Consider the following 144,179-nt stretch of genomic DNA (forward strand, 5'->3'; position numbering starts at 1 on the left):
TATCCCCAACAAACACTAGCTTCAAGTTTAAAACCACACATCTGCTCTTTGACTGGAAGTAGACTTCCATTGGAGCTGAGAGAGAGAGAGAAGGAGAAAGGGTGTGTGAGAGATAGAGAAAGAGAAAAGGAGAGAGAGAGATTTGGGTGAGAGGGTGAGTGTTCATGTGAAAGAAAGAGAAAGAGAGCATGCATACGTGGGAGAGATAATGTGTGTACAAAGGATACTTTGCCCTTAAGAGACAATACTGTTGTACTCTGCAGGAGATATGCCATGACTGGTCTTCCTTTGGCTATATATATACATATATATATATATATATTATTTTGTTTAAAAGAGTTCCAACACTGTCTGTTTTTTATGTTTTATTTATATTCCTGCAAAACCAATGTGGGATATAGAATATGGAATATACAATATATAATATAATATATAATATAAAATAAAAATGGATGGTACTATGAAATAAAGTATTGAATGTCTGGATATATATATATATATATATATATATATATATATATATATACACATACATACACACACACACACTCTCTCTCTCTCTCTCTCTCTCGCTCCACCATGCTAATATATCACCAATACAATTTGATATCATTGTTTACACCCCCTGAGACTTGCACGATTTGAATCCAATAGTAACAATGTCTGAGGTAAATTGGTAGGGTGGAGAATGTCGGGAGTGTACACAGCTGTTCTGAGACTGAGCTCAATGCTGCCTCTGTTTGTAGCAACCAAGTTGTTAGCTCCTCTTTTTGCCACCTGTTTTCAGTCTGATGGATTTAGTGATTTAACACTGGCTCTATCAGGCTGAAATACTCTACCAGTTTTATGTCCAAACTAGCCAGATCCAACTTCTCACACCTACCCTATAATGTCAGTCTAAAAATATACATTCACATCATTGAAATTTTGAAGTTATGAGATAATGCAGGATTAACTCAAAACAATTTGAATGAATTAGTATTGCTTTTGACAGGATAATCTGAATGCTAATGGATTAATGGTTGCCTTAGTCACAGACACAATGCAAAGAGTGAAAGGCAGACTTCCATCTCTTGCCTAGCCTAATACCACCAATGGGTACCTTGAGTCTCTTTAATAGGGTCCACTCTGTTGCAAGCATTTGCAACGGATATCCAGTTTAAACCTTGAGTATTCAGATGACTTTGTCAAATGTAATGCTTATTTATTCACATTATAAATAAGTGTGTGTGTGTGTGTGTGTGACAGAGAGAGCATGTGTGTGTAAAGGATATGTTACTCTTAAGAGACTGTATAATTAATCATGCATTATCTTGCAGCAATTTCAATTATGTAATTGTTTATTTTTAGAATGACATTATAGGGTAGGTGTGAGAAGTCAAATCTAGCCAGTTTGAACATGGAATAGGCTAAATATTTTGGCTGAATATGGCCTGTTTAAATGCTAAAGGGTTGAAAGCACCTTTTAACTAAAAAGATAAAACAAAAAAAGAGGTGACACAAACCAGTGACCTCTTTTAAATGTAACCAAACAAATTACTCAATCCCTTTAAAAGGTTAATTATTCAAGAATTGTATTTTCTTCAGCTGTGTCAGATCTGCCGTAAAGATGACAATGAAGCTGAGTTACTTCTCTGTGATGGCTGTGATAAAGGTTACCACACTTACTGCTTCAAGGTAACAAAATACATAATTCTTTTTCCATGATTACTTTTTCTCTGTTGAGCTTCATTTTACCTGTATTTTCGAGCATACAAATCAGTGAAGTACGTAGCATAAACATGTAGTGTAAGCATTCAAACATTGTCACCATCTTTGGTCTGGAAATTGAACTTGTATGCCAGAAAATACAGTTCTTTTCTCTTCTCGTTTTAATCTAAATGTTATATTGGACATTATCTTTTATCGTTTACCCGTGTCATATGCTTATCTCTATATTTATCTGTCTTTGTCACTATAAAATGTGCATATTTATGCTTATTAATGTGACTCTTATAACATGTATGCGTTTATATGTGAACATATCTATATTTATCTATGTGACTATATAACAGCTGTGTTTTTGTATGCATATATCTGTTCTAAATTAAAAATCAATATGATTTACTTAGATTTCTTTATCATGAATATAATACCAAAATATAGAACGCTTTATTATTATTATTATTATTATTATTATTATTATTATTATTATTTTACTAAGAAGACAAGTGACCCATTATTTCATTTCATTGTAATAATTATATTTTCAGCCTAAAATGGAAACTATTCCTGATGGTGACTGGTACTGTTATGAATGTATTTCCAAAGTAAGCATCTTTGTGACTTCAATTTTTTTTTTTTTTTTGTGAGGGGTCGGGAGCATCCTATTGTCACGGTTGGGTAAACTCTGATTTGATAAGCCAGCACAAGCATTAAGCATGTTGGACAAAATATCTTGCAATATTTCTTCTAACTCTTTACATTCTCCATTCTAATCCGCAATCAGTTTTGTTCTCTTGCCTCCAGGGTCGATAAAAGAAATAACCTATCTAGTACTGGCCGACAATGATATCATGTAACCCGCAGATGTCTAGATCAGTAGTTCTCAAATAAGTTTTGCTTGTGGCCCCCTTTGATCCCTATTTTACTCAAGGGGTGGGGCCCTCATAGCCATTCAATGTCTAAAAAAACTCCCTATTATATTTTTTATGATTAAATATTATTAGGAATTGTATTTTAAAAAAAAATGTTTAAATATTTTGTGTATTGTAGGAATACAAGCAATTTCTTGCAGATAAATTTTAATAACAAAATCTTATATGGGACCCCCAAGAGCCATATGGACCTTAATTGAGAACTACTGCCTAAATGTTTGGATGTGGCAAGTGTAGCAGTCAGTAGGGGTTCTTGCTGCAAGAGAAATAAAATTGACATACTGGTTTCAAATCCTGTGTGGAGCCTTTTCACATGGCGATTTTCAACAAGGGGAACTGAACCTTTTGAGTATTAAGTAACTTATTAATTAATTGAATTAAATAATTAATTTTTCAAAAATCAACTAAAAATGTTTATTTAACCTTACTTGATCAAGCCTACAAACTGACCAATGTTCTTGCTGTGGTCAGTCCATATTTCAGATATATGTTGTGTCCCCTTTTAGATGATCGGTAATGATGTGTGTGTGTGTGGTTGATTGATTTGATTATTGTTGTTAGCAAGTCAAATGACATAGCTACTCACCTGTTGTCATTTAGCTCCAAATCCTAATTTAATGGGCCAAGACAATCTGGTTGTGACCTTCCTGACTTTTATGGGGGAGTATCTAAGACCATATAATCTGTCCTTTTGTTTTTTAAGACCATAGTGTCTGATCTGAGGGAGATTTGACTCCTTTTTCTACCATTTCATGGGACTGCATAAAGCAATGATGGACAAATTGCAGGATGCTTTGAATTGCACACTCAGCAAAAAATTACCTTGAATTTTTTTAGTAATGCCACCTGATAATGAGCTGTGTCTCATGTGGCCCACTTCTTGAAAAAGGTTGTCCTTACCTTGTGCAGACGTTCCCTGATTGGTATGTCCCTTGTTGGCCCTTGTGAGCCTCGGTCACACCATAAAGTTTAATTCGTCCCATGTAGGAAACTACCTGCTATAGAGTAGCTAGCATACTATCCTGGAGAGATTTGTCTCTCATCCATGTAGGAAACTACCTGCTATAGAGTAGCTAGCATACTATCCTGGAGAGATTTGTCTCTCATCCATGTAAAAGCAAGGGATAATCACTAATCTCATGGAGTGATGCAGAAAAGAATTAACCAAGATTTTAGCTTAATCAGTAAGAATAATACCTTTTTTTTCTTTTTTCTTCCTTTTTTAGGCTACTGGAGTCCCTTGCTGTGTTGCTTGTGGCAAGAAAAATGGAAAACTGGCAACTTGTGATGAATGCCCTCGAGCTTTTCACATAGATTGTTTAATTCCTCCATTGCAAAGGTAAATACTTACCAAAGAAATCTTCCTTGTCTTTCAATAAATGCCATTATTTCTAGGGAAGGTAGCAAATGGGTAGCATCATAGTGTTGAGGGGGAAAATGCTTTGTGCTATATGTTCTGAGGTCAACTTTGTTTTTTGTCCAGGGCAGGTGGGGGCAGTGAAATAATGTAGCAGTCAAAAATTGAGAGTAGTGGACCTTGCAATTACAAAACAAACTTCTCAGATATTTAATCATACTGCTCTATAACTCCAGTATATAACTCTTTTACTTGTTTCAGTCATTTGACTGTGGCCATGCTGGAGCACCGCCTATAGTCGAGCAAGTCGACCCCAAGACTTATTCTTTGTAAGCCTAGTACTTATTCTATCGGTCTCTTTTGCCGAACCACTAAGTTACGGGGGACGTAAACACACCAGCATCGGTTGTCAAGCAATGTTGGGGGGGACAAACACAGACACGCATACATGTATATATATACATACATACAACAGGCTTCTTTCAGTTTCCGTCTACTAAATCCACTCACAAGGCTTTGGTCAGCCCGAGGCTATAGTAGAAGACACTTGCTCAAGGTGCCACGCAATGGGACTGAACCCAGAACCATGTGGTTCGTAAGCAAGCTACTTACCACACAGACACTCCTGCGCCTATAACTGGTAATTAAACTTTATTTATTGGCCTATTGCAGAAGTGTGCAAGGCAAGTTTTGAACTCAGAATCAATAGATTCAAATATATCTCTAGCCAGGTACTTTACACATGCCAGTCCCTTCACAGCATGAAAGTGCAGAGTGGAGACCAGCTTGCCAAAGACTAGACCTAACATTTCCTGTGGGTGTGTCATAAAAGACAACGAAAAGGTTTTGAGGTAGGATTTACATTCCGACCTCATAAAACCATCACTAGCAACAACTACCCCAAACAGACCCATGGGTTGGTGGGTTATTACCTGAGTGGTGCAAAGGTGTCATCTGCCAGGAATAGTAGGGAATCACCAACAAATGGTGGATGCATGGGCAACACACTGTTACAGCACGTCTCTATATTACTACTACTACTACTACTACTACTACAAAATGCTTTACAGTTTGACCCACTATTAAATAATATTTATTGGCTGTTTTATAGTAAGTACCATAGAATTGAGGTAGATGTCAGGTAAGTATAATAATTCGAGAACAGCTTTTTAATCTATGTTGTAACTGTTCTGTAAAAGTATGCAGCTCAGTGTTTAGAATGTTCAGCTCAAGAGCTGGTTGTACAGGTTCCAGTCATTTGTTTTGGTATGGTTTCTATGCTTAGATGCCTTCCTAATGCCAACCACTTTTACAGAGTGTACTGGGTCCATTTTACGTGATGCCAGCATGGGTGCTTCTCATGTGGCGACAGCAAGGGTGTTTTATACGTGACATTAGCACAGGTGCTTTTTACATTCAAGTGGTACTAGTGGGGTTGCCAAGTGGTTTGCTAGACAAGGATGTCTCAGGTGAGAAAGAGAGAGGAACCGAAATAAGTGGCTGTGTGCCAGGTGAGGTGTTGGAATATGATAGAGGGGCAGGGATAGCTGTCTTACTACAGAGGAAATACTTGACAGCCCCAGGATGACAGGGAAGTGGGGGGGGGGAGAGTATAAAGGAAAAGATAGACTGGATCAGAGGGTGAGGAATGGGTTGGTGAGAGGGAAGTGACAGATATTTACTCACACATACATATCTATATATAAATGATCCCATCATTTCTTGAATATACTCATCCTATTTATTCTCTCTTCATCAGGTTACCAAAAAAGTGGTTATGTGCATCCTGTGTGGCTGGAAAGGTAAGCATCTTGTTTCTGTTTTATCTTGGAGAAGTTGGTACAACTATAGGACCAAGTGTAGCCAGACTCTTCTTGGCAACATTGCAGTAAATCAGCGATTCTCAACCATTTCTTGTCTATGGACCCCTTTGATTCTTGTTATATTCTACTGGACCCTAATAAACATTCAAGGTTTTAAAAAGTCCCATTATATTTTTCATCCTCATCAACGTCCTCCTTCCATGGGTTGGACGGTTGGACGGTTGGACGGGAGCTGATGGTCAGGCAGAGGGCTGCACCAGACTTCTGTGTCTGTTTTGGCACAGTTTTTACGGTTGGATGTCCTTCCAAACACCAACCAGTAAGCAGAATGGACTTAGTGCTTTTTATGTGGCACAAGCACAGGCAAGGTTTTTACAGCTGGATGCTCTTCCGAACACCAACCACTTTGCAGTAAGGATTATTATTAGGAATTGTATTTTAAAAAAAACCTTATTAAAATATTTTGTCTATTGTAGAACTCTAACCAACTTATTGCAGATAAATTTCAACAACAAAATCTTATGTAGATCCCTAAGGGCCATATGGAACCCCAGTTGAGAACCACTGGTCTAAACATTCAAACATTGTCCCTATTTTTCTAAATCCTGCTGCATATCACATGGAGTTTTTAGCCCTCCAAAGTTGCCTTGGTGTTTTTTTTTTTTTGTTTTTTTTGCTGTCCATTTTAGTCTGAAACATTCGACCTGTGTGTCAGAAAATACACAAAGCATATTTTACATGTTCTGTTGTATTTTCCTTTTTTTTTTTTTTTTTTTTTTTTTTTTTTTTTTTTTTAAATCACTTCTTGTGTAACAAAAGGACAGAATAATTCATTTTCCTGTCTTTTCTTTTGACAGGGTACAAAGAAATCAAAGCGTGGGCGGAAAAAAAAAGAAGAAACTTTAAAAAAGGAGAAAAAAATTGTGGAAAACAGCAAATCAGACGAAGAAAAGAAAAAGGAACAATTTGCTAAAGAAATGGCATGTTGCAAGTAAGTTCATTATTATTATTATTATTATTATTATTATTATTATTATTATTATTATTATTAAGGCAGTGAGCTGGCAGAATCATTAGCACGCTGGATGGAATGCTTAGTTGCACTTCACCCATTGCTACATTCTGAGTTCAAATTCTGCCGAGGTCAGCTTTACCTTTCTTTCTTTCGGGGTCGTTAAATTAAGTACCAGTTGAGTACTGGGGTTGATGTAATTGACTATCCCCCTCCCCCCAAATTTCAGGCCTTGTGCCTATAATAGAAAAGATTATTGTTGTTTTTGTTATTAAGTGTAATTAATTAATGTTTTGTTTTGTTTTTTTAATACTGATATGGTTTTTGATATTTTCTTTCATTTCTGCTTCTCTTCAGAACCATTCTTTTGGAACTGGAAAAAAACAAAAATGGTTGGCCATTTTTGCAACCTGTGAATTTAAAACAGTTTCCATCTTATAAGAAATATATAAAGAAACCAATGGATTTTAATTCAATGAAAATAAAACTCAGGGATAATCAGTAAGTAAAAGTTTCCAATGTTATTTTTGCCATTATCACCTTGCATCTCAGGGTCACAGTTTCCCTTCTTTTTCATGTGTCATCATCATCATCGTTTAACGTCCGCTTTCCATGCTGGCATGGGTTGGACGATTTGACTGAGGACTGGTGAAACCGGATGGCAACACCAGGCTCCAATCTAAATTTGGCAGAGTTTCTACAGCTGGATGCCCTTCCTAACGCCTGTGTTTGTATATATTATCATCATTTAACGTCTGCTTTCCATGCTGGAATAATCAGACAGTTTGACTGGAACCAGTAAGCAGGAGGGCTGCACCAAATTCCAATCTGACTTGGCATGCTTCCTATGGCTGCATAACCTTCCTAACACCAATCTCTGAGAGAGTAATGTGTACTTTTTACATGCCACTGGCACATGTGCCATTTATGACTATGATCGGCAATGGCCACAACTATATAATAATAATAATAATAATAATAATAATATATATATATATATATATATATATATATATATATATATTTACGGAGATGTACTTGCATAGCAAGTGACCTGATCTGAGATCGTGTGCTGGAACGAAAACAATTGCAGCATGGAAGGTGTTTATAAGCCATTTAAAATAACACACAAAATCCGTTAGATTCACTTCAACATTTAAATTTAATTTGTCAAAATATTTTCGTCGCTTTGAGACACACACACACACACACATATATATATATATATACACACATGTATAAGGACAGGCATGGCAGAGTGGTTAAGGAGCTTGCTTCACAACCATGTGGTTTGGGGTTCAGTCCCACTGTGTGGTACCTTGGACAAGTGTGGATATGGTAAACGAAAACTGGCAGAAGCCTGTCATGTATATATGTTTGTGTTGGTGCATTTTGACATCATGTGATAGTTGTAAAGTGGTTGAACACTGGGGTTGATATAATTGACTTGCCCCTCCCCTGAATTTGCTGGCCTTGTGCCACAATTTGAAATTATTATTATTAAGGCAGTGAGCCGGCAGAATTGGTAACATGGTGGGCGAAATGCTTAGCATTATTTCACCCATCGCTATGTTCTGAGTTCAAATTCCACCGATATCGACTTTACTTTTCATCCTTTCATGACTGATAAAATAAGTACCAGTTATGCACTGAGGTTGATGTAATCGACATGCCCCTTCCCCACAATAGCTGCCCTTGTGGCAAAATTTTAAACCTTTATTATTATTATTATTATTTTTTCTGTTGTATAGATATAAATCAAAGGACCAGTTCGCTGCCGATACTCACCTAATATTTGACAATTGTGAAATATTCAACGAGGACGATTCAGAGGTTGGCAATGCTGGCCACGCTTTGCGCCGCTATTTCTTAAAGCGCTGGAACGAACTGTTAGGTGATGACAAAAACCAAGATGAAGAAACGTCAACGACCAAAGCCTCGAACGATGAAGGTTCACCAGATGACAGCTAATGCTTCGTTTATTTTTCCTAATTACAAATAACAATACAAATCCACCCCCACCCCTTCACAATTTGCAAAATTACAAAAAAAAACATTTTTTTTTTGTTAATGGTTACTGCTCCCCACTCCTTACCTACCTACCTACCCCACTTCCAAAAAAATGTTTGTATTTTGCATATTTCCAATATCTTATGTGAATACTACTATAACAACTACATTTGTAAATTTCCCATAATGCATAAGTTAAAATTTTAGTGTAATCCATGTGTTCCAATGCCTGCTAATGTCTACATAACTGCCATCTCTTGTTTTTGTCTTGTTTTGTTTTCAATTAGCACATACATACATACATACATATATATATATATATATATATATAGTTATGTATTGGTGTACCTGTGTAGGGAGGTAGGGGAGGTTGATAGTGAGAGTTTGTGTGTGTATGTGCGTGCGCATGGATGTACGTTTGTGTGTAAATACACTCATACCAGTATAATTCAGTTTGGTTTTTGTTTTCCTTTCATTAAGGATATCTATAAAATTTGCCAAAAGTTAAGAAAACATTATGCAATAATTGTACCCCACTTTCGTGGCAGCTTTCGTTAAACTACAATACAAAAAAAAAAAAAAAAAAAACATTTTGAGCAGGAGTTTATAAGGACATCTGATAGTTTGGTCAATGAAGCAATACATAATAAATATATATATATATATATATATATATTTATTCACACATCAAGTTATATATTCTGTACACATTCTCTCTCTCTCTTGTAATTAGTGCTTCAACATTTTCACCAGGCACTCTAGGTTAATAAGTGAAAATGCCAAATGAACCACAATTTTGACTTTCGTTTTCATCTTCCAGTTTTGTGTCCCCCATTTATTTTTTAGAAGACACTCTCATCGCGAAATACAGACTCTCTTCTTGGTCTGTTTAGCTTTTGTTTCATCAATCCAAAAGCTTGGCAGTTATCAAAAATAATCAATATATTTTTCACTAATGTTTTAGATGTTTCTTAATTTCGGTCTTATTTGCTGAATTAATGAGTTTCCTTTTAATTAAGTGACGACTTTGAATGCATTTAGATTTCCTAAGCAGTTTGTCTCATCTTCATCATAGCTTGTCTTTGTCTATTGTAACTTAAACAATATCAGCCAGTGACCTATATGTATAAACATATTCCAACATACATGTATGCGTGTGTGTTTGTATATATATATATATATATATATATATATATATATAATGATATATATATTTATGTCTGTGTTATGCACACACGCAGCCCCTGTAATGCCCTCATGCATTTAGTTTCATTCATTCTCATGATTTTCTTAGTTCAGGCCCCACCAGAGTTTTTTTTTTTAATTTGGCAGTGATTATTTCAAACTATTTAGTTTTAAAAATATACAAAAAAGAAAATGTTTAAAAATCAATAATTTTCATATTTACTGTAAAAGAATCTGCTGTATATATTTTAGAGCTTCTAAATAAATAACAATAATAGTAATAATAATCGTTTCAAATTTGGCACAAGGCCAGCAATTTTTTAGTGGATGGTAGATAGTCATTAGACTTTGATATTTGACCAGTAAATTTACTTGATCCAAGGATGAAAAGCAACATTACCCTCTGCAGGATTCAAATAATAATATACTAAATAAATTTTTTTTAAACCACTAACCTTCTCCTTGAGAGTATTTCTGCAAAATACTGTGCTGAAGCCTTTTAGCATTCATACCCACCCTAAAAAGAAATATGTCATGTCTGTGATTTTATGATTAGTTCGGCCAGTGTCTAATTTCTTCATTCCATTTGTTTCTTGTTATGCTTTCTAGTCATCATTTTCTTTTTAATATAATCAATATTTATAATATTGATTGATAGAGTTTTCTTTTTTTTTGTGTGGGTGTGGTTTATAAAATTCAATATCAAACAAATAAACCTACTTGAAGGATTTTTTTTTTTTTTTAAATATCTGTATTCAACTTTTTAATGCATGCAGTCACATTTGTCCGTTTAGTTTGAGATACCTGAACCAATAACAGTAACCAAACAACCTCTGTGAAGTCGGCAGCCAGTTTTCCCCCACTCCTTTCCCCGCAAGGCTCTAAGATAGGGTCCATAACCAAAACACTTTACTAACAAATTTTCTAGTCCATATATATATATTATCGTGTGATCAAGAAGTTTTCTTCTACCATAGCCCCAACATGACCAAACCCTTGTCAGTAGATTTGTTAGATGGAAACTGAAAGAAGCTTGTTGTATATATATATATATATATATATTAATTAAATAAACATAGGATTTATATGTGGTGCCATGTCACTTTCCTGATAACTTCCAGCCTCAAACACTGCAGGATAGTACATGGTACGCTACACAAGCTTGTCCAACTTACTGTACAGTCAGAGACTTATAGTAGCTCACAACTAAGTCCTGAGTTTGTTAAATGATATTTATCTCTCTCTGGCTGATTCCACCAATAACAGAACAATATATATATATATATATATATGTGTGTAAAGGCACGATAAAGTGCAACCCGTAACCAAAGATCAAGTTCGGTATTGGGCTCCATATTCTATGCCAGTGTCCAATGTCCAGAGCAAGGCTGTATAATGTTTCTACAACTGTTATTTACAGCATTTTGCTGGGACACATGTTCTATAAAGCATCAAATACCATACTACTTAATAATTATTAATTTTATAGATAGCGTTAAAGAAACTTCTAGCTGCTTATTGAGTTCATAGGGCACTGTGATTGTATGTATATATATATATATGTGTGTGTGTGTGTGTATATATATATGTGTGCGTGTGTGTATATATATATATATATATACATATATATATATAGTGTCTGTTGTTCTTCATGTTGGTGTCCATATATTTGGACACAAGTCTTCAGTGGAATATTTGCAGTAGTTGTCTTTTGCTTCCACAACTTCTGTAAAATATCTGCTGAAGACCAGTGTCCAAATCCTTTGACACTAGCATGAAACGAAGCCGCAAAAGTAAAAATATGAGCTAAACCTATTCAGCTTTCAATCCAGAGTAGAGAAGGATAAAGATTCTAGCAACTTCCATCTTTAGCTAATTCATACAAAGTTTGATGGTGTGAATCTGCATTCTCCCTTTCCTTATTTTTCAATGGGAAAAAAAAATTTCAATATTTTCATTCCTCAAAAATCTATCTCTATAGAAAATTTCATTTAAGAAAATGCAGCAGGGGGTGGGGGACTTAAATATAATAAAAGAACGAAGCCAAAGTTATTCTCCCTGTCTCATTCCCAAACAAATATGAAAACAATTGATTTCATTTACAAAAAAATGTATTCTTAACTTTTGGCAAACTTTTTCTTATCTCTGTGATTGTAATAATAATAATAACAATAATACTGATAAAAAAAATACACTTGAATGAAACAAACCAAACAACAAATAAAATATAAATAAAAAAAATAAAATATTATATATTAGTAATCTATATATTGGTGGTTACTTGTGCAGCCTGTGGTCATTAGTTTATTATGAGTGAATGGAAAAACAACAACATATTTAACTGTTTCAAAGTCACCATATACACTCACTCACACACGTACATACATATATACATACTGTCATATATACGTAATCATGTTACTACCATAAATGAATGAATGCACTCCGATTTCGGTGCAGCAGCAGTAGCAATTATAAGCACCGGCTGTTTCTTATGGAATATGGGTTTTGTGAAGAAAAAAAAAAATATGAGATTCTCAGATCAGTTGCTTTTTTTTTTTTTTTTTTTTCTGTTCATTTTGTAAACATATGTATACATAACAACACATACACTTCATGCTTCCTCCCTCTCTGTTCTTCTCCCACACCAAAACCACCACCACCACCACCACCCCTTCCATTCATCTATTCCAGTCTTGTACATTGTATTCTTCTGATGTGAGGATCTGCTAGAAAGACTGCAGCAGCTAATTGACTACACAGCTGCTTCTTATGGGAATGGTCTTTTTAATTAAAACAGATCATCGTTATAGTAATTGTGATCAGTGGCTCTTTATATATAGTACAGCATTACACAACTCACTGACCAAATAAAAGTGCTGAATCTGGTTGAAAATTTTGTTTTGTTTCTTTTATTTCTATATGTATCTGTGTGTGTTTATACGTGTGGAGGCGCAATGGCCCAGTGGTTAAGGCAGCGGACTCGTGGTCGTGGATCACAGTTTCGATTCCCAGACTGGACATTGTGAGTGTTTATTGAGAGAAAACACCTAAAGCTCCATGAGGCTCTGGCAGGGGATGGTAGTGAACCCTGCTGTACTCTTTCACCACAACTTTCTCTCACTCTTTCTTCCTGTTTCTGTTGTACTTGTATTTCAAAGGACCAGCCTTGTCACACTCCGTGTAACACTGAATCTCCCCAAGAACAACATGAAGGGTACACGTGTCTGTGGAGTGCTCAGCCACTTGCACATTAATTTCATGAGCAGGCTGTTCCATTGATTGGATCAAATGGAACCCTCATCGTCGTAATTAACTGAGTGCCACGATTTATATGAATGTGTGTGTGTGTGTGTGTGTGTGTGTGTATATATAAAAAATATAAAGAAAATGGAGAGTTTGAATACAGCAAAATCAACTTGTTTACATAACTGTTGATTACGTAATGCCTACGCTCGTTTCAATGTCCACCTTCAGTTATTTTATAATTAACAATTGCGTTCAGAGGGCAGAAATTTCTTCAGGGCCAAAATCGACATATTTCTCTTTATATTTTATTAGATTGAGTATTCATTATTGACTAAGATAGCAGCATGTGTTTTTGTGTGTGTTATTGCTATCAAGGTTGTCATGTGTCTTCTTTCTCTATGTGCGTGTGTATGTCAGGTTGTTTGTCTTTGGAGTTCTGTTCTAAAAATAACCAAAATTTAAATTGACACTTACGTAAATAAATAGATTTTACTGTATTCAAACTCTCCATTTTCTTTATATTATACGACTAAATTTATGTACACGTGTAGAACCAGATGGAAGCCTCTCTATGAACTACTGGAATGCCATAATGTATACAGCACTGATGTCTATTAAACACTAATGCTAACACAGAGAGACAAATTCCAGTAAATTCACAGATATATGGATAAACCAGAAGCTTGGATATAACATGCCCCTGGAATGAGCAACCTCTTTCTTTACGAAACCTCATATATATACATATATATATTTATTCATATATATATATATTCATATATATATATATATGTATATATACATATATTTATTGGCCACCGCTAACACCAGGAACCCCTGCACAGATATCACACCCATATTCCTACTGAATATCCGGGGCCTATTACGAACAGGCGGCAAAGACAAGTTCCTATACTTGAAAGACCTAGTAACATGCAATCAAGCAATATGCATGGTGCTTACCGAAACGCATCTAACACCTAATATAGCAGATGCGGAGATAAATATACCAGAGTATGCCGTACTCCGAACAGACAGAAGGGATAGAAGTCATGGGGGAGTTGCAATGTACATCCGAGAAGATGTCACACCCCTACTACTACTATCACACTCAAACTCTGTATGTGATACTTTAATAGTACACATAAAACAAATTGATGTAGTTGTATGCTCAACATACCGTAAAGCAGGAAGGTAAATTTGAGGACAGCCTCAGACGCATAGAAGAGGTCCTGACAAATCTGGACCAACACATCAATATACTTTTCCTAGCCGACTTTAACCTCCCAAATGTTAAATGGCCTGAAGGTCACATCCTCTCTGGGATGTCACTGCATGAACAAAGCCAGGCAAAATCATTGCTAGAACTATCCAACATGCTGTTCATGGAACAAGTGATACTCCAACCAACCAGGGGAAGCAATATTTTAGATCTCTGCTTCACAAACAATGTGAGCCTAATCCATAATGTGAAAATAACGCCCACATCTCTCTCAGATCATAACATTATAGAATTAACTATGTATGGTCCTAGACAACCCACTGACACCCACCCCACCAGGAGGACTCAAGCAATATCCAACCTGAATTTCCACAGGACGAACTGGAAGTCAATTCGCAGAGAGATTCGAAATCAAAACTGGCATGACAGCCTTTCTATACAAGACAATGACCTCAAACTAAGTCATTTTATGTCAACCATACAAGACATATGCACCAAATACGTGCCATATAGAAAGACCAGCAAACATGCCAATAGAATTCCTAGAGACAAGAAAATCCTTATGAGACACAGAACAAAGGTCTCAAACCAGTTAAATAGAGAACTGGAGGATAGGAAAAGGGCTAAATTAAAACTAACACTGTTAGAAATAGAAAACAAAATTAAACTCTCCCATGAAAAGGAGAGAGCAGTAGAAAGCATAAAAACAAACCCCAAGGCTTTCTATAGATTTGCAAAAGAGACTGCTACGGTACAGTATAAGATAGGACCCCTATTCCTGCCTAATGGCTCACTGACTGCAGATCCTACATGGATAAGTGAAGTGCTCAGTATACAATTCAAGAGTGTCTTCACTTCTCCCCTGAGTCACATGCAGATAAAGAACCCAGCTGATTTCTTTGACAATAGCACTCAGCAGAAAAAGACTGCATCCATTACCTACATCGACATTGAAGAGGAAGATGTGATAGCTGCCATAAATGAAATGAGCTCATATTCGGCAACTGGCCCCGATGGTTTCCCAGCTGTCCTCTTAAAGTCGTGTAAACAAGAATTAGCAGGACCACTCCGGATACTCTTCCAGAGTTTCCTTGCAAATGGTAAACTTCCCAAAAAGCTGAAGGAAGGCACCATATGTCCTATCCATAAAGGTGGAAGCAGAGCAGAGGCTGGGAACTACAGGCCCATCTCTCTGACTTCACATATTAGCAAAGTCATGGAACGAATTGTCAGAAGGAGATTGATTGCGTTCCTAGAAGAAAATGACTTGCTGAATGAGACCCAGCATGGTTTCCGTCCAGGTAGAAGCTGCCTCACACAGCTCTTGCAGCTTTATGACTGGGTCCTGAAACAGCTACTTGACCATTCAAATGTTGATGTGATATATCTCGACTTTGCAAAAGCCTTTGACAAAGTTGATCATGGCTTGATATGTCACAAGCTGCGAAACCTTGGCATAGCTGGTAAATTAGGAGAGTGGCTGCATGACTTCCTGAATGGTAGAAGTCAGACAGTTGTAGCCAATGGAGAACTATCTAGGGAAACACAAATATTGAGCGGTGTTCCACAAGGAACTGTTCTGGGGCCACTACTGTTCATAGTGGCCCTTCTGGACATGCCCACGGTCACTAGCTATGCTGATGACACAAAGATATCTCGGGCAATAAAGAATCCTGATGATATTGTAAGCCTGCAAAATGACCTAAATGCAATATATGAGTGGGCAGAGCAAAATAATATGCAGTTCAATGCAAAAAAATTTCAAGTACTGCGCTACAAGACCACAAGTACCTTCCAACTGGCATACACAGGGCCTGGAGGTACTGCAATCCCAGAACCACAAACAGTAAGAGATCTGGGCATCAACATGTGTAGTGATGCATCATTTCACATGCACATTGTCAAGTTGACAGCAAAGTGCAGACAACTGGCAGGGTGGATACTGAGGACATTCCGTGCAAGGGATCAAAAAGTCATGTTGACTCTATGGAAGACATTTGTTCTGAGCCGCCTAGACTATTGCTCTCAGTTGTGGTCACCACACAGTGTTAAGCGGACAGCAGAACTCGAGGCAATTCAGCGGCACTATACAAAAAAGATCGCCACAGTCCAACAGATGAACTACAGGGAGCGACTGACACTCATGTCGATACCCAGGTCTCTCACTGATTTAGGCTCTGGGATTGAAATTCCCTGTGGACCAGTGTACTCTGTAAGTTTCATATTCAGTTTTGGACGTTGGTAGCGCAGGGCTTGGAATTTTTCAGCATTAAACTGCATATTATTGTCCTCAGCCCATCTGTAAACTGAGTCCAATTCCTGCTGCAGGTGTGCAACATCACTGGAGTTCTGTATTTTCTGCGAGACTTTTGTATCGTCTGCGTAGCTTGCAAGAGTGGCTATCCGGGCACTTGAAGGCATATCTGAGAGAGCGACTATAAAAAGCAATGGTCCCAAGACAGTGCCCTGTGGAACACCGCTCATTATTTGTGTTTTCATAGAGGTGGCTCCATTAGCCACTACTGCCTGACTTCTATCTTTCAGAAAGTCATGTAACCACTCTCCAAGTTTTCCAGCTATGCCAAGATCACGCAGTTTGTGGCATATCACACCATGATCCACTTTGTCAAAAGCTTTTGCAAAATCAAGGTATATTACGTCCACATTTGAGTTGTTGAGTAACTGCCTCAACACCCAGTCGTAATGTTGTAAGAGCTGGGTCAGGCAGCTCCTACCTGGTCGAAAGCCATGTTGGGTATCACTTAGCAATTTATTTTCTTCAAGGAATGCGATTAGTTTTCCTCTGATTATCCTTTCCATGACTTTGCTGATGTGTGAAGTCAGAGAGATAGGCCTATAGTTTTTGGCATCTGCTCTGCTTCCCCCTTTATGGATTGGGCATATTATTCCCTCCTTCAGCTTGCTTGGCAGTCTTCCGTTTGCGAGAAAGCTCTGGAAGAGGATCTGGAGGGGTTTTGCCAGGGCATGCTTTCACGATTTAAGGAGGATTGCTGGGAAACCATCAGGGCCAGCAGTTGAGTTTGTGTCCACTTCATGTATAGCTAGTAATACATCATCTTCGCTAATGTTGATGTATTCCATCGTAACTGCCTCACTGGTTATAGGGGAGGTAGCAAAGAAGTCCACTGGTTTGTTCACTTGTCTGTGCTCCAATGGAGTGGTGAAGACACTTTTGAATTGCTCATTCAGTCCCTCACTAATCCTAGTTGGACTGTCTGTGAGGGAGCCATCCTTTTCGAAGAGGAGTCCAATCTTGCAGCGTACTGAAGCTGTTTCTTTTGCGTAATGAAAGAAGGCCTTTGGGTTTGACTTAATGTTTTTTATAACCCAGGCTTCTTTGTCTGCTCTCTCCTTCACATAGGATTGTTGCAGCCTTTTTTCGATCTCCATCAGTGTCGTTTTTAGGCGGGATCTTTGGCCATTCTTGGGATGCTGGTTGAGTCGATTTGCAACTTTTGTCCTTCGTCTCATGAGGATCTTCCTCTCCCTTGGAATCTTGTTCCTATTTGTTTTGGCCTTGTGCTCTGGGACATATTTCTGGCTTATGGCTTGCACAGTAGACATGAAACATTCTAGTTTCATGTCAATGTCTGGTGTGGAGAGACATTTTGGCCAATCCTCTCTGAGGATCTCTTTCTGAATCGATTTCCAGTCCGCTTTGTGGAAGTTCAGATTGGAGAGATTTTGGGTGCTTCCTTTAGGCTGTATGTCTGATTTCTTTTGGCCCAAACATAGACAGCTCTATTATGTTGTGATCCGAAACTAATGTCGGCGTCACTTTCACATCATGAATGATGTCCGTATTGTTCGTGAAACAGAGATCTAGAATGTTATTCGCTCTAGTTGGTCTGAGAACAGTTTGCTCCATGAATAGGGCATTGGTGAGGTTGAGCAGGGACCCCACCTGTGCTTGCTTGGGATAGGTCATTCCTGAGAGTATGAGACCTTCGGGCCATTTGACGTTGGGGAAGTTGAAATCACCCATAAGAAATATGGTCACATGGTGTTCCAGTTTCATGAGGATTTCTTTAATTCTAGTGAGGCAATCTTCAAATTTGCCTATGTGGTTTGGAGCATCCGGTGGGCAATATGCTTTGCATATGACTATATTATGTTGTCTTATGTATACAACTAGGGTGTCGCATACCGAATTTGAGTATGACAGTAAGACCTGGGGTGTGAGGTCGTCACGGATGTATACAGCAACTCCACCACGGCTCCTTTCCCTTCTCTCTGTTCGCAGTATGACATATTTTGGTACGTGTACTTCTGCATCCTCTATATCAGGGCTGAGGTGAGTTTCCACGAGTGCTATGCATAGGGCTTGATTGCATGCAGCAAAGTCTCTCAGGAAAGAAATGTTGCTTTTATTATTATAATGCAACAGGCCCCCAAGATTTAGTAAAAATATTGGCATGATGCCTGTGCAGGCGTTAGGGGAGGCCATCCCATGTCTGTTGGCTGTGGTGGTGTTGCGCAGTGGGGGGCAAGGTTCCTCGTCTGTGCTTGGCGTAGCCATGTCAGCTGCTGCATAATCTTTTGCGCCATGCACAAAAAAGACTCTTGCTCAGCTGCTGCGTTGCCTAAGATTTCTGAAGAGCGCACGTCCTTGAATTTTCTCCTTGGGGACACCTGTCATCTTTCCTCAGGGAAGTTTTTATCCTTTAAACCTTTGTAGTTTTGGCGGGGTGTCAGGTGGGCAAACCGGCAGTTTTTGCCGTCTTCCCCATGCCAACATTTGCCTTGCAGGTAAAATTTGCAAGTTTTTGGGTGCCTTCCAAATTTCTTCTTTCCTTTGGTGTCTTGGATGGCATTGGATCCACCTTGCGATTTTCTACTTTTTGTTCTTCCTTTTCTTGTGGGTACTGTTTTCCACTGGTTATCTATTGGGGTGAGGGCTCCTTTCCTTTGTAGGACCACTGGCACAGAGGGGCTTCTATTTGCTGCTTCCTTGGCTCCACTATCCTTTTCTGCTTGGTTGTTCATAGGAGTGGGTGATCCATTCTTTTGAGGAGCCACTGGGTCAGAGAGACTTTCGGGTGTTTTTTCCTTTTCCTCCTCTCCATCCTTATCAGCCTTTCCACAATGGTTTTCGAGTATGACATCTAGGGTGTCCATGTGTGGTCTGATGAGTGCATACGAGTGGAGGAATTCATTCTTCTTCCGCTCTATCTGTTCAGTGGTTCTGTGAAAGCCATTATTCTTCAGTGCAGCAGTGATGATGTTGTTTGGGGGATCGCCACTAGCAATCATCCATGCTCGCAACAAGACCTAACTCTTTCTTTTCCCACTTTGGTGCCATCTTCGTTTTTTAAGCCCAGAAGGGGAGTAGAGGATAGAGAGGAAGTGAAAGATAGCGGGAGGTAGAAAAGAAGAAACACAGAGGGGGGGAATAGGGAAAGAGAGAGGGAGATATGAAGGAAAGAGAGAGTGAGATATGAAGGAAAAAGAGAGGGTGATAGGAGGAAGAGAGGGAGTGTGGGGTGTTAGAGAGACTGAGGGAGGTAGAGGAGGGGGGAGAGAAAGAGAGACAGAGAGGAGGGGAGGAGAAAGAGAGAGGATGGGAGGAGAAAGAGAGACAGAGGGAGGGAGAGGATGGGAAGAGAAAGAGGAAGAAACAAGAAAGGATGAAGGATGTGAGAGGAAGGGAGACACGGACTGAGAAGAGGGGGAAATGAAAAGTGTATGAGGGAGAGGTTGAAGTGACAGAAGGAGAGGAAGGCGTTGTGAGATGCAATGGAAAGGGAAGAGAACTGAGAAAAGAGGAAGATATGCAAGCGAAGGAGAGAGATAAGAAAAAGGAGTGAGATATGGAAAGAAGAGGAAGATATGAAAGCGAGGGAGGGAGATGAGAAAAAGAGTAAGATATGGAAGACAGAGAGGGAGAGAGATAGGTGTAAAGAGATAAAGGGAGAGAGAGAGAGAGAAGAAGCGGTACTTATGAAAAAGAGTGGGAGCAGGTAACGAAGATGTGTAGGACGAAAGATGAAAATTCGTAATTCTAAATGGGATTTGTAATTCAAAGAGTTGTAGAGATAAAGCGAAGAGAAGAAACGAAACGATAGTGAAAAGAAGGGGGGGTTGTAAAGGTTTCTATTTTTAAAGAGAATCAGAGCTAAGTGGTCATTGTAATAAAAGTTAAATGAAAATTACAGTGAGAATCCTCAGAAAGTAAACAAGATTATGTTGTAACTCAAATGTTGCCTAAGTTAAAAGAAAATAAACAAATAAAAAGGATACTTATTCGTAAAGTAAACAAGATTATGTTGTAACTCAAATATTACCTAAGTTAAAAGAAAATAAACAAATGAAAAGGATACTTATTCATAAGAGGTAAAATTCCAAATCCTTGTTCTTGTACGAAGTTTTCTTCCAAAACAATTCTTTTTTTGCTTCTTACGTTCGATTGCAAATATAATTACGTGTAACCACGCGGTTATTGACGATACCTTTAGCTTGTTTCACTGACTTTATTTATGTATATGTATATGTATATATATATATATATATATATTTATTTATATATATATATTTTTATTTATATACATATTTATTTATATATATATATATTTATATATATATTTATTTATTTTATAAATATATAAATAAATATAAATATATATATAAATAAATATAAATATATATATATATATATATATATATATATATAAATAAATATAGATACTCCTTTGCCACTTCCATTATAGCTTTGAATAAATATCTATTAAAATCAAACTGCACTCTTCAAAACTTGCACTAAGAATAAGGACAAGGTAAAATTACTACCTGCTTTTATAGCAGGTTGATGCAGGTAGTTTATCCCATCCTCCTCCAACTTTTCATGGAATTGGAAAAACCGCATTATTTATGGGATGACCCAATATTTAGCCCCACGGTAAAAGTATATAACTCTGCTAGCTTTAATCAACTTGACTGGCTTCAACTTCATGATTGGAAGCTTAACAGCTTGAACAATAATAATATGCACACAAAAGTTAACATGTAAAACAAAGATTGATGAAAAAATATTTTACTTGCATTAAAAGCTGTATATATTTATCCTGATGATGACCAGTGTAATAAAACAGAAGTGGGCAACCCCTTTTCCGATCTGTGGGCAATTGGCACTTGTTGACTTAAGGGAGTAGGAACTGGCTATTCATGCACAAGGGCGTTATTGGGTCAAAGTGACACTGCAGCTACAATAGGGAGTCGAACCAGATTTGATTTGCTGAAAACTTTATAAAAACAGCCTCCCTAAACAGAATGGGTTAAAAAAAAAAAAGACCAGAGTGCAATAGATAAAATCCATTACAAAAATATTCAATTGATAACCAGTCACTGATGTATGTGTGTGTGTTTGTGTGTGAATGTACATAAATATATGTAAATATAAATGTATACATAAATATAACTTTTAAGTTGAAACTAGTCATATCTAGCTCGTCACAACTACGTTACAATGTCATTCTAGCAACCACATCAAAATCTCAAAGCTATGAGATAATGCATGATTAACCCTTTAGCATTTAAACCAGCCATATCCTGCCTAAATAATTCTTGTTTTACATTCAATCTGGCCAGATCCAGCCTTTCACACCTACCCAACAATGTTATTCTAAGAATAAACTATTGCATCATCGAAATCTTGAAGCTACAAGAGCCAATGCCTGATTAACTCAAAAATAGGGGAATAAATAAGCATTACATTTAACAGAATAATCTGAATGCTAAGGGGTTAAATCACAATCATTATTTAACGTCCATTTTCCATGCTGGCAGGAGTTGGATGGTTTGACCGGAGCTGAAGTGTGAGAAGATTGCATCAGGACTGTCTGCTTTGGCATGGTTTTCACAGCTGGATGCCTTTCCTAACACCAACCACCTTACAGAGTGTACTGGATGCTTTTTCACACGGCACCAGCACCGGCGAGGTCTACTTTGGCATGGTTTTTACTACTGGATGGTCTTCTAAACTTCAACCACTTTTCAGAGTGGTCTGTGAATAAAAAAAGTATAATGTTTGACCAAGTCATCTAAATGCTGAAGTGTTTTAATACTTTGGAAAGTGAAACTAGAGAGATCTATAAAGACACGACTTTGAATAAAAATCACAATTCTACAAAGCACAGGTGAGGCCCACAATGTATTAACGCTCCCACACCTGAGCTGGTGCTGCTGTTGCTGCTCGTGCAGATATCTTAGACTGCATCTGGAAAAATGTCACATGACCAACTGACATATAGTCACTCACAGACATGTAGTTGCAATATGCCTGTCCAACATTCTGATCTCGACATTTTCTTAACTTCATGTAGCTCAGGGATGTTAAATCGCAGACCTTTCCAATAAACTTTTGTGTAAATAGACTTGTTTTCCATTAATATTGGTCTCACATTTGCTTCATACAACAGAAGCTGGAATTAACCACACTGGCTTTTACAGGTCTTAGTGATTCACAAAATGATTAAGTTCAATATCAACTATCTGAGCACAAAGACATGCTATGGTCAGCTTCCGTTTTTCCCTGCCTCTGGTAACAATAACAGAAGACCCACTTATATTGCAGTTGGATTTTAACCTTTTCACTGTGAAATTAATTCCAGTAATGACGTTAAAAATCTTACCAAAAAATAGAATTGGTATTTTCTGCAAGTCACATTGCCTCAATAAACTTGACATGTCTCAACAGAAAATAGTTCCAAAAGATAAATTGGTATATAAAAGTGCTTTCCACTGTTAGGAGTAATGAAATTTTGATTGGATAGATCTTGATTTCTGCAATAAGAGGGTAAATTTAGTGTAGCCAACCCCTGCAAATATTGTCCTTGGGCTGCGAAATCAAAATTGATCAAAATAAATTAAATTGTTTTATTTACAGGTAAAAATAAAAAGAAGAAAAATCATCTGTATAAGTCGTGGACATTGAACTTTTTCTTTAAGACTCTTTTAGAGTCTTCAGTCAGAAATATATTGACTAGAGACATTCCAGAGTTGTTCAGATGCCACAATGTCGTTTTGAAGGTTTCGGTCAATTTCATCATCTCTCTGTTACTGACATTTTTGGCAATGTTCAATTCTATGTCTAATGGGTTTTCTATGTACAATGCTGAATAGTCTGGTTTTAGAAAACATTTTCCGTGCAATGGAGACAAAGCATGTTGTTTAAAGTCAAACACAGAATAGAAGTTGAAGAATTCTATCAACAGATCACCTGAAAATATAAAACAGAATTGTTTAATATTTGTTTCAATGATAAAGATGTCAAATAAATTCTTATTTAGGGAACAAACTGATATTATCAATAGTTCAAACATATTTAATGAAGGCATGGCTGTGTAGTTGAGCAGTCAGTAGTTGCAACCATGTGATTTCAGGTTCAATCCCACTGCAAGGTACCTTAGGCAAGTGGTGTCTTCCGCAACAATACCAAGCTAACCAAAGCATTAGTGGATTTAGTAGATGGAGACTGTGTGGAAGCCTGTCGTGGTGTGTGAGTGTCTAATCTTTTATCCTTTTTATCATTGGACTGCAGCCATGCTGGAGCACTGCCTTGAAGAATTTTGTCAAACAAATCAAACCCAGTATTTTTTTTTTTTTTCTGAAGTCTGGAACTTATTCTATCAGTTTCTTTTGCTGAAACACTAAATTACAGGGGTCATAAACAAACTAACAGCAGGAGTGGGACAAATGCAAAAATACATCCTCATATATAAGTTACTGGACATAAAAACAGCATATACAACACCAATTATAAACACACAAGCATAGAGTTTCCATTTGCTGAAATCCAGTCACAAGGCATTGGTCAACCTAAGACTCTGCTCCACAAGAGACACTTTCTCAAAAGATGCTTTGCAATGGAACTGAGCCCTTAGATTTACACCGAAATTAAAACTGTGGAGATCCCAGATAACTGAGTAGGAAATGAACTGGAGAAGCGGTCAAGATATCGTCATCTTCATTTAATGTCTGTTGTCCATGCTGGCATGGGTTGGATGGTCTGACCAAAGCTGACAAACTTGGAGGCTGCACTGGACTCCAGTCTGACTTGACATGGTTTCTACAGCTGGATGCCCTTCCTAACATGCCCACCACTTTATAGAGTGTGCAGAGTGCTTTTACATGGCACTGCCAGGAGTGCTTTACACAACCAGAAGGATTGGTCTTCTGCTGTCTGGAGTATGGCCAAGTGCCAGATATCTCGGTCCTTTGTCATCTCACCTGAAAGGTTCAGTTTCCTGAGGTCAGTCTTCAGTACTTCATCTTATGTCTTCCTGAGTTTCCCACTTCCACGTGTTTCATCCACCTTGAGAGACCAGCACTTCTTTATAGAGCTGTCGGCATCCATCTGCATCACATGACCAAACCAGTGCACTCTCCTCCTCTCTTGCAAATATCCAAATCCTGATGAAAGCACCCCATGGTGTTCACAGAACAGTATTTCATAGTGTCAATAGAACCAATCGACTTCAAACTGGAACAACTTTCTGACTTCAGACGTAGGAAGACTGTAAAACTGTTGAATATTTCACTAGATTTCAGAACGGAGTTCAGATTCTGTGAATCTAGAAAAGAAGCCCACTTTGGTACTGTTATCTTGGCTCATCTTTGATTCTGAATATGGACTGTACATGAAACATCATATGCAGTTCATCCCTCCATCCCTTAGTAAAAGAATCTTGTTCAGCAATGACAGACAACCATGATAAATTCAATTGTTGATGTTACTATTTCAATAAATATCATCTAATAAGCAATCTACCCACAAAAATAACTCCATTTTATAGAAATATTTCACACAATAAATCTGTAGAATCACATCTTCAGTGTAAGCCTGTACATTCTATAGAGAAGCAATGAAAATGCTGATCTTACCTACTAAGGTTTCATCATCAACAGTGGTTACATCTGTAGGCTGTGCATTTTCTTTAGCTACAAACAGAAAAGAATAAATTCAAGCATTAACATAAAATTTATCAGTGTTTTGTTGGAGTGTTTCTTATATTTTATTCTGTGTGTCATAACTTACATCCAAGAAATTGAGATGTTTACCAGCATGTATGTTTTTTTTGTTTTCTTTTTTTAGCCTTAAGAGGAAAGGCCTCTGAAACAAGTTGTAGAAAGCAGTAATCCTCAGATCAGAGACCTGCCCCCTCCTCCAAACAAATACTTGCAACGGGATGGACTCAACTAAAGGTAACCAAGGACCTGGTGCTGGCTCAAGTCAGGTGGTTAGACTGACTATACCAGCCTCGAGCAAAGAAAGTGATTCTAACAGGCTTCCATACAGTGTTTTCTAAACTTTATTGTCAAGGCTATCTAAACAGCATAGTTTTATATATTTTACTAGGGAGGCACAGGTGCAGAGAGATCAATTCATCCATCATCTCCACCCACAATTCCTGGGAAGCAATACCATCCACTTTGGGAACCACTGTTCTAGAGGGTCCTATCAGAAGTAACCATCATTACATCTTTCAGACCGGATTCCCAAGCTTGACCAACTGAAACTATGGATATTATCCAACCACCCCATTATTGGTCTGTCCCCTAAGTCTCCTGCCAGTTGCCTCGGCTTCAATTCTTTCCTGCAACATTCTAATCACATATTCATAGTACTGGAATCATGATCTCTCAATGCAGAGAAGTAGTGATTTGACCTGGACAGACTCCCTGATCTCCAAGCTATGCACCCTGTCCAGTAATGTCACTTCAGAGGAACCCCACTTCGGTTGCTCGCATTTGTGATCATACTCTTTCAGTCTTGCTATAAGAATATATTCTTCATAGAGTTTATATATATAAGCACGGGTTTAATAATTAAAATAAATTTAATTCTATCTTCAAAACGACTTTTACGAGGAATTCCTATAATTCAAACGTCCAGCTTCCCGTTTCTACGACCACTGCAAGCTCAACCGTATCATCTCATAATTATCTCCCTTGTATAATGATAGTCCAGTGAGGGTTCTTAAGGGAGATAATTCCTTCATCAAATCAAATTGCAGAAATTATACAAAACTGATCTCATTTTACGCCCTTAAAGTTGACATTTCCTCAGTTTAATAAATATAGAAAAATAAGTAGTATAAGTTAGTCTTCAAATTTAAGGTAAAATCAAGGAAAAGTCATAATCATCTTCATTGCTTATTCATAGGCGCAAGAGTGGCTGTGTGGTAAGTAGCTTGCTCACCAACCACATGGTTCCGGGTTCAGTCCCACTGTGTGGCATCTTGGGCAAGTATCTTCTACTACAGCCTCAGGCCGACCAAAGCCTTGTGAGTGGATTTGGTAGACAGAAACTGAAAGAAGCCCGTCGTATATATGTATATGTGTGTGTATGTTTGACTGTCTGTGTTTGTCCCCCCTAGCATTGCTTGACAACCGATGCTGGTGTGTCCCCATCACTTAGCAGTTTGGCAAAAGAGACTGATAGAATAAGTACTAGGCTTACAAAGAATAAGTCCCGGGGTCGATTTGCTCGACTAAATGGCGGTGCTCCAGCATGGCCACAGTCAAATGACTGAAACAAGTAACAGAATAAGGACTGCAGTATAGCAAATCTCCGTTCTTCTTGGAGATATTATCTCATCTGTGATGTCAAGCACCTAGAGATTTCCCCCACCTCCCACTCTACTTTTTTTCCATATCTTTAGACTTCTTCCAAAGACGCCTTTATGTCTTCCGTAAATAAAATGACCAGTAGCATTTTGACAAGCAGAAATGTGGAATAAAGTATCTTAGTTGGAAAAAAAATAATAATGGTCAGCATTGAAGACATTCAGCAGAGAGAATGAATGTTTTCTTGAAGCAATGCCAACCTGGAAAAGTTGATGATGATGGTGATGATGATGAAAGAACAGTAGAAAGTAATGTGACATCTTACCGTTCAAAATGGATGAAAAAGATGGAAGGATCGGTTTTGCCCGAAGCTGTAGGAAGCAAATGACCAATAAAGATAGCATGAAGTTACTCAACCATGGCCCAGGGTGTTGGTGGCTGATGTTGTTTACTTTGGCCCAGTGTCGGACTGTGAAGACCAATGGACACACACGTCGGTCCATCACACCCAACATATACATTACATTAGACATGGTTACACCAGAACTGGAAAACACAAAAAAATAAACAAACACATACAGTGATCCCTCAAAAATATTCGATCAACTTAAACAAAAAAAAAAGAAAAACAAACAGAAAAAATATATACTTTAGCTAGATTTTTTTTATGGTTATCTCTACAGATTTTCAGTAGAAATTAAAGCCAGCACTGATCTGTTATGTTTTGTAAACATTGTAACAAATCAGTGCCAACTATAATTTCTACAAAAAATTCTTCCTTTAACATCCATTTTCCATGCTGACTTGGACTGGACAATTTAACCAAAGCTGGGAAGCTGCACCAGGTTCCAGTTTGATTTAGCTTGGTTTCTATGGCTGGATGCCCTTCCTAATGCCAATTACTTCGCAGAGTGTGCTGGGTGCTTTTTACATGTCTCCAGAATGAGCGCTTTTACGTGACACCAGCACGAGTGCTTTTTACGTGGCACCAGCACAGGATTCTTAAAGGTCAATCCTCTTCATCAGGGGCTGCGACCTTAACACTTTTGCCATGGAGGACAGGTCAGTGATTTAATAGCACTACTAACACAGTGGGACACAGAATTGACTTATAAGGCCTCTAATATACTTGGTAGAATATTATGGTTGCACAACCAAATACAGTGTCCCTACAAGTAATTACTACTTTAAATAGAGTACATGCAATGGTGGTGGGGTTAACCCACAGCTCTGATCAAAAGGTATTCCAGCAATAAGAACAAACTTTCACAATAATTCTAATGCTAAGTAATCAAAAATTTGCACAATGACATCATCAATGTTGTCAAAAGTGAATGTTAAAAAGAAAGAAAAGACAACGAGCTTACGTGTCCTGTAGAGATAAATCACATTCTATATCACAAGCTTCATGGTAAAACTTAATAATTGGAACACGTGCTCTTAATATTGGATTAATCCTAACACATGAAGGGATAAAATTCTCAATCATTTCAGCAAAAACCTTGAGATTTCGACAGGAGAAACTACGTTCTTCTTCATCATGCTTCAATTTGGTTAAAAACTTTAATCTGTTGTTTGTATTCTCCTGAAACGAATGAAAAAAATGTTTTACTTTCCATTATCATCATCATTTAACATCCGTTTTCCATGCTGGCATGGGTTGGACAGTTTGACAAGAGCCAGTAAGCTGAAGGGCTGCACCAGATACCAGTCATCTGATTTGGCATGGTTTCTACAACTGGGTGCCATTTCTATCGCCAACCACTTTACAGAGTGTACTGAGTGCATTTTACGTGGCACCAGTACAGGTGCTAAGAACAGTTATTTTTAAACCCACATTTGTCTTTGAATTTTCACCATAGGTTGCCAGTGCCACCTGACTGGCTCCCATGTCGGTGGCACATAAAAAGCACCATCCAAACGTGACCAATGCCGGTACTGCCTGACTTGCCCTTGTGCCGGTGGCACATAAAAAGTACCCACTACACTCTTGGAGTGGTCAGCATTACGAAGGGCATCTTGCTGTAGAAACATTGTCAGATCAGACTGGAGCCTGGTGCATCCTCCTGGCTTGCCAGCCCTCAGTCAAACTGTCCAACCCATGCCAGCATGGAAAGCAGACATTAAACAACGACGACGACGATGATGATACCCAAATTTTTTAATGTGTTTTTATCTTTTTTTCTACTGAAAGATTCTGTTCAAAATGTTAGACTTCATCACCTCCTCACAGCAAAATAATTTATTCCTCTTGGTGAACTTTTACTAGTTACTATTTACCTAACAGTTGTAGGTGGCTAATTAGCAGATCATCTGGAAATGTTACCTGTGAGAGGCTGAGGTACCATCCATGGAAAGATTTAGCTCTCACCTGATATTTACACCCATATAAATACATTAAATTAAAAATCAATATATTTCAATGTATCTATATATATAAAATTCAATTGTAAATAACTCGATGCTTCCTCAACTTACCTGTGATTTCGAAGTACACAAGTTCAAGATCATATCAAGATCACAGCTGTTACGGCCAAATCCATTAACGGAAGAACCAAAGGGATATACATGACAGTGAGGAAACAGACTCTTCAACATGTCTTCCAGAGTTGAACAGATGAAAAAACGAAGACGCTGGCCTAAATCAGTTAATTGCAGGTGTTGATAAAGCATTTCCATTTGTTCAGTCATCTAAAAATAAAAGAAAAAATATATAAATAAAAAGTCTTTCTTTTTCTTTATTTTGTCAAAAAGGGAAGAACATTACCCATGAGCCTCTACTTTTTCAGAACCCCTTAAAGTGGTTAGTGAGGAGTTGTCCTCATATTGAAGACTTGGTCTAAATGTTTGATTCAAAGGGGACACAGAGTGCACCTAAGAACCAAGTGATGGTGTTAGACTAAAACAGATTAAACTGACCATCCAAGAACTAAAAATGCTTAGGACTGGAATAAATACAATTCCACTGATCCCCCAAACTGGGCTTCAAAACAATGAAAAACGAAGTTGACCCTGGCAAGATTTGAACCAAGAACACAGAAAGCCAAAATAAATAAAACATCTGCCAATTTGTCACTTAGTAATAACATATTTAATGCAGTGAGCATTAAGAATTTAACTAGAGATAATAATAATAATAATAATCCTTTCTACTATAAGCACAAGGTCTGAAATTTGAGGGGAGGGGACTAGTCGATTACATCGACCCCAGTGTTTTACTGGTACTTAATTTATCAACCCCAAAAGGATGGAAGGCTAAGTCGACCTTTTCAGAATTTGACTTCTGACCATAAAGATGGACAAAATGCCGCTAAGCATTCCACCCAGCATACTAACAATTCTGCCAGCTTGCTGCTTTAAAGATGATAGTAATAACCATTATTTAGCATCCATTGGACTATTAAATGTGGAGCATCGTTGAGCTAGAGATCAATGAACACGCCCATAACACCAAAGATTCTTTGAAAGCTGCCATAGTCAGAGTAATGTCGAAAAATGAACCAGGACCACTTGATTCGAGCATGGAGATGATTTAGATCTCAAATACAAGCAGTTGCCGAAGCTGAAGGTGGCTTTATTGAATAGCATTACAGAAAAGAAAGTTTATTTTTATTATCATCATCATCATCATCATCATCATCGTTTAACGTCCGCTTTCCATGCTAGCATGGGTTGGACGATTTGACTGAGGACTGGTGAAACCGGATGGCAACACCAGGCTCCAATCTAAATTTGGCAGAGTTTCTACAGCTGGATGCCCTTCCTAATGCCAACCACTCAGAGAGTGTAGTAGGTGCTTTTACGTGTCACCTGCACGAAGGCCAGTCAGGCGATACTGGCAACGGCCACGCTCGAAATGGTGTCTTTTATGTGCCACCCACACAAGCCAGTCCAGGGGCACTGGCAACGATCTCACTCGAAAATCCTACGAAGGCCAGTCAGGCAGTACTGGCAACGGCCACGCTCAAAATGGTGCATCTTATGTGCCACCCACACAAGAGCCAGTCCAGGGGCACTGGCAACGATCTTTTTATCCTCATAGCATTTTTTGATAAATAAAATTATTATCTGTTATTATATATCTGTTTTTTTTTATAAACATAAATCTGTCCTCCGTACCCTGTATATTATAGCAATAGAGCTGTTGACAGGATAATGATCGATTTGGAGTGTAAAGGAGATCTTTGAAAAAGTTACTACCTCTGTAAATAGTAAAGGAATTATCTTTGATTATAATGACAAGAGAGTCTCACAAGTGTGAGTTTGTAGAAGAGAAAACTTGAAAAGTAAAGTCAGAACATGCAATAACAGGAAAGAAAGAAATTGTCATCGTAACATGGAGGTTGAAAGAAAATTGGCCATGAAGCCGATGTAGCCAAGGGAGACAACTGATATAGTAGAGAAATTAATGACACAGGCGAAAAAGTGAGCTGAGGTGACAACAAAAGTATAAGATATAAAAGGCAGATAATGCTCTAATAACCTGTCCAATGGAAACAAATAATCACCACCACCACCACCACCACCACCACTGCAGAATGAAAAACAAGACACGTAGCAAAACATAAGATCTGTGGATTTCTGCATCAACTTCCGTGCTTTCATACTTACAGAGTCGACAGCAGCAAGATCAGACAACAGCAAAGGTGTTTCTTCAATGGAACGGACAAGCGAAGATCCAGAAGGAATTTCTGTCTTCTTTTTGCTAAATTGTGAAGGCAAACACAACAGACGGGTTTCAGCAGGTATTTTTTTGTCATTCTGAAAATGGCTAACAGAAGACAGCAAATTTGGAATACAGGATTGCTTCTTAAATTCAATAAGAACGTAATTCTTTACATTTTGGAAATGCATGGCATTTGCTATTTTACCAAATTGTTGGCAATAGTGATAGACATAATTGCTCTCTTCTTTGTTGTTCAGCTTAACCAGAATGCTTCTGTGAGCTTCAGCTTTTCGTTCTATGCAAAGTTGGCTGAAACTCTTCCTATAGCTGTTAAAACTGGATGATTTGCTTCCTGTAAAAATAATTAGAAAAAAAGGATCAGATATGTTGATTAATTTCTAAATGAGAGGAGATTTGGTTATAACTTTTCAAACTATTAATGTAATCTTTAGTAATTTTTAAAATTTCAGTCATTGGATTGTGGCCATGCTTGAGCATCATCTTCAAAGGTTTTTGTCAATCATATAAACCCAAGTATTTATTTTCAAGTCTGGTGTCTATTTGTCAAACCACTAAGTTATGGAGCATAAGCATAAACGTGGTCACACACACATGCACAGGCACGTACGCACACACACACGGATGAGGAGTTTCTTTCAGTTTCTGTCAAGCATAAGCATTCACAAGGCTCTGGTCAGCTAAGGGCTATTGTAGAAGACACTTTCTCCAAGGTGCCAAATAGTGGGACTGAACTCAAGACCACATGGTTAAGAAGTGAACTTCCTAACCGCACAGCAATGCCTATGCCAATAAAAACATTTTTAATATTCACACTGCCAAAATGCTTAGCAACATTTCATCAGTTTTTGCATTCTGAGTTCAAATTGCACTGAAGCCAACTATGCCTTTCATCTTTTGGGGTCAATAAAATGAGTACCAGTTAAGTACGAGGGGAGGGGGGACAATCGATTTACTCCCCCCTCCAAAATTGCTGGCCTTGTGCCAAAATTTGAAACCAATAACCTTTGTACGATGAATAATGATTTTTTTTACATAGGTGCAAAGCATCAATCCCTTCCAGGAGTTGACTGGTATATATTTTACCAACCTCTGTGAAAATGAAAGGCACAGTAGGTCCCAGCAAGAACTGAATTCAGAACATAAAGTGACACAACTAAATAGCATCATCATCATCATCATTTAACGTCCATTGTCCATGCTGGCATGCATTGGACGGTTTGACCAGGGCTTACAAGCTGAGAGGCTGCACCAGACCCTAGTCTGATTTGGTATAGTTTCTACAGCTGGATGCCCTTCCTAATGTCAACCACTCCAAGAGTGTAATGGGTGCTTTTACGTACCACTGGCATGAGTGCCATTTGCACGACACCAGCATCTGCCATGACTGCGATTTTGCTTGGCTTGATGGGTCTTCTTCTCAAGTACAACATAATGCCAAAAGTCTTGGTAATTGCCTCCATGGGACCAAACACTCTAAAGGAACTTTTCACATGCCACTTTGCCTCCATTGAGACCCAACACACAAAAGGTGCTTTCTACATGCAAACTGGCACGGGTGCCAGTTACAGGACACCAGCATCAACCACAACTACAATTTCATTCACAAGCACAGCATATTGCCAAAGGTTTCGGTCCCTCGTCATTGCCTCTGTGAGGCCCAAACTTCGAAGATCATGCTTCACCGCCTCATCCCATGTTACATAATCAGGCTGGGATCTTGTTCAAAACGGGGGCACCAGTATTTTCTTAACAAAACACTTTGAAACTTGGGACACTGGTAGAATGTGTCATATAAAACATCTTTTACTCTTAGTCTTCTTAACAAAAAAACGTACATCGCAAGTTATTCCATGTTAAAGTTGTCGTATTTCTGTAATTTCAACCAATCACTTACGTCTATTCAGCTGAATAGAGTTACTGCTGGGCGGTCATAAAAATGTTATGCCCTGTGACATATTTCATCCGGTTTAATCGTAATTTATACACATATATTGTTTATATAATAAATTACGCTGTGCGTATCTATGTGTGTAACAATTTTAGAGTTCGGATTCTAGAGTTAGGGTTAGTTTTAGGGTTAGAGTTAGGGTTAACAGTCTAGTTAGGGTTAGGGGATTAATACGATATACACCGTTACAGCGCTAACTGTTTTCAACTGAATAGACGTCAGTGATTAGTAGAAATTATCGAAATAAGTCAATTTTTTACATGAAATAAATTCGAATACAAAAATTTTTTTCTGTTCTATAACACAAAATAGATAAGTATACGAAGTTTGAAAGTCTTTCGGTACCAAAAACACTACGTAAAACATAAATGAAAACTGGTGCCCCTGTAGAACACCTAGTACAAAACCTATTGGTAAGATCGACCATAATGGATATATATATATAATGCTGTACACTTTGATATAATGCTGATTAACATACCTACTCTATTGACAAATATATGAGTAGATATTTTTCCTGAGTAATGGATTTTTAAATGGTTATATATATATATTGTATTTGCAAGATTCTTCATGTGGACCTGTGTGTTGAAACAAATTTTGTATCTTGAGAGCGTCATTACGTGAAGTAATCAGTTAGTAAGCTAAATAACTAACCAAATGACTAATAAAGAAAACTAACCAGTGCGCGTTAATTATTGGCATAATGACCCTCCAAAAATACAACATACACACATTTTCGTTGGCAATAATGTTTTTTTCTTGTATACCATAATTTGACCCCAGTACTTGACTGGTACTTATTTCATCAGAAAATTCCCGGAAAATTGAAATGCAAAATCGACCTCAACAGAATTTGAACAGAGAACGTAAAGGGCTCTAACTAAATACCTGTGAACACTTTTACCCAACATTTTAACGATTCTCCAACAAAAACATGTTTCTCAAATTAAGACCTCTGTAACGTGGGGTCCGCGACCTGGCTGTAACTATTTCACTTCGCTTACATCGATAATGACCTTGAGAATGGCATGGATGTCACAACACAGGCTTCTTTGTAATATCTTGCTATCGGGTAGATTGTCATTGGCGTGTTTTGTGGAGTTTTTATTTTTTTCGTTTCCGGGACCTCATGAAAATGTTTACCTTGTTCCAGGAACATATCTATTTTATAAAGAAGTTTACCCTGGACAAAAAAAATTAAAGTGCTTTTTAATTATTTATTACAAAACTAAAAAACGAAATTGCTTGATTCTATCGTTAGCAAGTCTTCAGTGAATTTCATATCGGAAACGGAAGGGTCAGACGTTTAAAAATTATGGATTTAATTTTTTTTTTTCCAGAAAAGGCTCCCCTCCCAACTATTATTTTATAAATGCATGGTGCAAGAAGAATTGTAAAAATCCCAACCAAAACGGAGAAATTCCAACTTATTTGGGATAGTTTTTCAGAAAGTTCAAAACAAAGTCACATTCGACAAAGAAAGCCATACATTATAGGAAAAATAACTAAATATCCTTTACTTCACTTTTACCCAGAAAACAAAAACATTCACTTTTTACAAGATAAGCTCTATTATTATACAGAACCGAAATCCGGCGAATAATTAAACCCTTGAAGGGCCTCATTATTGTTTGACCCAAGGTTAATCAGACATCCCAGCAGACAGTCCTTTTTTTCCCGGGACCACATTATTCATTCAATATATATATCCTTCTTTTCTAAGATAGAAGAGTATTATTTGAGAAATTCTATTATTAGGACGTAGACCAGGAATAGAAACAATACGTGAGGGTGTATTTCATAAACTACAAGTCATTTAAACCTTACTACAATCTATGTTATTGTTTAACATCAAGTCTGTTCTGACCAAAAGTGTTCCAGTTGTGGCAATCCCAATATTTTTTGTATATGTATGACTATACTGTCTGTGTCATTTGTTTTTCACACGGTACGGAGCGGGTTGAGAGCGTGAATGATTTGTCTGCTATTTCTAGCAGGTCGAGCGACTGTGTAGCAGCTTCCTTGTTGGTTCGACTGGAATATGAAACATTATATATATAGATGTGTGTACATTCTTATGTGTTACAGATACAGAATAATGACCCATACCTTCTTTAATCCTAGGTGCGGAATATGAATAATTCCTAATAGGACGGGCAAACTTTGTCACGGACGACATCATTATTGAGGCCATGTGCTGCTAATTGTGTTCAACGCACGGCCCTCAGTTAAGAAACCAGTACAGCGAACAAGAGGCATCTGGCCGAATTGAAATTGTTATTTAGATATCACAGCAATAAAGCACCAAAAGAGAATGACTCTCCCCAGATACAACAACAATAAATATTCTTCTTTAAATAAAAAGAAAATTTTAAAAGTGAGGAAAAATATTTTCATAAATATCAGAAACCATAATTTTGACACCAAATAAATATTTAAGTGAAGTTTTTTTTTAATGACCAATCTGTTTCTGCAACGTCGCAATCGTTTTAGTTTTAAGACACAATCTCATATAAAATCATTCGCCTGGCAAGTACATCTCCAAAATAAATACATATAAATAGTTTGATATCAGATTATTTCCCTAAAAACCGATGAGCAAATTGACCCAATATATCTTGTTGAATGTTCGAGTTATTAGGGTACTGCTATTACAGGATTGGCAGGTATCCTGTTGCATTGGCCCAAATTGTTACCTTGTTATTCAAACTAACATCTAATTACATCATTGATTAGCTAATTAACCTCTACTGATAGGATCTTGTTAAATTTCTTCAGACCACTCCAAGTTTTTCAAATTTTCAACAGATTATTTTTAGAAAAAAAAATGTAATTCTAATGTAATTTTGCATGCTGATGACGAAATTCACATTTTTTTTTTTTCTTGGAAATTTGAAAATGGAAAACTTGAAACGGTTGGGAGAAATTTAACGATCTCAAGATCCCAGAAATGAAATAATATACTGTTCAATGACCTGAACTATTGACAATGAAATCATTGTTGCCGGTGACTTGTAACTTTGATCTAATCTTCGACGGTCCGATAAACAAAGAAACAATTTACGATAATTTCAAATGTAAAATATCTAAATTGGAAATGGAAGACAATACAAACAGAAGACACACACACACACATCTTTTACTTGTTTCAATCATCGATTGCGGCAGTGCTGGGGTATCACCTTTAGTCGAACAAATTGATCCCCAGTACTTATTTTTTAAACTTGGTAGGTAAATTTATAGAACACTCCTCTCGATTTCAGTGGGAAAATAATTATTTTTCCTCGTGTTTTCGGGTACTATCAATCAATCTAACCTCCGAACATGCTGTAGGAGATTTTCCCCCCACTACAGAAAAACAGAGGGGGTAACCTCAGATCCCTCCTCCCACCCTGGAGTTACCTTTACTTTTTTTTTGTGTGTTATCATAAATATAGTGTGTAGCTATATGGATATCTTTGTGTCTGTTTGTCGTCACCCCTCCCCCCCCCACTACTCTTCGCTTGACAACCGATGTTGGTGTGTTTACGTCCCCGTAACTCTGCAGTTCGACAAAAGGGACCGATAGAATAAGTTTACAAAGGATAAGGCATGGAGTCGATTTCTTCGACTAAAACGCAGAGCTCTTACATGGCCACAGTCAAATGACTGAAACAAAACAATAACACACACACACAGCATTGACTCAGCAGCACAGGACTTAAAGTTTTGTAGGCGTTGGACATATCCATCCCATTAGACGAGGTGTCCTACACCCACGAAACCAGATAATGTGGGGCTCTGTCAAACTGTTATCAAATACATTTATCTCCAGCCAAATATGTTGAGAGCTACTTTCATTCTTTCGGTCACTCATTCACAAGCATATAATATACTTACATACATATATATATATATATCATCATCATCATCGTTTAACGTCCGCCTTCCATGCTAGTATGGGTTGGACGATTTGACTGAGGACTGGTGAACCAGATGGCAACACCAGGCTCCAATCTGATCTGGCAGAGTTTCTACAGCTGGATGCCCTTCCTAACGCCAACCACTCTGAGAGTGTAGTGGGTGCTTTTACATGCCACCGGCACGAGGGCCAGTCACACGGTACTGGCAAAGGCCACACTCAAGTGGTATTTTTTACATGCCATATATATCTATATGTACATATATATATATATATAATTTTTTTCATATAGATCCGTTACAGCCAATCTAAAATAAGATTGCTGGGGTTTTATTTTTTCTGTGTGGTAAGAAGCTTACTTCCCAACCACATGGTTCCGGGTTCAGTCCCACTGCATGGCACCTTGAGCAAATATCTTCTGCAATAGCCTCGGGCTGACAAAAGCCTTGTGAGTCCAACCAGATGCCATGATTGACCGCTAAATCCACAAGTTTTTTTTTATTCTCTCTCTGTTAATTTCCTATTGTTCTTTTCTGTTGAAGAGCATAGGCTCGAAATGTAAAAGACTTTCTCACCTTCCTGAACGTCAAACTAATACACCTGCTTGTTGTTTATATATCTGTCTTCGTCTTTTGTTTTTCTGTAAGTTTCAACTATATATATATATATATATATATATATATATATATATATATCAGGTGAATAAAGTTAAAACATGGTCCAGTTTTTACGTTTGTTATGGTATTTTAACATTAAAAAAACATTTTGTAATGCTCATAAAGTAAAATTAGTGATTTCTTAGAGTAATCATCAGATTCCAAATGTGTTTAACTGACAGTTGAATTCTTGACAATTTTACTACCTCTTACAACACTCCAACAAGCTGAATTTTTAGAATATGGTTTTGACCAATCCAGTTGCATTTGAAACATCATGGTTTGCCAGGCATACCTAGTATGCTGTAATTTGTTTATATTTATCAGCAAGAGCTATTTCTCAATCCACATCATTAACTGGTTGTTATACTGTTGCTGTTATTTCCATTAAGAACAGGTTTGAACATTTTCATAAACCGTTTTTTTCTTTCATCTTTCTTCCAACCACACTTGCGTCATGTAGTTTATGGAAAGAAAAAATTAGAAACATTTTCTGACCACATGTCTCTATATGTTTGCTCAATGGAATTTGGCAAACATTGGTGGTCCAGATTTGTTGTCTGTAGACTTGTGAGTGTTCCAATAACGCATTCCCTGTCTCACTTATATATAATTCCTCGCAATTTTGGCATTTTGCAGTTCATATCTGCGTTAGCAAAACTCTGTCCATTTTTTGTTCTGATAGATCTAGCAGTATGTGTGAAAACCAGACCATTTTTTAGCTTTATTCAACTGATATATTATTCTATACACATTCACATAAATTTGAAACAAAATATATATATATATACAGGTGTGGTTGTGTGGTAAAAGCTTGCCTCCTAACCACATGATTCCAAATTCAGTCCCACTGCGTGGAACTTTGGGCAAGTGTCTTCTACTATAACTTCGGGTTAACCTAAGCCTTGTGAGTGGATTTGGTAGACGGAAACTGAAAGAAGCCTGCTGTGATCAATGCCAGGCCTGCCTGACTGGCACGTAAAAAGCACCCACTACACTCTCAGAGATGGTAACAGATAGAAATTGCTATTTATGTATAAGATTTAATTTCAGTAAGACATCAAGCTGGCAAAACCATTAACACACAAAGCAAGATGCTTGGCATCATTTAATCCGTGAATTCAAATTCGGCTGAGGTTAACTTTGCTTTTCATCCTTTTGTAGTCAATGAAATAAATTCCAGTTGTGTACTGGGGGTGTTGATGTAATCAACTTATCCTCTCCCCCCAAATCGCTGGCCTTGTGCCATGATTTTAAAACCAATATTTTGATATTTAATTTCAGTAATGCAGTGAGGTGACAGAATCATTAGCATCTCTTTTTGACTTTATGTGAGTTAAAATGTCACCAGGATGGACTTTGCTTTTCATCATTTTAGGGTCAATAACATAAGCACCAATTGAGCACTAGGGTCGGTGTACCTCCTCCCTCAAAATTACTGGCCTTATGCCAAAATTTGAAACCAATATTTAACTTCAGAGCAAATAAACCAAACCTATTGAATAGGCACTTTAGTTGTCATGATGGTGGTGGCATTGTAGGATTGTGATGGTGGTGGTGGTGGTGGTGGTGGTCGCAGTGTTACTGCTGCTGTTATTGTTGAGGCTGAAAGGCCACAGTGAGATTTCACTATTAACCATTCGCTGAACCTACCTAACCTGTGGCAGAGGAAGACTCAGATTTGATTCTGCAGTAATTTCTGATAGAAAGATAGAGCCAGTGTTGCAGATGTGATAACATTGAATTAGGAATGCTAACATTATACCAGATTGCAGATATATTCAACCCATATCATGGTAAAGTGATGATAATTTCGTCACATTAGTTATCAGCCACTTTTTTTTGTGCTCCGGTTTCTAAGTGTATGCATATAAAACATTATTATTTGTCTCAGGGATAAGCCAGAGAGCTGGCAAAAACTATCAGAGCAGTGGTTCTATGGAAAGCATCTCTAGCATTAAGCAGTGGAGGAAAATATCAGCTGAAACAGGAAGGACATCAATTTCTGATAAGTAACTTTCCCATAGGAGTTGAAATTAAAACAAGGGATCATTTGTTTAACAGTTAAACCAGTGCTTAAAGTGGTGAGACCCAACCAGCTTCTAATAGTCTCTAAGATGTGGATTTGGTTGTTAGGAGTTGCATCTTTGTTTCTGGTTGCTCATATTACTACTGGTTTCAAAATTCACACTTTATTTCTAAAATAGGCACAGCTGCGTGGTAGGAAGCTTGCTTCCCAACTGTGTGGTCTTAGGTTCAGTCCCACTGCATTGTGGGCAAACGTCTTCCACTACAACCTCTGACCAACCAGTCCTGGGAGTGGATTTGGTAGATGGAAACTGAAAGAAGCTTGTTTTAGATGTGTGTGTGCACAAGTGCCCTCCATTACCGCTTGACAACTGGAAGGGTTGGTTTGTTTACATCTCCTAAAGTAGTAGTTCAGAACAAAAAGAAAAGAGAGAGAGAGAGAGAGAGAGAGAGAGAGGTTGATAGAATAAGTCCTGAGGAGTTATTTTGTTTCACTAAACCCCTGGAGACAGTGTCCCATCACAGCTATAGTCTGATGAGTGAAACACATAAAAAATAACCACTTCATGTAGAATAACAATTGCTGAAAAGCCAAAGTATCAGCCTCAGGGGGAACCAGCTGTCCTTTGTACCTTTTGATGAAATACCAAAAAACAGATATAAAACAAAATACATTGTGAGTCTCAGTCTATGACATATAAACACACAAACTGGATCAAAGCTATTGAATTTAGTTATTATTTGATAGACTCGCACTATATTACAAAATAAAAACATGAGGAATATGAATTATTTTTATTGTCTGAAGTGCTACAGCAGACATTTCAGCTATGATAAAATGTTTTTGCTGTCAATGGTATAATGAACCTAGCTCCCAGCATAGGTAGAGAGAAAATATCCAGAAATTGCTGTCAAAAGAACTGGAACACATCAATAACAGAAACAATATATATATATATATATATAATATATACATCATATATATACATACACACACATGCATGTATGTATATAAATAATATGTACAGAGAATTTTCAGCATAAGAAAATCAATATTTCTTGGAGATAAAATTTACCAAATTTATTTTTAAAATACGATTTGGAATAAGAAATCATTTTAAAAATCATTATGGCATCAATTATTAGAAATCGTGTGTGTTTTTAGTTTTATTTTATTATTTTTTTCCTTCTTTTCTCAGTATGAATTTTACATAAAAACAGAAATTATTTGAAGATGGGGGGAAAGTCACCAAAAAAAAAAAAAAAATCACAGATATCCGGAAGATGAACATTTTCCTTTTCTTTTCTTTTTTTTTTTTTTTCATATTCTAAAAGATCTAATTTGGGGACAGAATCCTATTCCAAAATGTTTTCAAGAACGTCATTCAAATAAAATGAACAGCATGTGTATTTATATAATGATAAAAGTTCATTGATTATTTTAAAATGAAAAAAAATATATATATAAAAAAAATTGCTTCCTGAGTACATTTCTCAATTTTGGTTTTATTTACTTTAAAGTCTTTTATTTTTAATATGTGATAAGTTTATAGAACTTCAAAAGCAAAGCAAGTGAAGAAATTGCATTTTTTTTACGATTTTCATCTTAAGTGATATTTGCATATAGTTTCGGTGTTGTGTAGTTATCTCCCTTTAGCCATTTACACTTTTCAGCTTGATTCGTCTCCTGAAATGTCAAGATTATCCAAGCCACATATTTTCTTAAAATATTATTAACCTTAAAATGAAGGTATCAATAACCCACATCTTTTAATTTTCGCTAATTATATTACGGAAAAAAAAAAAAAAAAAGATTTCATTTAGTGTTTCTATTTGTCATCTACATGTTTTTGTTTTTTTTTCCACATATAAGAAAATAAATAACACGTAATTTTGGACACATGGTGTGTGGAAATACAGGCTGGGGGATTTTAACTTATTAATAAAATGCTCTGAATTACTTCAGTCAATGAATTCCGGTTTCAATATCTAAAAAAAGCAAATCACCATACCATTAAAATCCTGACATTAGAATATAGAAGAGAACAAAAAAAAAAAAAAACTAAAGAGGAAATTTCAACTTCGTAATATCAACAATAAATAATTAAATTACTGATGTTAAAGTAAACTCACTGATCAATTAACAAAGCAATCCATTTATGGCGAAATATTCATAATTCAAAGCTAACCACATAAATTGCGAGATTTTAAATTGAGTAGAAAAACTCCAAATTTGTGTATTGAGTGCTAGATAACTTAGTTGTTTATTTATAAATTACTACAGAGAGGCTATTGTATAATAATATACACACACATACATGAACGTGTGTGTCTGTTATTTTGGTTGAATCAGTCTCTTATTGCTGCGTTCTGTCAGTGGGTGCACAAGGCCTTCAGGCAAATTATGACAGCCATTGCCTGCCTGAAGACTGAGTACACACAGGGAAAGATGAAAATTAACAAGAGACTTGATATGACCAAAATAAAATATATTAATCTCTACCACGGTATTGAATACTCTTTTTTTTCTCCAACACTAAACAAATACATAGATCACACAACCACACATTATAGATAATACATACATACATTCATACGTATTCTTATACACTCACACATGTCAAGTGAAGTTATTTCTCAGGAGTAGGTCCAGGACCAATTTTATTTTATTTTTCTATATTAATAATTAGAAAAACAAGTAATGTCTTATTACTCATTGTTAGCATTATGCTGTTGAAATTGAAATTTAGCTATGAGAATAATACTAATTTCCAGATGTTTTAGAAAATATTAAATTCAAAATTTGACCATTTAAAGCTATTGCAGCAACTAACATTTACAAAAATAGAAATTTGGAATTTTTACAAATATATGTTCAGTGAAAATTTGCTAATTTTAATAACTGCTACTCTTTACTCTTACAAATCCTCAATTATTACAAAGCAGTTCAAATATTTCTTTGTTTCAGTCTGTGGCCATACTGCGGCACCACCTTGAAGGGTTTTAGTAGAACAAATCAACCCTACAACATATATTTTTGTAAAGCCTGGTACTTATACTATCGGTCTCTATTGCCAAACCGCTAAGTTACGGGGACGTAAATACACCAACACCAGTTGTTAAACGATGGCGAGGGACAAACACAGACACATGCACACACACACACGATGGGTTCTTTCAGTTTCCAACTACCAAATCCATTCGCAAGGTTTTAGTCAGCCTGAGGCTACAGTAGAAGACACTTGCCCAATGTGCCACGCAGTGGAACTGAACTCAGAACCATGTGATTGGGAAGCAAACTTCTTACCACATAGCCACGCTTGTGCTTATATTGTACACATGGTCAATGTAAAGTCTAAACATATACATCTGAATCAAGTAGACTAAAAATAAAAAATTCAAGAATTGTATAAAATGTTCTTCAATAGCAATGGAACTATAACTGAATGTCTACAATTAGGATGATGATGAAGAAAAAGAGATTTCTATTATCAATGTAATTAGGATTATAGCTTATCCTAGAATTTAATCTTAAGGTTTATATTTCAATTTTTTAGCCAGTTCTATTTAATTAAAACTATTGAAATGAAATCAAACTGGCACAGATTTCAGAATGAATCAATGACAATTATGTGATAAGCTATAGATTTAACACATCATGAAATCAACAAACATTATTTTTTAGAAATAGCTGCAACAAAATATATAAATAAATAAAATATCGGTATGTATATGCTTGGATATAAAAAATAATATCAATTATAATCAATTTTATTTAATAAAAACAAAGTCATTTTGCAGTAAGAAAAAGTATTAACATTTTTTTCTAGTCTATATTTGATGAATACAATATGAAATATTTACATGAAAGTATAAAGAAAATGGTGAAATTTAAAGACGATCATTCTTCATCATAAAGTTCTGATACATTTGCTGAAGGAATAAAGACAGAAGCAGTGTATTAAACTCGAAACTTCTATGAGAATTTGCATATCAATTAAAACTTGAATAATTTACTTGGCAACAAGCAGTCGCCCACAGTTTATCAAACTGAGATCAGTTCTAATAACAATATAATGATGAAGAAAATGTAGATTCTTTGTACAAAGCTAAGCAGGAGATCCATAACTCCTCCTATTGACTCAGGGAAAATAATGGAAAAAAAAAATTGAAAAGAATTAAAAAATTCATTATTATGTGAAATAAATATCTAAGACTGATGTGAAATCTTGAAGAAATGTTACTCTTTTCCCTCTTTTAATATCACCAAAATGGTACTAAGTTCTTTTGAAATTAATTTTTATTTTTAAGAGATGACAATTCTAAATATATAACTTCCCTTTCATTCATAAACCCCAATTTTTGGAGGTAGTTTAACAGGGTTAAAAAAATTTTTTTTAATTAAAAATCAGAAATAAAAAAACTATTTTTTTAAAGTATCTATTATCTTTTCCTTCCTTCAGTCATTGGACTGTGGCCATGCTGGGGCACCACCTTGAAATTAAACAAGAATTTAGTAGAGCGTAGTATGATAAAACAATTAGAAATTTATGATTCTAAGACATTAAAAGAATATTCTGAGTCAGAAGCTTTGTTAATGGCTAGCAAGCTTGGTCTAATATCAGCCAAAAATATATATATTTGGAGTAAAGTTTGTCAATATAGTTAGAAAAACATAGGTTTTCTCACAAGAGAAACTGTTAAATATTGATCATACTGTACTATTTGCAAAAATGTCTCTTCTTCCAAGCACTGATAATACAACAATGTGTCAATCATTATTTCCTGATTTTGTTCCAATGTAAGAATTGTAAACAGACCTCAATAATCCCCACCTTCCTATTTCAATAGAAAAACTAACTTTGTCAATTCAGTGTGTGATAATTGCTTTTTAACCCAGGAAACCAAAGTATATATATATATATATATAATGCAATAAGCATCTATGTTAGATATTACAGGGACTACCGTTATATTGTTTACTGTTGACATTCTTGATTTCTTTCATGAAAATAATACAAGGAAATTGCAATCAGAACTATCAACAATCGACAAATAACAGAAAATGAAACCTAGATTGTTAATATTTAATTATTCTTCTCTTTTGTCATTCATTTGTTTTAAATATCAATTATTTCAATTTTAATAGGGGGGGGGGTTGTTTCCCAACCAACACTATTATAGAAGGATTGGTGTGTTTTATTAAAAAAAAAAAAAAAATGGGTGGTTTGCTTTTAGTTTGTTTTTTCAAAGTGTCTTAATTGTATAAAATATCTAAAAACAGCTTTACAAAAACATAACAGTGAGCTGCATATCTTGGAAGTTAAAAAATATATAAATAAATTAATTAAAAAAAAAAAAACAGATTTTTCAATGAAGTGAGCAAAATCTTGTTTGAAATGCTCAGAATCCCCGTTCTAAATTTTCTTGTGTAGAAAGGCAGAAAGCCTTAAATTTATTTATAAAACCAACGAAACAGGAATGGTATTCATTCCTTTCTCAAGGACTGAGTGACGCAAAGAGAAGCAGAACAGCTACAGCCAGGATTCAAAAGTGAGTCGGGGGAGCATATTTCTATGGTATTTGTCAGCATTTCAGAAATATTGCCAATATAATGTCCAAATCTATATATTTTAACCAGAGGCAACTGCAGTTGCTGGTTCCAAACCTGGAGACTGGCGTGCAAAAGCCTGAAATTAATGAAGAGATTGGAATAATCAATAAACTTGTTCCTGAAAAATACATAACATTTATAAGAAAATAAGTATACACAAATTATAAAAATGATTAAAACAACATACAGTACAGTACTGTTTCTATTTAATGGATTTTCACCTATCGCAGGAGGCTTTGGAACATAACACCTGCAATAATCGAGGGATTACTGTATTGTAGAAGTATAAGCAATTTATTGCACATAAAAGCTAACAGCAAAGTCTTCTACGGACCCCTCAAGGGCCATATACACCCTGGTTGAGAACCACTGATCCAGAGACTCACTGGCTCATTAAGGACAACAAATAAACCGAGACATAAACTTACTTTCCTGAGAATTTAACTGAAATAATTATTTTCCATGAAGTCACAAGGATACAGTATCTGGAAGAAGCACAGTCAGTCAAATTCAACTGGCACTTGTTTATCAAACTCCAGAAAAATGATGAAAGGTAGTATTTAATCTCAGGACACACAGAGAAAAAATTCAACACTTAACAATGTAGCAGCCTCCTCCACAGTTTTAAACATTCTGTGACCTCAATTTTAAATAATTGCTTCTAGTTTAGCCACAAGGCCTGAGAATTTGAAAGATGGTTGTTAGTCACTATTATCAACTCCATTACTTCACTGGTACTTTATTTTATTGATCCCTGCTAAAGGGATGAAAGGCAAGTTGATCTTGGCTGGTTTTGAACATAAAGAGCCGTAACAAAATACTTGCAAGGCATGTTGCCCAATGGTTTTATGATTCTGCTAATGTTGTTCAACTTGAACCCTTCACTCAAAATTGCTGGCCTTGTGCCAAAATTTAAAAACCAGTATATCCAGTCATAAACTTGCAACCACAGATAAGTTGATAATCTGATATCTTATCCACACAACCATCATGTCTTCACACACACAAAATTAAGGGATAATAGAATTATCAAATACTATTTGTGATGTACATTTGACAAATCATTAAGCAAGAAATAGTTCTCTCAATTGTGACTATCATTTGAAGCAACTTAAAAAAAATAAGAATGAATACAGATCCAGAAAGATGAAAAATAGATTAATAAACTTGTAGTAAACATGAAAATTCTATGGTTATTTTCTAACCAATAAAAACATCCAACTACTTTCACAACTCAATTCTGCTTACTTTTCTTGACGGGTTACAACGGTCGACTCACTAATAATATAGCACCTTAATACAAAACCTAAATTGAATAATTCAAATTTAACACCTTATTCCCTAATACCTCCATAAGCTAGCTGATGCACTAATTTAGAGATTTATATCATTTATTTTTTTTAACCCATCTTCTTAACCATCTGATTACTATATTAGTCACCGAGGATAACATCTCTCAACACAATATGATTAGCTAAGCAAGCAATTGGCTTTTAGCATTTCAACAATTATAACTGATAACTCTACTGCTTTCCCTTCCATTGTCACAAGATTTATGACCCAATTGATCAAGCTTTCACAATATTTTATCATGGGTTTTTGTGAATGTTTAAATCATTTTGGGATTATTTAAACCTTGTATCATATTCAGAAAAAGAAATAAAATAGACAAACATTACACAAATGTTTATTAAAAACTGTAAAACAAAAAGACTTCAAACATGTGGCCTTCACAACATTGCTAAGCCTCCATATATATGGTATGATAAATATAGAAATTATTATTTATAAAAAGTATAGAAGGAACTTAGAGTTAATCTATCAGAAATCATAGAGAAAGGAAAATATTCAATAGAGAAGAATAGAAAAGTAAATCCACTGAACAGAACTCATCTTGTTTTTTTTAATCTCAGTATTTTTTTTTTTTTTAAGCAATATAACCTTTTGCTGTTGTTGATTTTGAATAAGTTAAAATGGAGTGATGCAGCCACGTAACTGTGCATGCTCTACTGACTGGTAAGATCAACATGACTGATGTTCAGTTTGCAATAATTTTAGGTCAATTTTTATAGGAAAAAGCATGAATAGAAAAGTTGTCCCAGCTGTGTAGATAGTCTAGACAATAAAAATCTAGACCTTCCTACAGTAGTTGCTATCACAGAATTTGACTTGCCCTCTTGGTGAAGGCACACAATCTTTTGTTTTTCATCACAGGACACCAGTCATCTGTCACAAGCTGCTATGTTGACAGTTGAATGTTCCAATAATGTAAGAGCATAAGAAGTAACTGTTTGTCCATTAACAGTCTTCTAAACAACAAATACATCTGTAGGTAGTTCATTTTTTTTCTAAGTGATCCTTAACTTTTGGCTGCTGCAATTTGGAAGATTGTTTATTTCTTCCTAACTTACGAAATATTTATTCCATTCACTTGAAATTTTCACGAAAGATAGATATTAGATATATCTAAATATGTGTAAAATATCTAGTCTCAACATGTTGTCAATCTTCTATAATAACTATTTCAATACACTTGTTCTTACTGACCCTTATATTATGGCCACTACTGTATGTATTACCATCATCATGTTAACTGCCACTTCTCCGTGCTTGCATGGGTCAGACAAGACTTTGTTAATGCAATTTTATTTATGCCAGATGCCCTTTCTGATGTCCTCTCGCAACTGTTTCCAAGCAAGGTAATATTTACTCTAACCTACCAAACAACAGATAACTGGACATATTTTTTGCAGTCGATTGCAAACAAATGACACCATTTGTATGAACAACAGCTTTTTGTTTACAATCCACACACACAACAAGCAAGCTTCTTCCATTTTCCCCTCCAACCAAGTTCATTCATAAGGTGTTGGACAACGTGTGGCCATAGTAAAGGATCCCACCAGGGTGTCTGTGCGGTGAGAGCAAACACTAAATCACATGGTTTCAAAGTGAATTCTTTAACCACACAACCATGCCTACATTTAGACATTTTCTAAGGAATAATATAAGCCTGTAGTGAAGTTGTGTGGCCCAGTGGTTAGGCTGTTGCACTCACAACTGTTGTATCATGGGTTTGATTCCCAGACTGGGTGGTGCATTATGCTCTTGAGCAAAACACTTCATTTTACATTGCTCCAGCCTCCCTCTCAATCAAGGGGAAATATTGGCCTGCTCGCCTAACCAGCAGGGCAGCGCCATTCGAAGGTTAAAACAATGCAAAGCGCATTGTGACCAGCGATGTGTAACAACATCTGTGTGTCTCATCAGTCACATGACCATGCAATAAATTTGTAACAAATCTTAGTGTACAGGATACACAACCAGAATGAATTACTATATGGCATTGTTGATTCACAGATTAACAAATGTAGAAAAACCTGTCAAATATTGCAACAATAAATTCAAGACACCATTCTGATTATGCTGAAATAACTCATGATAAAACAATTGAAATTTTACTTTGTATTAACAGTTAAAACAGGAAAGAACATAAAATCAAAAAGCAAAACCTAAACAGTAAAAGAGCACTTACATCAAATTGGTTGCCTATCAAATGTTGACGTTCGTGTTTGAGAACGGCTGGTGTATCTGAGAAAGATCGATCACAGTACCGACAAACTGTACTTAGTGGATCCTCCAGCTGAGAATCATCTTTGTCCTTCGATTCATCATTTTCATTTTTCACAGTCGTAGGATTCATCTGTTGGTAGAGCTGTGCGACACGAAGGGCTTCTGACAAGTCCTGTTCTTTTGACTGGTCAACACGGTCCTTCTGGCCGTTTTCATTTAACCAATTGGACAGTTCAGGCAGAGGACAAAAATGAACTCGAACATGTTGAGCAAGGAGATGATTTTTTGAAACAGTATAATCGCAATAGGGACAAGCAAGTTCACTCCGTACTACATGGAACCTTAAATGTGTTACCATATGGTCCCGACGTGTGTTTGAATAGGGACAACGGTCACAATGATACACCTTTTTAACAATATCTGAGTCTTCCTTTTCAGGTTGGACATGTTCATATAGATCTAAGTGGTCGTGTGTCACACTCAAAGGCACAGGATCATTAGAATCAAGAGGAGGTAATGCACTTGCAAGAGCTACATCAGCAGGTATTTCAGGCAGACGCTGAAGGTTTGATATCGACTGAGTCGCAACAAGATTTGGGTTTGGACTGAAATGAAGTTTACGATGCTGTACAAGTAAGTTATTTGAGGGAACACTGTAGTCACAATATTCGCAAGTGTAATGCTGTTTGCTTCCATGTAACTCAATGTGCCGCTCAAAATGCGTACGTTTAGCACTAGCATAGGGACACTTCTCACAGCAAAATTTCTTAAACTGAGCAATTTCCAAAAGCGCATCAACTTTGCTTTCTGTAGAAATCTCCATGTCACTTTTATCATTGAGGTCATCATCAGGTTCTAAAGAAATGCCTTCTAACTGCTCCAATTCCGATATTGTGTTGTCGTTCAGATCAGGAACATACTGATGCTGGTGAACTTTCAGATGATGGGATAACAAACCTTTGGAGCCAACAAAATAATCACAATGTGGGCATTTCAAAAGTGGATGACCAGATGACCGACGGCCATGCATTAACTCATGGAGGCGCAAATTTCTGTTACGAATGTTCGTGTAGGGACATTTCGAACATTTTAGCAGCTTTTTGTACACCCCATTCTTCAAAATATATCCAGGTTTATTGCCAAATATTGCATAACGGGCTGCAATTTTTATGGCTGAATCAGAGTTTTCAGGCTGAGATAAACTTGGCAAAATCTTAGATACTATAAGCTTTTGTTTTACTGACGCTATTTCAACAGCATCATACAAGAGTTGAACATCTGTGGCCTCGGTCTTCACTGGTGATAATTGATCTGGGTCAATATGCAAACGAAGATGTTGTTTAAGTAGACGCCGATGGCTGACCCAGTAATCACAATAGTCACACTTGAAAGCAGTGGAATTGGAGAGTTTCACACGATGGAATTGTTTGTGATAGAGAAAATCATTCTTACTGTTGGTAGCATAGGGACACTTTTCACAAGTGAATTTCATTCTTTTAGTACTAGGGACTCTTGGAGCAATATTGATATTTAATGATGAAAAATCATCTGTCTTAAGAGAAACATTAGCCTGTTTAGAACCAACTTTACTTTTGGCATGTTCATTTGAATGCAAACGAACATGTTGATTAAGTAGTCGTCTTGCACAAACGTAATATGGACAGAACTTACACTTAAAACGGTTCTGTCCTCTGGGTTTATGATAACTCATATGGAATTTGAGCAAGGTTGGTTTCTTTGTTGAATAGGGACACACATTACATTGGAATTTATTTAGAGGTCTGTCTATTATACGCTCGGGAACCGGCTCTTGAATGTCAACAGAGCCAAGATTTTCTTCTAATTCCCCTTCTTGAGTTGATTTCAGTTTGATATAACAATTGTTATAATCGGTAGTGCCATGGCGCTCACGGAGATGTCTATAGAGACAAGCTTTCCAAGTTGACTGAAACTTACAAATCTTGCATGTATACAAGTCCATTAAGTCCCCTATATCAGTATCATTCTCTTCACCAGATGCAGCACCTATTTCACTGTCAGCTGAATAAGAAATGCTTAATTTACAAAGACTGTAATCATTACACCCATGCTTCTGTCTTAAATGACGATAGAGGGCACTGCGATAATTTGAAGAATGCCCACACAGTTTGCATTTGTATGGCTTAACTTTATGTGATGTCAAGTGCCGTAACACAAGCATCTTGTCCTTGTGACGATATGTACACTTGTTACATTTCCACATTTTACCATGTCCAAGTAATGAAGATGAAGAAAGATCTGTTATGGATTCTGACCGAGGAGTTTGGTCAGGTGTAGCGGTTGCCTCGGAATTGGTTATAGAATTGTTAGCTGATGGAGACTCGGTGTCAGGAGTCATGTCAAGGTGAGTTAACTTGTCAGCTGTTTTCTTTTCATAACACCCTTCACTCTTCTTGAATTTGAAATAAAATGGTGGTGGGTAGTCGCTGACCTTGTGATCAATACACATCACCTTGCTGCGATTGTTGTTGTGCCTTCTCTTAATATGTCGGTAAACATCACTTCTCCAATTTGACTTGTAGCCACAGCCAGAACATTCAAATTGGCGCCACAATTTCTGAGCATTTCTTTGAGCTGCAGATGTAACTAGAGTTAGGGAACTAGAAGAGAACTCATCAGAAGTTGCAGGGCCATCCTTTTGTTTAGTAACAAGGGGGTGGTTAGGATAGCATTCGGCTAACAAAGATAGCCGAGCTTCTTCTTCTTCCATCACAATAACATAGCCACCTTCTGGATGACGTTCTCTAATATGCTTCTTAAGATCCCATTTCCAGTTGGACCTTCGTCCACAAGCAGAACACTTGAATGGTTTTATATAACCAACTCGTTTAGGGTTACTATACAATGCCTCTAATGCAGTAGTATGCTCCGGAGTGTCTTTCAATTTATCAGAGGCAAGAATTAAAGTGGTATCGGTGGGACTTTGCTTAGAGGAATGTATATTTATGTCAGAAAGTTTCTCTGTAGTCTGAGAAGTGGATATTTTCTCTTTCTTAATGGGAGATATATAAGGATTGGTCAATTTGATCTCATTTGTTCTTGTTAAGATTTCTTCATTGGACAAACTCCCAACATAGAGTATTCGAATTTCTTCACCTGGATGCATATATCGATAGTGTTTGCGAACATCACCTCGGAAAGTTGTCCGCTTGCCACAAAGAGGGCACATGTAAGGTTTATCTGAAGAGGATTTAGTGTCTTTTTTCGATCCCTTCAGTTTGCTGATAACTGGAACACTAAGAACTGGCATGTTGCTGCTGGAAACAACAGTCGGCTTAGCTACAAAGTTACCTGGACTTGTAGATTTTGCCGATGATATTGATAATACTGACGAAGATTTAGGTGGGGTGGTGCCTGGTTCAATTTTTACAATACTTTCATCAATGTCAATCTGATTAATTATATGGTTATCAGAGTTTCCCAGGACATTCTCCACACCTTGATTATCACCTAAAATTCCAGACTGGTTAGAGTGATCACTTCTCAGATGCTTAAGCACAGTCCACCGAAATGCTGATTGAAAGTTACACTGGGAACATTTAAAAAGCTTTTTCGGCTTTAACATAGCTACATTTAGCTGGTGTTCCCTGCGATTAGTCGGCATTGTTTCCATATACTTTAGAACTGTTGCTTCAGCTTCTTGTTCAGACATTACAATAACATCATCATTTTGACCAGGATGTTCTTTGCGTATGTGTTTACGGATGTCCCATTTCCAGTTGGATCTCTTGCCACAAATGGGACATTTAAATTTCTTTAGATTCCAGTGGGTTGCAAGATGTGCCTTCAGCTTTGAAGGGGCAGGAGCAGAAAAATCACAGTAATTACACAGAAATGGACCGAGAACCTCTTTTTGATTGGTCTCTTCAGAAATTTCAGTAAAAGCTGTGGATACACCTTCAGCTGACCTCTCTAAAGAACTACCTTCGACCATAGACGAGTCAGATATTAAAGTAGGAGTTTCCTCATTAAGTTTGCTTGTTTCCATATCACTGCCACACTCTGAAGGCAGAATCGATTTGTCATCCGTAGTTTCTTCCTGCTTTGTGTTAGACAAATCCTTAGTGTCATCAGTTGAAGATATGGGAGAAATAATTGAAATGGTAGTGCTTGTTGTTGTTGTGGCAGATGAAGATGAAGTAGATGTAGAAGTGATAGTTGCAACAGTAGCAGGTACAGATACAGTAGATGTGTCACAAGATGTGGTAACTAAGGATGATGACAATGATGTTGACGATGATGATGGTGTCACAATTGATTTTGTGGTTGACATCATTTCGCTATTGATTATTTTCTGGTAGATCACCAAATTCTTTATGTCTTCTTCTTGTTGCACTTCACTGGGATGATGACGGTACAAATGCCGATTCATGTCTCCTTTCCAATGGCTTTGGTATTTGCACAGTTTACACTTGTATGGTTTATTCCCGTCGTGCAATTTAGAATGGCGGTCTATTTCAGATTTATAACTTGATGTGAATGAACAAGATGGGCACTTGAAAATGGTTGGAGAGGATTTCTTTTTCTGGACTGTTGTCACTTTTTCTATGAGAGCTTTATCAGGCTCAATGTCATGGTCCCGCCGAACATGAACATTGAGGTCACCAAAATACTTATATTTCCGCATGCATAAATGGCACTTGTATCTTTTATCAATTGAGTGTACAGCCATGTGTCGTCGTAGATCACAAGGCCATTTTGCTATGTAAGAACAATAGGTACATTTTAATTTTGTCTTACTCACATTGAAAACACTACGCATAGTTTTAATGGACAGATCCAACGGTGCCCCGTAATCATCCTCATAACCATTGTCATTAGCATCATCTTTCTTATCAACAGAATTCAACATTCGATACTGTTTGTCAAGATCAAGTTTTTTAAATTCTTGCAAACAAATGTTATGCTTTAATTTCATATGACGATTCATATCTGGAGACCTTTTATATTTCAGACCACATATTAGACATCGGTAACAAAAACTTTTAGTATAACGATGATGAGAGGGACCTTCCACTGTTCGCCTTCTGCCTTCGTCTTCGTCTTCTTCGTCTTCATCATCATCGGCGATGACACCATCATCTTCTTTTTCAATCTGATCAACAAATTTTGTTGGGACTGCTGATTCTACAATAGTCTCCGGTGAAAAGGTTTCAATGGTTGAATCTCTAACATCTCGTGGTTTAGTATCTGCTGCCGCTGTACTGGTACTGCTGACTATCAACGACACATTCTCTTCACTGTTTGAATGGTGGTTAGTAAGGTGGCGTTTCAATGCTCCTTCATTTGGGCTAGAGTACGTGCATAAGTTACAAGTAAAAGCTGAAGTCATTTCATGATTCAACATATGTCGATCATAATTTGTTTTCAGGGTTGTTCCATACAAGCATTCTTTACACTGGTAAAAATTTTCGTTTGTATGTTTGCTTTTATGAATATAAAAATCTATCTTTTTCTCTGTGCTAAAATTACACAACTTACATTTGAACACTTTTGCCTTTATGTGACAGCTATAAACATGTTTGTAAGCTTGCATTCGAGTTTTGCTTGTATATAAGCAAAGTTTGCATTTGAAAACTGAACTTCCATTAAAATTAGTGTTTAATTTTTCAATATACATTGAACAAGAATCTAAGTTGTTATTCTTCCCAATTTGGGCTCGAGATCGCTTGAGTTTTGCTGCCCGATTTGATATTGTATATCGTGCTGGAGATGGCTTTTTAGGTTTTGGAGAACTAGGTGCTGGAGAAGTTTTAGTAGCTGTATATTCGGGTTGCAGCTCTTCCATTGTCACTGTTGCCTTGTGAGCCTTTTCCTTATGTCGCAAGAGCTTGTGCTTCCAGCGAGAAGCATATTCGCAGAAGTCACAAGGGAAAACATTAAAATTTGCACCATGCACATCGATTTGATGATACAAAAACATTTTCGACTTAGTAGTTGTGAAACTACATTCCTGACAGTGATAATTGCGACAAACATTAGGTGGTGGCAAGATTCCACCTGACGATGAACTCCCAGAGATTTCTGGATATTCATCATACGAGGACTGATTCATAGGACTACTTTCAATGAGAGAGCCATCATCCATATCCATGGAAGCTTCATCAATATCTTGAATTTCTTGACTAGAAGTATCATTTTTTACAACAACTGGAACCTCTTCTAACTCTGGTGTAGATGCCATTGTGTCTTCGGAAATTGTGCTAGGGGGAGGAAGGGAGCCTGTTAAGAATTCCTTGTTTCTGTTTCGACGCCGACAAAAATTTATATGCCTCTTGAAAAAATATTTGTTTCTGGTAGAGAATTCACATAGGTTACAGAACCTTAATGGTTGTAAACTTCGTCCCATAATAAGTGTTCAATCCAAACATTGGATTAATTCATTGTATAGAACAGGAAAAGGAGCATTGGAGATCCTGCAATAAAAAAATTGAAGAAAAAAAAAAGTATTTTAGTAAAAGGGTAAAAAAAAAAAAGGAAAAAAAAATCAGCAAAATTTCTTTTTAGTATTTTCACAATAAACAGAAGTGAGTATTTAATTGTTTTGTTACAAATTAATATCAAAGAGAGACAGGTGTCATATTTTGGTTGTTTTAAATTAAATACTAAAGAGATAAAAAAGAAATATATTTCAGATAAATTTCTATAAAAAGCAGTTGAAACCAAACAAAATATATAAAAGAATAAATAAACTTTGATGATTTGGAATGTAGTCCACCACATTGAGAAAACCAGGTCACCCAACTGAGTGGGACAGAGGCGGTCATCAACACACTTTTACCAGTCTTCCCACTGTCTTTTCTACCATAACAACTTCAGCAACTTCTATTCTGCATGAGAACTGGTTGTGCTCATGCCACTTCCATAGGCGCAGCATGCACACACACAGTATTCTCTTCTCCTCAATGACCCACATTATTACATCTATCTGCAATATAGGTCAAGACACACCCACTCACACTTAGTTCCTCATTAGCCACCTTGCCCAATTTCCCCCTCCTCCCAGAATCTCAAAACCCTGGGATTTCTTTCCTACCCATGTTTTGTGTGTATGTGTGCGCATGCACCTGTGATAGCCATTCAAGAACATCAATTGCATTGATCTCTCTCTATCACAGAAGGGGGAAGAGTTCTGAGAAGGTCAATCCAGTATAAACTACTTAACTCTTTTATTACCATAATTCTCGTGAAAAGCACTGCTTTTGCTTCAGTTAATTTCTAAAATGATGACAGATTTAGTAAAAATAACTGTCATAAATAAGCTGGTGCCTAGAACATAAATTAACATAAATTTTAATGAAAACTTTTAAAGATTACTTTTAAAGCAGGAAGTCTGTACCACAGAACTAAGTGGCAGTCTCAGATGGATTAGTATCAAAAGAGTTTTAAAAAAGCTGATAGAGGATTCAGGCAAACAGAATTTCTTTCACAACTACAAAAATTATACATTTTTGTGGGGCGAGGGTTAACAGCAATTTACTTAACCATAGTATGTGACTGGTACTTCTGAGGACAGAGAAAGCAAAGTCAGCTTCAGTAGGATGTGAACTCAGAATTTAGACAAAATACTAAATAGCAAAGCAGCTGAGCAGCAGACACTATCAATCATTGAAGGGAAAATGTTGATGCCAAGAAAATTTTAATCCATATAGATAGATAAAAGATTGTTAATCTTAGTCTAAACTCTCCACTATTACTACTACTCAATTACCCTTTTCAATAATTGCTAATATAGGCACAAAACTACATTTTTTTTTTTTGGAAGGGGTGGAAGGGGTTAATCGATTGATTCAATCCATTATCTGACTGGTTTATTGCCTCACTACTGCCACCACCACTGCCAACCAGAAGAATGAATGGTAAACTCAATCTTGGCAAGATTTGAACTAAGAAGAGCAAAAATATTGGTTTCAAATTTTGGCTTAGAGCCAGTAATTACAGGGAAGTGGGGGTTAATTTGTTTACTTTGTGTTCAACTGGTACTCATTTTAACCCCCACCCCATCCCAATAGGAGTGAAAGGCAAAGCTGACCTCGATGGAATTTGAACTCAGAACATAAAGAAAGAACAAAATGCCACTAAGCATTTTGTCTGGCATGCTAACAATTCTGCAAGCTAGCTGCCCTCAGAAGAGCAAGAATATTGGAAGGTATTTTGTTATGATGATTCTATCAATCCACCACTCTGATATAATAAATATCACTCTACAACATTGGCACAAATCAATAAATTTGGAGAGGATTAATCATTTTAATCCACCTTGGGATTTCAACAATTTTGTATCACTTCATCAATTCTACCAATGCACAAGACCCATAATACTACTAATTATGTGATATATATATATATATATATATATATATATATCACAAAATGTGTCAAAAAGTAACCTTGTAATCATACTCTAAGACAGTGGTTCCCAACCTGTGGTTTGCAAAGCGGTAGTACTGGGGAGTCTATGGAACTAAATTCAAAATTTCATTCACACACACACACACATATATATACATACACACACACACATAAGGATGGGGGGGGGGGTTCATGGGGAAACTCATTTAAATAAAAGGGGTCTTCTATTGGCAGTGAAAATGTTGGGAACCACTGCTCTAAGATATGTTAGGATCTCAAAAATACTGCAACAGGGGCAAATTATCTGGATATTGTCGACAAAAAAGGGAGTTTCATGATATAACTGTAGTTGACAAAAAGAAAATTGTAAAACAGAAAGGATCTCTATAAAGATAAGACTGCTGAAAATGATTAAAAAAAAAAGAAGACATATATAAAACAGACATCAGAATTTACACAGTATATATATATATATATATATATATATATATATATATATATATATATATATATATATAGCACTACTAGGTAGAGCCATATTTCATATAAGATATTAGCAATGCAACAGAAAAGCATACAAAAAGCAAACATGGATATTAAGCAAAGATATTCTCAGTAGTGCATTGAAAACGAGTTTATTGAAAAACAAAACAATACACATTCATAGAGAATATTCTGACACTTCCTCTCTGTGAATTGTGATTTATTATCCTCTCACCCCAATTAGGCTACACGATTGAACACATTCATTACCTGATGTATCTGACTGTGTATCATGTATAATCTTGATGTCATGTTCTATGCTCCATTACTTACTCGTTCTGGTTGTCTACTCCATCCAAAAATGACAAATTACCGAAAGATAGTTTATTAATTTTCTCAAGATGTAACTACCAATCATGGAGAAAACTGCATTACAGACATTTAGTAGTCTTACTACTGCTATTGTTCGACCTTATAGTCATAGTTTATATTACTGCCAACACAGTCATATGAAAGCTTTCCAGCTTTCCCAAGTCACTGCTATGATAATTAAACAACAACTCATAACAGGCATAAAATTAATCCCATTATGTCATTATATTCCTGCCAATCTTGCTACTCAAAAACTGAAATTCTTTCCTGGTATTAATCACTTTCCAACCAGTAAGTGCACCAAGGAACCTAATACAAACCAAGAAATGATAACACAAAATTTCCACCATATTCAAATAAACACCACTTTGCTATATTTTAAACAGACACGGGTTTGAATATATAAACACGAGAAAAATTACTCGATACTTAAGTTCATTCACAGTTGATGATTCTGATGGCTGCCAGTCAGATATATGTGCACATATGTAAGGATGTGGGTATGAGTGTATATATTTTTTATTGTAGGAATTGAAAGACAGTTTCACTCTATGTGCAGGAATCTTCAGTCAAATCAAAGATTCCCATATCCAGGCTGAAAACGCTGGTCATTGTGAGGCATTGAACTCTTCAATTCCAATGATGAATTTCTTCCGACAATCAATCTGGATTGAATTCTATGAGTAGTAGTGCTAATTATAACCTAACCAATGTTCTCTCTCTCTCTCTCTCTCTCTCTCTCATATATATAACATACACACACATTTACCTCTTAATTTTTGCCAGGCTTACCTAACACAACTTCAAGGCCAAATATTCTGTGCCGCTTTCAATAATTGTTTGTAATTAATTTAGTTACAAGGCCAGGTACAAATTGGGTGGGAGGCAGTCAATACTATTGACCAAGTACTTGACTGGTATGTTATTTGATGGACCCCTGTGGGATGAAAGTCTAAGCTGACCTCAGTTGAGTGTAATAGAGCAAGGTAATTTTTTTTTATGATGCTCTTATGATTCAGCAAGCTCACAGCCATTGAGCATTTTTCAGTAACAAAATCCAATTTTCGTATCATCAATTTATATTTTTAAGAACCTACTACAAGACACTGATGATTCGTCAGTCGCTTCACACACCACCATTCTAGCAGACAGACACACATACAGCAACAATCAGTTTGTTTACTTAATAAAGCTAGTTGAATGTAAAGGAGCAAATTTGTAACTACAACAGCCATCACAAATTTAACAGTTGAAAATTTGATGTTTAAATTTTTTTAGAACCATAATAAACAGCAAATGCCCCCTGGATAAAAGGTATATGACCAGTAATGTTCTAAATTCAAACTGGAACTTTTGCTCCTTCTCAAAACACATCAGCTTCAGGATCATCTTTTTCCTTTCAATTGTTTGTAAGGACTTTTTTCATTTGTTCCAGGTTACTGAATATTTCTAAAGAATATCCTTTTTATCTACTGTTTTCCCTGGCATACTAGTCAAATTTTTCAGACCAAAAGGTGGGTCAACTTATTACACCAAGACGACTATGGAGGATCAAAAATTCCATGTAAAATGCAGTAGGATTTGGAAGAATAGGGACAATGTTTGAATGTTTACACTATATACTACATTGACTGGTATACTGGAAAATATGATATCTAGTGAGAGAAAGATGAAAAGAAAGACAACGATGTGTGCACTTTACAATAAGATATTTTCACTAACACTATCTATTCAATCATAATGGACAAATTTATTGTGGCAAAAGAATGGCCTTCAGGCATGACAATGAACTTAACTAGGCTTGAATTATAGGTAAATAATATGTACACATCATTAACTAGTCTGTTCATTGCACTTATCCATGTAGTATTAAATAAATGGAATGAAATAAACTTTCTTAAGACCACTACCTCATTAAAAAAAAAAAACACTACAGAAAATTCTATTGTTTATGATATCAGCTACAGATATAAATATTCTTTAAAAGACAATCAACACGTATCTTGTTTTACACAGCTAAAGAAAGATGCAGCCAAAGCAGTTAATAATTCCACTTGCATCGATCTGGACAGACAGTACAGGGGGAAGCAAGATTGCTGAGACTGGTGCTGGAAACCAGAATCTCCTACTTCAGACTTGTATGTTACCAGGATTCATTTAAAGCAACATCTCAGGACATTTCCAAGATAGACTTTGATAAACCCACAATAAATTACATCTGAGCCTTCACACATATATTATGTATATAGTCGAAACTAAACTGTTGTAATAAATTTAATTATCATATTTATTGATTTCTGATTAGGCCTTCACCAAATACTTTGTAAGGCAAGATACGGTTGATTAAATCAATTTTGTTATATTACAAATATTAATTTATCAATCTCAGAAGGACAAAAGGCAAAGTCAACCCTATCAAATATTTAACTCAAAACTGAAAAAAATATAACTAAATGTTACAAAGAACTTGGCACTTTGCAAGCCAAGTTAGTCTTCTACTACTACTACTATCATGTATGCCAATGTAAAATCATTCCCCTTTTCAATTCAGAGAAATTAGAACAGGTAGAGTACCTTGCTCAGGGGACAAACACTGCACAAGAAAATTTATACTTAAGACCATGTGGTCATACAAATATCACTTGCCATTGTGTGCATTTCTTGATGACCTTATAAAAAAGGTCAACAAACAAGGAAGTAGCAGGACTTTTTTTTTTGTTTTGTTTTAAATGGTTTTGATGATCCAAAGTAGTCCATATACCCAAAACAAAGTTAGATACAATGAAATTATAAAGCTTGTTCACAAACTCTTAAGTACAAAGTTCAACTATAGACAATCTGAATTATTTGTACATATTTCAGTCAACCTAGTGGAATAGCTTACCAGATAACCCATACCACTTGCCATTGAGAATAACATCAAAGAATAAAAATAATGTTCCAAATATTCAGACCAAATATTCGGCTAAGCAGTTCGAAAACTTTGAGGTCACAGTTAACATTAGTCTTATTAAAGAACTATTCATATATATATATATATATATATATATATATATATAACATTATTAGGGATAAAAATCCCAATTTACAGGTAAAAACTCAATTAATTAGTACATGTACAAATATATACATATATATATATATATATATATATATATATATATATATATATATATATATATTGTACTAATGAAGCCAAACTAAATAATATTTTGGAAGCATTTGTTACATGTGTTTCAGATCTTGCAGAATTTATAATAGGAAATGCATTCCCTCACACAAAGCCTTCTTCAGTTCGTTTCAAGATATTTTGAAATAACTGCAAGTTTTACATAAAGGGATGTAATTTCCTATTATATTACACAAGATCTGAAATGCACGTATTAATTAAATGCTTTCAAAATATCATTATCTGGTTTGACTTCATCATTACAAATTATTGTAGGACTTGATGCAAGCACAAACAAAGCCTGTCCTGACTCCATTAAAATGGATACTCTAACAAGGATTAAGGATAGTTTGTTTATTTACCTCAAGTTGAAAATTATGCTACTAAGCAAAACACTATATATATATATATTATTTTAGAAGAAAAAAAATATATTAATGTCAATGGAATAAAAAAATTAAATGGGGAGAGCTGCATTGATAGCACCAAAAGTACAAAACAGTTTTATTTCACACTAAAATCCACACAAATTTTTTTTAGATATAAGTAGCTATTACTACAAAAATTGCTTTTGAAAATTTTTACCTTCAGCGCATTTATAGCCATTTTACCATGCAAAGAAGTATATATGAATTTGTATAAACAAATATTTAGCAACTATTCTTGCAGAAGGTGCAAATGCAAGTAGCATCTGATGCCAGCAAACTAGTGTACCTTTGCATATTTTTACAGTTAGTAGCTAGGCACCTTTGGAGTTAAACGCTGAATCTGTACAGTTAAACTGTAACAATGGCTATTTGATGCAAATTGTAAGAAGAAAAAGAAAAGAGACAAGTTAATGACATAATCCTGATAAATTGTTTAAACTAGGTGTTTGCATTGTAAGCAACTTTTGCCTATTTTACAACTATTGTCAGAGCTGCAGCTGCCTCAAGAGACTTTCCCTTACAACCTAACTAACCTTAATCTATACTTAATAATGCCTGGAAGGGAATTTGTGCATCAATATTTCCTTGCTAACTGCACAAAAACAGTATTACAATGAAAGGAAGGGGAAATATTAAACTTCAATTAATATACTGAACTATCTATATCTATCACGATATATATATACATATATATACATGCCAAACTGCATTCTATTTATTGATACTTTCAAACACTTTCAAGTATTTTAACATTTAGATAAAACCTGTACAAGATGTCCAATTTTGTAAAATTTTTGAGGGAGTAGATAATCTGTTACCTAGGTAACTTGATCTATGCAAAGATAGAGCAGGCAAGTAGTAGCTGTTATATTTAAGCAAGCTTTCTGAGTGATGTGGGAAAGATTTCTGTTATATTATCATTGAAGGTCTCTTTGTGTTCAAAAGATAGGCTAAGGGAAATAAATGTATGTAAGAAACATTTTCAAGCAGCAAGTAGAACAAATGAAAAAATTACAATTCTCTGAAATACAGAAGTTCAAAAGAGCAGTATTCAGCTTAAAAAATATAACAAAGAAACAAGAAACGTCAATGAGTTATTTTCAAGAAAGACATAATTAAGCAGTAATGACAGAGATTTGTGGTGAGAAAGAATGGATTAAGAAAACTACTGCACTGGAAACAAGTTTAAGCAGAAGGGGTTAAGATTGGGGGTGTGTGAAAAAAATGGAAAATATGGTCACAAAAGCCTATATAAAATCAAAATGAAGAGAAGGAAATTCAAGCCCAAATTAATCATGAATATGAAGGTGAAACATAATAATAATGATGAGCCATTTAAGCGAAGCAGGATTGTTTAAAAATCATCTTTTAACCAGAAATCCAGTATTATTGGCAAATAGATGTGGAAACAGCTATGGAGCAATACTTTCATTGCATCAATACAGAGATAATGAAACTAAATTAAACTAATAATAATTAAAAAAAAGCAGTGGATTTAACCATTTAGTATTTAAACCAGCCATATCTGGCCTAAATATTCTACCTCTTTTATGCTCAAACTGGCCATATCTGGCCTCTTGCACCAACCTTATAATGTCATTTTAAAAATATACAATCACCCCATCGAAATCTCAAAGCTTCAAGATAATGCATGATATATTCACAAAGTAATCTGAGTGGTAAAGGGTTAAGACACCAGTATAGAATTAGTCATCTGTGTATGAGAAGTTGATACATGAAAAGTTAAAACAAGGAATATTAAAAAAGAACATAATGAATAAATTTTGGAAAGTAAAAAAAGCTTTCTGAATATATTAGTCAAATAAAGAAGCTTGAGAACATTCACAAGTTTAGTTGAAATATGCTATATGATTGGGCAAATTTCTGTTCTCTTTAGATTGGAGACGAAAGAAAATCCTACTGGTATGATGTAGTAAGCCCAACTAAAGCACGGAATGATAGTAAGATAGAAAATAAAACAGCCATTAGCTGCCTTTAAATGTTAGTGTGGCTTCATACCTCACTTTGTTGTCATAGGTGACCTACATTTCTCTGCATGGCCATAATGTTTCTCTCTCTCTAGCTCTGCTTCAGAAAGAAACCACATACTATCCTTACGAGAGAGAGATCACTAAATTACTTGCAGCACTGTAAAAGCTTTAGTCTAAATTTTTTTTCCACTAAAGCATACATGAGGATGCTGATAATTTCCTTTTGAAGGGAAGCAATAAAATAAAAATAGGAAGGAAGAGAAGAAAGTATATGGATGAATATTAAGCCAAGGTGATAACAGCCCAAAGTGGCATAGACAGTAGCAGTAGTATTCTAATATACAACAGAGGCTCTGAAGTAAGAGCTAGAACCATTGCTAGTCTACTGAAGACAGCAGTCAGACTAAAAGGATGCCAGAGATCTCATGAGCTGGTGTCTTCACTATTGATCATTGTTCAATAGTGAAGAATATAGTTCAAGATTTGCAAACGGTTATAAATAGAGATAGAGAAATTATTACCAAGATCAAAAGACCCCCATGGGTTTAGGTCTTTTTGATCTGGGTATATATATATATATATATATATATATATATATATATATATATTTCTAGTCTCAAATGCCTTCAATTTTAGATATCTTAGCAATTCTCACACAAACAGTGTAATTTAAAAATAGAATAAACAAATCATGCTTTAGAGAAGAGAAGAAACAATTTTAAAGATTCTGTAACTAAACGGCTTTGGTCATGTTCTTCATAAGCTATAATTATAATATAAAGCAATAAGTATTGAACATGCCTCAACTGATACTAATGAATTAAGGTTTCGTTTTACTATAAAAAGCCCAAATTGGAAAATTGCATTATTCAAAAAAAAAAAAAAAAAAAAAAAATTAAATCGAATTAAGAAGAGAAGGAAAAAGTTAATTCTCAGGAACGTTTACAAATAGCTCATCTTCTGTGAGGCAAAATAAATTAGTGAGAGAACTGCTACAATATCTCTAATCTTAAGTCATAGAATTAAACAATGATAGATCAATAGTCATTACACGTTTTAGAAGTGGGTTGAATTGAGTACGAAAATGTTTTGTATCCAAGTCTTTTGAACTAAGAAAACGATTTCTCTGCATATAAGCTTTAACATAAATTTTATAAAGACATGTTTGTTTTTCAGTTAAGAATATTAACAAAATTCAGTTCAGTTGGATGAACTCCAATCCACTTCGTTTTGAAGGCAGCATAGTCAGAGTAGGGACTAAAATAAATTAGACTTAAATATATTAGGCAAAAGCGAAGTTTAAACGTTTGGCAATAATTGATAGTTGTAATGCTAAAGATGGTTAGTCGAGAATTTATACATTCCAAGAATTCGAACAATCAATCTATAAGCATATTTTGTTTTGTAAATGGAATGTATTGGAAATAAAGACCGCACATCAAGTGACAGCAACCCAACACAAAACTGCTAGACATACCAGATATTTTCTGTATGAAAGATATCAATAGACAATGTAGAAAACACGAAATAAAGTAGGATAAAGACATGGTTAAGTTCGCTTAATCTAAGATTTACACACACACATATATGAGTTCGCTATGTGCGTGCGCGCTTAAGAGATGTCAAAGTAAAATTAAAGAAAAAAAGAATGAGATAGAAAAGCACTGTTTTATTTATTATTATATCAATATTACAAATTGTTTATTACCAAGAAACTCATTACGTATGCAATAATATTTAATCCTTCGGTTTAAAATTTAGAATGTATTCATTCATGTGTTTAAGAATATTTTAAGATGTTCTATATTTTACCTGTAATAGGAAACAAAAAGTTTTGCCAAGAAATTGTGAAAACTACTCAAATCTCGAAAAACAGCTACATGTGGTTTTGCGAGCCACATGTTCGGACAGCAGATCTGAACTGAGAAAATAAATTATGCAGGCTTTGCTAATAATAGTTCGGAGAAAAAAAAAAGTCGGCATAATTAGAGAATGGATAGTATTGTGTTATATGTTGCAATAAAAGAATTCGTTCTACATATGTTAACCTTCAGGATTCTGAAAACCAATAATACCAGCTCACATAACTTCAAATAATTCTAGCTCATAACGAAACAGCATTAATAGAAAGAAGAAAAAAGTGACCAACATGGAACCAGCGATTCATTTGACATCGCGATTCTGAAAACTGGCCGCATTCTCAAACTTTCAAGCGTAATACAAATAAAAAGCCTCTAAGTTTCTGTAGCCAAAGTATATTTCCAACTCGATCAACTGAAGGAACTAATAATACATACATTGCCAGTGACAGCTTGTAAACCAAAGACAATAAATCTAGCAGTTTAACCACAAAGTGAGCTATATCACTTTATGATTGTTGTAGGTGAGTGATTTTTGTAAATGGCAATAAACATTCATTCTAACTTTAACCAGTTATATCTAAAGTGTAATTCACACCAATGTATATCTACCGTCAGCTCTGCTATTAATTTATATCTCTAATTATAGTATTTTTTTAAAAAACAAACCTCAGTGGAAATTTTCACTTACAAAGTCCCTCCCTCTGTTTGCCTATTTCTAATCTCGTACAATAATTGAAGTCAAACTGGAAGTCTTAATAGCTTACAGTAACCATCTGGCAGAAAGTTAAATCTCAAAGGGAAAATTAAATTTAACGGACTTTATAAAATGATCGTCTTCGAAATAGCAAAATAACAGGAGGATAAATCCCAAGGCAATTGAAATCTTGTTTAGATCTCGGTTCAAAAGTCAGTAACTGGTCAAGGCGAAAATCCATTCGAATTCCAAGTAAAACCAAGACTTTTTACTTGCTCGACAAGAAGTTCGAGAGCAATGGTCAGACACAACTGACCATGTATGTAGTTATGATTAACATATCGTACAGGAAGTAATATTTTTTTGTAAAAATGGAATAAACAATAATTGTCTAATTACACTTCCAATAGCGAAATCCTGTCCTTCAAAGGCGTTAAACAAGTTTTAGCGATGGTTGAAATCAAACATGGAAGTCAATGCAGTATATTAATTGTGATGAAGTATACATATACATACATTTTATATATATATATATATATATATATATATATATATATATACACACACACATATATATATATACAAGCACATACATCCATAAATACACGCACGCACGTGTGTGTGTGTAAAATCAACAAATTAGATTTGGTACAAAGAATAAAGCATTAAAATCTGATGAAATGTACAATATGCAATTCTCAAGGCATTCAAGCTTGATTGCCAACAAACAATAGCTGTAAAGATTAATACAAATGTTTTCACTAAACGTGAGAAAAACGAAAATGAGACACGGCTGAATTTGAAAGCAATCAAAATATATTTGTATCTTTTATTATTTATAAAAACCACTGTCTTGGCAATGGTCACATTACTCAATCAAGCTTCCTGGTGCTCTTCACCAGTTCTACGAAACTCGACTGTTTATGGTGACTAATTATAAGTTATGAAAAATAACCAGATCTCGTTGCCTGATTTTCCCCGAGTTAGAAGGTTGCACAGCTTAGTGTGTGCATGTGTGTGTATGTATCCGTATTAAGACGAATGGTATGCAATCTGAAATTTCATCCAAACACTATATCATATGATGATAATTACGAAGATGATCCATGATGAAGAAAGCAGAGACATTGATTTAATTAAGTTATTAATAATAACTTCCATTAATTAATTTGATATTTCTTAAAATAGCACTAGTGTAGCAATAATTGGGTACCCTCCCAGCAGTATACTGGATAGATATTATCCCTTAGTGGGTTGAACCCCCAACCCCTAACTCTCTCACGTTATATATATATATATATATATAAATATATATATATATATATATAAACGGGATGATACGATCACAACGTGCACTTAATTTGGGGTTTGGCAAGGTAACGAACCGCATTAATAATTAACCGAACGTGTAAATATATTTTTATCTAAAATATATATATATTAAAAAAGGAAAGAAATCTTACTTTATTGGTTGAAACCAGCAACTTGAATAAAACGAGAGAGAGAAAAAGTACATGTCAACCTAAATGACGACTACACGCACAATGCTATTTGTTGATCAGCAACAGAAAAAGCATCGAAATCATTTTGGAGGGGGTACTGTTCACGTGAAAGGCAACACTTGATGGTATAGAAGACTCTCTGGCCCATTATTGTAGTTCTTGGGTTAAAAGAAAGAGAGTGGGGGGGGGGGGTAGAAACCAACATTGAATGATAGTTTACTAGGTTAAAAACGGTGGTGGTGATGGTTTGTGTAGGCAAGAATCAATTCCAGAAAAAATTTTTTTATTATTATTAAAAGTGAAGTGTGTTTGTTGTGGAGGAGGGGAAAAAATGTATGGGTTCGTTCAGCCAATGCTTTTCATTTGAGAATGTTGAGTGGTTTAGTGGGTTTGTAAGACTGGATTCATCGCCACACAAGCTTTTATAATACAGGCACCCACAAAAAATGCAGTTCTAGTTTTTATTAATGCTATGGCTGCGAGTGCGCTGCGGTAAAAAGTATAGAAAACACCAGAAATGAACCCCACAAAAAACTATACATCACCCTCTTTTTGCACGACCGGGATCGGTCTGTATTCTTTGGTTAACCTTTTAAAAACGAGAAATCGATTAGAGACCATTTCTTGACTAGCGATCAGCGATATAACTTCTTTGTTGCAAGCTTTAGCATGTTAGCTTCTGAAGCACGAGAGGCACAAATTAACATTGCTCCACACCCACAAAGGCCGTACAATCTCAAAAGCCCAAATAAACTTTCAAAGAAATTACGAATATAAAATACAACAATTGCACTGGTGGATGTGGTTTCCAAAAGTTCTGAAACAATTTAAAATGGCTTTAAAATGTGTTGCTTGGAGATCAAGTTCAAAACAACATAAAGAATGGGTGGTTCCTTACTTAACTATCAGTCAATAGAGTGGACTAGGAATTTTTCAAACGACTTTATAGGGAAAAAAAAGTTCGTTGCTTATACAGAAAAAAATGAATATTATATGAAAAGGAAACTAACATGCATAATTAACAAGTAAACAAAATAGAACAGAACCGGTAAAGTTTTCACTAACTTTAATCTACTTTACTAGCACCAGAATAAACTTCGAACTTAGCAAGGAAGAATGGTGTGTGTATAGTAATGTTTGCACTAGAATCTCCTCCACCCTCCATAGATACATTGCCACTCCAACAAACTGCACTGTACTGTAGCATATTATTGTATATACACATCATAGAAAGCTAAAAGCTTCCCTTAACTCAATCGGCGGTGCATTAATGAATAAGCTACTCACCTACTAATTTCGATCGAAAATAGAACAGCAAACAACAGTTTGGGATTTAGATTTAGTATCTTATAGGTTCTTGAAAGAAATAATGTGCAAGAAACAGCTGGTTTGTTTTCCAATGCGATTACAGGTTCTTTTTTTTTTTTTTTTTGTATAAAACTGATAATATTGGTACAACATGACATTGCATGACTCTCAAGAAAAGTGGAAATAGATTTCAATCTGTTGGGTCAATACGATTACAAACTAAAGAGTATAAGCAAACAAAATTGTATCATCAACGGTTTGGTCTTCTCAAAGTTTTATTTTCGCATGTGTGTATGTTTTGTAAAGGTCACACGAAACCAAGAGCACGTTAATAACAAAATCCCGCATTTTATAATCATGCAAAAGTTCTTTCAGAGAGACATAGTTAGCAATATATAAATAAATAACACAAAAGTTACGATTGCAAAAATTTCCAAAAGGCAAATTAAAAAATAACTTGGTAGACTATGTAAAGGAGAATTACAAAAGTTCTTTGGTTACTTAAAAAAGAAAATGATAATAACTGATTTACTGGATTGAATTAGCAGGAATTGTTTTATTAAAATCCGTCAAATGCTCTTGAAAATATATAAGCGTGTTCGAACAAGTCTGTGGTTGTGGTCAAACGATGGTGTGATGATGAGAAGAGCCAGCAAAGAGGAATGTGGTGATCGACATTCAGCAATAAAGAGAGAAGTGACAATGGTGGCCAAGCACAACTCTTGAGGATCAGCAAAGACATGGAGAGTAGCAGAGAGAGAGAGAGAGAGACAGAGAGATAGCCACAGAAATGTTTTATATGCACCAACGGCAAGTGAAAAAAAAGAAGGCGTAGGTAGACGTTTACATGCAAAAAAAAAAAAACAAGAAGATCGTTGAATCAGAAACAAAGTTAAAGCAATGGCTGTTTTGCTGTTCGCTGAAACAATCAGAAGACCTAAATCGGTAGAAAACAGCCCAACAGGAAAATAAAAGAATGTTGAGCATTTTACTTTCTCACCGTTTATTTTAAAAATATCTACAAGACGAATGACATGCTTATGGTTGGAAGGCAGAGAGTATAAAGCAGTCTTCCTTAAATTTATGATCACGATTGCTGGATAATTATATTAAGCACCAGGAGGTAATTAAGAGTTCATTAAACAAAGTGAAGTGAAGGATTTAACGAGAAAGAAGAAATGTATTTATTTTTAAAATAGTAATAACCAAAGGGTTGTCGATAACAGAAAAAGGGGGAAAATAATTGGCAATCATTTGTGGAAAATATAGACAGGGTGGGGGTAAAATAAGGAACATAAGACCTGAAGAGTAGAGAGAGAAATGGTTCATCTTTAGATGAGAAATTCTTGGGAGAGATCGTAGATAAGGCAACAATGTCGATCAGATCTTGCACAGTTATTGGGAAGAAAGTAAGAAACATGTAAACAAAGTCCGTTGGAGACATCTGAAAACTTAGAAGAAATACCTTAAAACTCTCTTCTCCAGATGGAAGGGCAACAGGAGAATGGTTTATAGTAAAGACAGAAAGGAGGAACGATTTAATTTATTTTTCTTTTACGGGTTTTTTAAAAAATGAAATACATGCAAATGTTATCCGACAACAAATCAAGCGATCGGAGGTCTTATAAAAGTTTTTGTTCGTTCGTTTCTTTTTAAATAATGCCTGCAGTTGTTTGAGAAATAGAAAAGCATGTGGCTGGCAATCCTCACAATTAAAATAAAGAGAAAAAGACCTCGAGTGTGGCGAAATTCTATTTTCGAACAAACATGCAAGACGAGATCTGTTTGAAATAAAGACGTGGAACATGGCCAGGTCGACATAGTCGAAGCTCCTTTCTAGTAAAAGCAAAGGCAAAGCAAAGCAGCCAGCAATAGCAGTCTTCGCAGTTGCCCTTCCATTATTTTACCTTCTGAAAACAAGTCTCCCGATTTCAGAAGCAACCTTCAAGAAAACCAGAAAGAAAAGAAACTTTGACTACCTACCTATAGAAGGAAAGGATTCTTGGAAGCAACTTGGTAAACATGTAGACATCCATAAGATTGTTTGGTTGCAAGGTGCTGGCAACGAGAAGGAAAACAACAGCAGGACCAGGGGGTGATACTTTAAATATCCCTTATATCTATCTCCTCGCACTCAAACTCTCGTTTGTCTTTTAATCGAAGACGACTAAGAAGTAATATTCTATTAGTTTCTGTCTCTTTCTTTCTCTCTCTCTCTCTGTTCCAACAGAAACAGCAGAGTAATAGTGGCGACGGTAAATTGTTCCTGTTGGTGCTGCTTACATATTCATGAAGCAGTCATGCTAGCCAACGGAGCATCTCACTCAAGCATCTACTCATTCTGTCCGACTGTCTGTCTGCCTGCCTGAGTTTCGGTCGGTAGGTAAAGGGGAGTAGTAGCAGCAGCTACTGTCACACTCTCATTATAGCTTTTACTCTTTCTTTCTTTCCCTCACTCGTTTACTCTCTATATCTTCTATCACTCAGCGTCGCCGATAAAAAGCTGCCACTCTCTCTCTCTCGCTTTATATCGTTCTCTCTCTTGTTTATATCTTCTCTCTCTCTCATTCCCACCCTTCCTCACGCTGTCTCGCTTTCTTTCTCTTCCCCCACTCAACGTCGTCAGTGATATAGAGCTGCTAAATAACCCAACTTTTCCACAATCGTCTAATGACTGCCATGTTGGTGTGGTGTCAGTACAAGAAGCAGCAGCAGCAACACTTGATGATGGGGGGAAGATAGTAATCCGAGTGGAAGGCCCTAATCCATTGCTGAGCTCGTTTTTAACATCTACTTTCTTTCATTATAAAACTCAAATCGTTCTTTTAAAGCCAAGTAGTTCGCTTTTTGCAGTATTTTCCTACAATTGTTTAACATATTTTCATCTCTTTCCCTGTACTCAAAATATTCCATCAGGGAAGTGCCTTCATGCTCTTTCAGAAACAATTCCTTGTTTCATGATAAATCAAATACTTAATTAACAGTCAATTAAAATAAAACATTTTCAATATGTTACAGAAATCTTCTCATTTTTTTTCTTCTTTTACTTTATATATTTTTTTCTCCAATTTTGTCACAATGTCTCATTCTTCTAGATTATTAAAGTCCTGAATGAACATTATTAACTGGAGAAAGCGGCCGATTTTAATTGTTGCCAATAAATTTGTCTTTTGTTCGTTTTCTTTGAGATAAAATTGATTTCATTGTAGACTTGCAATCCAGATGAATCACTCGAGAAGAATGAAAACGATTTCTTTAATTCTTTTAATTGGGAAGTAGTGCCATCATAAAGGTTTCTTTAAAATAATACTAATATATATATAATCACAATGTTTCTAATGTGGCCAACAATAGCCAATCTTCTTCGATTTGGTCAACTGGATTTTCAGCAGGAATTGCTGGAAATCGCCGTTATGTCCATTTAATAATCCACACAAAAGACTTCTACTATATTTTTACAGTGCTTCGCCCAACAATGAATTGTACTTGTGGGAAATTTCATTGGCTGCATGTAGTAGTTAAAAAGCTGACTGACATGTCTTAAAATAAAAGCCAGAAAGTAAGCGGTGGGCTTTGAAAGAATTCTGCTGCTGTTATTCGTGAGATCTTGATAGCACGTTGGATAGAAAGCTGATGTTCATTTTTCAGATTCTAGTTGAATTAGATGGGATTTTTTCCCCCATTTTCTTGATTAATATTTTATTGTAATTATTAATTAGAAAATGATTTTTGACATTCTCTGTTCTGTTGTTTTGTAGAAATGAGAGGTTCGAGCAATGAATTGGTTGTTGATATTTTGTTCTTCGTCAGAGATGTTTGTATGAAACTGGTGAAATTATTAGCAATGTGTGGGGCGTATGTAGTTAACATTAGTCAGCTCTAGATATGGGGAGAGAGAGAGAGAGAAACACAGTTATGAGTGTGCTGTGTGAATTTCACAGCAGGTGACTCGAAATAAGTACGCGAGAGCTGACGAGAACTAAAGCAGCAGATCAATGAAATAATAAACAACGGTGATGCTGACATCATGCTTTTCTGGGTAGACATTAACTTTTGTTAATCTGCCTACTAGTAAAGAAAGCTTCGTTGGCTTCTTAATCATGGTTAGGACATGATGCAGTTCTCGAATTAAACCATGTGGTTGATAGCTTTGCCTTTCAAATATGTATGGAGTCGACGGTTTTCCTCAAAGTTAAATATATTTTTCTATATTGCTAACTATAGGAAGTGACATATATATTAATATTTAAGATAGATGTATGGCTCGCTGGTTTGTAGCCATGTAACTTTGAGAAACCATTAACAATAGTTCAGTGTTAATTCAAAATACACTGATTTGGTTTATAACTAGGGGGAAATGGCATTTCAATTTATTGCTGACAAATACTTTCTATTAATTCGAAATAACAGTAAAACTTTGACCATCAATAGCATGATATAATTAATTCGTTATAATTGTTAATCGCAATTTCAATGTGTTCCTTCTAATACAACACAACTATTGCAACCCAAACTCATCTCTCTCTCTCTCTCTGTGCTACCTGCGAAATGCTTCTATTTATCTTTTCAAATAAAATGTGAAAATGGAGAAGGAGTAACGAGTGATAAAAAGTGTCGTGGTCCAATCCTAGCTGGTATGTCTTAGTCATCAGCATAAAAGGAACCTGCTAACATCAACATTTGGAATCAGGTTTAAATGGCTTGCTTGATTCATCTGAAAAAATTGTATTGTGCGTGTGTGAAAATAATTTGTCTTACGCTTTTAACCATATCGAAAATATATTGAAAAATTTAAAAAGTTACTACCGAAGTGTCTTATGCTTAAAATGTTTTAAATTGACCGCATAGTTTCTAATAGATGTGTATCCCTAATTATTATTTAATTCCGTTTCTCTTATTATAGTTGTCTTTCCCTTTTCCTCTCTTTCTTTCTATTTTTCTCCTCCCCTTCTCTCTCCCTCTTTTTGACACATTTTTCTTTCTCTCTCATTTACAGGCAATGAATTTTACAATTTTTTTTTTTTGCCAATATTCTTGTATGATATGAAATTTCATATCTAATTATTCTGAACCGAATACTATTTGATTCAAAATAACTAGAATAAATATTAAAATATCGCTTTTTCTTCAAGTAGGCAATTAAATGATTTGAAAATGATTGTACATTCAATTATAAATAATGCAAAGCTGAAATACTAATCATGTGGATATCGGCAATAATTCTTCTTGATTGTGAGATTTCTCAGAGAAAAATCTTTGGTTACTCTAGATTGAAATTTGTTACGACATATCGTCAAAAAATTATTTTTACGACAGCAAACTTCCCCTCTCATATTTTCTGTTCTAATGAAAGATAAATTAATTAAAATATCTACCAATTGTCACATATCCGCTCATATTTACATATGGATGGGTCTGAGGCCACAACTTTTAATTTATTGTTCATACATACAAGATGACTTCATCATTTTTGTATTGTGGATGGTCTTACCGTGGATACAATTCTTTAAACGCAACTCTTCTTTTAAATATGATAAACTTGAAGAATGCTTTATTTTCAACAATAATAAGATTATTAATTAAAAAAGGTTATTTAGTCAATAAAAACTTTACTTCCTCTTCTTCATTATTGTATCGCTTGATTACCAAAAAATTCCATATTTTTAATTTGATTGTTTTCGAGTGACTTAAGGAGTTAATATTTCCCGACTGCAATGTCTTTTATATATTTGGATTTTTAACAGCAATTAGAAAAAGTGAAGGGAAATCATGAGTTAGGAATGTTGCACAAGCAAATCTAAACTGTCCGTCTCCGGTAATTTTTTTAATGCTACTTTAGCATGTGATCTACCTAAGTTTCCATAGTCTATGCTGTGGAATTACCTAACGTGTGTCAGGGCTTTGGGTTAGGGATATGGTTCAAAGTTTAGAGTTAGGATAAAGGGTTAGATTTTAGGGTTTAGGTTTAAGGCTACAGTTAGGGTTAGACTACACACTAAAGTGTAAATGGTCACATAAACTGCACACTAAAGTGGCACCATTTTTAAAATTTTACAGACAAGTCTGGGGCCAGTGGTTAGTTGATTACATTAACCCCTGTGCTTGACTGATACTTTATTTTATCCACCTCCAGAAGAATGAAATGCAAAGTTGACCAGTGAAAGATTGAGATTCAATTCATAAAGGGCTGGAACAAATACCACCAAGTATTTTGTCTAATCTAATGATACTGCCAATTCACCACTCTTTCTGCTAAAGGCACGACACCTGAAATTTTGGGGGACGGGGTTAACCGATTACATCAACCCCAGTACTCAACTGGTACTTATTTTATCGACCCTGAAAGAATGAATGGCAAAGTCAACTTTGGCAGAATTTGAACTCAAAATGTAAAGATGGATAAAATGCCACTAAGCATTTTGAAAGACATGCTAACTACTCTGAATAATAATGGCTTCAAATTTTGGCACAAGGCCAGAATTTCTAAGGAGGATGGGGGATTAAGTCAATTACATCAACACCAATGCTCAACTGGTGTTCATTTTATCAACACTAAAAAGATGAAAGGCAAAGTCACCCTCAGTGGAGTTTGAACAAATAAAAATATAAAGAGCATGTTGGACAAAATGCTTAGTGGCATTTTTCCTGCTCTTTAGTGGCCCTGGCAATGATCACGCTCAGATATGCTTCTTTTAACGTTCCACGCACGAGCGCTAATCAGGCAGTACTGTCATCAGCCACGTCAGTGAAATAATAATAAGAGTGATGATAATGTATATGGTTGTGATGCATGTGTCTTGTGTACCCTTATCAGACAGGTAGCCATGATAGGTATATTAGGCTTTGTATATTTGTACCACAGTGTCACTTTGATGGCATGTGCTGCTCTCTCACTCAATAATAATGATAATCTTTTTAAGGCCTGAAATTCGGTACTTATTTTATCAACCCTGAAAGGATGAAAGGCAAAATCAACTCCAGTGGAAATCGAACTCATTAGGCAAAGTCAGACAAACTGCTGCTAAGCATTTTACCCAGCACAGCAATGCTCCTACCAGCTTGCCACACTAGTAATAATGATAATAATGATCCTGTCTTCTGGAGGCACAAGGCCTCAAATTTGGAGGGAGGGGACTAGTTGATTATATCTACCCCAGTGCATAACTGGTACTTAATTTATTGACCTCAAAAGGATGAAAGGTGAAGTCGACCTCGGTAGAATTTGAACTCAGAACGTAGCCGCAGACAAAATACCGCTAAGCATTTCATCAGGCGTGCTAACAATTCTGCCAGCTCACCACCTTTAATGAGGATGATAATGATAATGATAATCGACCTAGCATGTCCTGGTTACAACAGGATTGAAGAGAAAGAAGAAAGAGCAAACAACTATGATGAATTGAAGAGGTATATGTACAGGTTGTAGATAATGGAGAAAGGGGATGTGATGCCAATGGTGATTGGCATGATTGGAAGTATCAGTATTCAACTACCAACATAGCTCAAAAAGATTGAAACAAATGTAAAGATAGAATACCTACAAAAATCATCATTGTTTTTGTCTGCAAGAGTTCTCCACAGGGTTCTTAGTCTGCTGACTGTTTCATCTTAGTCCGCTGGCTGTGAACAGATGACACTTTCCATCATACCCAGCAAAGTAAACCTGAGAGCTTTCGTGATAATAATAATAATAATAATAATATTTTTACCCCAGTGTCACTTTGATAGCATGCACTGCTCTCTTACTCAATAATAAATGCCCGGATGCAATACAAGGCAGTGACTCTCATGGTTTCTGATCTTAATTGATTGGAAGTGTTATCATGTACATTGTTTTGTCTTGGTATAAAAGATGGGCTACAGCAAATATTCTGCTTAATACCACAGATTTGCTTGTCAGTTGTTGACCTTAACCAGTTGAGCATGTCCCTCGGTGGCTAACGATATGTGCATCTCTGATCACGTGCAGAAGTAGTGGGGGAGCATCATAGGCATGTGTTGAGAGTAATTCTCTGGGCTTTGAATAATTCACTTTTGGAAACATGGGTGTTTTGCTCAACATCCTTAAACAACCCTTATTCAGAGACCTTTTGAGCGGGATGGGCTACTCGACCTGAAGAAAATTCTAACTGGGCCCCACCTGTGAGGTCATGCGCTGTTTATCTTGATATGAGATCACCATGTCATGCACATATAGTTGTGATGCATGTGCCTGGTGTACCCTTAATAGACGGGTAGTCATGATGGGTATAATGGGCTTCGTATATTTTACCCCAGTGTCACTTTGATGGCATGCTCTGCTCTCTCACTCAATAATAATAATAATAATAATAATAATAATTTGATACAGAACCTGTATCAAATTTTGCCAAAAGTTTGGTGATACCAACTCAGAAGCCTACACAAAGTTTTCAAAAAGTTTTCATCATTGTCAACACAATCAAGGAGATCTTGTGCAACTGAAACCCAAGTGTCTTTTTGATCAGCTGAAAGCAGTTTTGGCACAGACTTAACAAACACAAATCTCATCCCCAAATCCTCAGTGATAATGGACTGAACTGAAGTGTGACTAATCTGCACATTCTCTGATAACTCACAGATGGTGATTCAACGATTTCTCCTCACAGCTGCATGCACATCTGCAATATTTTTCTCAGATCTGTTGGTTGTGGATCTCACAGAATGCTCGTCAATATCGACACTTTTTCTGCCAACTTGGAAATATTTGAACCCCTCTCCATACACTTTCTGCAACCTTGCATAGGCGTCCGAGCAGGTATTGCCATGACAACTTTCTTTGTCACGATCAATGTGATGATCACACGCTAAACACCTTCCTTCTAAGCACTGTTGTAAACAGCAGAAGTGAACTGGAATGTTAAAACTTAGTGCACATGCACAGCAGAGTGCAAGGTCAATCTTTGCCTAGCGGCTTCACTCTGCATGCTTTAGCTTCGTTACTATGGCAATAATCTGGATACTTATTAATCAGACCTCATATACAGCAGCAGTAGTGATACTGTAATGTTGGTTCATAAACATTGACACAAAACCAGAGACTGAGAGTGAGGTATAGCTGATTAAAGAACTGCTACTTATTTAATGAACTCCCCTCCCCTAAGGTTGATTAAATAAGTACAAGTCATCCAGTAAAATTTGAATTCAGAATGTAAAGAGATGAGAGTAAATGCTGCAAACCATTTTCCCCTCTGTTCTAATAATTCAACTAATTCAGCATTGTCTATGCTTCTAATATGAAGCGTACCATTAACTTGTGCTGTACTAAACACCTCCTATAAATAGAACCTGGTGAGAGAGAGAGAGAGAGAGAGAGAGAGAGAAAGCCTCCTTCCTTCAAGGCAATATTTTCCTGGATGCATTACATGAAGAAGAAATTTCCTTTGGTCCTTTTATTATCTAATAGGTTATGCATTCCCACCATGATCTCTGCATACATTAAATTATTTGATCTTGTAATCAAGGCAACATACCTCACATTTTCCTGCAGTACTGCAACAACACCTGGAAACCTTCCAGTACTTAAAGTCACCTAACTGTTTGATCAGATCTGGCAACCTGTTGCATCTGCAACAGCTAAACAAGTGAACAAAACCATCTTCTTAAACATAATTTTTCTTTAGATAATCAAAGTTTTTTTAATAAGGCCCCTAAGTGGTTTTCTAACAGCAATTCAGTTACGAGAACCCTGTGTAGATCAGTTTCAGGGGGTCATACACAATCATCGACAACAACATTTTCACCTACAACTACAACACAACTTCAATGTGGTTGCTCGACCTGCTAGAAATAGTTGCCAAGTCTCCTTCGATTCAACCCTAGAATCTTAAGAAAAGAAAGGATACTCTAGATAATGTTATACTTGATTCACATAATGGAAGGGATGGTTATAGCTAGAGAATCTTTGATCATCAGTCAAGATGATCAGAGTTGATATGAGAGGGACAAAACATCAGTAACAACTACTATCAAGACTACTATCAGAAAAGTGAAGGATCCCTCCATAAATTGCACAGCCTCCAAATCCCCAATTACAGCTGAAACATTTGAATCCCCTCAGCTCACACCTAGTCAAGAGGATCTTTACCAACTTGGCACAATCCTGTATTAACAACACACCTGCTTCCACATTTGCTGCTTGCTTAGATTGCAACTCCACACTACACAAGAATTCCCAAATTTACCTTCTCTGCGCCACCAGTCTCATCACTTACATACCGTTACCACCTACACAATCTCCTCTGATTGCTTCAAACCCTACAAGATGTCTTGTCCTTATAGAGCCATTTCCATCCTTCTCAAGCAACTATGTTTTTAAGAGCTAGCTGCTCTCATTACCAAACTCTTTCTCTTTCTTCTTTACATGAATCTATCTAAACCATTGGAAACCTACAACAGTGTGTCCCATTGCCAGGAAGGGCAAACTCTCTCACCATACAAACCAATTGTTCTCACTTCCAAAATCTGGAATGCTATGGAATGTTTTGGAAATGTATATTGGTAAAGGATGTAAATATTACTGAGAAAATTGAAGAAGAAAAAATAAAGCCCAATACTTTACAAATAGAGTCACTTGTGGTATTTGTTCTACACTGAGTTATAGACACTCCCTGTTACTCCTGCTGTCAGAAATACAATGAACCAATAATTGGCCAATTGAAAATGTGTAATCATTGACGCTATTGTATATCAAATGTGATATAAATAATAAAAAAAGCATATATTCATCCACAAATACCATTTTCAGCTAATTTTTCTGTGGTAACATTATATCCGCATATATATAAACGAAACGAAAGGCTGTTGTTGTTGTTGTTGTTGCTTATCCCAGATCAACTCTGATAAAGCAGACATTGAAATGTGTTCCAGCAGTGTCCATACAGACTGTATCTGGTATCTAGCAGAGTATGATTTCATGGAGATTTCACTGCTGATCATCAAATGCATAAAGGTACTCTTATCAGCTCATGAAAGGAAAAGTTTTTATGGATGGATGACTTTTCTAATACAAACCAGGTTTTAAAAAAAGATAAAGCTACAAAGTAACTATAATGTCAACATATTGACTTCTGTCTATCACGTTCCTTGACATAATTTTCAGAATATATTGTAGTCAAAATCAATACTGTACCATGGATATTAATTCATAAATAATGAGAATTGATGTCTAGGCAAAGGGTATTGTTAGGCAAAGTGGTGGCAGTTAAAAGTTAAAGGCTAGAAATGTAAGTCACTTAACCCTTTCATTACCATATTTCTGCTCTGATATACAACTTTGCTTTAATTAGTTTTTTAAATAATTAAGAATTTACACAATAATTTTGTCATTATTAAGCAGGTGCTTAAAGCAGCAAGCTGGCAGAATCATTAGCATGCGGAGCAAAATGCTTAGCAGTATTTCATCCATCTTTACGTTCTGAGTTCAAATTCTGCCGAGGTCAACGTTGCCTTTCACCCTTTTGGGTTTCATAAAATTAGTACCAGTTACGCACTGGGGTTGATGTAATCGATTTAATCCTTTCCCCCAAATTTGAGGCCTTGTGCTTCCAGTAGAAAGGATTATTAAGCTGGTGCTTGGAACTTATGGTATTTGGGGCTGGTTGTGCAAGGGCCTTGCTTTTTTTTAATGTTTACTGTAAGGCCAAAGCAATGGTAGGCCATGGCAAATTTGTTCATTTCTGGTTGCAATGCTGCATAAAGTTCCTCCAGACAATCCAGGAGGACTTTTCAATCTTAGTAGACTTTGATCTAACACACATGCAACATAACTTGGAACTTATTTTAACATGAAATTTTGATGGAAGATTTAAATTTAGATCACTTTAACCCTTTTGATACCAATCTGGCTGAAACTGGCTCTGGCTCTGTAGTACAAATGTTTTGTTTTCATAAGTTTTGAATTAAAATCTTCCACCAAACCTTAGTCACAATTTATGTTCCTAACACCAGCTTAATGATAACTAAGTTATTTTACTAAATTCTTTGTTACATTTAAAATTAATTGAAAGAAACACAGAGCATCTCAAAATAAAATACAATAACAAAAGGGTTAAAACAGGAAGTTTGCATCCTAGAACCAAGGGTGGTCTTAGATGAGTTGGTAGTATTAAAAATTAGCAAAAATGAAGATCTTTACTCAAACAAAGATTTTGTATAAGTCTCTAATTATGAAATATCTCCTCTCAAAATGATAAAAATTAAAATACAGGATATGAAAATAAAATGAAAGGATGTAGTTAACTAGTTAACCAAAATGGGGTTTCACCAAAGGATCCCTGCAGTAATGTTACCCAACAGGATGTGTAGCTCAGAGGTGAGAGAGTCTCTCTGAGTTGAGCTGCTACTTTTATGCATTGAGAGGCTACCGCTTCAGTACTAGAGATATATCATTAGAACAATGCAGGAAAGAATTGCAGAACAGATTCTTCAAACTGAGTCAACTGGGAGGAGACCAACAATGAAATAATTGGATAATATCCACAGCCTCAGTTGGTCACACTTGGGAATTCCAGCCAGAAAGTTTACCCCTTTAGCATTTAAACCAGCCATATCAGGTTCAAATATTATAATTGTTTTAAATTCAAACTAGCTAGATATGGCCACTCCCACCTACCCTTCAATGTCTTTCTAAAAAGAAACAATCCCATCATTGAAATCTTGAAGCTATGAGATAATGCATGATTGATTCAAAATGATGTGAATAAATAAGTATTATGGAGAAAGTTCAGAGAGCTTTTACCTTTGTTGACAACCAAAGGCTTTCTCTCACCAAGTGAAGGGAAGATTGTATGATGCATGTGTACGAACTGCAATGCTGCAAGGTAGTGAAGTGTGGGTCATGAATGTGGAGGACATACAAAGGCTGGAGAGGAATGAAACTGGTATACTCTGCTGGCTGTGTGATATCAGTGTGCACATGAAACAGATCGCTGGTATATCGAGAGACAAGTTGGGCATAAAAAGAATTAGATGCAATGTGTAAGAGAGGGTTAATAAATGGCTGCTTCTGATAGGACCATAAGGAGGAGGTGCCTGTGGATTTTACCCCCTCAACAATCCTGCCAGAAGTAGTGGGTGGAGAGGATGAATGGATATAGTTTCTTATTTAATGATCTTTTTTTTTTTCAATTAGAATAAAGACTTGTATGCTGAGGGTGCTGCTATATCCTGTCACTGAATGCAGGAGATGATATCTCAACAAGCAGCTCTATAAGTGTCTTGGTACCTTCCACCACAAGGGGTAAAAAAATTAAATATACGATATAAAAATAAAGTAGAAGGAAGTAGTTACTTCTTGATTTTTTTTTCTTATTATTATGATTTATGTTCAATAAGTCTACAAATTTAGACTCTAGCAAATGCACCACAGTTCCATGGTCTTCTTTCTCATCTTCATTGTAATAGTTATTGTTGGTATTGTGGCTACCACTGTTGTCATATTATAGTTTCATTGTATAGATGTTAGAATCCTTGCCAGCATGGAAGAGGAAACATTAAATGATGATGATGAATCCTTATCTACACCATCTTGATCTTGGTCCATCTCATCTGTATGAGGGGGTGCTGAAAAGTTCCTGGCTTTCGGTAAAAGAACATACAGGAGGCTCAGTTAATTATGATTTTATTCAACATATTCCCATTTTGAATTCACACACTTATTGCAGCAGTCCTTCAGTTTTTCTAAGCCCTGTAAAAAAGAACTTGGAAGGCTGGGCTTCCAACTAGGCCTTTCGTGATACCCTTAAGGCTGGGAACTTTTCAGCACCCCCTTGTATAACTCAAAATTCTCAAATGCAATCACACTGCATTTTCCTAAAGCTTCTATGGACTTTTGCTACCCAGGTCTTTTATCTCAGTGCAGGTATGTATGTATGGTTAAGAAGCTTTTTCCCAATTATGTAGCGTCGGTTCATTCCTCCTGCATGGCACCTTGGACAAGTGGCTTCTACTCTAGTCCTGGGTTGACCAAGGCCTTGTGAGTGGATTTGGCTGATAGAAACTCAGAAAAAGTCATTGAAGCCCTTTGTATATATGTATACAGGGTGGCCCAAAAGTAGGTTTACAGTCATTCAACTATCTCTTTTGCATTCATATATTAACAGTTTAGATCTTAATTATAAAAAAATATGAAACCATAATTCTATGCTAATTTAGTTAATTTTGTCAAGCTCCTTTTTCAGTTTGTAGGATAGAAATTTAAATCTAATAAAATGTTTTAAAAGAAATTTAAAGTGCCTACGTGATAACTGTAAACCTACTTTTGAGCCACCCTGTACATGTATATATATTCATGTGTGTTTGTGTACTATTGTCTATATATTACATGACAATATGCCAGTGGCACGTAAAAAGCACCCAGTACACTCTCGGAGTGGTTGGCATTAGGAAGGGCATCCAGCTGTAGAAACATTGCCAGATCAGATTGGAGCCTGGTGCAGCCACTGGCTCTCCAGACCTCAGTCAAAATGTCCAACCCATGCTAGCATGGAAAACGGACGTTAAACGATGATGATGAACGAGTGTGTGTGCACGTGTGTGTGTATGTGCATGCATGTGTATCACTTAAAGTGGATGGAACTTGTGGAAAAGGAAGACCCAGGAAGATAAGGGACATAGTACTGAAGGTTGATCTTAAGACGCTCAGCCTTATGAAGGAGATGACCACGATATCTGGTGCTTTGTTTTATTCAGAAAAGACTAGTCCAACACAGCAGAACTGATAACCTAAAACCACCTTGATAACGCTTGTCCATGAGGGGCTCTGCCCCACCCCCTCCTCCATCCTCTTTGCTCTGTCAACCTTCCTCCCACCACATTTCATCCCCTAATACCTATTACCTCGCTATCATCCAAGAGCAGAATAGGCATATACTACATACTTCGTGTCTTCTTTCAGCTTCTATCTCAACCAATCGCCTCTTTTCTATGCATTCTCGTCCCTTTGCTGTTCGCCATCATCAACACCTTGCTTCCTTCTTCCAGCAATCATCCTCAGTGCCCTCTCATATCTACTGCAATCCCTGCTCCCAAGCCTCTCCTATATTTTCTCACCATCATTTGCTACAGTCACCCCCAATCCTATCCACTCCCCTAGCTCAAACCTCTGTGTCACCCCCACCTATTCTCACCACCCCAACTTCCCCCAAGAGTATGCCCTGACACATCTTTGCCATCATCTCCCTCATTATCACTCTTTATCTTTCTCTCTCCTTTCTTTTCCACCTGGGTTATCCAGCAACACACCTACTCCTGTCCCTCTATACCTGTAATCTCTCAAGTGGCACAAAGCCACACCCACTCACTACTACTCCCCCACCCAGTCGAGGTGTTTTTGTCTTACAAAGTACTTGGTGACCCTGTTGGTATTGGTGCCATATAAAAAAACACCCAATATACTCTGCAAAGTGGTTGTTGTTAGGAAGGGTATCCAGCCATAGAAACTGTGCCAAAATAGACAATGGAACCTGGTTTTGCCAGTTCCTGTCAAACTGTCCAATGTCCATGCCAGCATGGAAAACGGACATTAAATGATGAACACACACACACGGAAGCACAGACATGCTGATGTCTTAAGAAGTTTGCTTCCCAACAATATGGTTTTGGGTTTAGTCAAACTGTGACACCTTGGGCAAGTGTTTTCTACTATAGCCTTGGGTTGACCAAAGGCTTGTGAGTTGATTTGGTAGATGGAAACTGAAAGAAGCCCTTAATTTATATGTGTGTGTGTGTGTCATTGTGTTTGTCTCCCCTTAACTACTTGACAAGTACTGTTGGAACTAGTGGTTCAGCAAAAGAGCCTGATACAATAAGCACCAGGCTTATAAATAAGAATTGGAGTTGATACACTCCACTGAACTTTCCAAGGCAGTGCTCCAGCATGGCTGCAGCTCAATGACTGAAACAAGTAAAAGATAAAATATATATCATCATTTAACTTCCATTTTCCATGCTGCCAAGGACTGGATGGTTTGGCAGGAGCTGCACCAGGCTCTGATTGTCTGTTTTGGCATAGTTTTGTAGTAACGCCGTGCGCATGCGTAGTCTCACGCATGCGTGGAATTCAACAAGCAAGCTTTCCCGCTTCATTCTGTCTCTTTCTTGCTGGCCAGCGATTGAGCATGGACATGTTTAGCTGTCTCTCTCCATCTTTCGAACTTACGCTCGACAGCTCGCTTACATCTACATACCAACGTCCCAACAACCATGCTCACAAACACAGAAGCAGTAACAACAAACAAGAGCTAAAGATGTATATATTTACCACCTGAATAAATGTTGTTTAAGTTGATAGTCTGGAGTTCAGCATCCCGTTAATTTCTTAATATTATATAGGAAAGTCAGGTATACATCTAATGATGTATAACCCACTTTCCTATAGTTTCTACTGGTAGATGCCTTCCCTAATGCCAACGACTTTAGAGTGCACTGGGTGCTTTTACACAACACTGGCAGGCGCAAGTGATTTTATGTGGTAATGGTATGTAAGTTTAAGAGAAATAACTTGGTGGCCAGTGGCATATATATGAACACCATAGACAAATACAGGTATGCCAAATACCATACAACATATGTTTCATTAAAACTATCTCTGCCTGTAGATTATGTGAGAACAGTTCTATATGCAGAAAGGAAATAATCTCAAGAATTAAGAATGCTCCAAAGTTGACACACCATAAAGGAAAAGGACAAGCTTATTGTCTTGAGATAAGAGGGCAGTCGTGGAGATATGTTTCTGCCTCAATAGGCATCGCCTGCATAGCAATTGTCCTAAATTATGTCCAAGAAGCCAAGGACATAAACATATACAAAGAGAGTAGAACATACTTATGGTTTAGGTAATTTGCATAAATTAAACAAACATGAGCTAAGAGAAATAACTCGGAGTGGTCAGTGGAACAATGTAGACAAAAACAGATATTTAACCTATATTCTATTCATATATTATATAAATATTATGAAATGTCGTGAATACATTATTCTCGATTTTAATGTAATAGCGTTGATATATTAACCTTCCGCAATTCGAGACCTTATGCCATTATTAAAAATTAATATCAGCCATTTAGTTGATACCATCTCGCCTATTGCCAAGCTGTTTGTATATTATAAATATACACACGTGTATGTACATGTATATATATATATATATATACTTCGTTACAAACATTCTTCGGTACTCGAAAGTGGGCCACAAAAGCCATGTGATTAGGAGACAGGATTGGCTGACTGTAATTTCAAAATTTCTTAATGTACCTGACTAAGGCACATAACTCTGTTCCACTGACTGACTGACAGAAGAAGTCGTTTTAGTTTTCTTTTCGGTTGAGTTGTTCTGTCGTTCTTGGCAATTCCATTTGAGTGAAAATAAATACAATTGCTTTTACATAGACTAAAATTTCGTGTGGGGCAAAAAAAAAAAAAAACAAAAAAAAACCCATATTAACCTGCAACGCAGAAAAAGTAAAGAAAACTATAGGTTGGATACTCTGCTGGAAATAATTTCGGAAGTTTCGAGAAATTCTTATTAAAGCATGTCTATGGTTTTCTACAAAAAACCCAGTCCCAAAATATACGCAAATGTTTTCCTTCTAATCCGTGCACTCATGCGCGTCCATGTTAAACAACTAGCATTCATAGGAAAAAAAATATGCATTTGTAAGATTTCCAAGATAGAATCGAATTGTTTTAATTAAAGATATTATTTCATATAATAATATTATAATTTCCTTATAAATTCTCAAGTAATATATACTTTACAGTGGCGTTCATTTGCTTAGGTGTTCGACAAATTTCTGCACACTCCAAGTAAAAAATTAAAGGACAGTAAATCCGGCAAACTGTCAGTATCTTGTTAAATATGGCAAACTGTTAGTATCTTATTAAATCAAGTGACACCTAAGAGAATCTCAAGTAACAAGTTAAGGTATAACATATTTGTATGAAGTAGGTAGACACCGAATACATATGTATTATATTTGTTTCTGAAACAAGAGAAATATCTTGAGGTTCAACCATAAAGTTCTGAACACCACCAATTCGGTTCAATCAACGATGTGTCTAACATTTCTCGTGGATGTACGGAATGGAATTGACACATGAGACAATGTATGGTGAAGAGCGTGAGATCTTGGCACTTCATTACGAACCAAAGGAATGAATGGAAAAATCAGGTTGCTTAACTTGAAGTCAACCCTGATAAAAAAAGTCATTTCAGCTGTGATCATTCCGTTTTTTTTAGGTGTTTCTAGAACATTATATATATGTTCTTCCTGATTTTGTATTTTTTTCCCTAAGATTGCGTGCGATTTGACTCTTATTTCTGACAAGTCAAGCGATCACGCGTTTCGACAGACCTCTTTGGTTACACAAGTTGGCAGAATTGTTAGCATGCCAGACATGTTTAATGACATTTCTTCTGGCTCTTTACGTTCTGATATCAAATTCCTCCAAGGTCGACTATGCCTTCTATCCTTTCAGATTCAATAAAAGCACTAATCGACTAGCTCCCCATCCTACACCTAAATTTTAGGCCTTGTGCCTATAACAGAAAAAAAGAGAAGCCTGTCGTATGTTCTATATGTACGTGATTGTCCCCATTATCAATTCACAACCGGTATTGGTTTGTTTCCATCCCCGTAAATTAGCAGTTCGGCATTAGAAATTGATAGTACCAGGCTAAAATAAATAAATATATATAATAATGGGGATGATTCGTTCGATTAAAAAAATCTTCGAGGTGGTACCCCAGAAGTGAACGAAGAAAATGAACGGCTGCCGCACATTTGTCGCTCGTGTTCAGCAAGGTTTGCCAAAGCTAGTTGTACGGCAGACGTCGATTGGTTGGTGAATGGTGACGTCAGTTACCTTCGAGCAAGACGGAAGTGTGTCTGTTCTGTCCGTGACTGAAGTGTCTTTTAAGCCACAGCACCGAGAGAAGACTAGCAAATTAGGACTCTGCTGCGAGAAATGGAAGATTTAAACTTGTATAACGTTTTGGGAGTAACAAAAAATGCTTCCAGTAGTGAAATCAAAAAGGTACGTTGTTTTCCAAAATCTAGTTTAAATCTGCGTGAGTAGAAGAAAATGTTATGTAATGGATTATATTTTTACACACGCACATCCACATATTTCTTTTTATTATTTAACAGAAACAACAGAGTCACTCAAGGGCCCAGAGTTTTGTGCCTTATCACTTACAAAACCTGTACATATCTAGATGTGTGTGTATATATATATATATATATATATATATACACATATATATATATATATATATATATATGGTGTTTTGTATAATAGTATTTAAGTGGTACCGTTAAGGGACCTCTGTATTTAAGTAATACCAAAAAATTTGTACTTGGAAAATTATAAACCATTATAGAAGTGAATAAAGAAAATGTTTTTTGGGGTTTTTTTTTTTCTGATAAAAATATGGTTAGGGCAGAAGAAAGGACCGGAGAGATGGAGAGGGGTGTCGAGGAATATTCCTCTTTCTGTTTCATGTACTTTTAATTTATCAGTTTCAAACATGTCTTAGATCTATTTTATGATTTATGAAGTTGAAATGTTCTTATTTTGTTTTACCCCCCCCCCCAATTAATAAGTTCGTATATACATGATTTCTCGATCATGATAAGAGTTATAATAATGATTCCTTTTATATTAACCATCCGCTTTTGGAGACCCTATGCCTCTATTAAAAATGAATATTAGCCGTTTAAAGTTGACACCATTATGACTTGGCAATCTGTTTCGGTTTTTACGTCCTCGCATACACACATTTTTTGTACACCTTTGGATATGTAAACCGGAGAAAGACTACTTAGTACATGTATTAGACTAGTCTATTTATTGGGAAAAAAAATTGTTATTTATGATATATCTGACTGCCCCTTCTACAGAAATCAATCATAATATAATAAATATTCGGTAGTTTTTTATTAAATTCGGCAATGAAATGAAACTGGGAGAATGTTTGTTTTTTTTAATTTTGGAAATGGTTTATTTCGAAATTGTTGTTTATATCTAGAGAGAGAAGAAATGGTTGGTTCTCCTGAAAGACAGACATGCGGCGGTGAGAATTACGGACGACAGTATTTAACATCGATGAGCTTGACTGAAAGGAATTATGTGTGGTACCGGATATTTGTATCAATTACGATTAACATTGAAAGTATAATTGTATTATCTAGCATCGTTGGTATTAATTTATAAATCAGCGATATATTGTAATGAATCAATACGTTTGGCGTGAATCGCCACCACACATGTTGAGATGGAAAAGCTATCAAGCTTTTGTTTTGTGTATTCGGGGTATTGTCAAAGAATCAGGCAAGGTTATATATATTTTGGATCTCATGTTCCACTGCATCGCCTTTGAAGAACATAGGTGCTGGTAGGTTTCGGCTCGATTGCAAACAATATGTTATGGAGCTTTTCGGCGTCGCTTTCTTGTCCAGGTTGGTGGAGGGAGAATGTGTCAATCGTAGGGATAGACGAGTCGAAAGTTATTCATTCACTACAAACACCACCGTGGTCCTTATCAAGAGGGCCACCAGGTTCTTGGAATGGTAGATGCCCTTAAGAGTGTACTTGTGCCTATCTCTGATCGAAATATTGCGACTTTGTTGCCAATAATTACTAACCAGGTGTTGTCAGGTACCCGTGTATAATACACACACACACACATATATATATATATATATATATATATATAACTTGAATACTAGCTTACCTATCAGCGATTACAAATCATGATATTGTAATGACTGTCATTATTTCATAGACCCAAGACATCGATTTACCAATACATAAGGGATAAGACACTTGAGACATTCTTTTTCATACCTACTTGCAGGAATTTACTTAGCGACAATCACACTCAAAAATGTTTTTATGCGATTTGTTTAATGCTTTCAACAGCAACTATCCCGTTAATTTTTATATGTTAGTTTATTATTCGACAAATTATAATAAAATCAAGAGAATTTCAGCACCCCCCCCAAAAAAAAACATTACAGTTACCATTTTATTATTACATCAGGTTTGTATGATTTTTATGTCATTTCAAAGAAAACAATTCTTTCAGTTTTGTTTCAATGCCGAATTTCTGTCATTAGCTGATCTCTGCCCACTTCAGTTATTTCACTTAACTGAATCAAAAAAACGAAACTTCGCTTAGGCATGCTGAAAAAGAAAAGTAAAAATAATAGGTGAAGAAAAAACCCTGAGTAGATCATTAAGCTTAAATTTGTAATCTATCCGTTAGTAACTATTAAACTGAACTTATAACGCTGGTAACAACTTCATTTGTAATATCTCAACAATTCAAAAAATAAGAAGTGGAAAATTTGTAATGAAATTTGATTATGCTGTCTTCCCATGATATATCCACTACCCCTGCTTATTGTATGACAATCATTTGGGAGTAGAGAAAAATGAAACTCCATTTACAACTAGCCAGCTTTCAACATAGTTAGCACTCTATCACATAGATACAGGTCTGATTTAGTTTGTCACTTCAATACCTAAACGTCGTCACTTTTTCCTCTAACTTGGACCATTGATCCTTTATAGAAATATACATATATATATTTTTATTTCCGTATATAATATATTGGTGTGTATTTTAAATTTGTGATCGTAATATATTTGGTGTTCTTTAACCTTCAACATAAATGTCTTTTCTCTCGGCAAATGGCTGCTCTTATTACACACACCTCTTGAAAGACAGAGAGAAATAGAAAGATTGCAGTTTAATAATTTAGATTGATTTAATTATTCATTCTACTTTTTTTCCGATATCCGTTTTAATCCTGCTTATAGCAAATGATCCTTAGCATTCTTGGGAGTAATGTTGAAAATTTCTCACCAGATTCTTAAAATTTTTCGCTGGTATAATTATATCTGATAGAATTTGTAAGAACTTAAATGAATTTAATTCAGACAATAAACCATATATATAAACGTATAAAAAGAACACGACACGACGATATTAATAGTATGTTTTAAAATCCTCTTCTATGATATACTATTTAAATGATTTTCTTTGTTAAGGTTAATTCATTGATGGCTTTTTAGTTTTGTTGCCGGCCATTGTTACCGTGTTTGTTGAAGTCATTTATTTCTATATTTTGTCAAAATACGAGATCTGGTTTATTAAATGTATACAAAATAGAAACTAGTTTTATTGTTCAACTGTAATTTATTACGCCTGCAAGGATTTTTAATTCCTCCTTCCTTTTATATATATATATGTTGGCATTGGTTTTTATTAGAAGCATCTGGAAAGTTAGAAGCGAAACCGCACTGCACTATGGGTAGTTGTAAAAATGGCAGCCTACAGTAACAGTGTTGTGTCTGCTTTTTTCAATATTTTAACACTGAATAATTTATATAACTCTCTTTCACAGAATTATAAAGGCCTTCTTCAGCAAACCTCTTCCACTGGTCTGTAACGGTTGTTCGCTTTTGAACAAATTGAATTTCAGCTAGAGACACATAATGAGATATAAATTTCAACTGTTAGCATGAATTTTGTCATTTTAATGAGAGTGAGAAAGACTGAATAAAAATTACGTAAGATTTAGGCTGGCGAGGACAGTAAGGTCATAGATGGGGTTGTAGTACAAGAAAGAACAGGGGAAAAAATAATTTTAAATGACAAAGCATAGAAAACAAACTAATAGGCTGCGGTATTTGAAAAGAAATTTACACTTTAATTAGGCTTAGCATTAAATCGCTGTTTGTTTATAAGCTATTTTAATCAACAAATACTACATCACTTTTAATCATATGTACCGGTACAGCTTAGTCATGTTAAATACCACCTTGAGTTTCCGGTCGGGTAATATTCAAGATTCAATTTATACAGTAAAAGGCTTAGATTATTTTTGGAAATATACCAGCTCACTGCGACCCGGATATATATACGAATCTCATTCTTCTTGGAAGGGAAATAAAATGAATTAAAACAGTACGAAATCTGTACTTTTCGCGCATATAAAAATGTGAAGATTCTGTTGTAATATTTGGTCGTATGTTTCTCTATCGAATTAAACATTTCAATTCTCTGCTCATGTGATTGACAATTTGGTTGTTCTTCATCAACTTTCTTTTTAAACGGACCGATTCTCTTAGGCCAAAAATTCCTATTTCGCTTTTGTGCGTTTTATTTTCTAATTTTCTTCGAATTAATCAATCTTCCTTGAAAATTAAGTACGTCAACATTTTGTGATAAAAAACACTGTTTTTCAAAATTAAAAAAAAAAATATTAAGACATCACCCACAAGACGTTCCCTTATGGCATAGACAGAGGCTAGGGTGAATGACGTCGTTTACTAATACCGAAAGTATACCAAATTTATTTTCAATGGTTTAGTCAGAAAAGGAAAGATAAACACATGGCCCTTTCGTCTAGTTTCTGAATAATTTAAAGCAAAAATTAACTTTCCCCTGTTCAATTCCAATACGGAATAGTCCCAGCATAAAACTAGACAAATACTCGGATATAAACCGCCTAAGTTCCGGATTCCGATGTTACCTAGCTATCTTAAATGCTCGCAAGTAACACACGACCAACTTTTCACGTTGCTTATCTAAACCAGTGTCAAGTTGTGTCCCTTCGTATCAAATACTTAACTCGGCGAATCGATAGCATAAGGAGGACGGACATGATGATCAACGGAAACTCTTGGTCCCCCACTATGGTTGAGAATGCTTATAGAAAACTTGAAAGATACATATTCTTCATTCTTGTGGATTTTAAAACTTTATTCACGAACATTAAAAATGCTATTTAATCCAAATAAGCAAATGTGAGAAAATACGAAGGAAGATCTTGAACGTCATTTTTCTACATTGTTCTTGTCAAATTTGTTTTAACTGCGTTCAAAATGATGTTACGCAATATGGTAATAACTGAGTTGGAGATGTTGAACTATTGACTTGTCGAAAATTAGTTCAGTACTAATGTTACGACAACTATTGCCCATCTGAGTGACAAAAGAACTTACTTCGCAACTGTGTGTTAGTCGTTTGTAAAAATGATTGCTTCAGTGAAGAAAGTATTCCACCTACGCAAATTTGTCATTTAAGTAAATAACAACCTATGTTCCTTTGTGCAATCCTAGATTTTAACCCCACCTAAATAGATATATATGATTACACACCATGGGACAGTGCCTTCTACCGTATTTTCTGGATTGACCAAATGCTCTATGAGCGGGATTTGGTAAATGAGATTCCATGTGTCCGTGCGTCTTTCTGCGTTGTGTTGAGTTGTGTCCCTTCCTTTCAAAACAAAACTTGTTTTTCAATATTGAAGGGCAAAGTCCATAACTATTGACGAAAAACCAGGAATGTGTTTATAAGCATGCCTGTACACACAAAATTGTACATACATGACTTTGTTTGAATAATGTATGTGTATGTTTGTAACTCTCTCCTCAGTGAGTGTATTTGGGCGTGGTGGTGTAGAAGTTGTTTCCGTGGGATTGTTCTTGTTTTCTTATGTCTCAAAAATGACAAGATTCCATCACCCAAACCACATCTGTTGTTCGCACTACTAATAAATTAAATGCACAATCTTTCTACATTACAGCCGATATCATAACCACTACTTGTATATGAATGTAAATGCCTGTTTAGACCTGCACTCACTTCCGTGAATGTTTTAACGAACGGTGACGTCAGTTCTATGAACTGGCTTGGGTGAGAACGCCGAGTATTTGTTCAAACTGTCTACACCAGTACCTGGTCAGGTATTTGCCTTCGCTACAGAAAACAAACGGTTGCCACGAAAAACAAATGCAGGAGGCGGGGGTCAGAAAGGGGGAATTTCCGACAGCGTACGAGGTTAGCTAAGACGATTGCTGGCGGGGGGGGGGGGGGGAATTATTTAGTACCGAAATCGATCCTGGTGTGAAACTATAAAATTACCAAATGATGCTTTAGCTTATTTCTCTCACCCACGCTGTCATGGAAAACGAACGCATGAATATCTCTCTGTCCAAAATCCATGCACTTGTATTCGTACAGTCGTTTATCTCTTTATATCTATATCTATATATATATATATATATAGATATGCAGGGCAGGGAATCGTCAATTAGTAATAAAATTAATAATTAACAATTTTGGAGAAGCAGGTTACTGTCAATCCCTATATATTTATGATTATATATATATATATATATATATATATATATATATATAATGTGTGTGTGTGTACATCCAGTGGTAGAAGCAATACCAAAGTAGCTATTGGAGCACATTGCACTTAAACTCATGCAAGCATAGAACATAGACGTTAAATGTGTGTGTATATATATGGACAGCTGAAATCTGCAAGTTTTTTTCATTCTCTCTCTGTTTATTTTCTCTTATTCCTTTCTGTTGAAGAGCATAGGCTCGAAACGTAAAGGACTTTCATTTTCCTGAGTGTCAATCTGTTCACACACCTGTTTTTGTCTTTTGTTTTTCAATAAATTTCAACTACACACATATAACTCAGCACAATCCCAACAGTGGATTATCATCATTTAATGCCCATGTTGGATGATCTGACTGCTCTGGAGATTACAGCGTGCTCAAATTTGTGCTTTGGCAAGGCATCCTATGAAATAAAAGGGAGTATTAGTGGTAACAGGAGAACAAGAAGTGTGAGTGAGTAGATTGCAAGAGTGTATGAGAGAGGTTAGAGATAAATAGGGACAAGTAGGTGTGGAAGTATGGTTGTGGGGGAGGTGGGTGAGAGGATGTACAACAAAACGGTACCATTAATGTTACAGTAGACAGGAAGAATGAATGCAGATGGGAGGACAGAGAGGGAGAGATGACATGTGGTCAGTATTTATAGTGAATGGGGCGAGGAGATATGTTTAGTGGTGGATGAGAGAAGAGGGCCAATGTAAAATGTGGGCAGTGAGGACAGTATTAAGAATAAAAGATGAATAACAATCGAAATGATTCCAAGTAATAAGATAAGTGGGGTCAAAGAAAAGTTGGTAAAGTATGCAGGTCGGGATGGTGGGAATACTTTGAGGAAATAAGGCGTGTGATAGGGGCAGTTATGGATTATGCTTCCAGAATCTCAGTTTTGCTGAGGTGGGCAGTTCTTCTTGAGAACTGTTATCACCAATCATCCTAGTCTTTTGTCATCTCTTTATTAAGGTTCAAGGTTCTGAGATCAGCCTTCAGTTTGTGCCATGTTCTCCTGGATCTCCCTATTCTACTAGCTACATCCATCTTTAGTGAATGGCCATCCTCATCCATGTGCATTGCATCCCAATACCAGTTCAGTTGTCTTTCTTGCATAGTACATCTGATTCCTCTTATGAATGCTTTTTCTCTCAACCATTTGTATTTTGTTGCTCATGCACATTTTATTACACATCCAACAGAGCATGTTAACTTCTTCTGTCCAGTTTTCTCAAGGCCCATGCCTCACTATAATGATGCATCACAGTCTTGACATTAGTGTCACACACTCATGCATATCATCCTCCTTCTCCCTGTGATGTCCACTTGTCCATGCTTGCATGAGTTTTCTTCAGCTGGATGTCCTTTCTGTTGCCAACCTTTACCTGCTTCTAAGCAAGCAAGGTAATATTTCATGAAGACCAGAGATGACTTGAATCAAGACACTGCTTGCATGGCGGTAACACTTGCTTACAACTATCACATGGTGTCAAGGCAAAGAGACAGTGACACACACACACACATATTTATGATAAGCTTCTTTGTTTTTGTGTACCAAATCCTCAAGGTTTTTGTTAGCCTGGAGCTATGGAAGAAGACACCCAAGGTACCATGCAGTGGTGCTGAACCTTAAACCATGTGGTTGGGAAGCAAAATTCTTAATACACTGCCATGCCTATGCTGACTTGTGTGTTTGTGTATATATACACACACCCACATGTACATATGATATGCTATTTATTTTTGTCTTTGTGTTGTATATGCACACAACATATTTTACATGTAATGTACTAAATGTATGCATATTTATGGTAATGCAAGGTGTGCCAATGTAATATATAAATCTTGTAATCCTTTACAAAGCTTTTTAATGTTTATAGTCTTTCACAATTCTGTGTCAAGTAATCACTCATGTCAATTCATGGAAAAAATACATTTCCATCCCTCGGTTGATGATAATGGCACTTTATTTCTCTCTCTTCTTTACTCCTGCAGCCAACCCCAACATGTCATCTCTCTCTCTCTACCTCTGTTTTAAAGGGTTTTAGTTGAACAAATTAACCTCAGTACTTACTTATTTTAAACCTCGTACTTATTCTGTTGATCTCTTTTGCCAAACGCCTAAGTTGTGGGATGTAAACAAACCAACACTGGTTGTCAAGTGGTGGTCACACACACGCGCACACACACTTATAACAGGCTTCTTCAAATATCTGTCTGCCAAATTCACTCAGAGGCTTTGTGTGTGTGTGTGTGGTATATATATATATATATATATATATATATATATATATATATATATTCACTCTCTGAGTGGTTGGCGTTAGGAAGGGCATCCAGCTGTAGAAACTCTGCCAAATCAGAAATCAGATTGGAGCCTGGTGTTGCCATCCGGTTTCACCAGTCCTCAGTCAAATCGTCCAACCCATGCTAGCATGGAAAGTGGACGTTAAACGATGATGATGATTATTTGTATGTGTATACATAGATGCATATTTGTGTCATTGTTTGACATCTGCCTTCCATGCTGGTATGGGTAGTGAAGTTGTTCTCGAAATGAAGTCTCCAATGTGTCCTTAATCTTTCAGTAACTAAGTTGCTGCCACTTTCTCTAACACAGAAAAAGTAAAGCTCTGTCATCATTCCATTTTTTTCCTGTTTTCTCATCTTAACCTTAAAGATGGACTTTTGTTTGAAATCTTGGATAGTCTGCTCCCTATGGCGATATTTCATTGTGCATTTTTTGTTGCCTTTTCAGAATAACACAGTTTAGATCACTGGTTTCTATGGATTCTGTTTTGTTTGTATGCAGGCTTGCACTGATGAATCGACAAATAATTGGAAATTGGCCATATCAGTTATTTTGCTGATTAACTGGCTTCAGCTCCTTAGCAGATTAATCAACTTTGATAATCTTGTTTTTTATTATCATTATTGATGGGTGACAGAAATTTAGGGAAACATTTTTAGGACAAAAAAAAAAATAACAAATCTAAGTCAACCTGTTTTATCTAACCCAGTGGTTCTCAACAAAGGGCCACATGATTTTTTGTTAAAATTTGTAATTGTTTATTCTTCTACAATATACAAAATATTTTAACTATTTTTTTAATACAATTCCTAATAATATTTAATTGTAAAAACATAATTGGATTTTTTCATCACTGAATGGCTATGAGGGTTCCGTAGAATAAAACAGGGATCAAATGGGTTCATAGGTAAAAAAAAAATGATTGAGAAACACTGATCTAACCCTATTTCTCAGTGCTTGAAAGTGTTGATCAAGCAACTGGAAAGTACTGGGGATTCCATAACTCTACTCATTGGTAAAAGAGTGTCACTCCTACCTTCTTGTGAAGTTATGTATGGCTGGTTCCCTTTAACGTGGGAACTAGCCATATCCAGCCCAAATATTCTACCTATTTTATGTTCAAACCACTCAGAATCTGGTCTGATAGAGTATTGTTCTAAGAATAAACAATCACATCACTGAAATTTCGAAGCTCTCCTGTTGCAGATCCAGCATACCAACTAGCTTCGTCACGAGTACAAGAGAATGAACAGTTTAAATTTAGATCACTAATAACTATTATGTTTTATTTAACCATACGGAGTGTTGCTGTCTATGCATTTTTAATTACTTAGAATTTTTTCATGGTCACACAAATGATAAAAAAAAAAAATGGTGCTGGGACAGTGCGTGAGATGTATACAAAAGTTTACAGTATGGACTGACAATTCACTGGCAATAGAAAGTACAAACTATGGTAAAATTAGCTTATTATAATATTCTCAAATAGTAACTTCATAAATTGTAATGATGAAATATATGAGATTATATATATTGATAATTGCTGTTTCCCTTATACGTATTACATTATGAATAATTAACAGCTGGTTAATCAGCCAATAAAGAGAAGCTGAATAATCAGTAGTTGGCTGGATTGCTTATTAGGACCTCTATATACATATATGCATGCTTATTTAATATTTCATGTGGCCACTGCTTACATATTTGGTGTTAATCTAACTACTTAAATTTTGGTAAATAAGTTTGATGTTGCTGCTCTCTATTATATTTCTTGTGGTGATGTTGGTTCATCTGGAATTATAGATAATAGGTTATCCAGATGATCTCTGAATACATAGGTAGATTTCAGTTTCTTTGGCAAGATATGAAAAAGTTGTGTGTCTTTGAATCCTTAGTTGCTGCAATATGTCCTGATTTTTGATTAAGAAGGTTGTACCTCTGAGATTTTGGGACTCCAGTTTTGACCAGTTTGAGGATTGGTATCATCTGTGTGTAGAGTACTGCATATCTTTCTTGTCTTCTCTCCAGCGAGTAGGGTTTTAGTGCTCTCAGCCTCTTCCAATACCTTTGCTGTTGCACTGATGCAATCTTTGTGAAGCATCTGCTCTTAAAAAGTCATGCAGCCACTTGTTTTTTCCTTGAGTATGCTGAGATCAACCAGTTTGCAACACACCTTTCAGTAGTCAGTTTTATTGAAGGCCTTTACAAAGTTTAGATGTATCATGCCGGTGATTGAGTAGCTATTTCAGCATCCACTGAAAGTATTGTAGGGGGATGAAAGCCATGCTTCCTGTTAGCATGTCATTTTCTTCTGGCAATTTGTTCCATGACTATGCTGATATGTGAAATCAGAGAGATAGGCCTGTACTTTTTAGCACCTATTCTGCTTCCACTTTTATCAGTTGAGCATATTACACCTTCATTTTTTTGGAGTGAGGAGTAGATTTTCCATTTTCCAGGAGGCTTGTTGATATAATCAGTGGTTATCACCTCTTTATGTAGAGCTGTTGTGTCAAAGAACTGGTATATTTATCTGCATGTGTCTCATTAAGGAGGTGAAAACGCTTTTGAACCACTCAGAGTTTCATTATCAAATTATATACCTGCTCCTTGTTTCATTATCAAATTATATACCTGCTCCTTGTTTCATTAACAAATTATATACCTGCTCCTTGAATAGTGCATTAGCAAGTTTGATTAGATATTTGGCTCATTTTAGTTTTTGTAACATTCCTTAGAAAATGTGGTCTTTAAGTCCATTTGCTATTGGGGTGGTAAAAATCATCTAGGAGTATATTGGTGTGCTGGTCCAGTTTAGTCAGTACCTCTTACTAAAGCTCTCTTCAGACTTATTGTCATGGTTTGGGGTATCTGGTGGATGCTAAGTTGTACATATCACTAAGCTAAGTTGCTTATATGTGACAAACTGTCACATATGTCTTTACAACTGTCTTTACAGATGTATATAGCAACTCCAACTATGATTTGTCTCTTTCCTGTCTATGGAATATGACGTGAATCTCTACATCTGCTATATTTGTTGTTTCTGTCATTGCTATACAAATTGCTTCATTGCATGTGCAAATAGCTCTCGTGTAGGACCTTGGTTGCACAGTTTTGGTGGTCTTGAATAAAATGGTTCCTTGCCTGGGCACTGTCACTGCTACAGTCAAGTCAGCTGCTGTTTTTTTTTAATATTTGTACAATATGTAAAAAAGAAACAAAAAAACTAGCTGCTTGTCTGTCACACTTCATACTATGTCTCTGTACTGTCTTTCATTAAGAACAGATGGTGTGTCAGGTATATTTACTCTGTGTGTGTGAATCAGCTGTTTTACTTATAGATATGTTTTGGTCTGATTATATTAAGAGTGAATTCTTATGTCATCATTTATATATTTAGTTGCATATAGTTGTATTGGTGTATCATCATCATCATGTGGTTGCTTTTTTTGTGGCACTGCACGAGTGAGGTTACCAAGTAAATCACTAGATCCCTCTACTGAGTGGAGGTGTAGTATTGAGGAAGGTGGCTTTGTGCCAGGTAATAAGTTAAAGTATGATAGGTAGGAACAGGTGTTTTGCTGTAGAGGAGAGATATGGTTACCTTACGAGGAAAGAGAAAGGACAGTGGAGATGAGGTGTCAGGTACAAAAAGGCAAATAGAGAATAGGGGCAGAGAATCAGGGATGACTGGATGTGTAGATTTGCCAGTGTGTGAAACGAGTGACAGATAAGTAGACGGGGCAGGGTAGTGGTGAATGAAATGGTTGAAGGTAGAAAACTATAAATGGGTGAGAGTGGGGGAGTAGATAGGTGGCTCATACATAAACGTGGAGGAGGAGGAGAGCAATAGTATAACAAATGGTTCATAGATGAGAAATAGTGAAATGTGGGGTTGAAAGATGCACAGGAAATGCTCAGATAAATAGGGGTTAGATATAGTGAGTAGGGAAACAAAGATGGGGGTGGGGAACATTGATGGCACATATTAGTTGTTCGAGGAGAAAGGGTCATGTAATAGAAGATAAAGTGGTGGGTAAGGGGTGATGTTGAAAGTGCAGGATAGGTGACCTGGGAAGTAGCTCTAAGGAAAGAGATAACTGATTACACAAAATAGGTTGGTCTACTCTCTTTATAATTACAACAGCTGAGGAAACAGTGCTGTAGTTAAGATGAAGGGATGGGTATGATGAAAATAAATTGTAGGGAAAGGCTCGACTTGTACAGAATAAGTGCTGGGGCAAAGGCTTTGATATGCTTTGATAATTTCTTTTTCTTTTTTTTTTTTTTTTTGGCCAAGTTAGACAAATTTTCTCAAGCACAATAATGCATATATATGTGTATATAATGTGTGTGTGATTGTTTTAGTGTCAACTTTCCATGGATGGGTTAGGCAAAATTTGATTTTCTATGGTTGGATGCCCTTACTATTGCTAACCCTTCCGTTTCCAAGTTGGGTAATATTTCCTGTAGTCTTTCAAAACATCAATGGTATAATGGCTGGGCATGTTTCATGGAAGACTGCAAACATACACTGCTTGTATGATGTTGACATTTGTTCACAACCAGCTCATTATCTCGAGATACGGAGACAAAAATACATGCAAACATTCAAACAACACACACATGGCTTCTTTGTTTCTCTCAACCAAATCCACTCACAAGGCTTTGGTTGGCCCAGGGCTGTAGCAGATGTCCTATATTTGTCTTATTGGAAGGAGTGTGTAAGTGTGAGTTATGTTTGTCTTCTTTTGTATGCTTTCCCATGACACGTTTTGTTTGTACTTGTCTGTGTGCATACGTTGGTATAAATGTTGAATGTTTATGATAGCAAAGATTTAGTATGCCTGTGGGGATGAGTAAGAAAGTTGTTATATTTGACTAGAGTTGAAATTTTTACAGAGTATTTATTCTCACAGTTCCTTAGTAAATTTGAAATGTCCTGTAGTTAGATTATCTAATATTCTTCAAGGTTGTGGTTGAGTGGGAAAGAGAGGTGGAGATAATGACTTCGGTTAGTTCCTATGTCTAGCTAAGCAATAGTGGTGTGGAGATACATGGTTGTACATAAGTATGGGTTTGTGTGGGTGTCCTTGTCTTTTCTTTTTTACTGCATGTGTAAAAATGAGTGACTGACTGCCATGAACATGTATTTATGGATAAGTGTGACACTTAAAAGAATTACAGGGCATCTCCCTGAAATTTGACATTATCAACTTCAATCTCAACAGCACCAAACTCATTTTTGTTACTGTCAGTCTGTGTTTATTTCTTTGTCCTCCCCAACATCAATTTCATCATTGCCAACTTAAATGTCATCACAAAGCAAATTTTGTAATGTAAGGTGTGGCAATTTATATTATACAAATCTTGTAATTCTTTACAAAAATTTTTTATGTTTACATTCTTTTACAAATCTGTGACCTGTAATTATTGATGACAATGTCTGCCCCAAAAAAATATTTGATTGAAAATATGGCAAAGTTGGGAGAAAGAAGAGGACTACCAGTAAAAGTGTACGCGCACACACACACACACACACCACACACACACACACACACACACACACACACACACACACACACACACACACACACACACATTCTCTCTCTTTCTCTCTCCCTCTCTCTCTTTCTCTCTCTCTCTTTCTCTCTCCCTCTCTCTCTCTCCCTCTCTCTCTCTCTCTCTCTCTCTCTCTCCTGTATGATTAAGAAGTTAGGTTCTTAACCATATGGTTTTAGGTTTGAGGCCCCTTGGGCTAGTGTCTCCTATTGTAGCTGTGGAGCAACCAATGCCTTGTGAGAGAATTTGGTAGACCGAAACTGAAAAAAGCCTATGTGTGTGTGTGTGCCTGTTTAGAATCCAATTCTGAACTATAGATTATGATGGTTGTCAGACCACTAAAGAGATCTTTTTTTTGCGATCATGTAGAAGTAGTTGAGTTGACAACCAATCTAAGATTTCTTACAGAAGGTCGTTCTGATGAGAGTTTGCTAATTACCTTCTTGATGTAGGAAATGATAACATTTCTGTTGAACAAAGTTTAGGTGAATTTAAAATCAGACCACCCAATGACCCTTGCTATGTGATTTTGTATATGCTGACCTCAAAAATAACTTCCACAAATCCTTTGTGGCTTGCAAATAAAACCATCGTTACTCCAATAAATGAAGTAGCGCAATTTGTGAATGATTTTCTGTTGACCAGGATCCCTGGTGAGCTAAAAATATACAGAAGATCAGATACAGTTGATAATGAAACTCTGTACCCAATCTAGTTTGTCAACAAACTTACACCATCAGGGTTTCCACCACAAATTCTCAAACTGAAGAAAAAAAATGAAGCATAATACTTTTGAGAAATTTAAATGCTACTAATGGACATGGCAATGGCACACACCACATCATTGTCAGTTTATATGATAATGTTATTGAGACTGAAGTTGCTTCTGGTCCTTATGCAGGATCAACTCTGCTAATCCCAAGGATACCACATGTATCTCAAGAAATGGAATTTACAATTACATGCAAACAATTTCCTATCAAGCTAGCTTTTGCCTTGACATGCAACAAGGCACCAGAATAGACTTTTGAACAAATTGGAATATACCTTCCAACACAATTCTTCTCACGTGGTCAGCTGTATGTTGCATTATCTAGAGTACGAAAGAAGGCTAATGTAAAAATATTGGTTTAGAGAAATGGAAGCAGTATGGAACAACTGACAATTGTTCCTACAAGGAGATACTACTTTAAAGCAAAATATACTTTTTAGCAAGTTTCAGTAAATAGAATCAACACAAATTATATGTAAAGTAACATATATTTGTGTGGGATTAAATTGTTTTGGCATATTTCAACACATGCCAAATGAATGATATCATTATATTAGATCATTTTAAATTTGGGTATATTTGAAAGAGTAAGGAAACATCATTCCCATGTGTTCTCACAGCACCAGATTTTTTTTGTGTGTGTGTGTATCTCTAACCATCTATCTGTCTCCATCCACACCTATGTAAGTTCTACCAATTCTTAATGACAAATATATACATAACAGATTGACTCTTTAAAAAAGTGAGAGATTATGACTGGTAAAATAATGAAAGCAATATTTACTAAGCAAGTGAACACTATTATACAAAGAAATAATTAGACATAAAATATAAAAATTATTAGAATTGGGATTCAAATGTGGAAATACTATCAAATGGCTAACAGAAAACCACCTGGAGGGCGGTCTTTCTGCTTGTATGTATAATGTGTATAGTAGGTTTGTTCTCACACACACACACACACACACACACACACACACACACACACACACACAGGTGCAAGTACCCAAGTGCTGCACTAATCACTATGCTCAGTCCTTCCAAGAATATTGCCTCTCTGGTATTCCCTTGCAACAGTTCAAGATGATGACAATAGCAGCATCTATTCACTGATCTATGAAGGTCTGCCTCCTGGCGTGTAATAGAAAAAGTGTGTGTCTTATAAAAGTTTTCTTACATCAGTGTATCAAATAGTTTATAGTTTGTTTGGAACAGTAAAGTTCCTAAATTTATTTTTATCAGCATTTCTCAGTGTTGTCTTCAAGATGGGAATGGTTTTAAAAGTAGGAACAAAAACATCTGTGAAATTACTTAGTAAAAATATTTTGTATTAAGGTTTGTAAATTTTTCTCATATTTCCAGAAAGTTTATTACCTTGAGGTAAAATTGAATTGCGAGCAATGAGATTTAAATAGCAATATGACCATATTAATTTTCAGATAAGATTTAAGTTAAAATAATGATTATTCCAATGCAGTCATGGGCAAACTGCAGCCAGGAGTACTTTCTGAATGGCATGTCTAATGAAAGATCTTGAATTTTTTTAGTTGTGCAACTTCACTGATGAAGAGCCATGATCAAAAAAAAAAAAAAAATCATTCAAACAACTAATTTAGAATTAGAAGTCGTCAACATTCACTGCATCAATCTTCACCACTCATTACTCTTCATTTCTCTATATTAATTTAATGATTGATTTCCATAACCTATAATTGGCATTTTTATTCTATCTTCAGGCTTTTAACAAGTTAGCAAAGGAATATCACCCTGATAAAAATCCAAATGCCGGAGACAAGGTAAATATTTCCTTCAGTTTTAATAATCAAATCCTGTTTTTGAATAGTAATTATTAAACGTAATTCAAATTTAATTTATCCTTGAAAAAATATTGTTATCTTACATTTGCTCTGCATGTGGAGATGGATTGAACAGAATGATAAAAATAGAATTCAGTCAAAGTGGGGGAGGTCATCGATTCTGACCTGCTATGGCTGTAGTGAAGTAGCTTACTGCTACACAAGGATGAAAATCAAAACTGATTGTAGCAGAATTTCTTTGTAATTTTAAGATATTAATACTATAAAGTATGAACAGGAGTGATCTTGTTTAATTGGGTACTTAAAACATGTCTTTTAATCATGCTATGGCCGACATCCACTTCCATATATATTTTAAATAATGAATGTAAAACTTAGATTAACAAAGCCATTGTATGATTAACTCTTTAGCATTTAGACTGGCCATATCCAAAACTTGCACCTGTTTTATGTTAAAACTGGTAAGGTCTGACCTCTAACACATACCCTACAATGTCATTGTAAAAATGTCATCAGAATCTTGAAACAATGATTAATGCATGATGATTAATTCAAAACAATCTGAATGAATAAGAACATATGTGACAGAGTAATCTGAATTATAATGGGTTGGCTTTGATTTTCTTTGTGTCATGGCTTTTACTTTTGTTTACCATGTTTCTCTTAAAATACACTGCTTTCATTTCAATTAGTATTGAAAATAACAGTTTAGTAAAATAATGTCATTATTAAAACTGTTGATTGCAACATAATTAGTGTGAAATTTTGATGGATGGTTTTAATTTTGATCACTTGAAAACCCGAATAAAATGGGTTAGTATCAAAGGGATTAAAAATGAGCTCTATAAAATATTTTCATTGGCTGTGAAGCTTCAAATCCATATTCAGTAGACACTGCTTATTAATCTTTTAATGCTGGTACCACTCTTAGGAAGTAGAGAGATGTTATCATTTCTGAATATTATTTGGGTGGGGGGTGGGGGTGAGTTTCAAATGGAATTTCTTACAGCTTTTCAATGTAGTTGCAAGTTGCATTTTTTTTTTCTCTTTTCTCTTTGCAAATTCTCTAGTATCTTTATAATTTTAGGGTTACATGTCTACAATAAGCAAGTTAACTGTTGAACTGTTAAGTATACATTGAAGTTAAACTTAAGAATGCCCAAGTTTACCAGAAGCAACAGTAATTTAGTATCCAAAACCATTACAATTTATTTTTGATGTTAACTTGAATTTTTTTTCCATTCTGTCAGTTCAAAGAAATCAATTATGCCCATGAAGTTCTTTCCAACCCTGAAAAAAGAAGAATTTATGATCATTATGGTATCCAAGGCTTACAAGAAGGCGTTGGTTCAGGTATTAATAGAAATTATTATTATTATGTTGTTGTTGTAGCAAGGTGGTGGGTTGGCAGACTTGTTAGCATGCTGGGCTAAATTCTTAGTGGTATTTCGCCTGTTGCTATGTTCCAAATGCAAAATCCACCGAAGTTAACTTTGCCTTTCACCCTTTCAGGGTCAGTAAATTAAGTACCAGCGAAACACTGGAGTTGATGCAGTCAACATAAAATAACTGCCCTTGTGGCAAAATTTGAAACTATCAGTTTTTTATTTCTTTTTGCAAAAATCAAGTTTTTAACACATTTTATGTTTACCTTTTGGTGGTTTTTATGTTTGTTTTTGTTTTTCTTTTGTCCTTTTTGTAACTTTAGATATAAAATGCTAGGGATTGTGTGTGTTTTGAAAGGCAAAAATTGCATTTGAAGAGGAAACATAAAGAGACAAGATGTGTTAGTGTGTATCTTTACTCCACCAGTTTTTATAGAATGGTTACACTTAATTGATTACCTAAAAAATTGATTTGATAAAATTTTGATATTTCTGTTGTGGAATTTCATGCTATTTAACATTTTGTATTGAAATAATTGACATATTTTCTATATATTTTTTTCTTTATTGTAGGATCATTTCCATTTAGGGATATGTTTGGGGGTATTTTTGACATGGGTTTTATGGGTAGTCATCATCGACATAGTCGTCATCGAGGAGAAGATGCTTTTCACAAATTAAGGTAAATTATAAGCCTTATTTTTTGTCATGTTTTTTTTTTAAAGTAAAATATTGTACATTTTCAGTAAGTTTCAAAGCTAAAAATGTCTTTTGTAGAGTTCTCATTGAAGCAAGTAATTAACTATCAATGAGGATATAAAATTGTTTGTAATCTTCACATTCATTCAACTAAATCCAACATGCACCCTTGCAGACACCATACTCACACACGACTCATACCATTCTGTCTTGTGATGTTACAGTATAGAAAAGTATAAGTGCTGATTGCTTCCAAATTATTACTCAACATGAAAATAGAGGGCTAATAACAGAGAATAGCTGGGCATTTCTAAAGGACAACTTACTGTCATGAAGTGGGCAAATAGCTGCAAAGATTAAACCCGTGGTTATTAAGGCACTAAGGCAAGGAAAACTGCAAGATGGATCTACATTGCACTTTGTACTTGCTACAAGTTTATGGCTGTCAATCTGGTGAGCAACAAAATTTCATAACCAAGAACAATCAGCTCAAATTTATTTGTTGAAGGTATCTGACAGTACCATGCTCAGTGTAGTGGGCGCTGAAAACTTGGGTATGGAAGAATGGCTGTATAATACAGTTCAGCTCATGAATTAAGGTACTGTAAATGCAGATCATTTGAGTTAACCGAGGAATTTAGCATCCAAGTGGTCCTCTACCCAAGATCTATATTTCAGGTAATGTTTGATAATTAATTAACATTCAAAACATTTGCTCATAATCTGATTTTGGTAGAATTGCTCCAAGTTAAAACCTTGAAGATAGTAGTATAACTTTACTATTCGGGAAGCAAATAGTAGAAACTCTGTTATATGTTTAAGATACGATGCTTACTTATTTAGTTACTGTAGGATCGCTGGCAAATTTTCAGAACATTAGATCTACATTGGTAGTTGGTTGCAGAGGTTTTCAATAAATGATTAGAGACTTCCTGTGTGTTACTGGAAGTTATATACAAGTTGTGGTATTTAATTGATGTATAGAATTAGTTTAGTAATTGGTTTGTAGTGGCGAGAACAGAATTGTTTCCTCTGCTGGAGACAAGTTTTTTTTTTTGTACAAAAGACTGATTATCAAGTGTGCATATGTTGTTTTGTTTAACTCCTGTTCTGATAAAAGGCTATTCAGCTGTTGCCATCAGTCGTCTTCCTTTCAAGTATGAAGGTGTGATTTGAGGGAAATTTGGTTTTATTTCCATCAGATTGACTGAACCACTGAGAGACTCCCTCAGTGAATCATGAAGTGATCATTGAAGATCTACAAATGGCTGGATTAAAATAAGCTTTGTGTTGTTTGTTTTGTAGTAATATATCACTGAGGAGAAGCAGTCATGCTTTTATGAAATTAAAATGAATGGCACATGCTGATAAAAGTTGTGTGATATAAAGGTGTAAGTGAAATAAGTGATGAGCTAAAATCTGGGTTTCATGGGAGAGATTATATAATTATAGACAGGTTTGCGCTTAAAAAAAAACCCCATTCTACCCATGCTATCATGGAACCATACACTTATAAGTCTGTTATTTCTATTAACATATGCTGCCTTTGTTTCAATTAATTTTTAAAATAATGAATTTAGTAAAATAACTTTTCTAAGGGGCCTGAAAACAATTAGCATAAAATTTTGATGGAAGATGATAATTTAGACCATTTTAAAACAGTAAGTTTATCATAGAACCTGGGGTGGTCTTGGGTGGGTTGGTATCAGAAGGGCTAAAATGTTTAATCTCAGTGGAATTGCTTCTGACTTTTGTGCATGTAGGCAAGGAACATAACTCTACGGATTCTAGTTTCTGAAAACGTCTGTAAAGTAGCTTGCCTGTCCTAGTAGTAAAATTACTAAAATGGATAATTTGGTAATATACACCTCACACCTTCAGTTATTTATTTAACTACAAAATGAATAGTGTATAATAGATCAGATGAAATAAATTGCTTCGATTTTTGATAATAGTAAAAATAGAGATGTATGGCTTCATATTGCTTACACACTTTCATTCTTGATTTGATTTGTAATAATTCAGTATTGATATATTTTACTTTCAGAGTAAACTTAGAAGATTTTTACAATGGTAAAACTTCTAAACTGCAATTATCTAGAACTGTCGTTTGTAAAAAATGTCAAGGGTGAGTATAAAGCACCATTTCATCTTGTAAATGTTTTGTATTTTGTTCTTTTTATTTATTCTGGTTGAGCAAACAACTACGTCCTAAAACTGCTCAATATTTGAACATTGAATAGTTGTCAAAATGAGCTCTCACTTTTCCAGGCCACATAATGTGCATCAGATTTACAAACCCCCCCACCCCCCACCCCCGATTGGATAGAATTCGGTCCTTCATCACCAGTTCTTTCTGGTGTATTCTGATCACTTCAAATATCTTCGCTGATTTCTTTCCACTACAGTTTTTGCTTGTGCGTTTTAATAATGCATGAGGTTTTGGCTGGGTGTTCCTTCTATTGCCATCTGTGCAATACTTTCCTTAGGTTTTAAGTTGCCCTGTTGGCATAAAGAACAAAATACAGCTACCTAAAATAGGACATTTGATTTAAGTTTTCCTTGACATAAATATTTTAACTTAACATTATGGTCAATAATTTAATATGGCATTCTTAATTTACTTCTCTTGTCTTCTACTATCAAGCTAATGGCACTTTTACTGCACAACAATTGTTCTCTATATTAGTAAGATCGTACCCTGTGTAGACAGATCATTTTTTTATTTAAAAAAATTTTTTTATATCTATGTTACATTGTCTCCAGACGTCTTTGTATGGTAGGCTGTGAGAAAAACCATTTGTCGGCACTGTGATGGCTCACTCCAATTTGTATTATTTTTTGTCATTAATTTTTAATTAAACTTTATCTTAAGCTCAAATGACACCATCCATACTGCAAATAAGCAATCCAAATAGTCTGTATATAGTCTGTTACAATCCTGATTGCTAAATTTTCTAGGGAGCTTTTGATTTCTCCATGTTTTACATGTGTAATATTGATATAAAACATAAACAAAAACTTGTATTTTTAGTGTTTTTCTATTGTTTGTAGAAATATAATTTAAAATCTCTATATAACATTAAGTTTATTTTTATATAATTTTCGGTTATAATTAATTTTTAAGCATTGTTGTTTCTCTTCATTGTTTTGTCCTTTTTCAGAATTGGAGGTAAACCTGGTTCAGTAATGACTTGTCGTGGTTGCCATGGCAGGCGAATTAAGAAAAGTATGCGCCAGCTAGGACCTGGTATGGTACAAGAAATACAGAGTACTTGTTCAGAATGTAATGGTGAAGGTTAGTTTTATTTCTTTAAAAATTAATCCTATCAAAGCCATGGATGCACCTAAGTGTCTCTTAGCTATAGCTATTGAAATTCCATTGATGCAGATATGTGTTGATCACAGCCATAAAATCTCAGAGGCTCTAGCATGCGTCTTTTAACTGTCCATTGATGTTTGATTAGTTGTTATCCATGTAGCCTAGCAACAACCTCCAGTATGAGTCTGGGGCGGGGGGGAATCTCTGCTGTTTGCTATCAACTGTCTTCTGCAGGTATGGATGGTATTAATATTTCTGACACAGATAAGGGAGCTAGCTGGCAGAATTGTTAGCATGTTGGGTGAAATGCTTAGTGGTATTTTGTCTTTGTTCTGAGTTCTAATTCCACCAAAGTCAACTTTGTTTATCATCTTTTCAGGGTCTATAAAATAAAGTAGCATTTGAGCACTGGGGCTGATGTTATCAAATTGCCCCTCCTTCTGAACTTGCTGGCCTTGTGCCAAAATTTGAAACCAATATTTCTAACAGTTTTTAATTCTTAAAAGTACTTAATAAAAAAAAAATTTTTAATTCTTTTCTTTAGTTCTGACTTTTGTACTTAATGCTCAAATCTTTTATTCTGCACATTTTTCAGGAAATTACATTAATGAGAAAGATAGGTGTAAAGAATGCTCAGGACGCAAAGTGGTCAACGAAGACAAGATTTTAGAAGTGCATATAGACAAAGGCATGAAAGACGGCCAGAAAGTCTGGTTTAGGGGAGAAGGAGACCAATTAGTAAGTACTTTGCAGTTATTGAAAACTTCATATTCTTCACTCTTTTTGAAACCTGCTTAGTATTTTTCCTTTACTTTTCTATCTTTCAGCCCAACATTGAACCAGGTGATGTCATAATTATTTTGACTCAAGGTGAACATAAACAGTTTTCTAGAGATGGAGAAAACCTTTTGTACAAACATACTTTGGGTTTAACTGAGGCCCTCTGTGGTTTTGAATTTGTATTGACTCATCTTGACAAACGAGAATTAATTATTAAGAATGCTCCAGGAGATATTATTCAACCAGGTTAGTATCCTTCATTAAAATTTTACTCAAGAAATTATTATTTATTAGTTATTTAACTTGTTATCGGATGTTAGTTTTATATCATCATCATCGCTTAACATCCTCTTTTCCATGCCTGTCACCAACCCTCACCTATTTCCAAGTAGGGCAGTATTTCTCCATGCTCAGAAATGTCTTGGTAGATTGGAAACCAGACACTACTTGCATGATGGTGACATGCTTACAACTGTCATGTGTCACCAAGGCAAGGAGACAGTAACACACACACACACACACTGGGTTTCTTTGAGTTTCTGTCTGCCAAATCTCCTCACAAGGCTTTGGTCTGCTGAGGGCTATAGAAGACACTTTACCCAAGGTGTCATGCAGTGGAACTGAACCTGAAACCACACAGCCTGCACCTATATATAAAATTGCTATAGGCATATTATGGTGGGGCTAGTTTCATGTTAACAACTGCAACCTGGAAGATGTGGCTCCCTTGCTTTCATTATTTCGATCAGTGATATCATTAATTCATATAATTAAATGCACAAGGTGCAGGTATAGCTGTTTGGTTAAGGAGTTCACTTGAGAATGACAAGGCTTGAGGTTTATTTCTACAATGTGACACTGCAAGCTGGTGGGGGTCCACTTTGGCCTGTGAGTGAATTGACAGACAGAAACTGTTGTTTGTGTTTTCCTTTTGTTTTTACATTTGTTTCTGATTAAAAACAGTTACCTTTCACCTGCAAATGGTGTCACTGTTTGCAATGTTCCTCAGAAATATGTCTGGCCATTGATCTTTTCATAGTTTGAAGGGCTAAAGGAAATATTGCCTTGCTTGGAGATGTGTGTGCTCTCCATTCATCATTTCTTGTTTACTCTCTCACTGCTTAACTAATTCTGAATATAAAAAATTTAAATTGTAAAGATAATTGAGAATATTCTAGCATGTTATATGTGATTAGATTATTGAACAACCAGTTCTTAAGTGAGGTTTATATGTAAAAATGATCTAGATGATTTAAAAAAAACCTTGGAAATTGCTCACCAAAACACTTTTTCTCCAAGAACTACGAGTAAAGAAATGTGTTCTGCATATTAATGAAAAGTATAGATTATTAAAAGAGGGGGAAAAAAGTCTGCAGAATATTTGCAAATTTAAGGTAGTTCAGTTAGAAAAAAATTTGTGCCTCAAAATAAAGAGTTTCGTTGTCGAGATGTATGACAGTTAAAAAAGTCCAAGTGTAGACTAACAACAATTGACAGTAGAAACGAGATAACTAGAGTGCATTTTGTGTGGTTTTAAAAAAGTAAAATGAATATAAAGCTTATCTTATTCCATGATGTATTTTTCTTAATTGTAGGAACTACCAAGGTTGTGAAAGGAGAAGGAATGCCAATTTATAGAAATCCTTTTGAAAAAGGAGATTTATTCATTACATTCGATGTAGAATTTCCGTCAAATAATTTTCTGGATCCTACAAGAATGATTGTAAGTTGATATTCTAATAGCTTAAAAATGTTGGATTGGTGGGGTTTTTTTTTCCCCCCCCTTAAAGCATAAACTTTGAAAATGTATATCCTTTCTATTGTTTTTGTCCAATTTTAATGTTTTCTTTCTCAAAATTTTATATTGTTGCTAAAAAAGAAATATTCATTTTAAAATTAGATTTGAAGTGGGAATACCATTTTTTATGTAAAATATAAAAAAAAATAGCAATCATTTTCTCCAGTTTATATCACAATTTTGAACTGCTGACCAAGGCAATTGGTTAGTCTGGGGCTAGAGTAGAAGTCACTTGCCAAACGTACTGAACCTGAAACCACATAGCTTCTTAACTACACAGCTAAGCTTGCACCTTTAACTCTAGCATTTAAACTGGCCAGATCCAGCCTCTCACATCTACCCCACAATGTTAATCTAAAAAAAAATATACAGTCACATAATCAAAATCTCAAGATCACAAGCTAAAAGCGGGATAAATTCAAAACAAATATGGATAAATGTTAGATTTGATAGAATCTGAATGCTAAAGGGTTAAATGTGAATTCTTTTTATTTGGGTTTCATTAAAAGCTATTTTAATGAAGGTGGGGGGCATTTGTAACAAGGAATATTGATGAAATGAACAATCAGTTTGTATTAGGGAGAAGATATTGCAGTTATTTTTGTAGCCTTTAAGTTTTTATTTTCTTTCAATTGTAAAATTAATTTTCTAAGAACCCTGTTTACATACTATTTCGTCCTCAATATTAAAAAAAAATTTTTTTTCTTCTTCACAAAGGATTTAGAGAATTTGTTACCCAGCTATACTAAAGTAGATATTCCTATGGAAAGTGATAATGTGGAAGAAGTTACATTGGTTGAGTATGATGCTTCCATGAGAAATGCTTCTCGCAGAAATGAAGTTTATGATGAAGATGATGATGCTCATGGTGGCCGTGGTCCCCAGATGCAGTGTGCACATCAATAATGTATGTGTTATATATGATATGTACTGTATTTTTTTTTTTTACTGTAACTACAAATCATTGTAAATTCCTATATGAACTTATTTGGTTATATATGACTCACTTAACTCTCATTTTCCCAATCCCTCAAGAAAAATGATAAAAGAATGAAACAAAATATTTTTTTTTTTTTTTTTTTTTTAAATAAATCTCAAATAAAAGTTATAGTATTAAAATTCTGACTGACCTTTTTCTTCCCCATTGTATTTCTTTTCATGTTTTGAAGAAACCTTGTTGTAAATTCCAATATTTGATAACTTTTAAATTGTTGTTAGTTAACTAGCTATGAAAGTGTGAATTTATTAACTCTTTACACTTTAGAAACATTAGTAAAACACTACAAAACAAGTTTCTATTTTTAATAATTCTTAACCATTGCTTTAACGTTATATCCAGTGTTAACTCTAGGCTAGACACCTGTACAAAAGCAGGTTAAACATTCCTGTTATATATTTCAGTAAAATCAGAAAATTACACAGAACAAAATACATATACTTTACATTTAGACTGATGGTCCAAAAAGATTCTGAAGTCTCAGTGTCCCATGCATTTTGTCTTTGTCTATCCTTATAGCATGTACTTTCACAATAGACAAACAGAACATCCTATTATATTGTTATTGCAGATTTAATATAGTTACATCAACTTGATTGATTTTTAACTGTGATATTTACTCCATAAGAGCAAGTTATACTAAGCAAATTCATTCCTGTACTTTTCAGATGCAACATTTAACAATGTCCATTGCCCGTTTATGCAAGTAATTTCCATTTCACCACATACTTGGTTAATGATAATCTTGTGTTAGTGACTATTTTTCCAATTAATGTCTACGGACCAACAAAGTTATATGGAATATGGTCCTGCCCATGCCATCATGGCAAACGGATGTTAAATGATGTGAATATTTAACAGAACCTGTTTCAACCTATATATACTGAAATAAATCTGCAGCACTGAGAACCCCTTTGTTGCTCTAAAGAACAAAGCATGCTTACATAGACAGCAGTTTTGCATTTGCATACAATGCGGTGTAAGAAATTATCAGTCCAGTTCTTCTAAAGTTGCCTGGCATACACAAAGCAAGTTCTGAACAGTTGAAACATATGCAACATGTTCTGATTGCCAAGTTGTATTCTGCACAAATATATTAGTAAATAAAATGTGACTTGCGACCAGACTATAATATATCTAGCAAGATACAGGTTCCACTCTGTGCCAAAGTTCTGGTTAAACTGAGCTGATGGGGATGACTCAACTTTAACAACACAAATAGATTTGTGTGTGTCTTGTTTTTCTTTTAATTATAATACCTAAGATTTGGTTTAGAACTGGATATATCAATGGAACTGATACTACTTAAGCTATTATAGACATTTAGAATCCCTAAGTTTTCCCTTTAATACTAGTGAATATATTTCTTCTATTAAATGTTTAGTCATTAACTGCTTAGCAATTTTGCTTTACAAAAAAAAAAAGTCAAATGTTTTGGCAATTTTCTAATTTTATATATTTATCATTTGTAGATTAAGCCTCAATATAAGCATAAATATTAACATTTCATAGTCATTATTATAATTGAAAGACTGCTTATTAAACCATATCTTTATAGGATATTGTCAGCAGTTTGATTTTAACATTTGAATTGTCTGTGAGTGCAAACTGGGTATATTTTTCATTGTTATATTTTAGGATTGTCAATTAAAATCTTGACTGTTTTTGGCTTAATTTTTTTTCTTCTGAATGAAAAGACCAATTTGTGTAATTTATCAAGTTGAATAATATGAATTCAACTTAGGCTTTACACAAAACTGTTCCTGTTGTATATAACCTTTTGTACAGATATGTAACATAGAGGTGCACTCTTTTTTTTTTTGTTAATTACATCACATTCTTGAGAGAAAATTGGTAACTGAGAAGAAAGTTTTCTGTTCCTGCTTGTATAACAAATATTGCTGCTCTTCTCAGTTCAAATAAATCTAAGCTATCTTTCAATCTTTTCTTAGTGTTTATGTCTTGATCAATTTTAATTACATATTTCATCCAGTATTCAATCAAACTATATTGTTTTAAAAATTGAGCCATATTAATTGGCAACCTTGAAGTAAAAGTAAGAATTTATATTTTTTCTTTTAAATAGATTCCTTTGACCTTTTAAGAAAAAAAATGGAGAGATAGGGAACAATTATATACTGGAGTAAATTTGCATTATTTAGTTACAGCTCTGCTCCAAGTTCAAATCTTGCCTGAGCTTTGTTTCACATTATTTTAGTATCAATAAAATATAACAATCAGTTTGATTTCCATCTACTACAGATGGTCTAAGAAAAAAATTTTGGCACTACTTAAATTCAGAGATTCCAACGCATCAATGTAACGATTTTTTTTACAGTGCATACTCGTTAGGGTTACGTACATGCATTGGGACCTCTGTATCTAAAGTAGTACCAAAATTTCAATTGTTTTGGGAAAAGATAACATTTCGTTTCAAATGAAAATAATGGGAGAACAATTTAGAACCAGTTCAGTAGTTTCAACAGCAAAACTTTGAAGTTGAAATGGTATTTTATATATTTTATCAGTGTAGAAGTCTTGAAATTAAGTTAGTCATTGGTAGAAAAATAGCCTCAAACTGGAGACTTTGCTCTAAATACTTGCAGCAAATTAGATTCTGCTAAAGGCACCCAAAGTCAAGGTGGTGGTATTCAAGCAGGTGATGGGTTAATTCTGACATTGAAATGGGCTATGACAGGATTAAGTGTTAAGTGATGAATTGTGTATATGGGAATGTTAGCTATTGAAGGAGTAGAATTCTCTCTCAGCAAGTGTTACAATGTGAGTTAGTGCTTTCCATTTCTCTGTATAAGAATTATACAACTTGTAAAAACATGTCAGTGCCTCTCCTAAGCCAGGAGATTCTTCAGAGGGTTAGTATAATGGTGCGAAATAGATGACACTAGTATCCTAAACCAAGAGCTGACTCTGGTTTACCAAATAATCCGTTAGCAAAATAAATTCTTGAGAATTATGTAAAAACATATGGTGGACCTCGACTCACAACCTTTGAGGATATCTTAATTTAAAAGTTTGTAGTTCATAAATATGAAAATAGGTGTTAAAAGTAACCTATTATGTTTCCACAAACCTTAGACTGGTTTGATTAAGCTCCTATGTTTATTTTGCATTTCATGCAGATGATGTGAAATAATGTTAGCAATAGTGTTATTTTATTTCTACAAATGATCTATAGAAATTATAGCCAGTGCTGATTTTTGCTTCAAGGTTTTGTAAATGTCAGATGTAAACAATGAATGAAATTGAAGATGAAAAATGGGTAATGGACATATATGCCATATTTTGGGGGATTTTTGCCCCTTCGTCACCAATCATTTAATCCATTAATCATCCTCAAACACAGTGTAAAGGTATTGGATATGCCAATTTACATATTAAACATTCCTGGAAGCTGGTACATAAATATTCTTCTCTAATCTAGGCACAAGGCCTGAAATTTTGAGGGAGGAGGCTAGTCGATTAGATTAACCCCAGTAAGCAACTGGTACTTAATTTATCGACCCCAAAAGGATGAAAGGCAAAGTCGGCCTCAGCAGAGTTTGAATTCGGAACAGAGACAAAATACGACTAAGCATTTTGCCTCTCTGCCTTAGTTTCTGAATGTGGTGTTGGCCTATAAAAACATTTAATAGACTTTATAGTTAATTACGGTTGCATAACAAAATACCACATACCTACAGATCATTAGTTGGTAATAGTGTCAGAGATGATGGTTCTTGGGAATTACCGTTGTGTGTGTGTGTATATATATATATATATATATATATACCTGTCAAGAGGTGGAAGGTTTGAATATTTTTGATAAGATCTGGCATCTTGGAATGTTGAAGCTAAAAGATAATGCATGATTAACTCAAAACAATGGATAAATTAACATTACACTCCACAGAATAATCTGAATGCTAAAGGGTTCAGGAAAACAAGAGTTGGGGTTGGGGTAGCAAACAACATGAACACACAGACATGTGTGCACTCAACGGGCTTCTTTGAGTGTTTGTCTTCCTAGTTCACTCATGAGGCCTTGCCTAGGGTGCCAAACACAAGACCACACAGTAGAGAAGCAAGCTTCTTGCATATACAGCCATGCTTGCACTTGTCTTCAAGATTCTGAAGAACTCCCCAAAAGGTTTGCTTCAGTAAACCAATGTATTGCAGTTGATTGGAATATTCATATTCATGTATATTATTCAATAATAATAACTAATTAAGAAAGATACAAATATATATTTTAATACTGTTTCCATCTTTAAAAAAATACAAATGCATCATTTAGATCTTCATTAAATTTGCTAATTAACATACTTCTGAAAAACTGAACATAATACATTAGCCAAATATTTTTCATTTTTAAATGTTAGTATTTGAAATTAAAACCACTGCCTTTCCAATGCAAGTAATTTATGTTAAATTATTGATTGCTGCGATTTATTTTTTTGCCAAGGAAAAGGGCTTGCTTCATTCTGCTTAACTGAATTGTTATATAAAAGTTGTTAAATTTCCCATTAAGTAATTAAAAACAAAAGTTGACAATGTTTGCCTAATTACTTAAAATTGTGATGTGAATCTCTAATTAGAGTCAGTATACAATTTTGATTACTAGACCCCCCCCCCCATCTTAAATCTTCACTTTCATTAACCTTAGTCTATTCTATAAAATAAGTCTTTTAGTAAAAGTTCTCATAAGAAATGATTTACAATAATCTAAAACCTAATAAATATAGGTTACTTATTGGTTATTTTCAAAATAAATATCCCATTTTTAAACTTAGTTAATAGTCATGCCAACTGGGTCAATAGCAGCTTCATACAGCACAGCACCGTCCAGGCCCTGGAAATAAAAGAAAAACAATCAGTTTATACCATCAACTAAGATATGAAGTGAATTAAGTTATTAGGATCATGCATGGTAAAAAATCATTCTTAACCCCTTTTCATAATGTAAAGTGAACCTTATTGACTTGTAAATGAATTTTTATTTAGCAATATAATTTTTACAGGAAGAAAAGAGAGAAAATTAAAGTCTGAAAGACGAAATTTTTGAGAAGAAAGAAATCCAGAATTACTTCAGCAAGGAAGTGAAGAGAAAAAGAAGTGGGAATGGGGAATTACATAATTAAAAAAATTGCTTACCTTTATTGAGGATATTATAGTTTGAAGTTGGCTTTTAATGCTGATATCCTTAAGAATTGCATAGAAAAATCCTCCTCCACCTGCTCCAGCTAAACTCATTCCATAGCTATATGGTCGCAGTATATCCATCAGTTCTTTCACAGCTGCTGGTTCACATCCAGGCGCCATGTTTTTCTTCAGTGTCCAGTATTTGTCTATGGATTGACCAACAGATTCCAAATCACCTTGAAAGAGTTTGAAACTTATGTATTGTAACAGAATATAACAAGATTGCGTTTTTAGTCATTTGTGGTCATGCTGGAGCACCACCTTGAAAGGTTTAGTTGAACAATTTGAACTTGGTATTTTACAAGTCTGTTGCTCTTTATCGGTTTCGGTTTCTTTTCCCAAAACTGCTCAGTTACAAGAACATAAAAAAAAAAAAAAAAAAAAAATCAACACAAGTTGTCTTAACATTGGAAGGAGTGAGAGCAAGCACACACTGGGCTTCTTTTAATTTCCATTTACCAAATCGACTCACAAGGATTGGGACAATGTGGGGCTGTACTAGAAGACGCTTGATGTACAGTGGAACTGAACCCAAGACCACAAGGTTGGGAAGCAAGCTTCTTAACCACACAGCCTTGCCTGCTGACAAGATTTCAAGAGGAAAAAAAAAATCAACAAGGAATGTAAACATCAATCACTGATTCACTCAAAATGGTGACAAGTGAAACCATGGGATGTCAATTTTTCATTTCCAGATTCATTTATAAGGGATTGGGAAGAGGCTATAAGTTGAAGACATTTGCTCAAGGTGCCGTGCAGTGGGACTAAACTTGGAACCTTGTGGTTGCAAAGTGAACTTTTCAACTACACAGCTATGGCTGTGCTCTGTATAAAACAAGCATAGGAAGATGAAGTGGTGTTTGTTTTTTTCATAATATTTTAATTGGGATTCTATGCAATCGGTTTAAGGTGATCTTTTTGTGCTGGAGGGAGAACATTTTCTTCATCTTGGCTGTGTTGTTGATGATGTCTTAGGGTGATATTTTTTGAGTTAATCTATAAATATCGCTTATCAATTGAAACATCATCATCGTCACTTAACATCCTTTTTTTTTTCCATGCCAAGCTAGAAGGCTGCACTGAACTTTACTTTTGGTATGGTTTTTACAGCTTGATGCTGTTTTGTAATGCCAACCAGCTTACAGAGTGTACTTGGTGCTTTTTTCATGCCACCAAGTACCTGCAAGGTGAGACCCCCCCCTCAACTGAACGGAGTAGAGTATTTAGGGATGTGAAAGTATGATAGTAGGGACATTAAAACAGGTCGTCTTGCCGAAGAGATGAATACATGGATTCTCCAACTAGAGAGACACAGAGATGGTAAGAATATATCTTCAAGGTACAAGATGACAATGGGAAAGGTGAGGAGGTAAGTGTGTTGAAGTATTGTATCAGCAACATATCTTAGATGAGGAAATAGCCTGAATAAACAAACATCAGTATAAACAGCTCTGCTCAGGAAAACACAAAGATGAAGTTTTAAATAAAAGCTCCATTGATCAAAGATCTTACAAGTTACTGCTACTTTTCAAGAAACCTGTATAAAACAAATAATATACCTTCGCTAAAGTGTGTGGCACAGTCATGAGCTAATTGTTTTAGATTATATATTGTTGAAACAATGCCAGGCTTGCGAGCGTACCATTCACGGAGAACATTCTGAAAATAAAATAAAAACTGTTAAACTTTCAGCTCTTTAGTATTCAAACCGGCCATCTCTGGCCAAAATATTTAACCTGCTTTATGTTCAAACTGGTCATTTCCCTAACTACTCTCTTCATAAACACACACCTTGTGAATGCCATCTCTTTCTATATGTTGTAGTTCAACAACATGAGACATGTACTCAATACAGGGAAGTTTTTATCATTGGTCCCCATCCCTATAACATCTGTAGCAAACAAAAACATGTGTTTGTATACATGTGAACTTCTGTGAAAGTGTTTGTGAGCATGTCTACAAAATATTTTCATTCAAATTAACAGCATGTGAACAAGAGATAAAACTTTAGCATCAGATCTGTTCATATTTAAAACACTCCCAATATCACCTTTGTTGTTTTGAGGACCATCACTCCATCTCCTACAGGTCATTGTCTCCTTCTCTGGGTAATTAGGGAAGGTACTGGATCTGTCTGACATTCACTCTCTTTCCCTCCAATTCACTACATGCTGCTCTGGTAACAAAGCTTGGCATTGTACTTGTCAGTTCCCTCTCCACCATCCTTATCTCTCTCTCTTTCTCCCTCATAAAATGCCTTTGTATAAAGAATAGCAACTAATCTATTTGTATTCAATACACCCAGCTTTTGTCTGCTGTCAGTCATCATCCCCTCACTCATGCCATTTGTTATTAACATCCATCACAGTCATTCTTTTCAATACCTATCTTTAATACTATTCATCACTCATTTTCTGGTACACATGCACCAGCAAACATGTAGCTGTCATCACTGTCTCTCTACCATCACTCCCTCTGAGTACTGTTTCTTTCAAAATTCTCTTCTCAACCACCTCTCAATTATTGTTCCTTCCTCATCCTAAAATAGTGAGGACCCTTTAGCCTAGTAGGGCAGAAGGTAACCTTACAAGTGCACCCAGTGGACTCTATGGAATTGTTGATGACAGGAATAGCATCTGCTTATAAGAAACTATGCCAAAATATATGATGCATGATTAAGACATTTCCTTCGTACAGACCATGATGAGCCATTCAATCCATGCCAATATAAAAAGAGGATGAGAAAATGATGATTGTAAAAGATTATAAGAGATGACTGATAGACCTTCATTTAATGTATCTAGGTTAACATAGACCTTTCTTTCAACTCTGTCTAAGCTCTATTTGGGTGAAAATTGCAAATCATCCAGGCTTTTGAATCATTGCCCATTACATGACTCTTAACTTCCACACAAATATACCTACACATGATACCTTTTCTCATTTAGAAGGATTGATGCAACAAGAATTAAGCCTTCATTTTGATTACAGTGCAACTTTATTGAGAAGAATTGAGGTTGACACTATTAACTGGGTCAGCTGTGTTGAATCAGGTTTTAACCTCAATAAATTGCAATAATAAGTGCACAGCCAAGGTTCCACTGCTATACAAGAGAAAACTCAGTCTCACTTTTCAAATTATACCCTATTGTCTTGAAGAGGTGGGCACATTAGATAATGTAGTCCTAGATATGCAACACTTAAAAGGATGGACTAATCAAAGCTTGAATGCCCTTAATCACTCTCTCCTTTTCTTGAGTGGCTTTGAACATGGGTCTTTCTCATTTAGGGCTCACTCACACTCAAAGCTAAATAATACTCAGACGCATATATATTTTTTGTAAACTCTTATTTCACATTAATGAATTGTGGTCTGTTCTATTCAGGGATCTGTATTTCAAATGCAATTTCATCCCGTTCTCTCCATCAGAAACAAGTTTAAATCTTTAATCCCAAACCATTAGAAGATAAAACTCCAGGCCTCAGGGTCCTGGGTTCAAATACATCCATGTGCTCATAAATAGGAGCCACTCTCTCAACAGTCTTTTATCCTTACAATAAAACCTTGAAAAAAAAAAAAGAAAAAAAAGCATTTTCAGATGGGGAAATCAGCAATGGTAATATTACAAAGAAGAGAATATTGAAAATACACAACCTGTAGTAAATTTCTGGCAAGCCTTGTTTTTCCAGAGTAAATGAGTACAAGTCTTTGGTTGAATAATTCCAGGATATCTGGAGTGACACTGATGTGTTTGTAATCAATAAACAATGGTATTTTAGCCAAAGAACTTCCCAGGGTTACACCACCTAACAAACCCCCAACTTGGTCCTGCCAGCCACCCCCAGTTGTCAGCAGTTGCTCCAGATAAAGGACCTAGAGAAAGAAAAAGAGTAATAATTGATTTATTTTGGAGAGGCACAAAAACCAAATTTCATAAGAGTGAATCAACAGAACCAACACCAGTATATTGCTGGTACTTAGTGTACATTTTGCCTCGAGAGAGACAACATCTTAACCCTTTAGCATACAGATTATTCTGTCAAATGTAATGTGAATTAATTCACATTGTTTTGAATTAATCAGACATTATCATGTAGTTTCAAGATTTCAATGATGTGATTGTATATTTTTAGAATGGCATTATAAGGTAGGTGTGAAAAGCCAGACCTGGCCAATTTGAACAAAAAAAAAAAAAAGAATGTTTGAGCTGGATATGGCCGTAGGATTTCTTATTTGTTTGTAATTCAACTGCTGTCAACATCTTCAAGGGTTTTAGTTGGACAAACCAACCCCAATACTTACTTCTAAAGTTTGGTTCTTATTCTATCAATCTTTCGTGCCAAACTGCTAAGTTACAGGGATGTAAACAAACCAGCACCAGTTAAGTGCTTGTGATGGACAAACACAAACACACACAAGGAGCAGGCTTCCACTTAGTTTCTGAATCCCAAACCATTCATAAGGCATTGGTTGGCCTGGGGCTATTACAGAGGACACTTTTTCAAGGTGCTGTGCAGTGGAACTGAACCTAAGAACGATGTGGTTTCAAAGTGAGTTTCTTAACCATACAGCCATTCCAACGCCTTCTTATTGATATTATATTATATATATTGTACATGAGAGATGTTTTATAAACACTGCAGCTGTGATTCATATTTGTCTAAAGACAACAAGGGATCCATTTAAGATTCAGCTGCCATACTGGTGAGTCAAGTGACTAAGTGCTCACGTCCTTATTTGACTCATACTTAATATATCTATTGTTATATTTTGGGATGGTCAGTTAGAAATTTTGTTCTTTTTCTTTTTGCTAAATGAACATCAGTCCTGATTTATTTTAGTATCCTTTGTTCTTAAATCTTTTGTCCATACATCCTGTGACCTATTCAGTAACTCTTCATCCCATGTGTCGGGGCCCACCCTATACAAAAACCTTGTAGAAAGTTGAAGTTATTCCACTCCAATTAAATCTGCCTTTTCTATTACGCTTCAACGACCTTACTGTCTGGAAGAGCCTGATCCCCCACCCCGCCTCAACTACATTAAATATTTGAACCAATCCTTCTCGACTTGTGGTCACTAACCAACAAGAGTTTAAGCTCCATAACAATATCAGCAAGCAATCCCTATCTTCCTACAGAGATGGGTTACAAAGATTTTGAGGGAGCGAGACGAGAGATTTACTCCTCTCCTCCTTCGACACCTAAGTAAAAATTAAATCAAACAAACGTCAAAATGCATCTCCACCAGATGATGTATTGCGTAGTTATCGCCCTTGATTTGTTCTCTCACTGTTTTAAAAAGTAAAGTGAAAAACGAATTGATATTGTTTGCTGAAGACAATGATGCTAAAAAACAACTACTATAATTTGCTCATAGTTATTGCATAATATATATATAAACAAAATAATCTATGAAATTATCCTGATTGATATCGTATTTTCTGGCATACAAGTCAAATTTTTGAGACCAAAATTTACAGACAAAAATGTTTAAATTGACTTAAACACCAAAAAGATTTTGGAGGCCCAAAAATTGTGAAACGCAGCAGAGTTTGGAAAGACAATGGTGCTTTTTATACTATGTTGACCTGTAGGCCAGAAAATATGGTATCGTATAACAAGCAAGTTATTGAATGGTTGAAAAAGTATAAATTTCTTTTCTTTTTGACTAAAAAAGAAAATTTTTAAAAGATTTCGTGCAGGGGTGGCTGTTGGTAAGAAGTTTGTTTCCCAACCCATGGTTCTGGGTTCAGTTCCAATGCATGATACCTTTCGGCAAGTGTCTTCTACTATAGCCTTGGGTTGACCTTGTGAATAGATTTGGTAGATGGAAACTGAAAGAAGCTTGATAACTGATTTTGGTTTGTTTACATCAGGGAGGCTGCACCAGGCTCCAATCTGATGTGGCAAGATTTCTACAGCTGGATACCCTTCGTAACGCCAACCACTCCGAGAATGTAATGGGTGCTTTTACACGACCACAGGAGCGAGTCAGGTGGCACTAGCATCAGTCATGCTCAAATGGTGCTTTTTACGTGCCCAGTCTGGCAGCAGTGGCATCGACCACTCTCTAATAGTGCTTTTTACGTGCCAGTCAGGCAGTACTCACACTGGTCATGCTCAAATGGTGCTCTTTTATGTGCCACTGTCATGGGTGCCAGTCAGGTGGCACTGGCATCGACTATACTTGAATGGTGCTTTTTATATCCCACTGTCATGGGTGCCAGTCAGGTGGCACTGGCACGACTATACTTGAATGGTGCTTTTTATGTGCCACTGGCATGGGTCCCCAGTCAGGCAGCACTGGCATTGGCTACAAAAACTAATTTGGTTGGGTGTAAGGGGGATACTCCAAACCATAATTATGCCAAAATTTATTTCTGCTAAGTATATTAAAATTGAATGATCCTCACCGAATGCAGTAAACTTTTAGCATCAATAACTTTTCCAGCAGCCGTTACAACAGCAGCAATAACAGCACCAGCTAAGATACTACTCGTGCCAAGACCTATGTTAAAAAACAAGAAAGAAATATCTCTTAGAAATTTCAACTGCAGCAATTTTGCAAACCAGATAAAATTAGAAGTTTAAATGTTTAGTTTAGCAGGATTTTAACGCTTTTGATACCAACCAGCCTGAGACCACCCTTGGTTCTATGATACAATTTTACCACTTTTACCTTTCTGATGCCAGTTTGGCTGAAGAAATCTCTAGCTCTGTAGTCTTATTTGAAAAAGTTCTGAATTAAAATCTTTCACCAAACCGTAGTCACAATTTATGTTCCTAACACTAGCTTAATAATAACTAAGTTATTTTGCTATATTCTTTGTTACATTTAAAATTAATTGAAAGAAACACAGAGCATCTCAAAATAAATATGGTAGCAAAAGGGTTAAAGTGATCTAAAAACAAAACAAAAACCTTTCATCAAAACCTCATGTTAATTTGTGTTCCAAATACCATCTTAATTCTTTAGTATTCAGATTATTCTATCAAATGTATCTTTTCTTCTCATCATCTTTTAATGTCCATTGTCCATGCTGGTGTGGGTTGGACAGTTTGATCAAGGCTAGTAAGCTGAGGAGTCATAGCTTCTATGGTTGGATGCCCTTCCTAATGTCAACCACTCCAAGAGTGTAATGGGTGCTTTTACGTGCCACCAGCACGGGTGCCAGTTGTGTGCCACCAATATCTGCCATGACTGTGATTTCACTTGGCTTGATGGATCTTCTCAGGCATGGCATATTGCCAAAGGCCTCAGTCATTTATCATTGCCTCTGTGAGGCCCCAATGCTTAAAAGGTGCTTTTTACATGCTACAGGCACAGGTGCCACTTATGCTCATTATTCACATTACTTTGAATTTATCCTGCACTATCTCACAGCCTTAAGATTTCAGTTATATGGCTGTATATTTTTTAGACTAACAATGTGGGGCAGGTGTGAGAAGCAGGATCTGGCCAGTCTGAACATAAAACAGGTAGAGTATTTTGGCTACACATGACTGGTTTAAATGCTAAAGGGTTAATAACGACAAAGTTATTTTACTAAGTTCTTTATTAAGTTTGTAATTAATTAAAATAAAGGTAGCATGTTTCAACAGAAATACAGTAACAAAAGGGATAATCAGTGTCTGTCACTGACTGTGTTTTCTTAATTTCTAATGAGCAGCAATTACTTTCATTGCTGTATATTCCGAGAAGTTAAGTGAGAACTGCACACCCACCAATGCTGGTAAATTTACCATGTAATAATCTGTTCATGTATTATCATGACATAATTTGTTTTCCAATCTAATAATGCACACTCAGAAACAAAGATTAAGACAAATTGTAGTTATAGAAATAGCTTAACATTTATGTTTATTTTTGAGAGAGAGCAGTGAGGCAAACATGATGGCACATGTCACTAACGTTGCTCAGATTAATAAAGGAGATTCACATGAATCTGCAGTGACTCATCAAAGTAATCTCTTTGTGAATGTTCAACTTTCTATACAACAGCAAAAATCTCCTTTCAGTCACATCATCATCAGTCATTAACGTCTACATTCCATGCTGGCATGGGTTAGACGGCTGGATAGAATCTGGTGTGTTCAAGGACTGCATGGAGCTTCAATGTCTGTTTTAGCAAGGTTTTTTACAGCTGGATGCCCTTTCTAATGCCAACCACTTTACAGTGTGCTTTTTCCATACCATCTGTACTATGGAGATTGCCATGCAGGGACCTTTTCTGTGCCTCTCTCTCACAGAAATTCTCAAGCATAAAGCTGAACCTGTGTTTGTGTGAGAGAGAGATTCAGCTTTATGTTGGGGAATATCTATGAGAGAGATGCACAGAACAGGTCCTTGCTGAGGGATCTGCATGGCGACTCACATCTATTGGGATGGGAGAGAGAGAGAGAAAGGGAGAGAAAAAAAAACTGATCAGTAGGCTGGTCAAGACATAAATAATGGCAAAAAAAAAAGAAAAAAAAGAGTCCAGATGGCCCCATAAGTCACAGGCTGAGAAGATGGAGTAGGTGGGTCATAATAAACAAAAAGAAAAGAAAAAAGAAAAAATGAACATCTTGGATGAAGCGATTCAAGATTAACACCATATACATCAGCATATAAAGGTGGGCCTTTTTTTATTCCCAAATATTACAACAAAAAGTTATTTTGCATCTAACGTGACAGTATTACGGATGAGACACTCAGTATATGATGAAACGTATTGGATTTATTTCTCCATAAAACATACTTGTAAAGTGTGTGTGTGTTTGTGTGTAGGGGGTCTTATATGCCAGTACATACAGTATATCTGAAAAAGCAGGAGATGGTCACAGCAGGAAGTGGGTCACTGCTGACCAGAGTTTCTGTACAGCATCCACAGGAACATAGATTAAAATGCGCTGGTTACATCCATCATCAATACTATCAGACAAGAATACAAAGCACTTAAATGATGCAATCAGTAATTCATATTAATCCAGGAGGAGGCAAGTTGATTATATTGACCCCCAATTGTCAACTGGTACTCATTTTATTGACCCTGAAAGGATGAAAGGCAAAGCAAAAAAAGTGACGGAAGAAATGTCAGACATTTTGTCTTGACGTGCTCCTGATTCTGTCAGGTCAACATTTTCATCCATATTGGTTTCAAATTATGGCACAAGGCCAGCAAGTTCGTGAGGGGGGGGGGGAGATTAAGTCGATTATATAGGACCCCCCCTACCCCAGTGCTCAACTGGTACTTATTTTATCGACCCTGAAAGGACGAAAGACAAAGTCAACCTCAGCAGAATTTGAGCTCAGAACGTCAAGACGCACAAAATAACATTAAGTATTTTGCTTGGCGTGCTAACGATTCTGCTAGTTCACCACCTTCACTCATATTAATAGCACGATCAAAATGATGTCACGATATTTATCAGTTTCGATAATAACGTTTATTTAAAGCCAGAAAATGGAGTTGTATTAAAGGGAAACAACTCCTTCAGAAAACGTAAATTGATGTCTTTGTGTTTTAAAACCACATATTTTAGAAAAGGACGACCAGCAGGTAATATCGAGCCAAGAACTCGACAGGTACTTTATTTTATCCATGCCAGAAATACGAAAGGGGAAAAGTCGACTTTGGTAAGCTATAAAGGGTCACAATTAAATAGTGCAAAGCATTTGAAATGATACAACTCTATCACTATCATTCATTTACTTGTTTCAGGCATTAGAGTGTGACCATGCTGGGACACTGCCTTGAATAATTTTACTTGAACGGATATACCCCACCTCGATACTTATTTTTAAGGCTGGTATTTAGTATATCAGTCACTTTTGCCGAACTGCTAAGTTAAAGGGATGTAAACACACCAACACCAGTTGTTAAATGGTGGGGAAGAGCAAAGATACACACACACACACACACACACACACGACAGGCTTCTTTCAGTTTCTGTCTATCAAATCCACTCACGAAGGTTTGGTCTGCTTGAGGCTATAGTAGAAGACATTTATTTGTCCAAGGTGCCACGCTGTGAGACTGAACCTGGGAACAAAATGGTTGAGAAGCAAATTTTTTACCACACAGCCATACACTTGTGCCTATTAAATATTATTAACCATCTAAATGTAAATTTCATCAGATTCAAAAATGACAAGACTGCAGGTGGGTTTGAACCATAAAACTATCAATTGCCAGATGACTGTGATACGAATTACATACACTACAGTTATCATTACATTTTTTTTTCTTTACAAAGTGTATGTGTGTGTGTGAGTGCATGCGTGTATGAGTGCGTATGAGTGCATGTGTATTTGTGTGTATGTGTGCGTATGAGTGCATGCATATTTGTGTTATGTGTGTGCGAGAGTGCAAGAGTGTATGTGTGCGAGAGTGTGTGTGTGTGCGAGAGTGTGTGTGTGTGCGTGCGAGTGTGCATCATATAACACAAATATGCATATGATGCGTGTGTGAGTGTGTCTTAGTATTTTACTTACCAGATCCTTGAGGAAGATCTGACCAAGAATGAATTTCAAAACCGCCTTTATATTTAGAAATTAACTGATCTTTGAGAGACATGGGTGATGAAAGGCATATAAGATTCACAGAAAGGAAAGCTGCTTTGATAAGAGCACCTGTAAATATTAAAAACAGTCTTCTTGGTAAATTGAAGTCTACATGTTGATTGAAATGATAAACAGAAGTTTGTTAACTTATAACACAGGGTCATTTAACATCAAAATAATTTTATTCTTCTCAATATCAACTGGTGTACACTTATTTAAAACTATTTACTGATTTTCAACACACTCTATTACATATGATGGGTTAGTCCATATTACTCTATGAGGAACATAGGGCCAGTTTCTTGGTTTCTCTGGCATATACAAGGGGGTGCTGAAAAGATCCTGACTTTAAGGGTATAGTGAAAGGCCTGGCTGGAGGCCCAATCTCCCAAGTTCTTTTACAGAGTTTAGAAAAACTGAAAGATGGCTGCAATAAGTGTATAAATCTCAGAAGGGTATTTGTTGAATAAAGTCATAACCAACTGATCCTCCTGTATTTTCTTTTACCCAAAGCTAGGAACTTTCCCCTCATGTATTACTCACTGGATGGGGCTCTGGTCTACTGCAAGATTACTTACTTATTACATAAGTGACAACATTCCTCCCTGGATAAGGTGCCAATCAATTGCAGGGTTAGCTTCCCAGCTTGTGCTGGAACTTATCTACAGCTGAGTGAACTGAAGCAATGCGAAATGAAATATTTTGCTCAAGAACACAGGGCCCTGCCCAGTTCAAGATTATTTACAATACCCTCCCATATCTTTCATTAAATGTTACATTGCATGAAACATTTGGTGTTGCGGTCAGTTTTGCTTGCATGAGTTTATCTGTTTTCAAACAAGGCAATAAACCCCCACCCCCAGTCTATCAAGCAATGGACAGCCTGGACATGATTACACGAAGAGGAAGTGGAAACAAATGACACTGAAGTTATTAAATTATATTACCTTGAGCATGCGGATTAAAATAATCCTCCAGCTGGTTTAGCTCTTCAATGACTAGATGGACATTATCGTATACAATGACAATCTGAGGACTACACAAAAGGAAAAAAGAGTAAAAAGAAAACAGAATTAAAATAATCTGTAAATTGCTTGTTTTCCAATAAAATATTACATTGTATATTTTATTAACATCTATCTTCTGTGAAAATTTCACAATTCTAATGCAAGCAAAAATCTATTTTCTCTCGAGGGTACCTCCATCTTAAAAATTCTGACCATCATCATTAATTAAATCAATTTAAAAAAAAAAAAAACAAACTTCATTTTAATGAAAAATAAATATTCTTGCCCTTTTCACACAAACTTTTTGTTTCTTTTACATGTCAGCATGTTTTAAAACCAAACTAAGGAAGCTTCCTCATGGTCACTTAAGCTGCTAGAAATATCATCAAAATCTCTCTCAAACCACACCCTACCAACTTAAAAAGGATACACTGGACAATGTGGTTCATGATATACAAAAAAGTCATGATGGTCACAGCAGGAGTGCTTCTAATCATAGATCTGTTAGATGAGAGTTTAACCTTTGGTGGAGCTAAAAAATATTGACAACATATTTCATATAAAATATAACCCTTTAGAGTCCGAGTTAAATTCCAACTTACCCTGACTGGTAAAATAACTATCAATTAAATATAGAGTATAATTCAACTGATTGCTTGATACCTGCAAGTTTATAGCATTATGCTTATATTAAAAATCACACACACACAGACACACTTTCCCTTTGAATTGAAACATGAAAAAATAGAAAACTTACTTTTCTATTCTTTTTGCCTTTGCTCCGATTGGTTTCTATAGTAATATAAAAATAAATAAACAGAAGATATAAGGAAAAAACCCCATTAAATAACACTTAAAATTTTACTAAAAACCACTTAAAATTTTACTACTGCTTCGTAATATGTGCTTTTAGTAGAAAGGATTATTATTATTATTATTATTATTATTATAAAGGTGGTGAGCTGACAGAATTGTTAGCACACCGAGCAAAATGCTTAGTGGCATCCATCTTTATGTTCTGAGTTCAAATTCCACCTAGACCGACTTTACCGTTCATCCTTTTGGGATCGATGAAATAAATACCAGTTACGCACTGGGGTTAATGAATTGACTATCTTCCTCCCCAGGCCAACTTGAACAGAGCTGGCTTATGATAAAGGCCATTCCAATCAAGACCATCCCACTTGTTTAAAATATGTATGATTACATTAACTGATGTCTTCTTTCTGGTTTTTGTGCTTTTTATCTCTCACACAACATATATGTGATCATGTGATTGAACAGATTATCAGATGTTATACACCGCTAATCACAATACTCTTCTTTGCATTGTTTTAGCTTTCAAATGATGCTACCCAACTGGATAGGCAAGCTGGCCAACATTACCCCTGGTTAGAAAGCTAGTCCATTGCAGGGTTACTTATTTACAGTTGAGTGAACTGGAGCAATGTGAAATTAAGTGTTTTGCTCAAGAACACAATGCACAGCTGGTCTGAGGATTGAAACCATGATCTCATGATTGTGAGTGCAACATGCCCGGCCACTAAGCCACATGCGTTCACTGTGTGTATGCATGTACGTGCATATTATCATTGTTGAACATCAGTTTTCCACGCTGGTATGGGTAATATGGTTTGACAGAAACCAACAAGCCAGTCAACTGTGCCAAGCTCTAATGTCTGCTTTGGTATGGTTTCTACAGCTGGATAACCTTTCTAATGCCAACCACAAGACAATGTACTGGGTAATATAAACTAACAGGTACTCTATTGGTTACAACAATAAGTGTTCCAGTTGATTTGTTTATACATTAGTTGCAGACTTGTGAAGCTGAATTAAAATCTTTCAAAGACTATAGAAATTCACAAAAACCCATCACATAAAATTCTTCTATAAAAAAAAATCATGTAGAATCATTATTGTCAGAGTTAGCCGAAGTGGTCTGTGACTCAGTATTAATTCTTAGGTGACCTTCCAACTCTTTTATTGCTAATACTTACTGACCTTTTATGCAAGCATATTTCTGATCTCTAATTGATATAATGGCCCTTACCTTTCCATTAATGGTGATAGAAACTCCAGTCACTGCCCCACCACATTCGTATGTAATAGGAGGTGTATCTGTCCAGCCACCACTAAGGTCAAGTCGAGCAGGGCACTCCACTGTGATCCATCTTTCATAATCAGGCAAAACACCATCTTTCACTTCTACAAACTGAAAATCATAAATAAATGAATAAGATAAATAATGAATTATTGAAAGAGTGCATCAAAATGTCTCAGGTGTGTTTTGTTTATTACAATATCCAACATTGCTTTCCCCTTTTTTTTTTTTCAAAAGGTAGGTGTTATACAAGACAGATTTGGCTGTTATTTCTAGCAGGTCAAGTGACAGCAAAGAAGCTCTCTTAATGTCTTGTAATGACAGTGGTGGTGGTAGAAGTGTTAATAGAGGTCATTTAAATTATTCTTGCTTTACCTTTTTACCAGTCATGACTGCTTGCCGAATTAGAATTTGCGCAGCACCTTCATAGTGTCTGGATGCTCGGATTAACAAGTCTGGTCGGTGCAGCCATTTGTTTCGTTCTTTTGCCAAAGCTTTAATTCCATTAGCAATCTGGTTCATCTAAACAGAACAACATTATACAACAGTTTATTTGATGCCTTCAAATGTAAGGATTAATCAAGGTCTATATTTAAACAATGGAAGAAACAGATGTCGTCTTCCTTACATAACATCATTATACAAGCTTATCATATCATCATCATCATCGTCGTTTAACGTCCGCTTTCCATGCTAGCATGGGTTGGACGAGTTGACTGAGGACTGGTGAACCAGATGGCTACACCAGGCTCCAATCTGATTTGGCAGTGTTTCTACAAAAACTATTAGATTGAAATTTATTTTCCTAAATCTATAACTGTAATCTCTAGTTTATACAATAGCTAAAATTAATTATTGCCCAGACAGTCTCTCAAGTTCGTGTGACACAGTTTATTAGAATATTCTCAGTTCTTATGCTACTCCTTCTCTCAGAGTTGGTAACGTATCTTCATTGCTCATGCTTTAAAATAAATCAAATTTCTGTCTCACACACACACACATGAACTTATACTATGTAATCTATCCTCTTTGTGAAATGAAAATCTCATTGTTAATAACAACTATCAGTAAGTTTTTACAAATTGACTTCAAATCCTTGACACTATTCTATGACCAACATCAGGACATCCTGTATTGATCTTAAAAAGCTGCAGCTCATGATTTATGATGAATAAAATAAAAAGGTTGCAAGTACATGCATCATTCTCCCACCCACACCCACCCACACAAAATATTAAATCAATAACATAAGCAAAAAAAAAAGAATTCAGGTCATCTACCATTAAATATTGTATAAATAATCAATGGAGTATTTAGACTGAGGCTTGGTTGTAACTGAAAAACTGTAAAATGATCAGTTAAACCAGAACTACTTAAACTACAACAAAAATGATATGAAATGAATATTATATAGAAAATATTATATAGAATATTATATAGAAAATATAATTTAAAAAATGTTTTTATAAATGCACTTAAATCAACACTTCTGATTGTCATAAAATACAAATTTAACTCCATAGTCCCCCATCCAATGTTTTGAAAGGAAAAATAAACGGATACAATAACCACTCAAAGAACAAACATGAAGATCTGCATTCTGGCTGTTTATAAGTTTCAGAAAGTGTATTTATGATGAATTTTCAGAATATTTTAATGAGAATTTAGAAGCTTGCGATAGAATGTGAAATAATTATTTTTGCTCTTATTGCAGACTGTGAGACCAGACTGTTTATTATGTACAATTGAAAAAGCCTATCATCTTCATTTCACAAAGAATGAAATAAATTTATATCCATTGATATAATTGATGTTATAATGACAAAACCAAAATGCCGACAATAAGAAAAGAATAAAATATCTTTTAACATTAAAGCTTTCTTAGTCGAACATTCACTCTTGAGTTGAACTGACTTAAAACTTATGATTGCTCTATCACCACATAGCTAGCAAAGTAAACAGGTCAATGTAACTTTGAACTTTTGATTTATTGCTCTTATAGTCCACTATCTTCTGCACATCAGCATGACTTTCAAAGGAGATAATCAAAAGGAAAAATACATAAATACTAGCTGACCATGTACTGTCAATAATGACAGCTAATATATATAAATAAGGTACATAATAATCATACATACAAACATTCACATACTTCCCTTGTACACACACACACACACACACACACACACAGAGTTGAAACGCTCAATTTTTTTCACCCTTTCTTTCCTTATTCATCTATCACCCCTTCCTATCTCTCATTGCTATTACTTTCTCTCACTCCCTCTCAGTCAGGGCTATTACTCTCACTACTTCTCCTTCACTGAATTACTGTTTTCTCTACTCCTCTGCATCCAGTGTGATTCTGGGCAAATATATATATATATGTATATATATATATATATGTATATACAAATATATAAAAACACTACGCTCATTATTATTTTAGGAGATAACAGCAAACACTGGTAGTACAATGGCGTTTAGTTACCACTAACACACTGCAGACATTGTACATCCAAGGTGCATTGCTGAAATCAAGCACCTATGTACATCTGTGGGGACACTGCTGACAAACAATAGAAACCAATGGAAAGATTTTAAAAAGAGGGCTTTAAGTTACCTCAAGAAACTGGAAAGCTTTATTCCATGCTGAATTAGCAGCTGGTCCACTACGCAAACCTCCACAATCCTTGGCCATAGTTGCTAACAAATCAGCTATGTTAGCCAATGTTCGGGCTGCAATCCCAGGAGTTTCCTGACAGTTTATGGCAACTGAAAATAAACAACAACACATGCATATATATATAACATATATACATACATATATGTACAAACACACACACCTTGTTAGCCTTTCAACACCTAAAATAAAGCCATGTCCCTTTCAACAACATTCCCTCTTACTTGTGGGTGTTGCCTAGCGAGTTACTTGAAAGAAAGCACCCTGTACACACTGTGAAGTGGTTGATGTTAGGAAGGGTATCCAGCCATAGAAATTATGCTAAAGCAGACATTTGACTTGATGGATCCTGTCACACCAACCCATGCCAGTGATTCTTGATGGATCCTGTCACACCATTCAACCCATTCCAGCATGAAAGAAGGATATGAAGACATGATGATGATATAGATAGAAAAAAATTAAATTAAAATGTTCAGTGATTCTTGATGGATTATTGAGCTGCAACGAAATACTTCTTTCCATATAGTATGTTGAAGGTAAGTCCACTTAGCAGAATTTCTTATTTCTAGGCTTCTGACTCACTCAAATTTGCAAGTGTGAGGCTTGAGCTAACAGAACCTGCGTTACAGATTAGGTTCCTAAGGAGCTTACAACTAATCTATGATGGTTGGATAACTGACAGCATTATTAATAAATATAGAATGTTATAAGAATTCAAATCAGTATATTAATGACACAATATTATGTAATTGTGTACAGCCATATTGATCACATTCATGTAGAGGAAGACCTTTCACTGCAGAAATAGACATGGCACAAATTCTCCTCACAGACACAAGGCTATGGATGGCATCAGCTGATTGTAGGGTGCATGCATTTCTGTATCATTGCACACTGTCAGCTATGAATATTAAATTCTTGTTTTAACAGCCCTATAAAAATGATAGTGCTAATCTACAAGAACAGTAAATAGTACATTTACTGAGGTGCATGAAGCATGGTCATGGAATTAGATAACTAGAGTTGCATAAAGTAGCATTGAATAGAATGTAATCATGTTATGTATAACCATATTTAGCAAGTTCATGTTTCCATCTTAAATACAAGGTTAATATTCATAAAAGAAGAACACAAATTTATCAAATTATTCCACTATAGTTGTGTTAATCCCAAAGATAAGCTGACAGGATTTGAGTTCAAAATATCAAAATATTTAGTTTATTGTCCTCATTTCTGCCATCTAATTTCTCTGAACTTTGAGATGTTTTGTTGATATTTCATGTTCCTCCAATTTTGTTGTCTTTTTTCCCCATAAGGAGACAACAATTGAAGGCTTGGATGAGCTCTAAAGATTCTTTCTGAACAATATTATTTGTATCTACCAATTGTTGTAGAATTGATATTTCAAATGTTAATGTGCATGTATGTTTATATATCATTATTTTGTATTTATTTTATATTATATATATAGATATATCATTGCTTTAATGACCACTTTTCCAGGTTTGAATGGCTTGGATGGAGTTTGAGACAGATTTCCCCATGGCCAGTTATGTTTTTGCAGAATATTGAAAATTAAGGACACTGCTTGTATAACAGTGACACTCACAACTATCCGGCTGTATCTGGTCAAAGAGACACAAACATAAACACATGCACACAGAGGCTTCTTTCAGTTTCTGTCAACTGAATCCTCTCCCAAGACATTGACTGGCCCAGGGCTATAGGAGATACTTGCCCAAGGTGCTGTGTAATGAGACTGAACCTGAAGCCATGTGGTGGCAAAGCAAGCTTAACTATGTCATCATGCCTGCCCCTCCCCTCTCTCTTGATTGATCAATAGACAGATATAGTGTGTGTGTGTGTGTGTGTGTGTGTGTGTGTGTGTGTGTGTGTGTGTGTGTGTGCGTGCGTGCGTAAAAGTTGTTTTCTTTTTATATCAAATAATAGATCTTATCCATGCATAAACTGAACAGGATTAAGAAATATTTGTTTCTGCATCTTGATAATTTAAATGTTATATTATTAATGGAATACTATTCTTCAGGAAGACCTGGGCTGAGGTGGTGAGGCAAGGCCTTCGAACATTGGGCCTCACCGGGGCGATGACTACTGACCGAGACCTTTGGAAATGTGCTGTGCATGAGAAGACCCAGCAAGCCAAGTGAGATCGTTGCCAGGTCCTCTGGACTGGCTCTTGTGCGGGTGGCACATAAGATGTACCATCCTGAGCGTGACCGTTGCCAGTACCGCCTGACTGGCCTTGTAGGGTTTTCGAGTGAGATCGTTGCCAGTGCCCCTGGACTGGCTCTTGTGCGGGTGGCACATAAAAGACACCATTCCGAGCGTGGCCGTTTTCGTGCGGGTGACACGTAAAAGCACCCACTACACTCTCTGAGTGGCTGGCGTTAGGAAGGGCATCCAGCTGTAGAAACTCTGCCAAATTAGATTGGAGCCTGGTGTAGCCATCCGGTTGCACCAGTACTCAGTCAAATCGTCCAACCCATGCTAGCATGGAAAGCGGACGTTAAACGATGATGATGATGATGATGATGATGATGATGATGATGATGATGATGATGATGATGATGATGATGATGATGATGATGATGATGATGATGATGATGATGATGATGATGATGATGATGATGATGATGATGATGATGATGATGATGATGATGATGATGATGATGATGATGATGATGATGATGATGATGATGATGATGATGATGATGATGATGATGATGATGATGATGATGATGATGATGATGATGATGATGATGATGATGATGATGATGATGATGATGATGATGATGATGATGATGATGATGATGATACCTTCATATTATTCTTCATTTGATTTTGAATCATTCCATTACTTTTTCATTAAAAAAAAAAAAAAAACATCCATCAAAACAATTCTAATTACCTTTTCCATTATTTCTGCAGAGAGATCTTATAATTAGTGAAGGACATTAAAAAAAAAAAATGGTTACGAAATTCAAAAATATATAAATGAAAGGCAAAAGAAAATAAAAGAAGTCCTACCATTGTCCAATGCCTTCAACATGCTTATAGAATATTCTTGTGATTCCAGTGTGACACTCTTGTAAATATATCGCAGACCATTATTTTCTCCATTTAAAAGAGTTGTTTTCATATGCTGTTCACCAATTTCATAGAACAGTTTTCTAAGGAAAGTAAATTCAAAATTGGTTTGGAACTGGTGTGTCTTCTATTTTCAGTTAAGAAAATCTATAATCATTGGCAAAGATTATATATATATATATATATATATATATATATATATATGTCCATTTTCCATGCTGACATGGGTTAAATGGTTTGACAGGAACTGGCAAGTCAGGGAGTTGCACCAGACTCCAGTTGTCTGTTTTGACATGGTTTCTATGGTTGGATACCCTTCCTAATGCCAACAATTTTACAGAGTGTACTGGGTACTTTTCACGCGGCACTAGCACTGGCGCTTTGTGCATGGTGCCAACACAGGCGAGTTTTACATGGCATCAGCAGAGAGAAAGGGAACTGTAATATAGGTTAGCTGAATTGTATAACACTGCCACATTTGTCTCAATGTTTTAAACTTCTAAGGCAAAGCTTTCGAAAACCTGATCTTTTCAATCCTCTGCTTTTTTCTTGATCTTTTTCTATTCTCACAAGTTTGTAAAAGTTCAACTAGTTTGTTGAACTAGTTTGTTGAACTAGATTCTGTAAAGATGAGTGAAGCGCTGTGAATTCTGTAATCATGTGTGGAACATTTATAATATAATGCAAGCTTGAACATAATTTCAAAACATAAACATCATGTATTTAAATGACAGCTTGCTTTGTTTATAAACAGTAGAGCCAACAACAAGGGAAACTCTATGCAGTCACTCAACCTGCTAGGAATAGCAGCCAAATCTCAGTAAAAATTCACATCCTACCATCAAAGGAAAGAACACATTAATAATGTTTCTAGGTGCACTGAGAACAGAAAAAAGATGGGATGGTCACACCTGGAATATTTATGATCATAAATCTGCTCAATTAAAGCTGGCTAGTGCTGAACAGCAGCAACAACGGTGCTTAAAAGAATGTAAAATAAAATTATGCAGCAATGCATTGATAGTGCACCTCAGATAGAGAATCTTGATGCAAACCAAAGTCTCATCTCTAACAGTCAGTTAAGCTTTTTGATGAAACAAAGAAATTTTTGAATTACCTTCGAAGGGAAAATTCACTGCTAAGGTCAACTAATTTTAAAATCTCTGACAAAGATAATCTCCAAGATTCTCTCCATCTGAAACAGTGAAGAATTGATAAATAAAAAAGCTAAAAAAACAGAAGAAAATGTATGTCTTTACAATTCTTCTAATTCAACAAGTGACTATACTAGATAATAATAATAATGATAATAATAATAATAATGATAATAATAATAATAATGATAATAATAATCTTTTCTACTAAAGGCACACGGCCTGAAATTTGGGGAAGGGGATAGTTGAATATATTGACCCCAGTGCTTAATTGGCACTTAATTTATCAACCCCGAAAGGATGAAAGGAAAGTCAACCTTGGTGGAATTTGAACTCAGAACATAAAGATGGAAGAAATACCACTAAGCATTTTGCCTGGCATGCTAACGACTCTGCCAGCTCACCACCTTAATAATAATCATCCTTTCTACTATAGGCACAAGGGCTGAAATTTTGGGACCAGTCGATTACATCGACCCCAAGTGCGTGATTGGTACTTAATTTATCGACCCTTAAAGGATGAAAGACAAAATCAATCTCAGCGGGATTTGAACTCAGAACGTAAAGACAGATGAAATGCTGCTAAGTATTTCACCCAGTGTGCTAATGATTCTGCTAGTTCACTGCCTTAACGATAACGGTAATAATAATAATGAACTTATTGTATACAGTGCTCAGGTGCACTACAACTCATTAGAAAAAAGTAGCCAAAAGTGCATGAACAGTACATAGAATAATGCACAAGAAGTGAACAGTGAAGGAGTCATTTAAAAAAAAATGGTGGGAGGTGCACATCAGGAATATTGCTGGTGAATTTCAGGAAGCATGGACATTTTGAAGGATGTAGTGTCCCAACAGCTAACAACTAATGCGGGTAGTTCATTCCATGCTTCAATTCCCTTTTAATGAAATCTCACTCATACTATTAGTAGAATTATTAACCAAGACATGTCAAATATAACTTTCAGAATATTTGTCTCCTTTCCAGAACCTCACAGAAAAATTTGTGTCCCAAAACTCTGAAGTGTTAAAAATTCATTCTTTGCTAATTTTGAACTAATACTGCTTCTATCACTAACTTTAAACACACTTAACTGTAAATATGTTGAAAACCTTTGAAACTGTGGTATTTGTTTTTGACACTATGTTTATAAGAGATACTTTTTCAAGACAAAGAAAAATATCAGTAGCAGGCAAAGGCCATCCATTGTTTGGTGGTGATTTTACTGGATCTAAATTTCTACTTGTTAGCTTCATTGGTAATAAATATCCCTGTCACCTCATGTCAAGCAAGCATCAACTGCAACCTTTAAACAGTGACCGAAAGGTCACTGACACAGCATTTAGCTGGCAAGCAGAAGTCCAGATCCAACAATTTTATCACCAATGCTGTGTGACCTTCACATTATCTGCAGCTATTTTGGTGTTTTTAACACTTAAGTCTATAAGAGATAATTTCTCAAGGCAAATATTGCAGTTTAAAAGGCTTTCAACCAACACACACTTACAGAGTATGAGATAGTGAGTTCAATTTTCAGACCAGGCTGTGTGTTGTATTCTTGAGCAAGATACTTTATTTCATGTTACTCCAGTTCACTCAACTGTAGAAATGAGTTGCAATGTTACTGATGCCAAGATGTTATCGGCCTTTGCCTTTCCCTTGGACATCGGTGGCATGGAGAGGGGATGTTGGTACGCATGGGCAACTGCTGGTCCTCCATAAACAACCTTGTCCAGACTTGTGCCTTGGAGGGGAACTTTCTAGGTGCAATCCCATGGTCATTCATGACCAAAAGGGATCTTGACCCTTTACAGATTGCTAATTCTAAAATTTTAATTGTTGTTTATCTCCAATCAATCCTAAAAGAACTGACCAAAGATAAAAAGCATTACAACCATGGTCATCTGATTAATTTTTCCGTGCATCTAAGAAACCCATTGTATATGTGTAAATATGTGCCTGCATGTGTGTGTATGTGTTGTATTTTTGTGTCTGTGTTATTTCCCCACACCACCACCAACCACTTGACAGCCAGTCTTGGTTTGTTTACATCTCCATAACTTAATGATTTGAAAATAGAGACTAATAGAATAAGTATTACAGTTTAAAAAAATTGTATTGGGGTGTATCTCTGCTTGACTGAAAGCCTTTAAGGTGGTGCCCCAGCATGGCTACAGTCCAATGATTGAGACTAGTAAAATTCATCTATTTATCTATCTATGTATAAAATCATTATTTAACGAAACCTTACTTCTTGGGAACTTCAGTTCCATCACAGCTTTCACCTAACAGCCACAGAATTTCTTTCATACCAACAGTTTCTTCATGGTGGAAAATAGGAAACAGCTTTGCAGTCCAAAGAACTTTTTTAGAAGAACCCTAAATAAAGAAATTTAAAGATTGTGTGTGTGTGTGAGAGAGAGAGAGAGAGAAGTTAAATATACAAGCAGACCCCATGTTTATGAATTAATTTGTTCTTGACTAGATTTGTAAAGTGAAAAATTTGTATAGTGGGGTATTATCATCCATAGAACACAATGAATATACCCAGTGTGTGGCACCTTGGGCAAGTGTCTTCTACTAGGGCCTCGGGCCTAACCAAAGCTTTGTGGATTTGGCATATGGAAACTGAAAGCTGCCCATCAAATAAATAAACAAGTGTGTGTGTTTGTTCCCCCACCACCACCGCTTGACAACCCTATAACTTAGTGGTTCAGCAAAAGATTCTGATAAAATAAGTACCAGGCTGAAAAAAAAACCCCAAAGTATTGGGATTGATTTATTTGATTAAAAAATTCAAGGCAGTGCTCCAGCATGGCTGCAGTCTAATGACTGAAACAAATAAAAGATAAAAGATCACAAAGTATTGAGAGCCAATGAAGGATCCTCCACGTAATCATTTAACATCTAAGAAAAAGCAGCCAAAAAAAAAGCAATACATATGGAATAATATAGTTTCAGAAATTGATACCAGAAACATTTTCAGAGCAAATTAATACGGAATATAAATCAATAGTTATTTACATCAGAGGTGTTCCAAAGTTCTTCTTCTTTAATACCAGTCCTCTTCATAAAATCTTTCCACTTCTGGTTACAGAAGGTTGCATTCTCAGCATTCAAAGAACTCTGCAAGATTAACAGGTTCATTATCATAGCTAATACACATAGATGCACATATTTATAACTTACAAACACAACAATTCTATTTTTTTGATAGAAGTTCAACATTGTTTATGTATTTGTTTTGTAAGAGATTCCTGATGAGAAATCACGTGTTGAAACAGATATTGTTATATTTCAGGATGACTTTTTTTTCCTTGCCAAATAAGCACATGTGTTATATATTCGTTCTTCACTTCAGACAAAGGAACAATAATAAATCTGAAATCTTTGGAACACATTTTGTAACCTCTTCAGTGACTCTCCATCCCACAATAGAACAGGAAGAGACACATGGGATGGAGAGTTGCTGAAGAGGTTACAAGAGGTGATGAAAGAATTCAGACAAAGGACACTTAAATAAAAGCAATAATAAATCTGAAGTGAAGAACAAATATAAAGTGCATGTGCTTATTTGGCAGAAAAAAAAAAAGAAATACCATCCCAAGATGTAACAATATTTCACATCCTTACTGGAATAATGATAAATTTAATTTTGCAGTGAAAGGATCAAAAGCATTTCAAAAAAAGTTTTATAAAATTTCAAAATCAAAAAAAAAAAATTAAAAAGCTTACATTTAATGAATCATTGACTCCATGAACTGTCATGATATATTTACTGGTTTCCAAGGATTTTAAAAGAATGTTAAAACCTTGAATGACTAAATTGTTACCAAAATTCATATATTTGTTTTTCTGAAATCATAAAAATTCATATTAGAATATTCCCCAAAAAGTTTTCTAAATTAACACAGAAAATATTTTTTTTTTTTAATCCATCTTTTATGTATAATATGGAAACATTTTCTAATCCTCCAATATATCATAAAATTTATGTAATAAAATATTTGTTATCCTTTT

General features: G+C 35.7%; 5 protein-coding genes across 60 annotated transcripts in view; 2 read left to right on the forward strand and 3 right to left on the reverse strand.

Annotated features, from left to right (window-relative positions):
- The window catches only part of LOC106872674 (bromodomain adjacent to zinc finger domain protein 2B), a 269,963-nt gene extending 261,094 nt beyond the window's left edge, over nucleotides 1–8,869 (forward strand). For all 50 annotated transcript variants that reach the window (XM_089364670.1, XM_089364684.1, XM_089364669.1 and 47 more), the window contains 7 exons: nucleotides 1,588–1,677; nucleotides 2,253–2,309; nucleotides 3,863–3,975; nucleotides 5,753–5,795; nucleotides 6,674–6,807; nucleotides 7,186–7,329; nucleotides 8,580–8,869. In XM_089364670.1, coding sequence (XP_089220796.1) covers nucleotides 1,588–1,677; nucleotides 2,253–2,309; nucleotides 3,863–3,975; nucleotides 5,753–5,795; nucleotides 6,674–6,807; nucleotides 7,186–7,329; nucleotides 8,580–8,799 — 801 coding nt within the window. In that variant the 3' untranslated portion in view covers nucleotides 8,800–8,869. The remainder of the gene's footprint in view (nucleotides 1–1,587; nucleotides 1,678–2,252; nucleotides 2,310–3,862; nucleotides 3,976–5,752; nucleotides 5,796–6,673; nucleotides 6,808–7,185; nucleotides 7,330–8,579) is intronic.
- Nucleotides 8,870–21,529: 12,660 nt separating this feature from the next.
- On the reverse strand, nucleotides 21,530–36,523 carry LOC106872676 (poly(A) RNA polymerase, mitochondrial). Of its 4 annotated transcripts, none has more exons than XM_014919751.3 (7): nucleotides 35,827–36,523; nucleotides 31,691–32,097; nucleotides 29,558–29,770; nucleotides 28,447–28,664; nucleotides 27,405–27,625; nucleotides 25,394–25,450; nucleotides 21,530–23,729 (listed from the first exon to the last, which is right to left on the reverse strand). In XM_014919751.3, the coding sequence occupies exons 1-7, from the start codon at nucleotides 35,909–35,911 to the stop codon at nucleotides 23,419–23,421; spliced, it is 1,512 nt and encodes a 503-aa protein (XP_014775237.1). In that variant the 5' UTR covers nucleotides 35,912–36,523; the 3' UTR covers nucleotides 21,530–23,418. The 4 variants fall into 4 exon arrangements, with proteins under 4 accessions (XP_014775237.1, XP_089220846.1, XP_089220847.1 ...); XM_089364720.1 differs by lacking the exon at nucleotides 35,827–36,523 and adding an exon at nucleotides 35,545–35,655; XM_089364721.1 differs by lacking the exon at nucleotides 35,827–36,523 and adding an exon at nucleotides 34,606–34,778.
- Nucleotides 36,524–44,057: 7,534 nt separating this feature from the next.
- Nucleotides 44,058–74,604, reverse strand: LOC106872677 (uncharacterized). 2 transcript variants are annotated; one of them, XM_014919752.3, is made up of 3 exons: nucleotides 71,673–74,604; nucleotides 49,452–55,944; nucleotides 44,058–45,992 (listed from the first exon to the last, which is right to left on the reverse strand). In XM_014919752.3, exons 2-3 carry the CDS (start codon nucleotides 55,875–55,877, stop codon nucleotides 45,936–45,938), a joined length of 6,483 nt encoding a protein of 2,160 aa, XP_014775238.2. In that variant the 5' UTR covers nucleotides 55,878–55,944; nucleotides 71,673–74,604; the 3' UTR covers nucleotides 44,058–45,935. The 2 variants fall into 2 exon arrangements, with proteins under 2 accessions (XP_014775238.2, XP_052830058.2); XM_052974098.2 differs by lacking the exon at nucleotides 71,673–74,604 and adding an exon at nucleotides 69,669–71,665.
- A 13,961-nt stretch (nucleotides 74,605–88,565) lies between these two features.
- LOC106872678 (dnaJ homolog subfamily A member 2) lies at nucleotides 88,566–116,300 on the forward strand. Its single transcript, XM_014919753.3, has 10 exons — nucleotides 88,566–88,742; nucleotides 105,293–105,352; nucleotides 106,624–106,726; nucleotides 107,332–107,440; nucleotides 109,505–109,585; nucleotides 110,622–110,755; nucleotides 111,375–111,517; nucleotides 111,607–111,805; nucleotides 113,155–113,282; nucleotides 114,075–116,300. Exons 1-10 carry the CDS (start codon nucleotides 88,674–88,676, stop codon nucleotides 114,261–114,263), a joined length of 1,215 nt encoding a protein of 404 aa, XP_014775239.1. The 5' UTR covers nucleotides 88,566–88,673; the 3' UTR covers nucleotides 114,264–116,300.
- Nucleotides 116,301–118,584: 2,284 nt separating this feature from the next.
- LOC106872675 (L-fucose kinase) overlaps nucleotides 118,585–144,179 on the reverse strand; it is a 49,766-nt gene continuing 24,171 nt past the window's right edge. For all 3 annotated transcript variants that reach the window (XM_089364734.1, XM_089364733.1, XM_089364735.1), the window contains exons 13-28: nucleotides 143,895–144,014; nucleotides 143,184–143,285; nucleotides 142,411–142,538; nucleotides 140,122–140,199; nucleotides 138,945–139,087; nucleotides 135,834–135,985; nucleotides 133,589–133,735; nucleotides 133,163–133,324; nucleotides 131,867–131,901; nucleotides 131,050–131,138; nucleotides 130,034–130,171; nucleotides 125,970–126,064; nucleotides 123,209–123,427; nucleotides 121,113–121,212; nucleotides 119,506–119,729; nucleotides 118,585–119,203 (exon numbers count right to left, since the gene is read on the reverse strand). In XM_089364734.1, the coding sequence (XP_089220860.1) occupies nucleotides 119,141–119,203; nucleotides 119,506–119,729; nucleotides 121,113–121,212; nucleotides 123,209–123,427; nucleotides 125,970–126,064; nucleotides 130,034–130,171; nucleotides 131,050–131,138; nucleotides 131,867–131,901; nucleotides 133,163–133,324; nucleotides 133,589–133,735; nucleotides 135,834–135,985; nucleotides 138,945–139,087; nucleotides 140,122–140,199; nucleotides 142,411–142,538; nucleotides 143,184–143,285; nucleotides 143,895–144,014 (1,995 nt within the window). In that variant the 3' untranslated portion in view covers nucleotides 118,585–119,140. The remainder of the gene's footprint in view (nucleotides 119,204–119,505; nucleotides 119,730–121,112; nucleotides 121,213–123,208; nucleotides 123,428–125,969; nucleotides 126,065–130,033; nucleotides 130,172–131,049; nucleotides 131,139–131,866; nucleotides 131,902–133,162; nucleotides 133,325–133,588; nucleotides 133,736–135,833; nucleotides 135,986–138,944; nucleotides 139,088–140,121; nucleotides 140,200–142,410; nucleotides 142,539–143,183; nucleotides 143,286–143,894; nucleotides 144,015–144,179) is intronic.

Source organism: Octopus bimaculoides, chromosome 16 (assembly GCF_046866305.1).
Source record: "Octopus bimaculoides isolate indiv1 chromosome 16, ASM4686630v1, whole genome shotgun sequence".
Classification (NCBI taxonomy): domain Eukaryota; kingdom Metazoa; phylum Mollusca; class Cephalopoda; order Octopoda; family Octopodidae; genus Octopus; species Octopus bimaculoides.

Bases quoted from the DNA above. Each gene is read 5' to 3' on its own strand.
- LOC106872678 (XM_014919753.3), top strand. From the start codon at position 88,674: ATGGAAGATTTAAACTTGTATAACGTTTTGGGAGTAACAAAAAATGCT. The intron at 105,353-106,623 runs GTAAATATTTCC...CCATTCTGTCAG, and splicing joins ATCCAAATGCCGGAGACAAG to TTCAAAGAAATCAATTATGC. The intron at 113,283-114,074 runs GTAAGTTGATAT...TTCTTCACAAAG, and splicing joins TGGATCCTACAAGAATGATT to GATTTAGAGAATTTGTTACC.
- LOC106872676 (XM_052973893.2), bottom strand. From the start codon at position 34,334: ATGACGCTCTCAAGATACAAAATTTGTTTCAACACACAGGTCCACATG. The intron at 29,771-31,690 runs GTAAGTATGAAA...TTTTATTTTTAG, and splicing joins ATCTTGCTGCTGTCGACTCT to ATGACTGAACAAATGGAAAT. The intron at 27,626-28,446 runs GTAAGCTCGTTG...TGTGTTTTCCAG, and splicing joins GATTTATCTCTACAGGACAC to TTCTGGTGTAACCATGTCTA.
- LOC106872677 (XM_014919752.3), bottom strand. From the start codon at position 55,877: ATGGGACGAAGTTTACAACCATTAAGGTTCTGTAACCTATGTGAATTC. The intron at 45,993-49,451 runs GTAAGTGCTCTT...CATTAATTTCAG, and splicing joins TGATAGGCAACCAATTTGAT to GCTTTTGCACGCCAGTCTCC.